This window comes from Tamandua tetradactyla, chromosome 14 (assembly GCF_023851605.1).
Source record: "Tamandua tetradactyla isolate mTamTet1 chromosome 14, mTamTet1.pri, whole genome shotgun sequence".
Lineage (NCBI taxonomy): Eukaryota > Metazoa > Chordata > Mammalia > Pilosa > Myrmecophagidae > Tamandua > Tamandua tetradactyla.
Window position 1 is genome coordinate 65,538,873 of NC_135340.1, and position 134,727 is coordinate 65,673,599.

Here is a 134,727-nt window from a genome sequence, read left to right on the forward strand (position 1 = left end):
TTTCCCCCCTGGAGAGCGTTACAGGTCCTCATTCAGCTCTTCCTGCTGCATTTTCAGACTTAAAAGGAAGCCACCTTCGGGCACATTCCCTTTTCCTTTCAAGAAAAAAATAAAAGGAAACTGAGATCTCTGCAGAACCTAGGTCAGGTTTGAATTACACCCAGAACAGTGCTCTGGGGTCAGGGGCTGGCAGTGTCAGTAGTCACAAGTGGGACTTGCTCCTCTGGTGTCCTCTTGGGCATAACATTGAAACTGGATTCTTTAAAGTTGCCTAAATCCTGAGCACTGCAATCTGCAGAGTCAGCCCAGTAAGTCTTCTTTTTCTAGGCCTTTCCTCTTGGCCTGGAGGGTTCCTGACCAGCCTCTTGCCAGTCCCAAGGCTTTTCTCCTGAAGTTTTTCTCTGGTAACCCCCTATAGACGCTCCTCAATGTGTTAATTTTTCTTCCTGAGAACTTGCTTTGCTAAACAAATTCTTTTTCTATCTCTCCGTGCATCTCTGGTTGCTGAATGCCAAAAAGGTCCTAGAGCAAACTGTCAATCAATAATTAAATGAGAATTTTTGCAATTCATCAAAATTTCACAGCTTTATTGAAATATAATTTTCATACCATAAAATTTACCCATTGTCAGTGTACAACAAATGATTTTTAGTAAATTTATAATGTTGTGCAACCAAGAACTCAATCCAGATTTAGAACATTTTCAAAACCCCAGAAAGTTCCCTTGTGAGCATTTACAGTCAATCCAAACTCCAACCCCCCCAGTCCTTAGGAACCACTGGTCTGCTTTCTGTCTGCTATAGATTTGCCTTCTAGTCATTTCATATAAATGAATCTATACTATGTGATCTTTTGTGACTGGCTTCTTTTATTTAGCATACTTTTTTTGAGATTCATCCACACTGTAGCATGTATCAAACAATTCATTTTTATGGCTGAAGAGTATTTCATTATATATATATATACTCCACTGTGTTGATGGACATTTGAGTTGTTTCCAATTTTTGACTATTATGAATAAAGCTGCTATGAAATTTTAGTACAAGTCTTTGTATGAACATGTTTTCTCATTTCTCATGGGTAGGAGTGGAAATTTGTGCATAACATAATAAGAAACTGACAAGCTTTTGCGATGTGTCTGTTGCATTTTACATTTCCCTCAGCAATATACGCAGGTCCCAGTTTCTCCACATCCTTGCCAACATTTACCATTTTCAGTCTTTCTGATTACAGCCATTCTATTGTATAGTTGCAGTGAGGCTATAGGTTTTCATGGCTTGCCCCATCATGATAGCATTTAGTACCTATCAAGCACGGGTTAGAGGAACTTGGTTGACTTCCAGGGCACCGAACTGCTTTTGATAGTTTTGGCCCATTTCATATTTGTTTTCCACGGAGAGGTTCAATGATCCCCTCACTCCATCATGCAAGAAGCCCTACCTGAAATCCAAAATATAAAATTATATTTTTCAAGTTTCTGTGACATACTAAATAGTTGTTTGTTTAAAAAACAAAAGGTTTCATATTTAAAAATTGGTGGGGGGAGATATTCTGAGATAAATAAAATTATTTGTAGGTTTTCACAGGGTGATTATGCCAAAATACATTGCATTACTATTAAAACAGGATTGCGGGTAGATTACAAATATGCAGCATTTTCCAACAGTTTAATCACAGGATACCGTTCTCAGGCAATAGCTGTTAACAACTAAATAAACAGTTTGGGAAATGCTGGGACAAATAAAGTGTCTAGACTTTGGCCAAACTATAGGAATTGACAGAGATGGTCATCAGCAGGAACCCGTGTGTATTCCCACAGTTTATGGAGAGTAGTAGGCAACGCTATGGGAAAGTTATACAAAAATGGGAATATTTTTAGATATGAATGCCTGCAGAGGTATATTGGTCAATTGCTAAAGAAAGTTTAGCACATTTCTCAAACTGAAATTAGAAATGTTACTCAGGTTTATTCTTTTGGCTTCTTTGATTCAAGCATATGAGATAGGTCAATATTTTAAGTAATGTGTAAAGTTACAAAGCAGTCACTATCGCTATGGGATGTATTCTTAATGCACTATTTAATCCAAACTTGGAGTTCTAGTCTCTTAAAAAGAACTAGGATCTTGCTGCACATGTTTAAAAACGTTAATCAAACTTGTAAACATTAAAATAAACAATTGTGCCTAAGCAGAATTGCTTGCTTCATGAAAAGTGCTGTACTAAGAACAATGGGAAATAACAAAGACCAATTTTTTCAATTATAGAAATAAAAATATAACAGTTAAGTAAAGTTTTAAAGAGTCACCCAACTCTCAGTTCCCTAAAAGAAAACTATTTCCCTTGCAGTTTTTATTTATATGCTCAACTTAATCTATATAATTGCTACTATGTCATAAATAGTTTATATTATTCTTTTTATAATGAAACATCAGTTTATACAGATTTTCCCATGTTTAGGCAAAATCTATATGATTCTAAGTTTTTAAATTATAAAATTGGGTCTCCTCAGCAGTCCAGAAGCATTGTTGATTCATTTACATGGGCCCTGCTTTGCTTTGACAGTATCAAAACACTGCCTTACTTTAATTTCATCAAAATTCTACTCTTTCCCCAAATTCTATTATGACTCTTAAAAATAACAGTCATTCTAATGGGTGTGACATGGTATCTCATTGTGGTTTGGATTCGCATTTCCTTAATGGATAATGATGTCGACCATCTTTTCATGTGCTTATTGGCCATTTGTGTATCTTCTGTGGAGAAATGTCTATTTAGCCCCTTTGCTCATTTTTAAATTTGGAATTTGCCTTTTTGTTGTTAAGTTGTAGGAATTTTTTTTATCTATTCTGGATATTAAACCCTTATCAGATGAATGATTTGCAACTCCCATTCTGTAGGTTGGGATTTTGCTATTTGTCTCTTTGTTCTATTTTCAAATCTTAGATTTGAGAGGTGGGAGCCAGAGGCAGTAATTGATGGCAATTCAACAATTTTTGTGCTAGGGTCACAGAGTAGGAAACTCTGGAAGTTGTTCCAGCAACTTCCTCTTCATAATCTGGCCAGTTAAGATAATGTGCATTTTCCCCAAATTTCTCTATTCCAATATCTCCTCTGTCCTCTCCCCTTGATTTACCTTACCTCTAAACTATTTTGCTGTTCCCTGACCTGTATTCATATATTGATTGAGGTGACTGAATGATTAAGACTGTGATTCAACAAGTAATTAAACTTCTATTATGTTCTGGACATTCAGACCTCAAACATTTTGATCTCAGGATCCTTTTACGCTCTTAAAAATTACTGAGGACCTCAAAAAGCTTTTCTTTATTTAGGTTATATTTATTGATATTTACTGAATTAGAAAATAAAACTGAGAAAACTCCAATATTTTAAATTCATTAAAACAGTGGCAATAAATCTAATACATGCTAACATAAAATATTTTTTGTGTGAAAAATAGCTATATTTTAAAAATCAAATAATACAGTGAGGAAAGTAGCATTGTTTTAAAATTTTGCAAATCTCTTTAAAATTTTAATTAAGGCTTAATATATGACAGTTGGATTTTCATTTCAGGTTCTGCATTCAATCTGTTGCTTTAGGTTTGTATTAGTTTCCTGCAGCAGACATAACATGTTATTACAAACTGGGTTACTGGAAACAGAAATTTATTCGGTCACAGTTCTGGAGGCCAGAAGTTCAATGTCAGTTTCACTGAGTCACAAAGTGTTGGCTGGGCTGGACTCCCTCTGGAGACTCTTCCAACTTCTGGTGTCTACTGACATTCTCGGTTTGTCTAATCTCTGATCTCTACCTCCATCACTGTAATCTCTACCTGCATGTTCATAAACCTTCTCTTCTATGTGTGGTGGCTAATTTCCCTCTCTCTTTCTTATAGAAGGACACTTGTGGTGGTATTTAGGTCCTACCTGGATAATCCAGCATAATCTCTTCATCTCAAAATGTCTAACTTAATCACATCTTCCAAAACTTTACCATATAAGGTAATATTCACAAATTCCAGGGATTAGGATGTCAACATATCTCTGGGAGCCATTATCAGCCTACCACTGGGCTATTATTTTGGTTGGAGTTTTTTAAGAAAACACAATCTCATGCTAATATATAGTTAGGGGGAGAAAAAGAAGTATTTTAATATTTTCAAATAATAGTGGATATTCTCTGATCCAATACCAAAATTTGATAAGAAGTTATTTCTTAAAGGTGAGCTGCAATATGGAAACTGAAACCATACAGTGAACATTTTGTACTGGTTTACACTAAAATTGTTACTCTTGTCAGGCACTTTAAGTGGGTCTTTTGCCCATACATGACAACATACATTCATCATTTGGAAAATATTGGTTCATTTAGTTGTATAGATCTCCCAAATGTTGATATATTTCATTATATGACATAAAAAATAACATTCCTTAATATCACCACCAATCTTATCAGAACAGTTCTTAAGTATTGGGAAATGATCAAACTCGTGGTGGATGCACATTTTTAAAAATTCTATTTTTCTCTCAAAAGCTTGAATTTTATTATTGGCAACAAATATCATCAGTTATTTTCCTTGAATTGACAGACCCATTGTCATTTCTAGGAAAACCATTGTTTTTCAGTAATTCTTTCAAGTAAAAGTAGCATTCTGTGAAAAAAAGCAGCTGGTTCAAGTTTGCAAATCAAACAATCCCAGAAGGATTTTTCTTTGAGAAACCATCTTACTTTGGTATGCAGGAGAACTGCTTTTTGTGTACTTCCCATTTTGCAACCCAAAATATTTTAAAAAGTGTATTCAAAAGTTGATATATTTTTAAAAATTGATAAGTTTTGCTGGTTCATTAAAGTTTCTTAAGACAAATTGGCATTTATTTATTTATTTATTTTTCATATATATGTGGTGTTGAAGAACACAGTTTGGCACCTCTGCCTTGATTTGTGCTAAAGTGCCAGCAGTTGTACCTGGCATTGTTTTTGCACCATCAGCACAAATATCATCACAATTGTTTCAGTATAAACTATGAGATTCAAAAAAACTGTTCAACACATTGATTATTTCAGTATCACTTGAATTTGTTGCCAAGCATTTACATAAAGGGAGATCTTTAATTATTAGTTGGTGTTGACACTAGATGGATAAAAGTAAACAATGTCAGCCATGTCTATAATTTTATTCATTTTGAAGGAAGTACAATTCTGAGATATTACCTCAATCTTTGTAACTAAATTTCCAATTTGACCAGCTAATACATCTTTGAAAAGGAGCATTGCCATAATTTCTCTTACTGATTTTCATTTTCATAATAAGGCACAAGGCCTTATTAGTCTCTTGGCTAGTGTGTGCCCTTCTTCAGCTGATGCGAGAAAATAATTTGCTGTCAAATGCTTTAGTGGGTTTTTCATTTCTAGTTTGAAAAGTGGTAACAGAGAAGCTTTGACTTTTAAAGAGCTCATATGTCTACATTTGAAATATCCAATTTCTTTTCCTTTAAATTCTGAATGATATGACTTCAAAATTATGCTTCATCCTAACTGGTGCCATAAGAGTATTTGAAAATATTTTGTTGAATAAGGCACAATAAGGTAAATTATTAACATCACTCAAGCCAAGCAGAAATTATTAACATCACTCAAGCCAAGCAGAATTTTGTCATATTTCTGTTCTAATTTACTATGATCCAGATTCCCCCCTTTTATGAGTCAGCATATGCTCTGATACTAAGTATCATGTTTTTCAGCTTCTTCAGATGTGGAATGGTTGACAAAGCAAGTCTTCTAATCTCTTTTTTTTTTGAACCAATGAAAGGTCTTCAGATTTAAAAAATATATTTAAACAAAATTTTATTTTAGAATAAAATATTAAATTCTAAAATAAGTTTTAAGTAAAATTTAAATATTTAGAAAAGTTTTCAATAAATAAAAAAGTGCTCTCGTAAAACAAATCATCAAAATGTACTTATTTTTTGTGTTGCCCTTTAGGTACAAGGACAACCTCAGGATTAAAATAAACCCACACATTTATTGAAGGATAATGAGATCAGAGAGATTACAGCAGGTATAACTCAAGGTAGATTGTGAGAACAAAGAAGTACCAAGAACCTGAGTCAGTCTCTGAATAGTACATATTTATACCCTAAACCTACTACCTTAGAAAATACAGAAATACACAAGCACACATTTCAGCAGTCAGCAGAGCAATAAATGCACATATCCTCTGAAGTACTCTTCTGTACAGTCCGGAGGGAATGAGAGTGAAACTGGCCCCAAATATTTAATATTATTATAAATATTAGTTTTGACTTTGCTGATCCCCTGAAAGGGTGTCAGGGACCCTCAGAGATCACTGGGCCACATTTTGAGAACCACTGTAATAGACTTACTTGTAGGTAGGACCTGGGAGGTACAGCAATGAATAAGATATTCCAACAGGGAGCCAATTATTTCTGTAGCGACAACCGTGAAATTCTAAAATGGAACGGAAAGAGTAGGATCAGGAAATCCCTCTTCGACTGGCTGGCAGTGAAGGCTGCCCCAGGAAAGTAACCTTTTATCTTGAGGAGTAGGGCAGGCGGGAGGGTGGGTGGCTAGTGACTTTGGGTAGGTGAACAGGACAATTCTCTTTCCTGTCCGCCCCCCACAAAGCCACAGAAGAGGGGTGGACGGAAAGCGCTGACCCGGTACCTAGTTCATTCATTTAACAAGCGCATCCCCAGCACCGCCAGGGCCAGAGCCGCGGAAGAGCCCGGAACCCGCGGGGCCCTCGAGGTGGAGGGAGGGGCGTGGACTGCCCGTGGTCCCTTAGACAGGGGTGGCTGACTGGGAGCGTCCTTAAAAAGGCGAGTCAAGGAATGTGTACCTCCTAGTGCGGTATCTAGGCGGCTAATGGGAAAAAAGGGGACAAAGTGTAAAAAGGACCGGACGCCAAGTGGATTCCCTAGGTGGACTCAGAGGTTCGCAGCTCCGGGAGTTGCTTAAACCGGAAGTTTCCGGCCCTTCTACCCACCCCCAGAGGCCAAACTGCCGGCGAGCTAGGGCGAGCGGCTTTTTCCCCGTGGACTCTTGCGCCCTCCGGCGGTCACTCGACAGCGATATACTGTATTTGTTCACGCGGGACACAATAAAGATTTCTTTTTCAAACAAACAGGAAGTGCCTACGGAGGCCGAGTTGGTTGGCGGCGGTGGCAGGAGTCGGGCATGAAGCCGGGCGACTACGCGAGTGCGGGTGGTGGCAGCGGCGATGAGCGACATAGTGGAGAAGACGCTGACGGCGCTGCCGGGTCTCTTCCTGCCTAACCCGCCGGGCGGCGGGTCCGCGGCAGCCAAGGCGTCATTCTCCTCGCGGCTGGGAGGCCTCATCCGCGGCATCACCGCGCTCACCTCCAAGCACGTAGGTGCCCGCCGGGCCCGCGAGGTCGGCCAGGGGAGCCCGAGCGAGCTCCCCGTCTAGGAAGCCGTGGCCTGCGGCGAGACCCCGGGGTCGACCCTCCGGCGGGGCTAAGGCACCGCGTGTGTCTGTCCGTGGGTTTGTAAGCCTTACTTTCCTGCCGAGACGACGAGGCCGGATTTCCGCACTTGGCGCTGACACTGACTCATTGTTTTGGGGGGCAAATCGGATGTGATTTCTGAACCTTGACGTGAAAAAGTAAAAATACACAATTCACTGGTTGTTTTGAGGACTAGACGATATGTAAAGCGTGTGAAAATACCAGCGAGATAACGCGTCAGGCATTGTTCATCTTATACAAAGTTTCCTTACTCAGTTTCTTTCTCTCAGTCCTTCCAACTGCTGAATGTCGCACACCTGAACAGAGCTGACATCTGAACCTACTCTTGACTGAGGTTCTTAAGTTAGAACAATAGGTTGGGCAAAGAAAAAGCATAATTCTCTCAAAATTAAAATTTGCTGAGTAAGCCCGCCTCAGACAGGCTTTGAAAATAAGCTGTTATAATAGATAATTATTAAGTTCCCACAGACTTTTGGAAGTTGCACGGTTTATGTAAGATACTGACAAGTCTTCAAGGATTTTATATTTTAAAAGATCTGATGTTATGTCATATTTTGCTGAAAGATGTCTATGGAACAAGGTTGTGTGTTAGAAACTTAGAGGAAGAAAGTAAAACATGTCCCCTTCTGAGGAATTTGTCATTCGTCTTGTGCTTAAGAGTATATGATTATAATGCAATCCAAATGACATGAGGGAAGACAAAGAAGAAAAAGTGATCTAAGGGTTTAAAAATCCTGTTTTGAGGTTTTTAAAACTGAAGTAATAAAAATAAAACAAATAAAATGATTCTATCCTGGAGAAGACTTTACACTCCAAAATTATTATTTGTGGACTTAATGTTTTTCATTTTTTGCGGGAAAATAGGGGCTGCCCATTAGAACTTATTTTTTTATTGGAGGAGTTGCAGGATCTCAGAAAAATTTTGTGGAAAATACAGAGTTCCCGTATGCTTTCCCTCATAAGTAACACCATGCATTAGTGTGGTATATTTTTTACAGTTTATGGAAGAATGTTGTAATTGTGCAATTTAAGTATAGTCCATGAATATTGTTTTTCTTAAGGCTTTGTCCTTTGCTAGTTTTTGTAAGGTATTGAAGGAAATTAAAAAAAAATTTGGTTTGGTCTTGAATTGTAATTTGAAGTGGTGCATAAGATACCCAATTGTGGTGGTACTTTGGTAGTAGTTTTTAATTAACCACTTAATATCTGTGAATCCACTGTGTAATTTAAAGATAGCGTTATATTAGCTAAAAATGAAGCCAATTTTTAAATGCTTTAGCAGGTGAAATACACCTGAGAGTGTAGAGAGTAGAAGTGACCGCATTGGTGTATTTATTGCACTGTGTATGTGTGAAAGAGAGAGAGAAATGAAAGTAAGGAAAAGGATCACGATGAAGAATTTATAGATTAAGGGGAAAAAAGACGTTCTTATCCTGTTTCTCTATTTATGAAGACTCCCCACTTAGAAGAAGAAGGTGTGAGAATGTTATCTTGGGTCAATAGATGAAATTTTTCTTTTTAACTCTTTCCACCTTTAATTTCTCTTAATCATTTTCTGCCAGACAGTCCTTAAGGGGGCAGTGAGTGAAGAAAAAGGAATGATAGGTTAGCCTGGAAAAGTACTCAGGATGATCCTGAGGGTTGTAGAGATGCCTTTAGGTAACCTTAAGTACACAATTTTTATAACTTTCCTTTAAGATGACATTTCTTTTCTATCAAACTATTATAAATTTTATTTTTCACTTTCTGAAAAATACTGTTATGGTTTAAAAAGACAATTATTTATGCATTTAAATATTTTTATTTTTACAGGAAGAAGAGAAATTAATCCAGCAGGAATTGAGTAGTCTGAAAGCAACTGTTTCTGCTCCTGCTACAACACTGGTAAGTTTGTATCAGAGTATCAACTATTTTGAATTTGAAATAAAAATGTGGTCCACTGTGGAGTCAGGCAGCCCTTGTGGCATCTGACTTATCAATTTCTAAAAACTAATTTGTCATAGTAAATATCAGCTCTGAATCATAGCAAGTCAGACTTTAACTTTAGCCTTTTGTTACTAATTGGGCTGCATAGGAGCAGGACTTGCCCAATTGGTGTCATGTCAGTGCCAGCATGATGATAATTACATACAAGTAGGAATACTCATGGGACACGATCTTATTATTTCTTTGTTGTGAACTGAGCAGAGGTTAGGGTATATCATTTAACATGATGTTTTCAGACTTGAATCCGTACATTGTAATTCTCTAATATTATTGTCCATTTTTGAGTATAGATTGGCTGACAAGGTAGAGTAATAGTTTTCTTGTTGTAAAGTTGAGGACATTGTATCAGCAGCTAAATAAGACCCCGTTTTTTTGTTTCTTTGTTTTTTTTTTGGCATGGGCATTCACTGGGAATCAAACCTGGGTCTCTGGCATGGCAGGCGAGAATTCAGCGCCTGAGCCACTGTCACTCCGCCCAATATGTGGCCAAATATAATTTAAAATATACTTAAGCTGATATATCTCTGTGTATATATATATATACATGTGTTTATGTATGCTTGTGTGTATGAAGTCGTTGTGCTATTTGGTCCTTGATAGAATTGTTAAATAGAAATAGCTTTCTCTTTTTACTTTGTTAAATTTCAGTTTTCTACAATTGGCATCAGTAGATACAATTTTTCATGCTAAAAGGCATAAACCTGGTGTTTGGGTTAAGATAGATACATAAATATTAAGGAGTCAGAGTTTGGAAGGAAGATTTTATAATAATTATTGGCCATCCAACTGCAGACAAATCTTACAGAGTAGTCTGTCCCTGAGGTAGTCATGTAGAGATTGGATATAGTTTAAGAAATTGTAAAGGGAATTTCCTGCATTTTCTGTTTTGGAGAATGTATTTTTCTAAAAATAAGAGAATAATAACATATGCAGTATAATTTTACTTAAATAGAGTTCATGATGACTTTTGAAAAGCTCAAGTTAAAATGTTACAAAATCTGGGTTGAAATATATCACTTTAATTACCACTTTCATTACTAATTGATGTAGAAAGCCTTTGGTTAGGCCTTCCAGTATATTTTCAGTTTTTTTCCTCAATATTTAATAGTCTTAATTCATGTGTTAGTGAAGTTATTTTTATTTCTTTAAACACAAGTGTGCTGAATTAAATCTTATCTGCCTAAGATTTTCCTGTGGCTTCTCTTGTTTAAACTTCTCTTCAACAACAGCAAAACAAAAAACACAAATATATATAACATAGTAAACATTATTATCCTTGCTTTAAAATTTTTTATTGTACTGTTTCCTAAGCATTTCATGATTTAATAATACTGTGATATACTAACTCTAATTAATTTTTAGATATTAAAATAGTCTGAGTTTTTCTTTATTTTGGAACACATTTTATTTATATTTTTTGTCTCTGATTAAAATTTGCTGTGAATATTGAAAATATAAATATCATGTAAATAAGAAAAATCTATAGAATTGCTTAAAAAATTTTAGCTTGTGTTGTAAATATTGAAAGATCCAGTTAAAAAGTTAATTATTGGGCCACGGTGGCTCAACAGGCAAGAATGCTTGCCTGCCATGCCAGAGGACCCGGATTTGATTCCCGGTGCCTGCCCATGTAAAATAAATAAATAAATAAATAATAAAAGATGACTTAAAAAAAAAAGTTAATTATCATCAGACTAACTATATGATTAATGAAATTATGTCCTTCATTTGGTAATTGTAAGAGTTCATAAAGAATGCCTATGAAATAAACTATTGTGTATTGTATATAGCATAACAATTCTGAAGAAAGTCCAGTTGCAATTTGACTTTTAAATTTGAAAAATATCTCTGTTGCAGAAATTATTACCAACTTGTAGAATTGTATGGATGTTTTTATTTGACAAAGTATATTAAAATGATGTGCTGTATTTTAGAAACTAAATAAGATCACTATGGATGAAATTTTGTTTAAGGGCCACATTTCTCACATAATAGCCAAATTTTACTCTAGGGGCGTATAGAAGTAGAAATAGCTACAGTTGATTTATTTTATAGTTTTCCCATTAACAAAGTATTTAACCAGTAAATAGTTTTGCTGAAATTAACACTATTGGTAATTAAGTTTGGGAGTAATTTTTTATAAAGTCTGATATCTGGTGATTAATTTATAATATGAATGTTATCTCTTCAGTGCCAGAATTAAGGGATTCCTTGGCTAAATGATTAAAAATATAATTAAAAAAAATCAAAACATTCTTCTTATGCAATTGGTGGGTATTTTGCCTTTCAGAAAATGATGAAGGAATGTATGGTGAGACTAATATATTGTGAAATGCTTGGCTATGATGCTTCCTTTGGCTATATACATGCAATAAAGTTAGCACAACAAGGAAACCTCTTCGAAAAGAGAGTAGGTATGTATGTATTTACGACTTTCATACTCTACTGTCCTTAAAGTTCCAGCTACTATATAAAATGAATGACGATAGATATACAATATGTTTTTAGAACAGCTGCATATGCCAAGGAGGTCCATGGGTAGTTCAGTGGTAGACTTCTAGCCTGGGTTGGATTCCCGGCCCATCACCCCCCGCCCCCGCCCCTATTATCTAAAAAAATAATACTTCAAAAACTAAAAGCCTGTAAATGAAATCAGTTTTCCTGATTCAAAATATTTTAGAATTATAGAGAAGATTTAAAATTACCTGGTCTTGTGATAGGGATTACACAGCTATATAAATTTTTTATAACTCATTGAACTGTACCTGTACAATGGGTGGAACTTCTTGTATGTAAATTAAAAAGTCTGTCTAACCTTAGCAGTTTAAAGGCCAGGAATGTTTCTTTATAGAATGAAACTGAAACTGACTTGAATAATTTAAAATATCCTGTTCTTAATTTCACAAATGTTAGCTATGAGGATTAGAGGTATCTTTTAAAAAAATTTTGTTTTCTGTAGTAAGCCTTTAGTTGGAAAAGTTCTTTCAAGGATTTAAATTTTTCATATAGGTTCAGCCTTATATCAGAATTCTGAGAATTATACACTTTAGGATAGTATAGGAATGGAAGATGTTCTTTATTCAAAGCCAGGGGTTGATAGCATCAAAGATCAGCATTCTTCCACAAATTTTATTGACCTGTGCTGTCAAATGATGGGATGGGATTGGGAATGTCTTGGTAAAGATTCTGCTTGTTCAGCCTCACTCCCCTCAACATGCTCTTCTGTCTTCTAGATATTTTGTATTCTTTCCTCCAAATAGAATGTCCTTTGTACCCTGTGTCTCCCTTTCCTTAATCCAAATCAAATTTTAACTCTTAGAAGCACTGAAGTGACTTTCTATCATATGTTATCTCATGGTGTTATGCTTTCATTTATTAATATTTTAGCTCCCAAACTTATTTTTGGATATCTAAAGGCAGGAATTTTTTTATTTGGCATGGGCGGGCTCTGGGATCGAACCCAGGTTCAGCTTGGCAGGCAAAACTCTACCATTGAGCCACTGTTGCTCGCCCTTAGGGCAGAAAATTTTTAAAATAAAAGACAGTAAATATTGAATGACTGATGCTAGAGTTATTTTTTACAATTGTTGCTATATTCTATTTCTTAGACTTCCATGTTGTTTTTTTTTTGCATTTTCAGTTATGTTACGTGATTCAAAATTAAGGCCTTATAAAAAAGTATAATCAGAAAAGTCTTATATAATCAGGTCTCACTTTCATCTCTATTGCCTCCAACCAGTTCACCCTGCCCCCATAGGTAACTATTTTCATTAGTTTCAGATTCATCTTTCCATGATTTCTTTTTGAAAAAACCAAGCAAATATATGCATACCCATGCCACACACTCTTATACACAAGATAATATGTTATATACCCTTCTCTTATACAAAAGATAGCATACTGTATAGCCTCTTCTACACTCTATAGGCTCCTGTTTTAACATCTTCATTCTTTCATACAGTTACATAATATTCAGGTGGGTGAACCATAGTTTTTGAAACCAGATCCTCATTGGTGGACATGTGAGTTTTGATCTTTTGTTCTCTTAGATAACATTGTAGTGAATAATCCTGTACATGTGTTATTTTATATTTGGAGGCTTATCTTAAGGGAGACTTCAAATTGATTTTTACTGAGATTCAGGTTTTTTCTTAGGAAAATATTTATTTCCAAGTCTATATCTGTAGATCAGCTATTTATATATACATTATTACAGAAATTATAGACTTAGAGAAATCATGCAGAAAACAGAGGTCCATATGCCTCCCCATTATTAACAATTTGCATTAGAGTGCTACCTTTGTTACAATTGATAAAAGAATTTTATATGATTGTACTCTTATCTATAGTCTATAGTTTACATTAGGTTTCATGGTTTGTTTTATAGAATTCTGTGGTTGCTTTTTTTATTTTCTTAAATTTTATTCTAACATACACACAACCTAAAATTTCCCCTTTTAACCACATTCAAATGTGTAATTCATTCATAGTGTTTATGTAACCATCAGAACCATCCATTACTAAAACTTTCCATCATCCCAAATAGAAATACTGTGCCAATTAACCATTAAGTCCTCTGTTTGAGTCCCTGCTTTCAGTTCTTTTGGGTGAATATATTTAGAAGAAGAATTGCCAGGTCATATGGTAATTCTATACTTAAATTTCTGAGGAACCACAAAACTATTTTCCATACTAGCTGCACCATTACACATTCCCACCAGCAATAAATGAACTTCTGCTTTTCCACATCCCTTCCAGCACTTATTTTTTGTTTTGAATAGTAGTCATTCAAGAGGGTGTGAAATTATGTATCATTGTGGTTTTGATTTCCATTTCCCTAATGGCTAATGTGGAACTTTTTTTCCTGTGTGTTTTGGCCATTAATTTGTACATCTTCTTTGGAGGAAAAATGGGTCTTCTGCCCATTTTTTAAAAAAAAATTTTTGTTGAGAAATATCCACACACATACAGTCCAACTGTATTATGCAGTCACTGGCTTATAATATCATCATGCAGTTGTATTTTCTTCACCATGATCATTTTAGAACATTTGCATCACTCCAGAAAAAGAAATAAGAAAAAAAAAAAAACTCATACATCCCATACCCCTTGCCCCTCCCTCTCATTGACCCGCAGTATTTCAGTCTACCCAATTTTTACCCTTTATCTTACCCAATTATTTATTTTTTTAATCATTATTATTATTATTATTATTATTTTATTCATCTGTCCATACTCTGGATAAAAGGAACATCAAACACAAGTTTTTCACTATCACACAGTCACAAAAGCTATATATGGTTATGCAGTCTCCTTAGTCAAGGCTACTGGAACACAGTTCAACAATTTCAGGTACTTCCCTCTAGCCACTCTAATATACCATAAACTAAAAAGGGATATTGATGTGATGTGTAAGAATAACCTCCAAGATAATATCCTGACTCTGTTTGAAATCTCTGAGCTACTGAGGCTTTATTTTGTCTCATTTCTCTCTTCCCCTTTTGGTCAAGAAAGCATTCTCATTCCGATGTTGCTGGGTCCTGGCTCATCCCCAGGAGTCAGGTCCCATGTTACCAGGGAGATTTACACCCTTGTTTTGCACACATTTTAATTGTGTTTTAATTTTTGTTGTTGTGTTGAAGGGTTTCTTTGTATATTCTGATTATAAACCCCTTATCCAGATATGTGAATATGTGGTTTCCAAATAGGTTCACCCATTCTTGTAGGTTGTCTTTTTACTTTCATGATAAAGCCCTTTGATGCCTCAAACTTTTTAATTTTGAGAAGGTCTCATTTATCTGTTTTTTTCTCTTGCTACTTATGCTTTTGGTGTAAAATCTAAGAGAAAGCATTTCCTGACACACGGTCCTGAAAATGCTTTCCTGTGTTTTCTTCTAGTTTTTATTATTATATACAGTCGTCGATCAATTCTGAGTTGATTTTTCTGTGTGGTATGATGTAGGGGTCCTCCTACCTTCTTCTGCATATGGATATCCAGTTTTTGCAGCACCATTTCTTTCCCCATTGAGTGGACTTGACATCTTTGTCAAAAATCTCTTGGCCATAGATGCGAGGTTTTTGAATTCTCAGTTTGATTTCATTCGCCTATGTGTCTATCCTTGTGCAGAACCTGCTAGTTTCACCACTAAAGATTTGTTGTAAGTTTTAAAATTGAGACATGTGAGTCCTGCAACTTCATTTTTCTTTTTCAAAATGTTATTGGTTATTTGGGAGCCTTTACCTTTATATATAAATTTGATGATTGGCTTTTCCATTTCTGCAGAGAAACTGCTGGAATTTTGATAAGGATTATCTAAATTACCTTGGATAGAATTGACATCATAATGATATTTAGTCTTCTAATTCATGAACATGGAATGTCCTCCCGTTTACTTAGGTCTCCTGTAATTTATCAGTGTTTTATAGTTTTCTGTGTACAAGTCCTTACATCCTTGGTAAGATTTATTCCTAGTTATTTTATTCTTTTATTTGCTAGTGTGAATGGAATTCTTTTCTTGATTTCTTCTTCACATTGTTCATTAGTAGTTTATAGAAACGCTACTGATTTTTGCATGTTGCTCTTGTACCCTGCCACTTTACTGAATTCATTTATTAGCTCTGGTAATTTTGCTATGGTTTTTTTTTTTCAGGATTGTCTGTTACAGGATCATGTCATCTGCAGTTAGTGAAGGTTTTACATCTTCCTTTCCTATTTGGATGTGCTTTATTTCTTTTTCTTGCCTAAGTGCTCTGGCTAGGCTTTCCAGTACAGTATTTTTTTTTTTATTATAATTTTTAATTTTTTTTTATTAACGGAAAAAAAAAAGAAATTAACACACATTTAGAAATCATACCATTCTACATATGCAATCTTAACATCATCACATAGATGCATGATCATCGTTTCTTAGTACATTTGCATCGGTTTAGAGGAACTAGCAACACAACAGAAAAAGATATAGAATGTTAATATAGAGAAAAGAAATAAAAGTAGTAATAATAGTAAAAAAAAAAAAAACAACCCTATAGCTCAGATGCAGCTTCATTCAGTGTTTTAACATGATTACTTTACAATTAGGTATTATTGTGCTGTCCATTTTTGAGTTTTTGTATCTAGTCCTGTTGCACAGTCTGTATCCCTTCAGCTCCAATTACCCATTATCTTACCCTGTTTCTAACTCCTGCTGGACTCTGTTACCAATGACATATTTCAAGTTTATTCTCGAATGTCCGTTCACATCAGTGGGACCATACAGTATTTGTCCTTTAGTTTTTGGCTGGACTCACTCAGCATAATATTCTCTAGGTCCATCCATGTTATTACATGCTTCATAAGTTTATCTTGTCTTAAAGCTGCATAATATTCCATCGTATGTATATACCACAGTTTGTTTAGCCATTCTTCTGTTGATGGACATTTTGGCTGTTTCCATCTCTTTGCAATTGTAAATAATGCTGCTATAAACATTGGTGTGCAAATGTCCGTTTGTGTCTTTGCCCTTAAGTCCTTTGAGTAGATACTTAGCAATGGTATTGCTGGGTCATATGGCAATTCTATATTCAGCTTTTTGAGGAACCGCCAAACTGCCTTCCACAGTGGTTGCACCCAGTACAGTATTGAGTATCAGTGATGATAGTGGGCATCCTTGTCTGTTCTTGGTCTAAAAGGGAAAGCTTTCAGTCTTTACCATTAACTATGATGCTAGCTGCGGGACTTATACATGCCCTTTGTTGTTTTGAGGAAGTTTCCTTTTAGCCCAAGTTTTCTAGGTGTTTTTATCAAGAAAGACTGTTGGATTTTGTCAAATGCCTTTTTGAGTCATGAGGTGATCTTATGTTTTTTTCCTTTTGTTCTATTAATGTTTTGTGTTGCATTAATTGATATTCTTGTGTGGAACCACCTTTGCTTACCTGGATAAGTCCTCCTTGATCATGGTGTATAATTCTTTTAATGTACTGTTGGGTTTGGATTGCTGGTATTTTGATGAGTTTTCCATCTATATTTACAAGGGATGTTGTTCCGTAATAGTTTTCTTTACTTGTGGTGTCTTTATCTGGCTTTGGTGTTAGGGTGACGTTGGCCTCATAAAGTGAATTAGGGAGTGTTTCCTCCTCTTCAGTTTTTTGGAAAGAGCTTGAGCAGGATTGGTGTTAATTCTTCTTGGAATATGTAGTAAAATTCACCAGTGAAGCCATGTTGTCCTGGGCTTTTCTTTGTTGGGAGGTTTTTGATTACTGATCAATCTCTTTACTGGTTATTGATCTCTTGATAGCTTCTACTTCTTTAGTCAGTGTGAGTAGTTTGTGTTTTGGAAAATTCCTTTTAGGTTGTCTTATTTGTTGGTGTACAGTTGTTCATAGTATCCTCTTAGAGTCCTTTTATTTCTGTGGGGTTGGTAGTATTTTTCCCCGTTTCATTTCTGATTTTAGTTATATGGGTCTTCTTTTTTTTTTTATTATTTATCAGTTTAGCTAAAGGTTCGTCAATTTTCTCGATCTTTTCAAAGAACCAATTCTTGGTTTTATTGATTCTCTATATTGTTTTTTTACTCTCTCCATTTATTTTTTTTACTTTTATTTTTTTTTAGTTTCTTAGTTACTCTCCATTTATTTTTGCTCTAAAAATATTTCCTTCTTTCTGTTTGCTTTAGGTTTAGTTAGCTCTTTTTCTAGAATCTCCATTTGTGTGGTTAGGTCTTTGATTTGAGATATTTCTTCCTACATTTAGAGCTATAAATTTCCCTTTCGGCACTGTATTTGCTGCATACCAGAAGTTTTGGTGTGTTGTGTTTTTGTTTTTATTTACTTCAAGATATTTTCTCATGTTCTTGTGATTTATTCCTTGACCCTTTGGTTATTTATGACTGCGCTATTTAATTTCCATAGATTTCTGAATTTTCCATTTCTCCCACTATTACTGATTTATTGCATTACAGTTAGAGGTAATACATCATGAGATTTCAATATTTTTGAAATTATTGAGGCTTGTTTTGTGACCTAATATGTGGTTTACCTTGGAGAATGATCCATGTGCACTAGAGATGAATGTGTATTCTGTAGCTGTTGGGTGCAGTGTCCTACATATGTCTGTTAGAGTATTGTTCAAGTCTTCTATTTCTTACTTTCTGTATCAGTGTATTTTTAAAAAATAGTTTTATTATGGTATCTTCACATGCTACACAATCCATCCAAAGTATGCAATCATTGGCTTACGGTATCTTCACATAGTTGTGTGTTCATCAGTATGGTCATTTTTAGAACATTTGCATTTCTCCAGAAAAAGAAATAAAAAGGAAAAAACCATCCATCCCCTACCCTGTACCCCTCCCTCACATTGACCACTAATATTGCAATCTACCCCATATTTTTTTTTACCCCTTCCCCTCCCCAATTATTTATTTATTTTTTGTCCTTATTTTTTTCAGTCATCTGTCTATATCCTGGATAAAGGGAGTGTCAGCTACAAGGTTTTCACAATCACATGGTCAAATTGTAAAAGCTATATAGTTTGTATCAATGTTTTATTCATTATTAAAAGTGGTATAATGAAGTCTCCTACTATTAGTGTAGAACCATCTATTTCTCCCTTCAAATATGTCAAAATTTGCTTTATATATTCTGGTGCTCTGCCATTAGGTGCGTATATACCTATAAATGTATGTCTTCTTGTTGAATTGATCTCTTTCTCAGTATATAGTGACCTTCTTTGTCCCTCATGATAGGTTTGACTTAAAGTTTTTTACCTGGTATTACTATAGCTATCCAGCTCTTTTTTATTGTTTGCATGGTATGTTTTTTCATCCTTTCACTTTTATCTACTATGTTTTTAAATTTCAGGTGAGTCTCTTGTAAACAACGTATAGTTGGGTCATGGTTTTAATCCATTCTGCCAATCTCTGCCTTTTCACTGAAGAGTTTAGTCCATTACAGTTAAGGTAACTATTGATGATGCAGGACTTTTTTTCCTGCCACTTTGCTCTTTGGTCTTTGTAAGTCTTATACCTTTTCTTGTCCCTCACTTCTCCCGCTAGTGCCTACTTTCTTATTTGATTTTTTGTGTATGTGGTATACTATTTTGAGTCCCTTCTTTTTTTTTTCTGTGTGTATTTTTATATATTTCCTTTCTGGTTACCATGGGGCTATAATTTACAACCTAAGTTTATAACAACCGTGTTTGATTTGATACCAACTTAACTTCAATAAGATACACATACACTGTTCCTGTACCCCTCTGTCCCTCCACCTTCTTGTTTTACTTGTTTCAGATACATCTTTATAAGTTGTATGTTCCAAACCATAGATTTATCATTACTTTTTTACACATTTGCATTTAAAACCTAAAAGAAGTAAAAAGTGGAGTTACATGCCAAAAAATACAATGCAGTAGTACTGGCATTTATAATTACTTAGGTGGTTACCTTTACTGGAGGTCTTTATTTCTTTATGCTGCTTTGATCCACTCTTTAGTGTCCTTTCCTTTCATTCTGAAGAACTAACTGCCTTTTGCATTGTTTGTAGGGCAGGTCTGGTAGTGACAGGCTTTCTCAGTTTATCTGAGAATGTCTTCATCTCTCACTTTTTTTTTAATACACTAACATTTATATACAAATTTCATGTTTACAAGTACAGAAGGCAAAGAACCAACAAAAAATCTAAGCATCTGCATAAACAACTACATTCAGTAGTTAATACTTTTGTCCCATTTTCTAAATCCAGAAGAAAACTGTAAATGCCATCCCTGCACAATTTTACAAAAGTACATGACTTCACTTTTTACAAATTGGAGACTGTGGGCAGTTCTGCACATCTGGGTTTCCACAGAACTCAACTGAGACTCCATTGTGTTCTAAGCCACATTGGCCAGAAGGAAGTCATCCATGTCATCCATGGCTGTTTGAGTTTCCTTGCTGGTGAAAAACAAACTCCCCGGGGTTTCAAAACCAGATTTCATGGTGTGTATTTCTGTACTGTCCAACTGAACTTTGCTTTCTAGAGGTAGGTTTTTAGTGAAAATTGCTTCTGTTTGGGTTTCTGTGTCAGATGAGTCAGTGCTCATGGAAAAGTTGGAGTTTCAGAATACTGGCCAATGGCAGGTAAGAGCTACTGTCTAAAAAGAAGTTTAACTGTGTCTGCCTATCAAACATGTTAAGGCCCAAGAAGTTAGCATTTTTCCTACAACTGTAGGACCAAGCAGAGGTGTCTGTAAGTAAAAAGTTGGTTTGGATCTTTGTGTCCAGGGATTCCCAGGCCGGTTCAGTGTTCGTAATTGCTGAATTCACTCTCTTCTGCTTAAGTTTGGATATTTGAAACCAAAAAAAGAACTCTTTATCAAAATCTATTTTGGGATTCTGGATTGTGCCTCATGGGAGCTGTCTGTCAATTCTAGTGTTCGTGTCAAATAAAAGATTGCGATTATCCAATGTCTGACCTGGCAGGTTACTTTACAAGATGTTTTCTAAATCACTTAAGAAATCTATGGTTTGGGTCTGTTTATCTGTCATGTTTTGTGAAGGAAACATACTGTTCTGCTTACTGAAGTTTATAATTGGTGCAGATTTCTCAATATCTTGATTTAAATAAAGTCCTAGGGTCATTTTTGGGTAACAAATCATGAGTTATAGTATCTCCTATCAAACTGTTGTTTATAATATTGTCTGTAGAAACGGTGTATGATGAAAGGACATTCTCAAAGATGTCTCTGCACATTACTGCTTGGTCTATGTGTATTTGTGGAACTTTGCACTCCACTTGTTTGAGTTTTTCTGGAGATCCCACCTGACCTGGAACAAACATCTAAAAAAGCATCAGTCTGAATGGCTAAATGAAGCTACTTTAGAACAAGGTAACAGTGTTTGAGTATAAACACTTATGGGAAGTGAAACTTGAGAACCAAATGTCACATCGGTTTGAAAACAAGACAATACAGAAAAATCTGGGGAGGCCCAACCGTGCAGAAGACATGAAACTTGGTGGGGCATAAGACAGATCTGTCTGCACATTGTTGGAAGAAATGCTGTTCTAACATGTGTTCCCTAGTTGTTGTAAAGTGGTAGGTGGACTTTTACTCTAGTTCCCTTGAACACCTGTACTGATTGGTTCAGCACCCACAGGATTCACAATTTTTGAGAGAGGCAGACTCTCCTTAAGAAAGCCTCTAAATCTAGGCAAGGATCAGAGTTCCTACGGACAAAGTAAGTAAATGGTTCCTGTATCAGAGCCCTGATAATCCACACCTGCTACCACAGGCTGGGCTGAGGAGTTAGTTGTAGTAGGCACAAAGATAGGCGCAGGAGAAAACTGCAGAACAGGCAGTTTAACCAAAGCCACTTTGGGTTTTAAAAAAAGCAACTTCTGAGGATATCTTGTAAGTGTTGTAGGAGTCTATTTTCAGGTATTAGAGCTGCAAGAGTGTTCAAAGGAGGCTACTAGCTTGATATCTGAAGTTTCTAGTTCTTGTGTGTCTGGTCTAGAGGTTGGTTTATCAAGCAGTGATTCAGTAGTCTTATTTGACAACTTCTGGTTGTTCTTGGAGTTCTCCATTTCCCTTTTCTCTGTGTTCAGCACGGCTCTCATGGCCAGTTTGGTAGATATATGACTGCAAGACAGTTCTGCTGTCATAAGAACAGCCACGTGTGTACTGGAAGGTCTTGCCACAGTCCTCTGCGTGTCTTTTCAGGTCCCATTCAATACCATAAGAATTGCTGCACTTACTACATTTATGCTTCTTTTCAGCATGCATTTTCATAAAGTGCTGTTTTTTGTTTGTGTGTTTATTTTTGGGGGTGCATGGTCCCAGAATTGAACCCAGGTCTCCTGCATGGAAGGCAAGCATTCTACCATGGTAGAACCACTGAAACCATACACCTGCCTAAAGTGCCATCCTGTAGTCGGTGGCTCTTGACTAGGTGCATGTTCAGCATGAGGCTGTTGGGCAGGATCTTGTTGCAGCCACCCACAGTTTACAGGATGTTTGTGCTTAAGCATTGGAACTGTGGGCTGTGGCCAGCTGCCCCTCAGCCATCCTGAATCCCCATGTGCCTGAGGCAATGACAGCTCCCCTCGTGGCTGCCAGGATCCTCAGGGTGCCCAAGCCCAGAGCCGCTGCCTCCTCAGTGGCTGCATGGCTCCGCTCTCCCTTATTTCATTTTATTATTTTTTTTGGTTAGGCAGGCACCGGGAATTGAACCCAGGTCTCCAGCATGGCAGGTGGAAATTCTGTCACTGAGCCACCATTGCACCGCCCTCTCCCTTATTTTTGAAAGAAAATTTTGCTAGATACGAAATTCTTGGTTGACAATTATTGTCTTTCCACACTTTAAATATTTTGTCCCACTGTCTTCTTGCCTACATGATTTTTGATGAGAAATTTGCACTCAATCTTATTGAGACTCCCTTGTATATAACACATTGCTTTTCTCTTGCAGCTTTCATAATTTTCTCCTTGTTCTTTGCATTGGACAATTTGATTACTATGTGTCTGTGTGTAGTTCTCTTTGAGTTTCCTTAGAGTTCTTGAATGGGTGTATTCAAGTCTTTTGTTAAATTTGAGAAGTTTTCTGCCATTTTTTCTTTGAGTATTTCTTTTGCTCCTTTTTTTCTTCTCACATCCTACATATATTGGTATGCTTGATGGTTTCCCATAGGTCTTTTAGGCTCCGTTTAAATTCTGTTTTCTTTCTGCTCCTCAGCCTGAATCCTTTTAATTGCCTTACCTTTGGGTTCACTGATTCTTCTACTAGCTCCAGTCTGCTGTTGAAACCTTCATGGGAATTTTTCATTTTAGTTGTTTTGGTCTTCAACTCCAGTATTTCTGTTTGGTTCCTTTTTAAATTTTTTATTTCTTTATTCAGATTCTCATATTGTTCATTCATTGTTTTCCTACTATCCTTTAGTTCGTTCTCTGTATTTTCCTTTATCTCCTTAAGCATATTGAGGATCATTTAAAAAAAAAATTGTCCACTATGTCCAGAATGTCTTCTTTTTTTATGGTTTCTGGATTTTCATCCAGCTCCTGTGGATGGGCCATTATCCTATTTCTTTGTATGTCTTGTAATCTTTTACAAGTTGTATGCTGTATATTTTAATATTATTTTAATATTTAATACTATTTTAGTATTTAAAAATGTTAATTCTGGGTTTTGGCTACTGAGCTGTCTGTTCCTTAAGTTTAGATCCAATAGAGTAATAGGACAGAGATTCCATGAGTGCCAGGAGCTAACAAAAATAAATAAACCAAAATGTAGATTTTATATATGGTAACAGAATAAAAATAAATAAAACAAAATATCCGTGGAACTGCACTACACAAACGTGAACTCTATGCTAAACCATGGACTTAATAGTACAATTATAAAAATTTGCACCTTTCACAGTGCAAATTGGCACTGTGTTGGCTGGTTCTCTCCTTCAGAATTTAGTCCTCCCGTCAGGTTCAGCTGGAGGCAGATATGAAGGGCCCTGTTCTCTGGGTCTTTTTGATCCTGTGTCTTGCCCTTGGCTTATGCTTTCTACTGGCCTTATGAATTCCCCCATATAGGAATTTGAATGATCCCTGTACTCCCCATGGAATAGACTTTCTTTCCTTCTTGTATGCTCTACTGTATGACTTAAATAAGGCAATCGTTTGCCCCAGGCTGCTTAGATTTAATTGTTTCTTATACTACTTCAGCTGTCAGCAGCCTGTTCCTGCCTACACAGGATAAGTTCTGGAAGGGCCAGCCAAAGAAGAGTTTCCCGGTTCAATCTTTCAGGCTTGTACCCTGTAGATTGGCATCCACATGTAAGCACCCCGGTATCATTTAGGGTTTACTTTGCTTCCTCTGGAACAGGTCCAGGGACCCATAACAGGAACATGAACTGGTTCCACACCATATCGGAGAGGGTGTGAGAGAGGAATCAACAAGGGAGCTTCTCCTGTTTCAAAGCTGTGTTTTCTGTGTGTGTTTGATTCAGCACCCAGTTTGTGCTAGTTGTTCAAAGATTCAGTGGGGGAACAGCATCTTCTAGAATATATTATGCCACTGTTGCTGGCATTGGGTTCCCAGTTCTTGGCCATGCCTTGAGAACGAATTCAAGGACACAGTACACATCAAGTAGGCAGGCAGAAAATTTAAGTACACATGCAGAAGGGCATGCAGGCACTCTTGCAAGAGAAGATGTGAACGGTGAGAGGCCCCAGCACGGTGGGGCTATCTGCTTTTATAGATTTTTGTTCCTTTTAAAGTTTTTATTAACTATTATACTTCCTTCTCCTTTTTCCTCCCTTGTTGATGTTTGATCATAGATGGCTCACTTGTTGAGGGGCGGTTGGCCCCAAGTGCTGTCTATTGCTATTCTTCTCAGAGCTGCCTTTTCTCCTTACATCTTAACTCCTTAGAATTTGCTCTTTGCTCATCAGCCTGCCGTGGTCCTAATTCTAACCCGGTTTCATCACCATCTTGGTTAACTGGATGTCCAGATATTCTTAAAGTGCACTATTGAATGGAAATGCTTTTTTAACGTGGCACTTAAATCTTTCTGTATGTCTCCACTCTGATATTATTGCCTCATCCTCTTCACTTGACGTTTCTAAGACCAGCTTTGGTGACTTTTAGTTTTTGTTTTCTTGAATAAATAAATTTCATTATTCTTTAAGTCAGGCATTTATGTTAAGTGCTTTATCCTGTGAGATAGTATTTATTTTCATTTTACAGATGAAAAACAGCCTCAGAAAGTCAGCCCACTTGTCTAAGGTTGTAGAGCTAATAATTGGTGGAGCCAGAGTTTCTGCAAGTCAAAGCCTATATTTTTATCCTACCTCACTCTTGGTCATATCAAATAACTCTGTTGTTATTCTTTGTTGCCCTGAAACATTTTCCATTTTTTGTGACACAGAATATCATTTTCCCTGTTTTCTGATTGTCAGAAGAATTAGGATGTCCTTGGTAACAGATAGAATTAAGGTTTGAATGAAGTGGTCTTGGCATTAGTTTGTCTACTTGTACCTTGATATATTAGTCAGGCTTCTTCAGAGAAAAGAACTGACAAGATACACACATACATATGCACATATGTGCATATATATATATATGCACACACATATAAATATTGAGAGATTTATTATAGGAATTGGCTCATGTGACTGTAGGGATTAGTAGGTCTGTAGAGCAAGACACAGTTTAGGCACTTGATGATGATGTAGAATTCCCCAGGAGAAGCTGGCTGTCTGAAGTAGAGATAGATGTTCTTCTTTTCTGAGGGCTAAATAATCAGTTCTGTCTTGAAGGCTTTCAGCTGATTAGATGACACTTCTCTCATTGGTGAAGGCAATCTCCTCTGTTGATTGCAGATGTTATCAACCATAGTTGGAATCAACTGAATAATGATTTAAATCCACGAAATATCCTCACAGTAACAATCAGACTATTACTTGTTTGACTAAACAGCTGGATACCATAATTGATCAAGTTGACAAATGAAATTAATCATCACGCTTTGTATAGGTGACTTAGGTGTGGGTGGTACCTTGGCTGAACAGTGAGTTCTCAGCAGTCTGATAAGACCTAATCTCTGCTTTAAATATTTTCTAGAGGTTTCTTCATTTCTTTCTTGGCCCTGTTCAGGTTTTTTCCCTCTCTCATGATTATGGTAGTAATATCTCAACTCCTCTGGCCTTTAGTGAGGATATAGCAGAAGGTCATGCTACTACTTCTGTGTTGGTGTTGAGAATGGGAGGTTTCTAAGTGTTTTCTCATATTACCCAACAGTTGGATACAGTATGGATGCCGGATAATGATGGGGATAGTTAACACCAGAATCCCTAACCAAAGGGCTGTAGGAATTGTGAAGGATGGGAGTCAGAGAGTAAGGTCTAAAGGTAGACCTTATTTTGAGGAAAGAAACACCATCACATTAAATATGCTCATTGGCTTAAATGTGCATTCTTATTTCAATAATACTAAAACATGAAAATGTACAGCTTAGAATTAAGAAAATATGTTAATACCATGACAAATGCCATTTCATGGAATTAAAAATGATGTTTTTGACTCAAAGAAGTACATAAAGTCAGTGGTTATTTGGCTGTTTATTTCTACATGTAATCATTCACTGGACTCAGAATGTCTGTTTGGGTGTTGGGCAGTTAACCAATTTTGGGCTTCCTTTTTATAATGGGAATGATAACCTCATAAAGTTGTTGGTAGGTTAATTGAGATGATACTTGAAAAGTACTGGACTTGTAGTGACTGACTAATATATTAGTTATTATCAATAGAAAATACATAGGTGACAGAGAAAATGACATGGACTATCTTATTTCTATTGAAATAAAACACATTTAAGCCAATGAGTTCATTTAATGTGATTGATGTTTTATTTCCTCAAAAACTTTTTATTCATTTAACAGTGTCCCTCCAAATTGAGAAAGTAAGATATTATTTATGGCTTAATATATATTTTACATCATATGGGTTGGTATGAGGTAGTTCACTCAACAATGCAAATAGCTAGTTACTCACTATCAACTATAATAACTTTTAGTTTTTGTGTAATTATATGTTTGCCAATAAGATAGAGAATGTTTTGATTGATAGTATAGAGATTTGCATAGAAGGTATCAGGTATATATTTCTAATATCATTTACAGAAGTTTAAGTTGGTAGGCATAGTCTCGCTTCCATTTCAGGTGTATCATGTAAAGTACTAATTCTGAAAGATTTCAGATGATGAAGAACATCTGAAATCTTCCTTATTGAAGGTTTCTGGAGCACACATTTTGCAATTTGTTTTTATATTTACTTTAACTGTATCTTGACACTTAAATTTTGGATTATATATTACCTTATATATCTTCTTTGGATAAGTTTATTTTTGGCAGGCAGTTATGAGACTTTTCCCCTCAACTTTTATAGGTTATTTGGCTGTTTCTTTATTTCTACATGAAAATCATGAACTGCTGCTTCTCCTTGTGAATACAGTTGTAAAGGTACTGTATTGTGTGTTGGTTAATATATGAAGTCTCAAGTTTATTTCTCAAACATCTGACATTTCTTCTTAATCAGATTTACTTAAATAATAATTTTGGAAGATGGGCTTACTGAGTAGGCCTAAAAACATTTTTTAGATCAGTTTCTGCATCTATGAGATGAGGCTAATAATAGAATTTATAGTGTTTTGTGTGTTAGAGTAATGACTATAAAGTTGTAGCTGTATTATTATTGTTGTTGTTTATTAATGTTTCATTTAAGAAAACAGAACTAGAATTATAGTCATATCTTCAGACTCTTTGCCAGGTGTACTTTTTCTCTAGAATTTGCTCTAATGGGATATAGATATAAACTGAATAATTGAAGTCTTCAAATTCTAAAGAGGCATTTTAAAGGAAAATAGAGTATAACTGGATAATTGAAATATACCGATAATAAAAACACAATTAAGCCACACTCACAATATTTTTTCCTGCTAAATTTTAATCAGAATTAATAATAAGGGCGGTGCAATGGTGGCTCAGTGGCACAATTCTCGCCTGCCATGCCAGAGACCTGGGCTTGATTCCTGGTGCCTGCCCGTGCAAAAAAAAAAATTAATGATAAGACATAATTGAATGGTCACACTTTTTGCTGTTTGCAGTTTTTTGATATGTGTGTGTTTAGTATTTTCTGATTTTTTAAAGTCACTATGCTATATAGTAAAATTATTGTTAGCTTAAATTTTTTCCATACTCAAACATATTTTTGGGTTCTATTAGAATTATTTATGAACTGTGGACATATATAAGTATATATGAATACATGGATTTTATTGCATATAAATGCATGTATTCTAGAATAACTAGATACATACAATAAAATGCATGTGTTCTAGAATAGCTTCCTTTTAACTTCATTCATGTTATTACTGAGTAAGAAGAAATATTCATAAAATTATTTTGTTATTGGTTTAGAAAAGTTTTAAAGCCTGCGTATAAAAAGAGAGGACTACTTTGGGCAATATCAGGACAGAAATACAACATCTTTTTGTTTCAGTTGCTATTTGTCTGTATTTATCTGTTGACTTTGTTAAGGCAAATGAAGTAAACAGGCAGGTCATTCCTGTAAAATAAAAAACCTGAATGTACAAATTAAATTAAGTTAGTGGAAAACAACTAAGTAGGATTATTATAATATTGAGCTCACCATCCCTAGTTCCAAATTTTACAGTGAATGTTTTCTTTGCTTAATAATTATGTCAGGACTTGCAGAGTACTAACCTGGTAGAAGTATGTATGGCACTTACTATCGTCAGCCAGATCTTCCCTCGAGAAATGATTCCAGCTGTTCTTCCATTAATAGAAGATAAACTGCAACATTCTAAGTAAGTAAATTATTTTGATAACTGTCTCTCACCATGTATTTCAGAACAAAAACTTACACTTGAAAATTTATTATAACCCTAACTCAGTGTTACCAGGGTAGAGAATAATCTTGGTTGATTATTATGCAAGTATCCTATTGGGATCCTTTATATGGGTTTAGAAAAATGTTAGGCAGCTTTCAAAAATTAACTTAGTATCAGGAATCTTAGTATCAGGAATCCTTGGCTTTCCTCCAAATTCTGAAGTAAAGAGCAGTGGTCCTGATTTTCCCTTGGCTATGTAGGGTTGGTTTAAGCGCCTTTGTTTTTAGGATAATATGAAATAATGGAAAATGTTTGAAAATGGTTCAAATGCTATGAATAGAAAGGTTTGATGCATAAGGAAGATGTTTTTATAGGAAAACGTCATGTTCACATTCTGTTTTATAGTAGAATATATCTAATTAAATATTAACTGGTAATATTTTGCCAACCTTCTTTTCTTACCTGCTTGATATACTTCCTCATCATGTGGAATTATTTTGTTTTTGACCAAGCCCCTTAGCTTTTTAAAGCTAGGAAAAGCATTGTAATCATTCTACATTTTCCCTCTCTCGCTGTGATATTTTAGGTAGACCTATTCAAGTCTTGATAAAGATTTTTCTTACTTAAACCACATTTCTTTATTTCATATTCTTGTTAAGTCAATGTTTTTAGTGTTCTGAGACTGTAAAATATCTTCTTATGGCTTGTGTCCTTCAAGAACTATTGGACCGTGAATTTTCCAGCTAGACTGATAGCTTTTGCTAAGAATTTCAGAATAACTTCATAGGTTTTTCAAACTTTTTATAATGTTTTATTTATGTTGAATCTGTGTTTTGAACAAAGGATGGGTATAGACAATTGTTCTAGTTTGCTAGCTGCCGGAATGCAACATACCAGAGACGGACTGGCTTTTAATAAAAGGGGATTTATTTTGTTGGTTCTTCAGAGGAAAGGCAGCTAACTTTCCACTGAGGTTCTTTCTTACATGGGAAGGCCCAGGATTATTTCTGCTGGCCTTCTCTCCAGGCCCCTGGGTTCCAACAACTTTCCCTGGGGTGACTTCTTTCTGCATCTCCAAAGGCCTGAGCTGAGCTGCGAGTGCTGAGATGAGGAATGCAGAGCTGCTTAGGCTGTGCTACATTGTGTTTTCTCATTTAAGCACCAGCCAATTAAGTCAAACGTCATTCATTACAGCAGACACGCCTCCTAGCCGACTGCACATGTAATTAGCAACAGATGAGGTTCACGTACCATTGGCTCATGTCTGCAGCAACAAAACTAGGTATGTTCACCTGGCCAAGTTGACAACTGAATCTAACTACCACAACAATTATTGGAAATAAAATATTTTCATTTCTTAGCTAATTAATAGGTTTATCTGATCATAGCAGCAGCATATTTTTAGGTAATTTTTCCTTAACACCACTCATGTGGTGATCATAGTTATTGACCCTTTGTATGAAATAGTTCTGAGACTTGAAAGACCCACTAAAATTCATTTTTTCCCTTGCTACGTCCTATCTATTATAATTGCATTCTGGCCTCTCATGTTTTCTATCAGCTTTTGAAACTCTTCTTCTGCAGTTATGGTCTTATACATCTCTATGCATCTGGTATAAACTGCTAAATAATGTGGGACAGAGCTACAGGTAGGCCATTAGATAGCACGAAGATGTGAGACAGGGCTCTGATTTGACTTTTTCTTTGGGGGATGCTGGTTTGAGGGGGATGCGTGAGCTGGGAATTAAACCTCGGTCTCTGGCATGGCAGGTGAGTGTTCTGCTACTGAACCATGTGTGCACCTCTTCTGATTTTACTTTTAAGTCCCTGGGTATTTCATCAAGCCAGAACCAGAGCCAGAATCCAAGTCTCCTGTTGTCTCTTGTGTAGGCATCACAGGCCATTCCTAGAGGTTGCTGAGCCTGTTTAGAGTTTGTGTTCTTTTTCTTCCCCTCATTTACCTACTAATAATGATTAACATCGAGTGGCAATACGGTTTTTGCCATATTTAGAACATGGACAATTAAATCTCTTGAGATCTTACCTCCTAGAGATAACCACTTTCTCAATTTGGTGTATGAGAATAAAGAAATTAATAATAAATGTATAGCTTTTTTTTAGATTGTAAGGTAACAGCTGATGTCTCAAAACCATTTGACCCATAATCTTTTTTAAAAAACTTGTTATTTGGAATATTTTCAAATTTACAGGACAGTTGTGAAAATAATACAAAACAAATAGAGAGAACTCCAGTATACCCCCTACCCAGATAGCCATATTTACCAACTTTTAACATTTTGCCATGTTTGTTACACCTCTCTGTCTTCTCTTCTCCTCCCTCAGTCTCCCTCCTTCCCTTCCTCCCTTCCTTCCTATTATTTCATGTAAATGAAATCGTACAGTATCTGTCCTTTTGTGCCTGACATTTCATTCAACACGATGTCTTCAAAGTTCATTCATGTTGTAGCATGTATCAACTTCATTCCTTTTTTTTTTAACGTGAATATAACATATATCCAAAAAAAGCAGTAAATTTCCAAGTACATTTTAACAAGTAGTAATAGAACAGATTTAAAGTTTGGTATGGGTTACAGTTTCATGATTTTTCACTTTTTCTTCTAACTGCTCCAAGTCATTGGAGACCAACAGAAATATCAATATAATGATTCAGCAGTCATACTCATTTGTTGAATCCTATCTTTTCTGTTATATTCCTTCTTCTCTATAAATAGCATATATATGTATATGAAAGCAATAAATGTCAAAGTACATTGCAACAGTTAGTTGTAGAATAGATACCAGAGTTTGATAAGAGTTACAATTCCAAAATTTTAGGTTTTTATTTCTGACTTCTTTGAAGTACTGGAAGCTAAAAGAAATATCAGTATAATGATTTAGCAGTCATACTCATTTGTTAAACCTGACCTTCCTGTATAATTCCACCATCATCTTTGATCTTTCTTTAACTCTTTAAGGGTATTTGGGCTATGCCCATCCTAACTTTTTATGTTGGAAGAGCCTGTCGATAATATGGGATAGCGGGATGGAATTAGCTGATGTTCTAGAAAGGCTGCCCCCTCTACATTTCAGGATTTGTTTGTTCCAGAGACCCATGGAGTTTATAGGTTTTGGGGAGTTACCCTAGTGCATGGAACTTTTGTAGAATTTTATATAATGCCCTAGGTTTTCTTTAGGATTGGCAGGAATGGTTTTTGTTGGGGTTTGGCAAGTTATGATAGATAGTGATGCCTAACTGAAGCATGTATAAGAGTGACCTTCAGTGTAGCCTCGCAACTCTATTTTAATTTTCTCAGTCACTGATACCTTATTTGTTACACTTCTTTTCCCCCTTTTGGTCAGGATGGCGTTGTTGATCCCATGGTGCCAGGGCCAGACTCATCCCTGGGGATTATCTCCCACACTGCCAGGGAGACTTTCATCCCTGGATGTCATGTCCATCATAGTGGGGAGGTCAGTGATTTCACTTACCGAGTTGGGCTTAGAGAGAGAAAGGCCACATCTGAGCAACAGAAGAGGTCCTCTGGAGGTGAGTCTTAGGCATACCTATAGGTAGGCTAAACTCCTCTGCTATGTATAAGAGCAAGCCTCAAGATCGAGGGACTTCATTCCTTTTTATGACTGAATAAATATTCCTATTTATGGCTGAATATGCCACATTTTATTTATCCGTTCATTTGTTGATGGGCATTTGGGTTGCTTCCACCTATTGGCTGTTGTTAATAATGCTGCTGTGAACATTGGTGTATCAATATCCATTTAAGTCCCTGCTTTCAGTTCTTTTGGGTATATACCTAGAAGTAGGATTTCTGAATCACATGGTAGTTCTGTGTTTAACTTTTGGAGTAGTTCTGTGTTTAACTTCGACAGCTGCTGTATCATTTTACATTCCTACCACCTATTTAAGAGGGTTACTATTTTTTGCATTCTCACCAGCACTTGTTATTTTCCAATTTTTTATGATAGCCATTATTAAAATAGAGTGTGTGAGGTGGTTTTTCATTGTAGTTTTAATTTACATTTCCCTAATGGATAATGACATTGTGTATCTTTTCATATGCTTATTGGCTATTTCTGTGTCTTCTTTGGAAACATGTCTTTTAATTGGATCATTTGTCTTTTTGTTGGTGAGTTTTAAGAGTTCTTTATATATTCTGGATATTAAACCCTTATCAAATATGTGATTACAAATATTTTCTCCCATTCTTTTGGTTGTCTTTTTACTTTCTTGCTAATACCCTTTGATACACAAAAGTTTTTAATTGTGATGAAGTCCATTTATCTGTTTTTTTTTTCTTTTGTTTATGCTTTTGGTGTAAAGTCTAAAAATCCATTGCCTAAAACGAGTTCCTTAAGATATTTCTTTGTGTTTTCTTCTAAGCGTTGTATACTTTTAACTCTTACATTTTGGTTGCTGATCCATTTTGAGTTAATTTTTACATGTGGTTTGAGGTATATTCCACTTTCATTCTTTTGTGTGTGGATATCCAGTTTTCCCAGCACCCTTTGTTGAAGAGACTATTTTTTCCCCACTCAGTGAGCTTGTCACCTTTGTTGAAAATATATTGGTCATAGATATGTGGCCCATAATTTTTTTTTAAGGTATAGTATAACATATATGTAAAGCAAAGAAATAAAAAGGCAATAGTTTTCAAAGCAGTCTTCAACAAGGAGTTATAGGACAGATCCTAGAGTTTGTCATGGACTACCATACAGTCCTCTCAGATTTTTCCTTCTAGCTATTCCAGAATATAGGAGCTACAGGGCCTAAATATTTTTTTTATCACAATCGACTTTTTTTCCTTCTTTTTTTTGTGCAAAATAATATATATACAAAAAAGCTATAAATTTCAAAGCCTAGCACCACAATTAGTTGTAGAACATATTTCAGACTTTGACATGGGTTACAATTTTACAATTTCAAGTTTTTACTTCTAGCTGCTCTAAAATACTGGAGACTAAAAGAGATATCAATTTAATGATTCAGCAGTCATATTCATTTGTTAAATCCTGCCTTCTCTGTATAACTCCACCATTACCTTTGATCTTTCCATCCCTCTCTAAAGGGGTGTTTGGGCTATGGCGATTCTAAATTTTCCATATTGGAAGGGTCTGTCACTAATATGGAGTAGGGAGATGGAACTGTCTGATGTTCTGGAGAGGTTGGACTAGGTTTCAGGACATATTGAACCAGGGAACCATCTGGAGGATGTAGGTCTCTGGAAAGTTACTCTAGTTCATGGAACCCTTGTGGAATCTTAGGTGTTCTTTAGGATGGCTAGAATGGTCCTGGTTGGGGTGGCCATTTTCTTTTCCTTTTTTTTTTTTTTTTTAACATGGGCAGGCACCAGAATTGAACTCGGGAATCTGGCGTGGCAGGCGAGAATTCTGCCACTGAGCCACCGTGGGCCTCTCTATCTTTTTAAATTAAGTGTCCAATGATTCAGATTGGTTTGTTTAGATTTCCTATTTTATCTTTAGGGAAATCATACGAAGAAAAGCTGTTCTGGCACTATACAAATTCCATCTCATTGCTCCCAATCAAGTGCAGCATATTCATATTAAGTTTCGGAAAGCACTTTGTGACAGAGATGTTGGAGTCATGGCTGCTTCTTTGCACATATACCTTAGAATGATTAAGGTAAGTTGGAAATTTCAGCAAGTACTGAGTAACCATTAGAAAAATGTACAAAAAGAAAATGTACAGAAAAAAAAAGTCTCAGTTAACATTTTAATTTTGACTTAATCTTTTAAGGTTCTCCATTTTTATTATTTATTAAACACATTTTTGTAAAAAACCTATATGCATAAAATAAGAATATTCTAATGGTACAAAACATTGCACAGTGGAAAAGTAAATTTCCTTCCCTCCCTGGGCATCCAACCCTATAGTTTCTGTCCCACCCTAAGCATTCTTTTTTTTTTTTTTTTAACATCTTTATTTAGATATAATTGATATACATTAAACTGTGTATAATTAAATTGTACCATACCATAGTTTTGACATTTGTATATACTCATGAATCTCTAACCACAATTAAGATAGCAAACATAATGCATCACCCCCAAAAATTTTCTAATATCCCATTGTAATCCTTCCCTTCAGTCCTTCTTTGCATCTGCTCCACCCTCAAGTAATACATGATCTTTCTTAACTATAAATTAGTTTACATTTTCTAGGATTTTATATAAATGGAATCATATAATATATACCCTTTTGTGTCTGGCTTTTTTTCACTCAGCATAATTATTTATTATAATTATTTTTAACATAGTTTTAATCACATACCCTGTCCTTCCAAAATGTACAATCATTGGCTCTCAGTATAATCACAGAGCTGTGCTTAAACTGCTACAATCAATTTTAGAACATTTTCATAGCTCCAAGAAGAAAAACCCCATGCTACTTATACCCCCCTATTAAAGACACTTAACTTTGTTGTGATATCTTTGTTATAGTTGAGGGAAGAATGTTAAGATATTACTGTTAATAATAATCCATAGTTTGCATTAGGCGCATTTTTTTTTTCTATATACCACCTATTACCAACATCTTGTAGTTGTGACATATTTTATTCTAATTCATAGGAGAACATTCTCGTATTTGTACTATTAACTGCTCTCATCATCTACAACAGGGTTCACTGTATTATACAGTCCCTTGTTTCATCCTTTAGCTTTCCTTCTAGTAATGGACAAAACCCTAAACTTCCTCTTTCAACCACTATCACTCACATGATTCAGTGCTCTTATTCACACACATGATAATGTGATACTGTTACCTCTATTTATTTCCAAACATTTACAGAAAAGCTTATTAAAAAATTCTATGCAAATTAAGCATCAGTTTCCCATTCTCTATCCTCCTTCTCTCTTCGGGTTACCTATAGTCTAGATGCTAACTCCAGGAGTTTACTCATTGAATTTAGTTCATATTAGTGAGATCAACCTATATTTGTCCTTTTGTGTCTGGCTTATTTCACTCAACATAACGTCCTACAGATTCCTTCGTTTTGTTGCATGCATTAGGACTTCACCTAGCCATCTGGTCTTTTACTTTTCTTTGTTAGTAGGTTTTTGATGACCGATTCTGTATCTTTACTTGAAAGTGGTCTATTGAGGACTTCTGTTTCTTCTAGAGTCAGTGTTGGTTGTTTGTGTGTTTCCAGGAATTTGTCCATTTCATCTAAGTTGTCTTGTTTGTTGGTGTGCAGTTCGTAGTATCCTTTTATGATCCTTTTTATTTCTGTGGTATTAGTTATAATGTCTCCCCCTTTCATTTCTGGTTTTATTTATTTGGGTCTTCTCTTCTTTCTTCTTTGTTGTTCTAGCTGAGGATTTGTCAATTTTATTGTTCTTCTCAAAGAACCAACATTTGATTTTTTTTTTTTGTATGCTGTATGGTGGGCTCATGTTTCATTCTTTTTCCATGTGAGTATCCCGTTATTGCACTACCATTTGTTGCATTTTTGTTTGTTGTTGTTGATTTCTTTGTTTGGGAAGTGCATGGGCCAGGAATTGAATCCAACATTTGATTTTGTTGATTCTCTCTACTGTTTTTTTCCCCCTCCATTTCATTTATTTCTGCTCTAATCTTTGTTATTTCTTTTCTTCTGCTTTCTTTGGGATTAGTTTGCTGTTCTTTTTCTAGTTCTTCCAGGTGTGCAGTTAGGTCTTTGAATTTAGCTCTTTTTTCCTTCTTAACATAGGGCTGTAAGTTTTCCTCTTAGCGCTCTCTTTGCTGCCTGCCATAAGTTTGGATATGTTGTGTTTTCATCTTCATTCTCTCAAGATATTTACTTATTTCCTTTGCAATTTCTACTTTTAACTGCTGGTTGTTTAAGACTATGTTGTTTAACCTCCATATACTTATGAATTTCCCACTTTTCTGCCTTTTGTTGATTTCCAGCTTCATTCCATTATGATCAGAGAAAGTGCTCTGTATAATTTCCATACTTTATTTGTTGAGACTTGTTTTGTGACCCATTATGTGGTCTGTTCTTGAGAATGATCATGAGCACTTGAGGAAAATGTGTATCCTGCTGCTTTGGGGTGCAGTATTAGTATATATGTCTGTTTGGTCTAGTTCATTTATCATATTATTCAAGTTCTCAGTTTCCTGTCGGTCTTTTGTTCAGATGTTTCATCTGTTGATAAGAGTGGTGTAAGAGAGGTGTCTGTTTCTCCCTTCATTTTTGCCAGTCTTGCCTCATATATATATATTTTGGGGCATTGTGGTTAGGTACATAAATGTTTATGTTTTCTTCTTGGTAAATGGCCCCTTTTATTAATATATGGGTTCCTCTTTGTCTCGTATCATTTGCATTTAAAGTCTGTTTTGTCCAGTATTAGTAAAACTACCCCAGTTCTTTGTTGATTATTGTTTGTTTGGAATATCTTTTTCCAACCTAGTGTGTCCTTGGATCTAAGGTAGCCTCTTGTAGATAACAAATAAATGGATCATATTCTTTTATCCATTCTGCCAGTCTGTATCTTTTGATTGGGGAGTTTAATCCATTAACATGCAATGTTTTTACTGTAAAGGCAGTACTTACTTCAGCCATTTTATCCTTTGGCCTTTTTATGTCGCATCTTGTTCTTTCTTTTACTTACCCTTACTGATTCTCTTCATTTGTACACTCTCCTCCAGTCCTCTCTCTCCTGTTTTGTCTTTTTAACCTGCAGAACTCATTTTAGCATTTCATGTAGGGCAGGTCTCTTGTTAATGAACTTTCTTGGCTTCTGTTTGTGAGTATTTTAAACTTTCTCGTTTTTGAAGGACAGTTTTGCCAGATAAAGAATTCTTGGCTGGCAATTTTTTCCACTTTCAGTATCTTAAATATATCATACCAATGCATTCTTGCCTTCTTGATTTCTGATGAGAAATTTGCACCTTAGTCTTACTAAGCATCCCTTGTATGTGACAGATCACTTTTTTTTGTTGTTGCTTTCACAGTTCTGTCTTTTATCTTTGTCAGTTGACAGTCTGATTATTATGTGTCTTGGAGTAGCTCTATTTAGATTTATTCTGTTTTGACTATGTTGTACTTCTTGGATATGTATATTGATGTTTTTCAAAAGAATTTAGAAGTTTTCACCCATTATTTCCTTAAATATTCTTTCTGCCCCCGTTTCCCTTCTCTTCTCCTTCTGAAACACCCAGATGCATATGTTTGTGCATTTTGTGCTATCATCCAGTACCCTGAGTCCCTGCTCAAATTTATCTGTTCTTTTGTGTGTTTGATTTCACGTGTCCTGTCTTCTAGGTTACTGATTCTTCTGCATGTTCAAACCTGCTGTTGGATGCCTCTAGTGTATTTTTAGTCTCATCTGTTTTGCCTTTCATTCCCATAAATTCTGTTATTTTTCCTTGTTAATATTCTTTCAAATTCTTTTATGCTCACCCAGTGTCTTCTTAATATCTTTTATCTCTTTAGCTATATTTTCCTTCATTTCCTTGAATGGTTTAGGAGATATGTTTGAACAGCTTTGACTAGTTGTAAATTCTCTAATTTATGTCTTTGCCTCGGCAATATCTTCTTCTTAGTATGACTTGTAACTTTTTGCTGAAATGTAGGCATCTGCTTTTCATGATGAGTGTATTCTGGATGTTGGCTTTTCTCTCTTAGGATTTTGTTGCTGTTGAGTTTTTGTTAAGGTTCTTTGACCCTTGGTTCATCAGTATTTCCCAGGCTAAACAGGGCTAGGAACTCATGCTGTGGGCACAGACTAATTCTAAAGGGCCCTGGGAGATGGCCAGGAAAGAAGAAAAAAAGCCTTTAATTTAGTTCCCTAAGGGTGTACTTTCCTGACTTGCCCAGCAGATGGCACTCTTCACCAAGAAGCCTTTTGAAAGTGTGTGCTTTCCAGGCCTGCCCAGCATGGTACTCTTGGCCACCCTAAGAAGGCAGGGTATTTTTAGCCTTTGGAGGCCCTGCCTCTGAGGCAGTGCCTGCCAGATAGGGCTAAAACAGTGGGACCCAGCAGTCTAAATTCACCAGTTAATTGCTAGAAAAGTCTTTTGCAAACAAAGTTCAAAGATTACAAACATGCTTTGATTTTCATCAAAAATAAAGATATTACTACCGTTTTTTCAATATGCCAGTCATTTTTACTTTTTCTTTTCATTGTTGGTTATTGGCTATTAAGGGTTCTATCTGAGATATTTAAGGACTTTTGTATGTATGTAGGGACTAGTAATGAAGCTTTTCTGGGGATGATTCACCTTTGGATCCGGTAACTGGAAGAATTTCATCATAGAAGAAATTGTACAAATTGGAGTACTGTTTCATTGAATGTGAAACTTTCAAGTGAGCATGTATTGAGTAATGCTCTTTATATTAGGTAAAATAAAGTATTTCAACAAGCTCTATTTTATATTTGTTAAGAAATTATTATTAAAAGGGTGATTATTTTTGGTTTTCTTTTTTTGATGTAGGAGAATTCATCTGGATATAAAGACTTGACTGGGAGTTTTGTGGCAATTTTGAAGCAAGTAGTTGGAGGAAAACTCCCCATAGATTTCAATTATCACAGTGTGCCAGCACCATGGTTACAAATTCAACTCCTAAGAATACTAAGACTTCTAGGAAAAGATGATCAAAGGTAAACTATTTTAAGTAATTTTATTTAATAACTCCATGGTGCATGATAGATCAAGGCTTTAGCCACTTAGAGGTTTCATGATTAGCCATATTCTCCTAATGCTTAATTGACTTGATAGTGATAAATAAACCACTTTAAGAAGTTTATGAATTCTTCCAGGTTGCTGGGATAATGCTAACTCACTGCCAATCCAAGTCCTGCTTGTTGTTGAAGGTATCTCTGAAGCTCCATCTTCTCTATGAAACTTTCTTAATCATTTTAGTTCAGGGATCTGCAACTTTTTCTATAAAGGATTAGATAATATTCTAGGCTTTGTGGAAGCCATATGTTGTCTGTTGCAAGTATTCAACTCTTTGTAGTATAAGAGCAGCCATGATCATATATATGTAAACACGTGAGCATGGCTGTGTACCGAACGTACTTTTCATGATCACTCAAATTTGAATTTCATATAGTCTTCCCATGTTTTGAAATATTTTTATTCTTTTGATTTTTCCACAATCGCTTAAAATGTTTAAACCATTCTTAGCTTGTAGTCAGCCATACAAATGGGTTGGACCAGATTAGGCTTGTAGGCTAACCCTCTAGTTCGATGTGATTGTTCTACCTTGTTAATTCATTATTCTGAGTTACTCTTTTGGCCAATAACATTTAAATTTTAATGGGTATCTTTCCAACTATATGCATTTTTTTGTGTGTCATCCTACATATATATCTATTTTTGTTTCTATGCATGCAAACACAGAGGCAGATATGTGATATGTATATCATAGGAAATTTTGTTCACAGGTGTTTTTTTTGGGGGGGGGGGGTGCATGGGCGGGAATCAAACCCGTGTTTCCAACATGGCAGGTGAGAATTCTACCACTGAACCACTGGTGCATCCTGTCTAACTACATGTATTTTAGGCTACTTTTTACCTCACTGTATTTTTTCAGATTTATGGAAAAGTTTAAAGAATGGTACAAGAAATTCTCTTACATCCTTTACCTGGATTCATCAAATACTTACATTTACTTTACCATTTTTGGGTGTGTATATGTCTGTGTGTATGCTTGAACTATTTGAGAGCAAGTCTACCTAACTATATTTTAGTTGCTTTGAGCGCAAGAACCATGGCTCAAGTTTCTTTGTATCCACGTCCCTAATATACTTCCTTTTTTGTTTAATTTTTTTTTATTGGAGAAGTTGTGGGTTTACAGACCAGTCATGTGTAAAATACTGTATTCCCATATACCATCCCACCACCAACACCTTGCATTGGTGTGAAGCGTTTCTTAATATTGATGACAGCACTTTTTTGTAATTGTACTACTATTTTTTAACAGTACTTACCTTTGTTATAATTGATGAAAAATTATTAAAATATACTTGTCCATAGTTTACATTAGGTGTATTTTTTCTATACATCACCCTAATATTAACACCTTGTATAGTGTCATACATTTGTTATAATTGATGTACGAACATTCTTACGTTTGTACTATAAACTACAGTCTGTTTTCTACTAGAGGTTTCACTGTGTTACACAGTCCTATGCTTTATCTTTCAATTTTTAGTCTAGTAGCATATATGACCTAAAGTTTCTTATATAATTCAGTGCTGTTAAACTCACAACATTGTACAGTCATCACCGCCTTTCCAAATCTTTACAGTCAATCTAAGTAGACGTTCTTTACAAATAATCATCGACTCCCCATTCCCTAACCTCAGTTTGTCCCCTAGTAATCTTTGTTCTAAATTCTAAGTCTGTGAATTTGCTTATAAATAAGTAGTTCATATCAGTGAGATAATAAAATATTTATCCTTTTGAGTTTGGCTTATTTTACTCAGTGTAATGTCCTCAAGGTTCATTCATGTTGCATGTAGCAGGGCTTCATTCCTTTTTATGGCTACATAATATCCATTGTATTTATGTACCACATTTTGTTTATCCATTCATCTGTTGGTGGACACTTGGGACTTGGATCATTTTCATCTTTTGTCAATTGTGACTAATGCCACTGTGAACATCAGTGGGCAAATATCTCTTTGAGTCCTTGTTTTCAATTCTTCTAGGTGTATACTTAGTGGTGGGATTGCCTGGTGATATGGTAATTCTATACTTAGCTTCACGAGGAACTGCCAAACTATTTCCACAGTAGCTGTACCTTTTTTTATTCCCACCAGCAATGAATGAGTATTTTTATCTCTTGCATCCTGTCCAACACGTGTAATTTTCTGATTTTTTTGTAGTAGCCATTTTAGTAGGTGTGAAATGATACTTCATTGTGCTTTTTTTGAAAAGCAGTTTTATTGAGATGTATTCATACCATACAATCCATCCAGAGTGTACAATCAGTGGTTTACAGTTTCATCACATAGTTGTGATTTTGATTTGCATTTCCCTAATAGCTAGTGTTGTTGAGCATCTTTTAATGTGCTTTTTACTTTTTTTTTTTTTTTTTGCATGGACAGGCACCAGGAATCGAACCTGGGTCTCTGGCATGGTAGGTGAAAACTTTCCCTGCTGAGCTACTGTGGCCCGCCCTTCATGCACTTTTTAGTCATTTGTATTTCCTCTTTGGAGAAATATCTAAGAAATGGTCATTGCCCATTTTTTAAATTGGGTTATTTATTTATTTTTTAATTGTTGAGTTACAGGATTTCTAATATATTCTAGATATTAAATCCTAACTGGATATGTGGTTTCCAAATATTTTCTCCCATAGAAGAGGTTGTCATTTCACTTTTATGACCAAGCCTTTTGTATCTTTTCTTTTTTTTTTTTTTTGCATGGTCAGGCACTGGGAATCGAACCCAGGTCTCTGTCATGGCAGGCGAGAAATCTGCTACTGAGCCACCATCGCACTGCCCTATGTCAAAACCTTTTGGTACAAAAAAGGTTTTACTTTTGAAATGGTCCCATTTATTTTTCCTTTCATTGCTTGTGCTTTGGGTGTAAAATCTAACAAACCATTGCTTAACACAAAAGCCTGAAGGTGCTTTCCTGCATTTTCTTATAGGAGTGTTATAGTCCTTGTTATTATATTTAGGTCTTTCATCCATTTTGAGTTCATTTTTGTGTATGATGAGAGATAAGGGACTTCTTTCATTCTTTTGTATATGGATATCCAGTTTTCCCAACATCATTTGTTGAAGAGACTATTCTTCCCAATTTACAGAACTGGGCACCCTTGTGAAAATTCAGTTGGCTGTAGATGTGAAGGTCTATATCTGAACTCTCGATTTGATTCTATCGGTCTATCTGTTTTTGTGCCAGTACCTTGCTGTTTTGACCTCTGTAGTTTTGTAATAAGTTTTAAAGTCAAGAAGTGTGAGTCCTGCAATTTTGTTCTTCTTTTTGAGATGTTTCTTTTTTGGCTGTTTGGGATCCTTTAACCTTCCAAATAAATTTGATAATTGGCTTTTCCATTTCTCCAAAGAAGGCTGTTGGAATTTTTATTGGGATTGTGTTGAATCTGTGTATCTTTTTACGTAGAGTTGACATCTTAATATTTAGTCTTCCAATACATGAACATGGAATATTCTCCCATTTATTTCAGTCTTTGATTTCTTTTAGTGATGTTTTTTAGTTTTCTGTGTACAAGTCCTTTATATCCTTGGTTAAATTTATTACTAGATATTTTGTTTTTTTAGTTGCTATTGTAAATGGAATATTTTTTCTTGATTTCTTCCTTAGGTTGCTCATTACTATTGTATAGAAACACTGATGATTTTTGCATGTTGATCTTGTATTCCCTCTCTTTGCTGAATTTATTAGCTCTAGTAGCTTTTTATAGATCTCTTGGATCTATATATATAGATATGTATATATAGATCTTTTTATATATAGGATCAAATCATCTGCGATAGTGAAGATTTTATTTCTTCCTTTTGAATTTGGAAGCCTTTTATTTCTTTTTCTTGCCTAGTTGCTCTGGCTAGAACTTTCAGTACAATGTTGAATACAGTGGTGGAAGGGGGAAGGCTTGTCTTGTTCCATATCTTAAGGGGAGCTTTCAGTCTTTCACTGTTGAGTATGATGTTAGTTGTGGGTTTTTCATATATGCCCTTTATTGTGTTGAGGAAGTTTCCTTCAATTCCTATCTTTCACAGTGTTTTTATCTTGAAAGAATGCTGGATTCTATCAAATGCCTTTTCTGTGTTAACGGAGATGATAATGTAGTTTTCTCTCTTGGATTTGTTAATGTGGTGTATTAATTGATTTTCTTATGTTGAACCAGCTTGCATACCTGAAATAAAGCCCACTTGATCATGGTGTATAATTCTATTAATGTGCTTTTAGATTCAATGTGCAGGTATTTTATTTGAGGACTTTTGCATCTGTATTTGTAACAGAATTATTCTACAGTTTTCTTTTCTTTTAGTATCTTTATTAGTCTTTATTATTAGGGTGATTTTGGTCTCAAGAAATAAGTTAGGTAGTTTCCCTTTTCTTCACTTTTTTTGAAGAGTTTGAGCAGAATTAGTATTAATTCTTTTTGGAATGATTGATAGAGATCTGTGAAGCCATATGGTCCTGGGCTTTTTTCATTAGTGAGTTTTTGATCACAAATTCAATGTGTTTACTTGCAGTTGGTTTGTTAGGGTCTTCTATTTCTTCTAGAATCAGTGTTTCTAGGAATTTTTCCATTTCATCTAGGTTGTCTAATTTGTTGGCATATAGTTGTTTCATTTCTATTTGAGGTCTTCTGTTCTAGAGTCAGCGTGAGTTGTTTGTGTGATTTTAGAAAACAGTTTCATGTAAGGTGCCTAATTTGTTGGCATATATATGTTCGTAGTATCCTCTTATGGTATTTTCATTTCTGTGGCATCACTTATAATGTTCTGCCTTTTGTTTCTAACTTTATTTACTTGCATCTTGTCTCTTTTTGCTTGTCAGTCTAACTAAGGGTTTGTCAATTTGATTCGTCTTTTCAAAGAACCAACTTTTGGTTTTTGTTAATTCTGTTTTGTTTTCAATTTTATTATTTCTACTCTATCTTTGTTGTTTGTTTCACTCTTTCATTTGGATTAATTTGCTGTTCTTTTTCTAGTTCCTCTGGGTGTGGAGTTAAGTCTTTGAATTTAGATCTTTCTTCTTTTTTTTAAAGTAAACATTTAGGGCTATAAATTTTCCTCTCAGCAGTGCCTTTGCTGCATCCCATAAGTTTTGATCTGTTGTGTTTTCATGTTCATTTGGCTCAGAATATTTACTGATTTCCCTTGCAATTTCTTGTTTGACCCATTGATTGTTTAAGAGTGTGTTATTTAGCTTCCATATATTTGTGCATTTTCCAGTTCTCTGCCTGTTATTGATTTCCAGCTTCAGTTCATTATGTTTAGAGCAGATACTTTGATTAATTTCAATATTTTAAAATTTACTAGGACTTGTTTTGTGAGCCAATATATGATCTGATCTTGAGAATGTTCCTGTGCATTTGAGAAGAATGTATAACCTGCTGTTTTGGGGTGTGGTATTCTGTATATATCTGTTAAATCCAGTTCATAGTTCACTTATCAAATTGTTTAAGTTCTCTGTTTCTCTATGGATCTTCTGTCAGATGTTCTGTCTGTTGATAAGAGTGGTGAATTAAATCTCCAACTATTATTGTAGAAGTGTCTGTTTTCCCGTCAGTTTTACCAGGGTTTGCCTCATATATTTTTGGGTACTTTTATTTTGGCGCATAAATATTTATGATTGTTATTTCTTCTTAGTGGATTGCCCCTTTTATTGATATATAGGGCCCTCTTTGTCTCTTATAACATTTTTGCATTTAAAGTCTATTTTGTCCAATATTTGTACAGCTACACCAGCTCTTTGTTGGTTACTGTTTGTGTGGAATATCTTTTTCCAACCTTTCACTTTTACTCTGTTTATGTCCATGAGTCTAAGTGAGTCTCTTGTAGACAGCGTACAGATGGATCATCTGCAGACCTGTATCTTTTTATTGAGGTGTTTAATTTATTAGCATTCAATGTTATTACTGTAAAGGCAGTACTACTTCAGCCATTTTATCCTTTGGCTTTTATATGTCATATATATATATATATTTTTTTTTTTTTTTAAACATGGGCAGGCACCAGGAATCGAACCCGGGTCCTCGGGCTTGGCAGGCAAGCACTCTTACCTGCTGAGCCACTGTGGCCTGCCCTATATGTCATAGCTTTGTCTTTTTTTTTTTTTCCCTTTTTATTGCAACTTCCTTTTCTGTATAGTTGATTTATTTTTTCTGCCTTTATTTTTTAATATTTCTGCCTGATCCCCTCCTCATTTCTATTTCTATGTATTTTTGCTCCTTTTTTATGTTGTTTTTCTATTTCTGTGTATTTTTAAAGTGCTTTCTTTCTAGTTTATATACAACCTACATCTATAAGCTACTAATTTGAAAAAATAACCTAGCTTCAATGGTATTCACATTCTGTGCTCCCATTTCCCTCTGCTACCCTTTTTATGCTTTTTTGTTCCACTTTACCACTTTATATTTTGCATGGCTATTGTCAGGAAATATGCCTTTTTCTAGTTCAGTTTTATTCTGCCTCTTACAGGAATTAAGGTGTAGAGTTGTATATTGAGGATACAGTAGATTGAGTTTGGCATTTACCCTGTTGTTACCCTTACTGATGATGCTCATATTTCCGCACTACTCCAAGCCTTTCTCTCCTATATTTTCCTTTCAGTCTGTAGTACTCCCTTTAGTAAGTCTTCTTTGGCAGGTTTCTTTCTGATGAAGTCCCTCAGCCTCAGCTTATCTGTGAATATTTAAAACTCTCCCTAATTTTTGAAGGAAAGTTTTTCTGGATAAAGAATTTTTAGCTAGCAGTTTTCTCTTTCAGTACCTTATATATGCCAAACCATTGCCTTCTTGCCTCCATGATTTTGGATGAGAAATCAACTTCCTCTTATTGAGATTCCCTTATATGTGATGAATTGCTTTTCTCTTGCTGTTTACAGAATTCTGTCTTCATCTTTGGCAGTTGACATTTTCATTAGCAGGTGTCTTGGGATAGGTCTGTTTAGATTTATTCTGTTTGAAATACATTGTGCTTCTTGGACACGTATATTTGTGTCTTTCATAAGAACTCAGAAGTTTTCGGCCGTTATTTCTTCAAATATTCTTTCTGCCCCTTTTCCCATCTCTTCTTTTTCTGGGACACCCATGATAAGTATGTTTATGAGTGTCATGTTGTCATTCAAATCCCTGAGACACTGCTTAGCCTTTTTTTCTTCTTTTTCCTGTTTTTCTGACTGTATTATTTCCTTTGTCCTTTTGTCTAGTTGGCTGATCTTTTCTTTGCCTGTTCAAATTTGCTGTTTCATACCTGTAGTGTATTTTTAGTCTCAGCTATTGTGTCTTTCATCCCCATGATTCCTCATTTTTTTTTATACCTTTAAGTTATTTTTTATGTTCATGCATTGTCTTCTTAATATCCTTTATCTTTTTCTGCATATTTTCCTTTATCTCGTTAGGTTGATTTCGGAGATTATTTCCACCTTCTTTAATTAGTCATTCTAAATTCTGTCTCTTTGAAATTTTAATTTATTCCCTTGATGAGCCTCATCTTCCTGTTTCTTAGTATGGCTTATAAGTTTTTGCTAACATCTAGGCGTATGAATATCTTGATGCATTAACCCTGAAGGTTAGTTTCCCCTTCTTTTCTAGTCTTGATTGGCTTTATGTAAGGCTCCTTTTTGATTCTTGGTCTAATGACCCTGTTTAACCGACCAGATTTTCTCAGCTTTTCTTCATCAGAGTTTTGTCTTGGATATGTGGTACAATTTTTAGAATTGTACTTTTTATTTAATTGTTTCACCTCCAGGAGAAAACTTCCTTTCTCTTTTCCTTCTCTGGGAACCTTGATCTGTTCTGTTTGTTTTGTGCAGAATTTTCTCTTCAGCTCCTGTGATTTGTTTAAATTTTCTCTTCACTCAGTGCCCTGTTTTCCTTACTCTTTGCAGTTGTGGGACCTTCATGTCTTAACAGCAGTTCGGTTTAACCCGGCTCCCACACCCTCCCCCTTTTTTTCTCTCTATGGACCTTTTCTGCCTCTGTTTTTTTTCCCCATTAGGGTATCCTGCTTCCAGGGAGCCAGATGGGATCAATCCAGAAATGTGGGTCACTCCAGAAAAGTCTGTTTTTAGGTAGTCCAGTCATCAGAAATTGGATTGAGTGAGTGCAGCACTTTTCAACTTACAGTTTTACCACAGTCTCTCCCTCTCACTCTCTCCCTTTCTCCTTCTCTCCCTCTCTCTCCCTCTCTTCCTCTCTCTCCCTCTCTCTCTCTCTCTCTCTCCCTCTCTCCCTCTTTCTATCTCCTTCCCCCTCTCTCTCTCTTTCATTTTTTCCTGGGGGCCCTTTAATATGTGGCACTCCTCAGCAGTTAGTATTCTTCCCTGGGTCTCTATGGACTTGGGTCCCAGTGCCTGAATATGAGTGGAGTTTGTCCTATGGGAGGTGGGAGGGATCTGGGCGCCTGTCTCTGAGCAACTCCAATGCTGCATGAGACTGAGGGAGGGAGAGGGAGTGGACTAGTGGGTCCAAGCAGAAATTTCCTTCCTTGATATTTTACTTTTTCTTCAATTAAGCATTTTTGGAGTCCTTCTCCAATCTCTACCTTCCTCCAGAGTTGTAAGCATGTGAGATTTATCTTTTTAATTTGAGATTTATCATTTTATTTGCTGAATTTCTAGGGAGGTTTTTTTCAGGGGATATCTTATTTCACCATATTAATGATGTCATTTTTTCTCTTTTAAGAAAATATTTGTTAATGTTCTTATTTTATGAGATATGGCCTCCTTTTATGTAATAGCATCCAGTTATATTCTAATTCTTTAGCCTAGCTTTACGTAGGAAACTTACTCTAAGCTGTTGCTCCTAGAAATGTCTCATCACCTTCATGTCAGAATCTGTCTACCTGTGAGTTCCTTATCAGTACTAATTGGACTATATTTCTCACGGTATTATTATGTTATGGTTTTCTGTGATATGAATCTCAACTCCTGATTGAAACTGGAGTGAAAACTGGAGGTGATGTAGCAGACATAATGCAATAGAGATGGTTGTCCTAATTATATTTTATTTTACATAGCCCCAAGCTATTCTGTCATGGACCTCCTGTTAGAGGTTACTGGAATTCTGATTTAAAACAACTGATTTCATAGTAAAGCATTATATTTTATTGATCTGAAAACTTAAAGGCATTAAATATTATCAGGAAGTTGGGGATATTTAGTGAAATTTACTTACTAAGTTCACTAATATCTTTCTTCTTCATGGATGAATTTGGAAAATACAAACAAAGATGAGTAATAAAGTTCTTACCTTCAGAGAACTTAGTTGAATAGTAATTTGGCTTAGGAGTAGAGTGCTTTTTTACAAAAAGTCATAGAACGTTAGATTGTTTTCTTTATTGTATTGACTCTTTTTTTTCTTTTTTTCCATTATTTGAAATTTTTGTGTGTTTTATGTCAGTTATTAACATTAGCTTGACCCTGTCCTTAATTTCACATTCTATGTGATTAATTATAACTGTCTTATGCCAGGCGTTTGGCTCTTTTTTTTTGTATGCTGATGGTGGGGTCACATTTCATTCTTTTTCCATGTCAGTATCCCGTTAGTACAGCACCATTTGTTGAATTTTTGTTTGGTTGCTTTTCTTATTTGTTTGTTTTTTGGGACGTGCATAGATCAGGAACCGAACCCAGGTCTCTTGCATGGCAGGTGAGGATTCTACCACTGAACTACCCTTGCGCCCCTGCATTAACTTTTAAAATAGAGAACCTAAACTATAATCTAAATGTAGCATTGCTACATTTTTTCAGGGGGAAAATTGATCATGTCTGCTGTATGGCTATTTCTTGCAGAAGAAATGCTTATGGAATAAAATGGGATTTTAGAATATGGTGCAAGCTCTGGATTCTCATTACTGGATATTTATACTTTAGTCAAGACAATGAAAGTATGTGCCATTCAAATTGTATTTTCTAACATATATTTGAAAAAGGGCAAATATTCTTAGAGAGATGTAACATATGTTATCTTATTTATATAATCCCTGATTATTTTGTTCTTTTATTTCTTTGCAACATAGTTTCACTGCTAAACCACTGTGTATATCCTTTGTTGCTGGTAATTTTTTCCATTAGTGATTTTTGAATTTTAGAACATATAAAAATAAATGCCAGCACAGAAGCCATAGATTTTACATTGGCCTCTTGGTGAGCACTTTTCTCTTTTAGGCTCAAAGGCAGAGCACTAGGCTCCCTGAATTTTCCTGCAGTATCTACCTCAGCCAGTTACTGTTATCAGTGATCACAATTAAACATGAATGGTATGAATTTGTTAATTCCACCAAATATAATTTCTGTATAATTAATATGAAGATAAGGTAACATTTTTTCACTGAAGGGATCTAGTTGCTGCTCAGGAAAGGATTACTGTTTGAGCATTTTAAAAAAATATCTGGTTAATATGTAGGTCATTTGCTATCTGGAATAATCTAGATATGTGAGATATTACTGTAGTAACTTAATAAATTTTCTCATTGCAAAGAAAATTATAAAAGGTAGTGTGTACAACCAGACAGAAAACCAATTTGTAAATTATGCATAGATTGAGGAAAAAGTTGATTGACTAGTCAACATTGGTAAAAAAGTTGGTTCAGCTCCTGAAAAAGAGTAAATTAAATCTTCAATAAATGAAATTTGCATAACTTCACCATAAAATGAATTTCTTTCACTTCTCTTCTGTAGATCCTCAGTTTTAAAGAGAGAGAAGTTGAAAAACTATATTTTATTGGGTTAGAATACTATAATTCTACTGCAAATAAAATATCTTTTGAACAGGACAAGTGAATTAATGTATGACGTTCTTGATGAATCCTTGCGAAGAGCTGAGTTAAATCACAATGTCACTTATGGTAGGTAACATGTAAATGCTACTGTAATGACTAATGGTATTTTGTAGTATCACAGCTTAATCTATTAGAATGCTCTAAGTTCTGAGTTTTATAAATTTTTAAGATGAGTCTTTGGGTTATTGTTATTTTAACGTGTGTTGAGTAACTAATGGATAGAAATAATTCGAAGTTATGCATTCCTCTCAGTGTTGACCTAAATTCATTATTATAATTGTCTCCTTAATGAAAACATATTTTAAACATCTAATTGACATGAAATTAATCCAGTTTATCTGTTCCATGTTTTGTAAAAGTTTATATTTGAAGTAGTTCTTAACCTGTCAAATAGTTGTCAAATATTTATTACATTTCTGTTATTTGTCAGATGCAACGTGCTTGGAATACAGCTGTGAATAAAACTTATAATGGGGCTCACAGACTAGATAGATGGAAGGGACTGTTATTGCAAATGTTTCAGGAGAATTACAGGGTACTGTAGGAGAATATAGCAGCTAGTTTTAGGTGAAGAGAGAGAGAGCAAGGAAGGTTTTCCTGAGAGTGCAATATTTAAAAAGGCATCTGAAGGATGCATACGATATAAAGATATATAGGTGCAGAATAATAATATACTGTTTTCTGAAGAGACAACAAACTTTTTATATTATGTATATAATTTTACTTTTTTTTTGCGTGGGCAGGCACCTGGAATCAAACCGGGGTCTCTGGCATGGTAGGTGAAAACTCTGCCTGCTGAGCCACCATTGCCCGCCCTGTGTATAATTTTAAAAACAAGTTACTGAAAAGAGAGGGAAGGTTAAGGGTATCGGATGTATGAGTTTTTTCTTTTTCTTTTTATTTCTTTTTCTGGAATGATGCAAATGTTCTAAAAATAATCAGGGTGGTGAATACACAACTGTGTGATCAGATTGTGAGCCATTGATTGTACATCATGTATGGACTGTATGTGTGTGAAGATTTGTCAATAAAAATATTTATTTAAAAAGTTGCTGATCAGAGACAAGATTAAGGAGGGGGAGGAGGGTAGAGAGGTAAGAAAGTAACCAAAAAATGTTCATGTTTAATAGCCAGAGGAGGCTATTAGTTCTTTTCTGATCATTTTGGAAAACCTCTGTGGAAAAATTGAGATTTTTGGAAATGTTTAAAGGATATAAGTGAGGCAGTTTGAATTTTGCATGCTTTGGGGAGGGTAGTAGCATTGAGAGGTATAATTCAAATGAGAAAATCATTTCTCAATTTGGTAAAATGCCATTGTTCTAATTTGCTAGCTGCTGGAATGCAATATACGAGGAATGGAATGGCTTTTAAAAAGGGGAATTTGCTAGTTTACAATTCTAAGGCTGAGAAAATATCCCAGTTAAAGCAAGTCTATAAAAAGGTCCAAATTAAGGCACCAATAAGAGGTTACCTTTACTTGAGAAAGGCTGATGAAGTTAGGGTTTCTCTCTCAACTGGAGAGGCACACAGTGAACATGGCAACATCTTCTAGCTTCCTCTCCACGCCTCTTACTTCATGAAGCTCCCTGGTAGCATTCTCCTTCTTATCTCCAAAGGTTACACTGGCTGATGGACTCTGTAGTTCTCAAGTTTCTACTGCTCTTGTCATTCTTAAGCTTTCTCCTAAATGTTTCCTCTTTTAAAGAATTCCAGTAAACTAATCAAGGCCCATGTGGAGTGAGTGGAGTCACGTCTCCTGTAATCCAAGGATGATACCCATAATTGTGGGAGCCACATCCCCACGGAGATAATATAATCAGCATTCTGGCATGAATTATTGGATAGGGATTAAAAGAAACAGTTGCTCCCACAAAATTGATTAGGATTAAAACATGGCTTTTCTAGAATACATAAATCCTTTCAAACCAGCACAGCCATGAAGTAGGAATGACAGCATTACTTGTTCTTTCGGACAGTAGTAAACTAGTGTGTATTTTTAAGAGAAGCATAAGTTAGACTAGAGGGTAGAAATTGAACTAGTTTACTGAAATAATAAGTGCTTAACAAAAACCCAGTAGGAATAAGATGAAAGGATTGTGTTCATGGCTTTCATGTAGGAAAAATAATGCACATGGAAGTGAATTGGGATAGTAAACTTTGAAGGATGGATTAATGTTTGTATATATAAATGGTTATGAAGGCACTAACAGTGATTTATTCATTTGTTCAACCAGTATTTACTGAATGCCTATGAAACAAAACCTTGATTTTTAAACTAGGTACAGATTGAGGAAAAAGTTAATTGTTTTATGTGTTCTTCCATACTAAGTGTGGAAGATAAGAGGAAATTAAGGTAGATGCGGACCCTGCACTTATGACTGTATAATGTAATGAACAGGTGATATTGTCTAGGTTCCTGATATATATTGAGAAGAACAAGGGGCCAGAAGCAAGGGTGACCTGTAAGGAGTCTAGAGGTTTGGGTGTGAGCTGTTAGAAAATCTAGAGAACTGTCAGAAGCTTTCCAGGTAGCTAAAGTTAGTTAACATTGGGATATAATCAGTGCTTAAGATAAGGATTTGAAAGGATCACAAGGAATTGTATTTAAAATTAGTTAAAAATTTACTTTTTTGTTGTTGTTTGCAGAAAGTTAATTTTTTTAATTGACATTTCAACTTTAATTTTTTTATGTTTTTGAGTACTTAATATATGCACATGGTTCAAAGTTCAAAAGGATATATATGATGAACATTAGGTCTCCCTTCCACCTTTATCACCCAATTCTCCTTCCTAGAGACAACCATTGTTTTTTTTTTTAATTTTTAAAAAATTTTTATTGATAAACAACATACAAACACAAGCATTCTTAACATACAAACATTCCATACATAGTATATACAGTCAGTGGCTCACAGTATCATCACATAGTTGAGTATTTATCAACATGATCATTTCTTAGAATATTTGTATTGCTTCAGAAAAAGAAATAAAAAGAAAAAAACTCATACACACCATACCCCTTAGCCCTCCCTCTCATTGACTGCTAGTATTTCCATCTACCCAATTTATTTTAACATTTGTTTCTTCTATTACTTTTTATTCTTAATCCATATTTTTTACTCATCATCCATATCGTACATAAAAGGAGCATCAGACACAGCTTTTCATAATCACACAGTCATTGCGAAAGCTATATCATTATACATTCATCTTCAAGAAACATGGCTACTGGAACACAGCTGTACAGTTTTAGGCACTTCCCTCTAGCCTCTCTTGATATACCTTAAACTAAAAAGAGGGGACATCTATAAAATATATAAGAATAACCTCCAGGATAACCTCTCGACTCTTTTTGAAATCTCTCAGCCGCTGTCACTTTATTTTGTCTCATTTCTCTCTTCCCCCTTTCGGTCAAGGTTTTCTCAATCCCTTGATGCTGAGTCCCAGCTCATTCTAAGATTCCTGTCCCACGTTGCCAGGGAGGTTTACACTCCTGGGAGTCATGTCCCACGTAGAGAGGGGAGGGCAGTGAGTTTGCTTGCCGTGTTGGCTGAGAGAGAGATAGGCCACATCTGAGCAGCAAAAGAGGTTCCCTGGGGGTGACTCTTGGGCCTAATTTTAAGTAGGTTTAGTCTCTCCTTTGCAGGGATAAGTTTCATATGAACAAACTCCAAGATTGAGGGAGGGCTCAGCCTATTCATTTGGTTGTCCCCATGAGACAACCATTGTTATCCATTCCTTTTGATTTGGAGAATTACTGTATACCTGAGGATATGTTCTCCACTAGAATACCCTTCTTTTATTGAGATTGCTTGAACCAACACCAATAATTCGTTTCTTAATAGGCTGTCAGTCTAGTATTTCAACTTGCTACATGTACCTTATAGCTTGTATTGTCTTTTATTTTCTTTATTAGCTATCTAACTGGGTTTCACTCTTAATATTTTCTGAACTATATTTTTGTAAAAGGTTCATTATTATAACTTACTTTAGTGTCAAATCAAGAAATAAATCATATAAGAGATTTTTGTTGAGTATCTGTCATGTGCCAGGCATTGTATAAATGGTGCAGAGGATACACAGAAGATAAGATAAAATTTTGTCTTTAAGGAGTTATAATAACTTCAGTGTCTTCTCATGCCAACTACACCAATTCTGACTGTACCTATTCTCCACAGGTTAAGAACAGTCCTCCATAAGATTACCCTTTAGACACCAGTTGCAAGCTCAGGGGTTCCCTTGGTCACCCTGACTTCTCACCAACTAGATAAAAATTTGGGGGAGCCCACCACCTCCTCAAGTCAATTTGCTAGGATGACTCATAGAGCTCAGGAAAATGTTATACTTATGATTATAGTAAAAAAAAAAAAGGATACAAATCAGAAGGGTGAGGTTTGGGAGGGTCTCAAACAAAGCTTTTGTATCCTTGCCATGTGGATTCACAATATTTTATTCTTCTCGCACATCGATGTGCATTCTTAATCATGAAAGCTTGCTGGATCTTATTGATCAAAAATTTTTATTAGGGTTTCATTATGTGGCCATGAATGATGGACTCGTTGCCACATGGTTGAACTCAATCTCCAGTTTCCCCCCTTCCCCACTGTTGGAGAGGTCTTTCTGATATGACCTGACTCAAAGCCCCAGTATAAACTATTGAAGTGTGTTATAGGGCAGTAACAAAAGACATCCCTGTCACCTGAAATTCTAAAGATTTAGAAGTTATCTTCCTGGAACCAGGGAAAAAGACCAGCCAAGTTCTTTGTTGTATTACAGAAGTTTACAATATAGTAGAAGAGATAACTTACTCATTAACAATATAAGGCAGAATGCAAATGGATGGGACAGGGAATAAAAATTTTTTAAATGCAGATGAGTTAGAGATCACTGGAGGATACACATAAGGATTTAATGATATGATTGGACCCTGAAGATAGGTAGGATTTAGATAGGTAGAAGGGAGGATGAAGGGAAGTCGGAACAGAGGATGGCTCAGAGATAATGCCGAAGTGGGGATGTTTAAAACAGTTTCAGGGAATAGTGAGTCACTAGCCTCATTGTAGGATTCATGATGGGGAGCAATGGAAAGGCTGTATTGTAGAGATAGTCTCATGATGGCCAAAGGAGTTTGGGCTATAGACTACATAAATCCTGAAGTCATGGAAGATTTTTGGACAGAGGACTAATAAGATGAAAATGACATTTTTAGTAAAGGTAAATTAGAATAACTATATAGAACGAAGTACAAGGGACAGAATCATCAAAAGTAGATAGAGCAAGGGTGCACGGGTAGTTTAGTGATTAGAATAACCGCCTTCCATGCGGGAGACCTGGGTTCAATTCCCAGAGCATGCACCCTAAAAAAAAAAGTAGATAGAGCAGCATTATTCAAATAGCCAAAAACTGAAAACAACTCAGATGTCCATCAACAAATGAATAGATAAACAAACTGTGGTACATACATACAATGGAATATTACTTGGCCATAAGAAAGAATGAAGTTATGAGACATGTTGCAGGATTGAAGAACCTTGAAAGCATACTCAATGAAATAAGGCACATAAGGACAAAAATTGTGTGATATCACTTAGAAGAAGTGTCTATAAATAGGAGATTTATAAAAATAGAAAGCAGATTAGAATAACCAGAGTGGGTAAGAGGGTAGGGGAGTTATTTGTTTGTAAAAAGTAAAATAAAATACATAAAATAAGCACACTTAAAAAAAAAAGATAGGCACAGCTGAAATGCACAGCTTTTCCTTTAATCCTCTTTCCCTAAAAAGTAGTTGAGACCTACTTTTTCTTATTCTTCCTGCAAAGTATAGCTAAAATCCCTGAACATTATATATAAAGCAAACATAAGACTCTGGAAGGTGCAAAAAAGGCAGAGCAGCTAGGGTCTTTGGGATCTGAGGATGATGTGGTAGTGAGCTCCCTAGGTTTTCTTTTTGTCTCATGTATCCTAAACTGGGTACAGGGAAAGCCAGTAACCTGGAAATGTCCCAAGAAAAGCCTACCATCTCTAGTCAAAGGACTGGGGAAAAGGGGCAACCTAGCAAGACAGAAAATTTTAAGAAAATAATCTCTATATTCCAGCCAAACACCACACAGAAAAAACTGTGGCTCATCTCTGTCAGCAAAGGCCAAGTGGAGAGCCAAGACTTCCACCCTCACCAAGCTGTAATGAGGTACCCTAGCCCCACCACTGTGGTGGTATTAGAGAAGAGTGAATGGGAAGCTGGGACTTCTCTTTTCCTGCTGGATGGTAAAGAATGACCCTCCCCTGCAGTATCAGTGGAGGCCAAGTGGGAAGCCTAGGTTTCTCACCTGAGAGTAAGTAGGGCACCCCTCCTCTTTTCTACTGAGATGGTGTCAGAGGAAGCCTAGTGGAAAATCACTTTCATCTGCCAGTAACAAAACAGTGTGCCACCCATCCCTTCAACTACACTTATAGTTGTTTCAGAGGAAGTCTGCTGAAACACAAGATTTAGGTGGTATTTCAACTCAATATCTAATGTTTCAGTGAAAAATCATTCATCATACCAAGAACCTGAAGATCTCAAACTGACTAAGAAAGACACCCATACTAAGAAAATATAGATGTTAGAATTATCTTTAAGGTAGCCCTCATAAAAATGATTCATGGGCATTTATGAATATACTTGAAACAAATGAAAACTGAGAACATCTCAGCAAAGAAATAGAAGATATAAAGGTAAATCAAATCAATATTTTATCGCTGAAAACAAAAATAAAAAACAACAGAAGATGGGGGGAAAAGACCAGAACTTCAGGTACCTGTGTGACTATAACAAAAGTTTTAACATTTATGTCATTGGAAAAAGAAGATGAAGTTGAAAAGTATTCAAAGAAGAAAATGGCTGAAAAGTTCCCACATTTGCAAAAGGATTTGAGCTACAGATTCAAGAAGCTGAGTAAGTTTCAAACAGGATAACCCCAAAGAAATCCATACAGAGACATCATAGGTAAGTTTCTAAAAATTAAAGATGAAGAAAAACCCTTGAAAGCAACCAGAGAAAAACAACACATTACCTGTAGGGAAAACTAATTTGAATGGCAGTGGATTTTGCATGAGAAATCATAGAAGCCAGGGGAAAGTGGCACATTTTCTAAGTGCTGAAAGGTAGGAACTCTCAACCCAGAACCTTATATCCAGCAAAAATATCCTTCAGTAATGACAGGGAAATCAAGACGTATTTCAGATGAAGTCAAACTAAGAGACTTTCTTACCAGAAGACCTGTCATAAATGAATGGCTAAAGGAAGTTCTCTAAACAAAAGGAAATGGGAAAAAAAAAAAAGTAACTTTGGAATATCAGGAAAGAAAGAAGAACAATCAAAAACATAAATATGGGTAAATACAATGGACTTTTTTTCTCCTGTTGAATTTTGTAAATTATGTTTGACAGTTGAAGCAAAATTTGCAACATTCTAGTATGGTTCTCAATATATATCAAGAAAATATTCAAGGTGATTATATTATAATTGGGGGGAGACTAAAGGGATGTAAAGGCAAGTGAGAGTTCTGTACTTCTTTTGAAATGGGAAAATGTTGACACAAGTAGACTGTGATAAGATATATATATAATGTAATATCTAGAGCATCTTCTTAAAAATGTTCAAATAACTGGCAGGAAGACAGGAAAAAGAAAGCAGAAAAATTAAAAAACAAGAGAACAAACAGAAAACAAAAAATAGAATGGCAGACCTCAACCTTACGATAGCAATAATTATATTAAGTGTAAATGAGTTAATTTTCATTTTTTGACCTGTGAATTTTTTTTGTTTTTGTTTTTATTTTTATTTATTACTATTTTTTTGCATGGGCAGACACTGGGAATAGAACCCGGGTCTCCAGCATGGCAGACAAGAACTCTGCCTGCTGAGCCACTGTGGCCCGCCCTGTTTTTAATATTTTTATTGAGATAGCTTCACACACCATATAGTCCATCCAAAGTATACAATCAGTGGCCCACAGTATCATCACATAGTTGTGTCTTCATCCTCATAATCATTTTTAGAACATTTACATACATTACTCCAGAAAAAGAAATAAAGGGAAAAAAACATACACCCCAATATCCCTTATCCATCCTTCTCATTGACCTTTAGTATTACAATCTATCCAGGTTTTTTTGCTCCTTATCCCCCCCCTCCGTTATTTACTGTTTTGTCTTTTTTTTTTTTTTTAACTCATCTGTCCATAGCCTGAATGAAATGAGCATCAGACATAAGATTTTCATAATCCTGTGGTCATATTGTAAAATCTATATAATTAGACAGTTGTCTTCAGGAATCAGGGCTACTGGAATATACTTCAGCTGTTTCAGGTACTTCCCTCTAGCCACTCCAATACACCATAAACTAAAAAGGAATATCTATTTAATGCAAATAAGAATAACCTTCAGGATAACCTCTTGACTCTGCAATCTCTCAGCCACTGAAGCTTTATTTTGTCTCATTTCTCTCTTCATCCTTTTGGTCAAGAAGGCTCTCTCAATCTCCTCATGCTGGGTCCCAGCTCATCCCCGGAAGTTGTGCCCCACATTGGTAGAGAGATTTACACCCCTGGGTCTGTCACATGTTGTGGGGGAGGGCTCTAACTTTAAGTGTCAAGTGCCACACAAATGCCCCAAGTTCCTGGGAATGACCAGGATATACACAAATAGCTTAGTATCTAAGAATTTTGAAATAACTTACAACTCAGGAATGGATATGGCTGTTGTAAGAGTTTACGATCTAGGAACCTTTACAGTTGGCCTTAACCTAATAATCTGTAATCTTGAATTCAATTCTCTGAGTTTGTAGTTAGCCCATATGAGTGAGGCATGATAGTATTTGTCTCTTTGTTTCTGACATTTCATTCAGCATTCCATCCTTGAACTTCATTCACCTAATTGCATGTCTCGCAACTTCATTCCTTCTTGCAGCCACTCTGTAGCTTATTGTTCCCTCTTCCGTTCCTCAGTTGATATACCCTTAGGCCACCTCCATCCATTGCAGATTACAATCACTGCCACCATATAGGCCAGTGTGCAAATAGTGTAAATGGTTTTAAGTATACAAATTAAAAGTTGGAGATTGGCAGAATGTATTTTTAAAAATGACCCAACTATATGCTGTCTACAAGAAACTCATTTCAGATATAATGATATAGGCAGGTTGAAAGTAAAAAGATACACCTTGAAAATGTTAAAACCAGTAGAAAGCAGGAATGGCTCTGTTAATATCAGAGAAAGTAGACTTCAGAGCAAAGAAAATTATCAGCTATAGAGAAGGACATTACATAGGGATAAAAGGGTTTACCAAGAAGACAGCAATTATACATGTGTATATATACCAGACAACAGAGCTGTAAAATATGTGAATCAAAAACTGATAAAATTGAAAGGGGAAATAGATCAATAATTAGTTGGAACCTGAAACATTCTTCTCTCAATAATTTATAGAACATCTAAACAGAAAATCAGCAAGGCTATAGATCTCAATAACACAATCACCAACAGAATCTCAACATTTATGAAACACATCACCCAGAAACAACTCAAAAGCAACAACAGAATGCATATTTTCTACTGCCCATAGAACATATACCAAAATAGACCATATCTTTGGGCATATGATAAACCTCAACAAATTTTAAAAAGTTGAAATCATGCAGTGTATGTTCTCTGACCATAATGGAATCAATATCTGAAAGATAACAGAAGTTTTCTAAACACTTGAAAACTCAGCAGTAGTCTTTTAAATAATCTGTGGATTAAACAGTAAATCTCAAGGAAAATTAAAAAATTCATAGAATTGAGTGAAAATGAAGTTGTATCAATTTGTAGGATTCAGTTCTAGCTGAAAGAGAATTTTATGGCACTAAATGCTTACATTAAGAAAGAAGGAAAGTCCAAATAAATAATCTAAGCTCCCACATCAAGAACGTCGGAAAAGAAAAGCAAAATAATCCCATAAAAGCAGTAGGAAAGAAATAATAGAGGTAAGTACAGAAATCAATGAAATTGAACACAAAACTAAAGAGAAAATCAGTGAGTCAAAAAGCTGGGTCCTTCAATGCTACCTATCATAACCTGCCAAACTCCAATCAGTACCATTCCACCCAATCCTAAAGAACACGTAGGGCAATATATAAGATTCCACAAGGGTTCCATGCACTAGAGTAACTTTCCAGAAACCTACAACCTCCAGATGGGTCCCTGGACCAGATAAGTTCTAGAACCTAGAGGGCCCAACCTCTCCAGAACATCAGATAGTTCCATCTCCCTAACCCATATTAGTGACAGACCTTTCCAGCATGAAAAAGTTAGAATGGCCATAGCTCAAACTCCCCTTTAGAGAGGGATGGAAAGATCACAGGTGATAGTGCAGCTATACAGAGAAGATAGTATTTAACAAATGGATATGAATGCTGAAATCATTAAATTGATACCTCTTTTAGTCTCCAGTATGTTAGAGCAGCTCGAAGCAAAAACCTAAAATTGTGGACTTGTAAACCATGTCAAACTCTGAAATATGTTCTACAACTAATTGTGGTGCTGTGCTTTGAAATTTATTGCTTTTTTGTATGTATGTTATTTTTCACAAAAAAAAAAAAGGAAGAAGGTCAATTGTGATGATAAATATTTAAACCTTTTAGCCTCCTATATTCTGGAGCAGCCAGAAGAAAAAATCTGAGAGGATTGTATGGTAGCCCATGACAAACTCTGGGATCTGTCCTATAAACTACTTGTTGAAGAGTGCTTTGTAAACTACTGCTTTTTAATTTCTTTGTTTTGTATGTATGTTATACAATAAAAAATTTTAAAAAATAAAAAAAACCGGGTCCTTGAAAAGATCATAAAGTTGACAAACCTCTAACAAGACTAATGAAGAAAAAAGAGAAGACACAAATTGCTAATATCAGGAATGAAACGGTGTATCACTACAAATTCTGTAGACATAAAAAATAATAAGGCCTTATAGCAGCCACACTTAGTCTAAAGTTGTAAGTTTTAGATTCTGAGACTCTGAGCTATGTGTATCAGCTTGAACTTCCCTGAAACTTTGATTAACTCTGTGACACCTAAGACCCAGAAATGAAGTGCTGCAACTCTGAAATATAGCATAGCTGTATATAATAGGACTTAAAATAACTGGAAAAGAGATTAGACCTCATGTAGATATAAAAACAAAGCCAATCTGCGATAGCTCATTTGGGCAGAATTGAGCCCAGAATAAGAATGAGGGCCTTTAATCCTGTATAGCCTAGTGTAGTGCCTGGATATATCCTAGAATATATTCAGCCAATGGTTAGAAAGTATTGGCAAAGTCTCTTTGAGGGATGGGAGAAAGAATTTGGAACTATTAAACTTTACCACCAGGGAAACCCCTGATGCTGTGTCAAACATTGGAGACACCCAGGTTGATAGGCCAAGTCCTTGATCTTGAGGCTTGCTCTTGTGAAGCTTATGTGTATAGTGGAGAAGCTAAGCCTACCTATAGGTATGCCTAAGAGTTACTTCTGGAGGACCTCTTCTGTTGCTCAGATGTGGCCTCACTCTAAGCCTAGCTCTGCAAGTGAAATCATTGCCCTCACCCCTACATGAGACATGACATCCAAGGGTGAAAGTCTCCCTGGTGGCATGGGAGATGACTCCCAGGGATGAGTCCGGTCCTGGCATTGTGAGATCAGCAATGCCATCCTGACCAAAAAGGAGAAAAGAAGTGTAACAATTTACTGGGCTGAGAGGGTTCAGATAGAGTCAAGAGACTACTCTGGAGGTCACTCATATGCAAGCTTCAGTTAGACATTGCTACCTATCATAACCTGCCAGGCCCCAAGCAAGGCCAATCCAGCCAATCCTGGAGAACACCTAGGGCAATACATAAGATTCTACCAAGGTTCCATGCACTAGAGTAACTTTCTAGAGGTCTGTGGCCTCCGGATGGGTTCCTGAACTGAATAAATCCTGAAACCTAGATGGGCCAGCCTCTTCAGAACATCAGCTAGTTCCATATCCCTACTCTGTGTTATTGACAGTCCCTTCTAACATGAAAAAGTTAAGATGGGCATGGTCCAAATACTCTAAAGAGTAGGATAGAGGGATCAGGGGTGGTGGTGGAGTTATGCAGAGAAGGTAGGGTTTGAGAGATGAGTATGAGTGCTGAATCATTGTATTGATGTTTCTTTTGGTCTCCAGTATCTTGGAGTAGCTAGAAGTGAAGACCTGAAATTGTGGAATTGTAACCCACATCAAACCTGGAGTCTGTTCTACAACTGATTGTTATGCTGTGCTTTGAAATTTATTGCTTTTTTGTATGTATGTTACTTTCCACAAAAAAGAGAAGGGTTGATTGTGATGATAAAAAATGTTTGTTCCTTACAGCCTCCAGTGTTCTAGAGCACCTGGTGGGAGGGATCTGGAATGATGGTGTGGTAGCCCACAACAGATTTGGGATCTGTCCGTGACTGCTTCTTGAGGGGTGTTTTGAAAACTATTGCTTTTTCTTTCTTGGCTTTGTACATATGTTATGTTATACAATAAAAAAATAAACAAACAAATAGCCAATCTGGCTGGGACTAAGATAAATCAGAATATAGAGTAAAAGATAATAGTGTATGTACTCTGGACCCTCACCTATTATATGAGAACAATTTGAGCCCTAGGTGTTCTTAAGAGTTAACAGGAGCAATATTGTTTGGGATTTAGCAAACTGTGGCAATTAACATTATTTTACTGATGTTTGCATAAGAGAAACTTCTGGAACAGCCTCTTGACTCTATTTGATCTCTCTTAGCCACTGATGCCTTATTTTATTACTCTTTTAATCCCCCTTTGGTCCAGAAGGCATTGTTGATTCCACGGTGCCAGGGCCAGACTCATCCCTGGGAATCATGCCCCCAGGTTGTCAGAGAGACTTTCACCCTTGAATGACATGTTCCACATAGGGGGTAGGGTAATGATTTTCCTTGCAGAGTTGGGCTTAGGGAAAGAAAGACCACATCTGAGCAACAAAAGAGGTTTCCTGGAAGCAATTCTTAGGCTTCATTATAGGTAGTCTTAGCTTCTCTACAACAGAAATAAGTTTCATAAGGGCAAGCCTCAAAATCAAGGGCTTGACCGATTTTCTTGGGAGTCTCCAATGGTTCAAAGGGTACCCATGATTTTCCAAGTGAGAAAGTTTAGTAATTCCATTTCCCCCCTTCAGGCCCTCAAGGAACTCTACCAATACTTTTATTTTTTTGCTTTTTCAAAGGGGATTTATTAGGTTACACATTCACAGTTTTAAGGCCATAAAAATGTTTAAACGAAGGCATCAAGAGGATTTTCTTCACAGAAGAACGGCTGATGGTGTCTGGGCTTTCTGTCACATGGGAAGGTACGTGGTGACATCTGCTGGCTCTTCTGGGTTGGTTACAAAATGGCTGTCTCTACTCCTATGGGTCCCTCTGGTTTTTCCTGGAACATTTTCTTTCCTTTAAAACATTTTTAAATTGTGAAATAAAACATACATACAGAAAAGTAATTAATTTCAAAGTACATTGGGACAAGTAGTTACAGAACAGATTTCTGTAAAAGGGTTACAGTTCCACAATGTTAGGTTTTCCTCCTAGCTGCTACAAGACACTGGAGACTAAAAGAAATATCAATGAGATGCTTCAACAGTCATACTCATTTGTTAAATCCCATCTTCTCTGTTGTAACTCCACCTTCTCCTTTGAGCCTTCTCCCAGTCTGTAGGTGTGCTTGGGCTATGCCCATTCTAAGTTTTTCATGTTGGAGAGAACTGTTGATAATATGGGATAAGGGGATAGAACTAGTTGATGTTCTTGAAGAGGCTTACCCCTTTGGGTTTCAAGACTTATCTGGCCTAGGAATCCATCTGGAGGTTGTAGGTTTCTGGAAAGTAATCATAGTGCATAAAATTTTTGTAGAATCTCAGATAGACATCTAGGTGTTCTTTAGGGTTGACAGAAATGGTTTTGGTTTGGATTTGGGAAACCATAGTATAAATAGCAATAACTAGCCGAAGGTTGCATATGAGTAGCTTCCAAAATAGCCTTTTGACTCTATTAGAACTCTCTCAGCCACTGACACCTTACAAAGCACAGCACCACAATTAGTTATAGAACATATTTCAGAGTTTGACATGGGTTACAGTTTCACAATTTTAGATTTTTACTTCTAGCTGCTCTAAAATACTGGAGACTAAAAGAGATATCAAAAAAAATATGAAACGCTTCACAAATTTGTGTGTCATCCTTGTGCAGGGGCCATGCTAATCGCTGTATCATTCCAATTTTAGTATATGTGCTGCCGAAGTGAGCAGTGCCAGTACTTTTGCTCAGCATGCTCTGGGATGTATCCAAGTATTACAATAAGCTATATACAATTACAAGGGCTCGTTCCCATTCTGGGCTCCATGTGTTTGGTTTGTTTAAATGAGCTATCCAGGCAAGTTGATTTAGATTGTGTGGTACAGAAAATTTAAGTTCTAACCGTAATAAAACCTTTTTTTTTTTTTTTTTTTTTTTTACGTGGATAGGCACTGGGAACCGAACCAGGGTCTCCAGCATGGCAGGTGAGAACTCTGCCTGCTGAGCCACTGTGGCCTGCCCTGATTTCTTTTTAGGTTTCTTTAACTGTTGTTGTATATAGCTATTCTCTTTTTCAAGGCTGCAACACTTATTTTTGGATTTTAAGTGTCACAGAGTTACTCAGAGTTCCAGGGAAATACTAGCTGGTACACATATAGCTCAGTGTCTCAGAATCTAGAAGTAGATACTTAACCTCAGATTAAGTGTGGTTGCTGTAAGGATTTATGATCTAGGCTCTAGTTTTCTTACAAATGTTTTCTGAAAGAGATCTTAGCATATTTGTTCTTTTGTTTCTGGCTTATTTTGTGCAGCATTGTCCCTAAGTTCCTTGGGTTCCTCTTGATGTCTTTTCTTTTTGTTTTTATGGCCATTTTAAAATGTACAAAACGTTTTTACTTTACAAGATCAATCAAAAGAAGTCCCCAGGCTGGATTTGGTCATCGTTTACCTAGTTCTGCTTTAGTTTATTAGTCGATTGACTGAAGATTTTTGTTTAATTTGTTTAGTTCACTAAGTCGTAGAGTAAACTATTCACAGCAGTGAGTAAAAGACATTTTACAGCACATTTGAATATACAAACTATCTTTCGGTCCACTTAACTCTATAGTTTTCTTTAATTAAAGTGAGTTCCCTCTTCAAGGGAAATCATTCCTGATTTCTTCTCTCTTTCTCAAGAAGGGAATGCATATAAAGGTTTTTCCAAAATTTATTGGTGCATTAATTTATAGACAACTTACAGTTGTGTAAAACATGGCTTGTGACATATTCAGGATATGTCTTGTACATAAAGAAGTCTGTTTTTTATTTTTTAAGATTTTGAAAAGAAAAGAGTGATTGAATCAAGGACACTTGATGTACTTCAACATGCAGGAGAACTGTTTTTGTCTGCTGATTCTAAGCCTTCACTTTTTCGCTTCTAAAACTTGATTGCCTAGGACATAGAGGACTTAATGTTGTCTTAGGGAAGCTTTTTTATCATGGCAAAGCTCCAAGTCCTTTACTCGTGCTCTTTACAATAATTGGAGAAAACATTTTAGTGCTCACTTTGATCATCTATTATGTTATTAGAAATTTCATATCAGAAAGTCAAATTTGAACTCTATCAGAGTGTTCAAAAGCTTTTTTAATATGCTTTGATGTTAATTTTAAAGAAATAGCTTGCAGATTTTTGAGTAGTGGCCTGTAATAGCTAGGTTCAGGTGTCAACTTGGCCAGGTGATGGTGCCTTGTTCTGTTCTGATTAAGTCCACATCCTATGGACTTAAATCGTTCACATGTGAAATTCATCTTTGGCTAATTACATCTACGGTCTTAAGGGAAGTGCCTTCCAAAATGGAGAGGCTTAAAAAGAGTCAGAAGAGAGGAGTTGAGAGCAGCTCAGACCCAGATATTTGTAGATGCAGAGAGAGCCATTTATAATTTAGAAGCCAAGAGGAAAGGCCAGCAGATGTTGCCATTATCCTTCCCACGTGACAGAGAAAACCAGAGGAAAGCCAGCTGCCTCTTGGAAGAACTGTGAATTTGCAACTGTATAAATGCCATTATTGAAAACCAGTCTGTCTCTGGCTTCTTGCATTCCGACAACATTAGCAAACTAAAACGTGGCCCTGTATTTCGAATAAATGTTAGAGCATGTTTAGGTGATTAGACTGAAATAAATTACACTGACCTCTTTGTAGAAGTTCTAGAATCATCTTAAGAATACATTTAAATTTAAAGTGTTCAAAGTGTCGGAAATATCTATTCATGTAGGAACAATAAGTATGTTTGCTATTATGTGTCCGTTAGAACGTGAGCTACTCAGAGGCAGAGGGATTATCTGTTTTGTTCATTGCTGTATCCATAATACTAGAACAATGCCTGGCACATAGAAGGGGTTCAGTAAATACTTGTTGCATGAGTATATATATCCTTTTTATCTATTAATAAATATAATTCTTTTTAAATTGTACTGTAATAACCTAAACCTTATGATTATAAGCCTGAAGACAGTAAAATTCATTTATTTGTAAATTTTCCATAAATAAAATTTTTGACTAAAACTGACTTCCATCAGTTTATTATGAATTCACACGTTTTTTTATTATGCGTTAACATGATTCCTGCCTTTTAAATATTTTCTTTCTCTAGCTATTCTGTTTGAATGTGTGCATACAGTTTATTCTATTTATCCAAAATTGGAATTACTTGAGAAGGCTGCCAAGTGCATTGGAAAATTTGTTCTGTCACCTAAAATAAATCTCAAATATTTGGGTAAGATTATTGGTTAATTTGGCAAAATTTACAAAGGGAGCTTTTGAAATTTGCTGGATATATATTTCAGATCACTTTGTGTAATGTAATAATCTTTGTTTCTAGGACTGAAGGCTCTTACCTATGTTATCCAACAGGATCCCAGCCTGGCCCTTCAACACCAGATGACAATAATTGAATGCTTAGACCATCCTGATCCCATTGTTAAAAGAGAGGTAACTTATTTTGAATAGTTATAATCTTGAAGTGTTATAATCTTTAAACTTTTTATTGGTATTATATAGAGATTCAAAGTGCTGGGAAGTGTGCATGTATATATGTTTTAACTTTTGAATGCATTTTATTCTTTTTATTAAAGTTTAAGGAACTTTTCTAAAAAGTTATTGTGTTAAGAACAGGAATATTCTTTTTTTTAATTAATTAACGGAAAAAAAAGCAGGAATATTCTTAAATTATAAGTTGGAGGTTTCCTTGATAGCTTTTTGGTCAGAACATTGTACTGACAAGAGACCTGAATTCTATTCCCAAGTCTTTCTATTAGAAGAGTTTAAGATAATTTTCTTTTACTATACAGTCAAGATGCAATTTAAGATGATCAGTATTTTTCTGTTATTTTCTTTAATATTTGTAAAATGTATTCATGTATTCCCTATTAAATATATAGCATATCGAAAGAATTAATCAAGATATCCATAAAATGATTTGAATTTTTTAAAAGGAAGCATAGATAATTTACTTAAATTTTCAACTTTTTCCTTTTGAAAAAATTACTTCAGTAGCTACTTGGGATTCTATATAATACTTCTATTAATTGTTATGTAGAGAAATCATTCTGTACCTTCATCTAAAATAGTACATGGGCCTTAAGAGGAGTCAAAGTTTTTTTTCTGATTTAAGAAATTATAAAGATTTAAAATAAAAAATCTACTAAACATATAAATATTTTAAAAGCAATAAGTTAAATAAGGGAGTTTACAGAGTATAGAGTATTGCATTAAACAACTAATTTTTAAAAGATAAGATTATCAATTTTGAATTTTAAAGGTATTTTATTTTTGAAATAAAGTATTTTTGAGAAATTGCCTTCATGTATATGTAATTTTTTCTTCATAGTTTTAATTTTCTAAAAATTGTTACCTGCCTTGGATGAATCTTGGATGAAGTTTTCAGATATGTTAGTTAATTACTGTGTATTGTACTTGTAGAAAAAAGAAGGTATCACAGGACAGTAACAAATAATTATATGGCCCTTCCATTTTGAGGAAAGATAAAAGAATAGATATAAAGTAGATGATTTATTTGCATAATTGACTACTGAGTTGAACAGGATCTAACTTGGGTATAATTTTCTTATTGTTATATTTATTTACTGACCTCTTATTTAAAGGTGCTAGTCAAAGGGAAAACAGGCAGGTTATAAAGTTATCAAGTCTGACCTGTTTGGTCTATTTCCTGCAGTGAGAAAAGTAGTTTGATTTCTTTGGGAAAGGTGCTGGGTATCAGTGGTGTCCAAAGAAGATACTGTAGTACTGAATCCTCAGTGAACTGACATTTCTAACCTCTTATCAATAAAGATGTGAAAGGAACTTTAGTCCTTGGGCAATGGAGTGACCTGTTGCTTAAGGCTGGGATTCCCTTTTACCTGATCAAATTACCTCTTTCATACAGGGAGAGAGGGAAGACAAGAAGGAATTACTAAAACTGAAGAGAAAAAGACTTTTAGCTATGTAATTCCTAACATCATACCTCATTCAATCCTGGCAACAATCAGTTACATGGTCTTAGGGTAGGAAATGATTTTGGCGCCAATAAGGAGCATGTCTGAAGAAGCTCCATAAATTGAAATTGAGAGAGACCTGTGCATATATTGATTTTAATTGAAGTTAAGGATTAACTAAAATAGTTTTTTTGTTTAATTTTACTCTTTCAAAATATGTTGTCCTTTGTACTTGAAGTACTGGCTATAAGGATGAAAAACTAAGAAAAAACCCTAAAAAACATTTTGAATGAGTTTGACAAATAGGGTGTCTCAGAATTGTTCTGCAGGTAGTATTGTTGATCCTAAAATATTAGTAAATGATTACTTTCTTAGTATTCCCCTTTTTCTCATGTTGATTTCTGTGAACGATGGTATTTTTAGAATCTTAATCTAAGGCCTTAGAAAGCTAGCTAACTGGGAGCTTACTCAGGTACTGGTCAGCCTTTGTCTTACTTGAAGTTGCTAGAGGTATATTCCTCAGCACTGAGAAAGTACGTATAAAACAGTACTTTCTTAATATCTGAGATTCTGAATGGAGGCATTACAAGGCATTGCAAGGCTCTGAAGTGCTTGAGCCACCAACATTTGTTCATCCATTAGAGGCCTGTATTAGTCAGGGTTCTATAGAGAAGCAAAGCCAATGGAATATGTGTGTGTATGTAGATACTAAGAGATTGATTGTAGAAATTGGCTCATGCATCCCTGGGCTTTGACAAGTCTGAATTCTGTAGAGCAGGCCTCAAGTAGGGAACTTGATGGTAATGAAATCCCAGGAGAAGTCGCATATTGGGAACTTCAGTGAAAGTGATGATGAATTCCCCTGGAGAATCTGGCTGGTTGAAGTAGAAATAGATGATCTTTTTGACTGCTGAATCGTCAGTTCTCCCTTTAAGACTTTCAGCTGACTGGATGAGACTTCTCTTACTGTTGAAGGCACTCTCCTTTGTTGATTATAGGTGTCATCAGCCATAGATACTGTCAGCTGGCTAATGACAAAATACCCTCTCGGTAACAGGTAGGCCAGTGATTGCTTGACCAAAAACTGGACCTCATAACCTATCCAGGTTGATACATTAAATTAACCATCACAAGGCTGTTTGCCGTTAACTGCCAAATCCACTCAAGTGCTGTTTTCTTTTGTTCAAGGAGTACAGGAAATACAGTTTGCAACACTGAAGTTTGTATTTATGTATATACACACACACACGCGTACACAGGCTCAAGTAATACAGATTTCAAAAGCTGTTACAGTTTTAGAAAATATATTTTAGGTTGGTCTTCATTATTTACATCAATAGAAGTCTTTTAGGTTTTGGAATTTATCATAATTCCTTTTTTGACAGTGATTTTATACATCTTAAATTTTATCTTAGTTAAAATTAAAATTTGTATTTCTCGAATTCCTATTAACTGAATGCCCAGTAAATCTTCTACATGAAAGTAAAATAAATTGTTTTAAAACTATATGCTACTATGTTTATTGGTGTTATTATGTAGTAGTTTTATAATACTGTTTTATTTCTCTTAAATAGACTCTGGAACTTCTTTACAGAATTACTAATGCACAGAATATAACCGTTATTGTCCATAAAATGCTTGAATATTTACATCAGAGCAAAGAAGAATATATCATCATCAATTTGGTTGGCAAAATAGCTGAACTGGCTGAGAAATATCCTTTGTTGGCACCATGAGTCATAAAATAACTTTAATTACACAACAAATTTAGAAAGATTGGAGAGAACATCAGATAGTTCCATTTCACTACCCCATGTTAGTGACAGACCCTTCCAACATGAAAAGTTAGAATGGCCATAGCCCAAACACCCCTAAAGAGAGGGATGGAAAGATCAAAGGTGATGGTGGAATTACAGAGAAGATAGGATTTAACAAATGAATATGATTGCTGAATCATTAAATTGATATCTCTTTTAGTCTCCAGTATCTTAGAGCAGCTAGAAGTAAAAACCTAAAATTGTATGTTCTAGTGTGCTAGCTGCCAGAATGCAATATACCAGAAACGGAATGGCTTTTAAAAAGGGGAATTTAATAAGTTGCTAGTTTACAGATCTAAGGCTGAGAAAATGTCCCAATTAAAACAAGTCTATAGAAATGTCCAATCTAAGGCATCCAGGGAAAGATACATTAGTTCAAGAAGGCCAATGACGTTGAAGGTTTCTCTCTTAAGTGGGAGGGCTCATGGCGAGCACAGTCAGAGTTCCTCTCTCATCGTGAAGCTCATCGAGAAGGACACATGGCAAACACGGCATCATTCATAGGATACATATACCCATTTCCATAGGGAGGAAGGAACACAGGGGCCACAGGCAGTTTTGAAAACCTGCAAGGCAAAGTCCATTAGATTTCAAAGACTGAGAGTCATTTATCCTCAGGGCTTTAGAAAGTGGCAGTCCCACCCTTTCCAAGGGCCTACACAGAGGCCTGCCTCTCTCTGAATGCAATCTTGGGGGACATTGGGGAGACCACCTTTTCCTCGGCTCCATCCTCTCCAAGCATTGGGGCCGCACCCAGGCTCTCTGCCATTTCTGCTGCACATGCTCAACCCCTCCATGTAGTGGCAGCCAGGCTATCCCCAAACCCCAAGGAATGTGCTTCACCCTCTCCAAGGCCTGAGGCGTCATGACTAGGTGGAAGGCCCGTCCTCTGCCTTTGGGGCAAACTCACCCTCTCCATGGGCTTGGGTGAGTCCACTCTCCTGGCCTAAGGCTTCTTGATGTCAGATCTCAGCCTCCATGGATTTGCCTCTGAAGTTATTTTTCCTCCAATATGTCCCTTCTCTGAACCTCTCAGTTCTGACTGGCAGTGGTTCTCTTTATACAAATCCCGCAACACTCTCATTGGCTTTCTATGTAGTAGCCTTGGATCATGCCCATTGGACATAAGGAGTTTCCACAAATCTTTCCTGGATAACTCCATGTCTGATCCTGGCTTTCTCTGAAATGGCTGACTGGTTTCATATTTGGCCAAGTCCTTAATGTGGGGCACTGTTCTCTCAGGTTTCCCTTCCAGGAAGCCCAGAATTCTCCATAGTTTCTCTCTCATCTGGAAAGGCACATGGCAAACACAGTCAGGGTTCCTCTTTCATCTGGAAGGGCACATGGCAAACAGGGTATCATCTGCTAGCTTCTCCTGGCTTCCTGTTTCGTGAAGCTCCCCGGAAGACATTTTCCTTCTTCAGCTCCAAAGGTCACTGGCTTGTGGACTCTCTGCTTCATGGTGCTGCAGCATTCTCTGCTCTCTCCGAATCTCTTTCATTCTCCAAAATGTTTCCTCTTTTATAGGATTCTAGAAATTTATCAGAATCTGCCCAAATGGGTTGAGACATGTCGTCACCTAGTCCAGCTTAACACCACTCTTGATTAAATCACATCTCCAGGGAGATGATCTGATTACAGCTTCAAACATACATTATTGAATAGGGATTATTCTGCCTTTATGAAATGGGATTTAGATTAAAACATGGCTTTTCTAGGGTACATACATCCTTTCAGACTAGCACATTGTGGAGTTGTAACCCATGTCAAACTCTGAAATATGCTCTACAACTGATTTTGAATGCTGTGCTTTGAAATTTATTGCTTTTTTTGGTATACATGTTATTTTCCACAAAAAAGAAAGAAAAGTTGATTGTGGTGATAAAAAATATTTATTCTTTCTAGCCTCCTGTATTCTGGAGCAGCTAGAAGAAAAAATCTGAGAGGATCATATGGTAGTCATGACAAATTCTGGGATCTGTCTTGTAACTATTTGTTGACGACAGATCATAATCTTCGTGATCAGGAAGATAATCCTTCAGGATCATAATCTTCATGATTATGATCAGGAAGATAAAGGAACTCTACCTAGTTCTTCTCTCAGTCCCTCCTGGTCTTTTACTCTTTTTTTTTTTTTTTACTGTTTCTTTTCTTAGTAAATTATTTTTATGCAGGAAATTGTCACAGTAAAACAGTTGGGATCCATTCATGTTACCTTCTTTCGCGTTAGTCTTTTTTTAAACTCAGAGGGACATTACTCAGTCACAAGGACATTCCATTCTTTTAAAAATATCTGTCATTTAAATTTTAGACAGAAATGACTAACTAATATTAGTTAAATCATTTTGGAAATTTTCTAAGTATACTTTTGTCCTTGCCAGTGTTATAACTCTGGTCAATAGAATCATAGGATTTTAGAATTGAAGAGGAACAGATTAAATAGAAAAGAGGTTAAACAGCTTGTTCATGTAGATGCACCATATTTACCCTCTCTGAAGTATATCTGATTTTCCATTATTTATTTGTCCCTGGTTAGCTGATTCATTTCTTTCAGTTATCTCACAGTATAGCATGTGGCAGGCATGGTGCTAGCTAGGTAAGGCAACCTGAACTCAGTGTATTTAATTCAATTAAATAAGCTTTTACTGAGTACTTATTACTTAAAACTGAGGTATAGAACAATTACTGTCAGAAGTTAAATCTGAAAATGCTCACTAGGATGAGTTTTTAAAAATCTGTGTTGTTTTTTAAAAAGTTGTTGGATAAAGGATAATTTTAGTAAGTGGTGTTTGAAGGTGTTCTTGTTCTTAACACTATGGACACATATGCTCCTGATAATGCATGGTTTATTCAGACGATGAATGCCGTGTTTTCAGTGGGAGGAGATGTAATACATCCTGATATTCCCAATAACTTTCTGAGACTGCTAGCAGAAGGTTAGTAAACTACTGCATTCTGTAAAAAATGTGTTTTTATTACAAAGTCCTTAGAGAATATAGTGGAAATTAAAATAATTTATCAATTTCTTTGTAGGCTTTGATGATGAAATAGAAGATCAACAACTGAGACTTTATGCAGTTCAGTCTTATCTCACTTTACTAGATGTGGAAAATGTGTTCTATCCACAGAAATTTATTCAAGTTATGAGTTGGGTGAGCAAAGTTTAATAAAATATTATAGCACTGTTTTACATATGTACAAATTAAAAACTTTCCCATCTCAACCACTCCCAAGCGTATTATTTAGTGGGATTAATCACATTCACAATGTTGCACTGTCCTTACCACCATCTTTTACCAGCACTTCCCCATCTCTGCAAACAGAAACCATGCCCCTTATGCATTAACTGCTCATTCCTCCTTCTCTTTGCCTCTGGTAACTTGTACTTTACTTTCTGTCTCTGTGAATCTGCATATTCTAGCTATTTCATGTAAGTGGAATCATACAATATCTGTCTCTTTGTGTCAGACTTATTTCACTCAACCAAATGTCTTCAGGGTTCATTCATGTAGTGGCATGTAACAGAATTTCATTCTTTTTTTTAAGGCTGAATGATGTTCCATTTTATGTGTGTACCACATTTTCTTTAACCATTCATATGCTAAAGGACATTTGGGTTGCTTCTACCATTTGGCTATTGTGAATAATGCTTCTGTGAATGTTGGTGTACAAATTTCTGTTCTAGTCTCTTTTTTCAATTCTTTTGAAGTTTAGTTTTTAAAAAGCTACTATAATCAAAACAGTATGGTACTGCCACAAGGACGGACTAATAGACCAATCGAAAAGAATTGCGAGTGCAGAAATAAACCCACATATCTTTGGCAATTGACTTTTTTTTTAATTAATTAAAAAAAATTAACAACAAACAAAACATTAAGCTATCATTCCATTCTACATATACAATCAGTAATTCTTAATATCATAATGTAGATGCATATTCATCATTTCTTAGAACATTTGCATCGATTTAGAAAAAGAAATAAAAAGACAACAGAAAAAGGAATAAAACGATAACAGAGAAAAAAAAGATTATACATACCATACCCCTTACCCCTCTCTTTCATTTACCACTAGCATTTCAAACTAAATTTATTTTAACAGTGGTTTCCCCTAGTATTTATTTTTATTCCATATGTTCTACTCTTCTGTTGATATAGTAGATAAAAGGAGCATCAGACACAAGGTTTTCACATTCACAGAGTCTCATTGTGAAAGCTATATCATTGTTCAATCATCATCAAGAAACATGGCTACTGGAACACAGCTCTACATTTTCAGGCAGTTCCCTCCAGCCTCTCCACTACATCTTGAACAACAAGGTGATATCTACTTAATGCATAAGAATAACCTCCAGGATAACCTCTCGGCTCTGTTTGGAATCTCTCAGCCATTGACACTTAGTCTCATTTCACTCTTCCCCCTTTGGTCGAGAAGGTTCTCTCAATCCCTTGATGTTAATTCTCAGCTCATTCTAGGGTTTTTCTCAGTCCCTTGATGCTGAGTCTCAACTCATTCCAGGATCTCTGTCCCACGTTGCCAGGAAGGTCCACACCCCTGGGAGTCATGTTCCACACAGAGAGAGGGAGGGTGGTGAGACTGCTCGTCATGTTGGCTGGAGAGAGAGGCCACATCTGAGCAACAAAAGAGGCTCTCCTGGGGGTGACTCTTAGGCCTAAATTTTAAGTAGACTTGACCTATCCTTTTTGGGGTTAAGTTTCACATGAACAAACCCCAAGACTGGGGGCTCAGCCTATAGCTTTGGTTGTCCACACTGCTTGTGAGAATATCAAGAATTCAACTTGGGGAAGTTGAATTTCTCCCCACTCTCACCATTTCCCGAAGGGGGCTTGCAAATACTTTACCACTCACTGATCAAATCACTCTGGGATTCATTGGGGCATCACTCTGGCCAAACCAACAAAATCTCATGTCCTACCTGAGATTCCAAGTACTTATGACGTTCAGTCAAACTATCTACATAAGTTATATTAGGAAATGCTCTAGTCAAAATATAAATTTTGTAACAAATAAACATTTTTGCTTTAGTCTCACACATAAGGTGACATTTTAAAATATTAATTACCATCTATTGTCAGCACCCTGCAATAATGACATTCCTTTGTTCTTCCTCATGCAAAAACATTTTTAAAATTTGTACGTTGTACATTTCACTATTATTATACACTGTAGGCATTCCTAGATTATACCATCTCGATCTTTAACATCTATCTTTCTTTCTGATTTCATTTATGTCCCCAGCCCTCCTCCCTCTATCATTCTCACATGCAGGCAATTAATTGACTTTTGACAAAAGAACCAAGTCCATTCGATGGGGAAAGAACAGTCTCTCCCACAAACGTTGCCAAGAAAACTGCACATCCAGAGGCAAGACTCTCCAACAAATGTTGCCTAGAGGAGTGGGTCATATGGTAGTTCTATGTTGTACCGTTTTATATTCCCACCATCAATACTGAGGGTCCTATTTCTTTGCATCCTCACCAGTGCATGTATTTTCTGTTTTTATAATAATAGCCTTTTTAGTGCATGTGAGGTAGTTTCATATTGTGGTTTTGATTTGCATTTCTCTAATGGCAAATGATGTTGAGTGTTTTTTCATGTGCTTATTTGCCAGTTGTATGTGTTTTTTGAAATAATCTGTATTCAAGTCCTTTGCCCATTTTAAAATTGATTGTCTTTTTGTTGTTGAATTGTAGGAGTTCTTTATATATTCTGTATATTAAATCTTTATCAGAAATATGGTTTCTAAATATTTGCTCCTATTTTGTTGTTTATTTTCTTCATAATGTCTTTAATATACACAAAGGTTTTTAATTTTGTAAAGTCCAGTTTATCTATTTTATCTTTTGTTGCTGGTATTTTTGGTGTAAAATCTAAGACTCTCTTGCCTAATACAAGGTCCTGAAGATATTTCCCTATATTTTCTTCTATTTAGATCATTAATCCACTTTGAGTTAATATTTGTCTGTGGTTTGAGGTAGAAGTCCACTTTGATTACCTTACCTTTGGATGTGCAGTTTTCTTGACAACGTTTGTTGGAGAGACTGTTCTTTCCCCATTGAATGGACTTGGTTCTTTTGTCAAAAGTCAATTGCCAAAGATATGTGGGTTTATTTCTGCACTCTCAGTTCATTTCAATTGGTCTATTAGTCTGTCCTTGTGCCAGTATCATACTGTTTTGATTATTGTAGCTTTTTAAAAACTAAACTTCATTTTTTAGAGAAGATGTAGGTTTTATAGAAAAATTAACAGAAAGTACAGAGATCCTATATGCCCCCTTTCTATTATGCTATTGTGTTTTGTTTTTTTTTAATTTTGCTGCTATATAGTATCAATTTTGGTATGTTTATTTAATTTATATTAAGGGTGTCATATTGCAAATATTCTTTTGATGCTCTTTTAACTCTTTTTCTGTGATATATCCATATTCATTTTAACTGTTGTATGATATTACATTGCATGACTATTCCAGTTTATTTATTTATTACCCTATTAATAGGCATAAATCCACCCTATCCCCAAATTTTACTGTTACAATGTGGCATAAACACCGTTAGATTTATTTATTATGCCACTCTAAAAGTTATATTGCTCTTTAAATATTAACTTTAGCCCCACTGCTTCTTTTTCCTTTCCTTCTCATTACCAGCTGTGAATTCTTTCCTTGCCTTTTCCTTATCTCCCTCCCTTTTTTTTCTTGATAGTATCAATATTCCACCAGAAATATGAAAATATTCCTTAAATACTGTTCCAGAAAGATCTTACATTCAGTGAGGTATCAGTTTATTAATTGTTCTTACACTGATAGAGTGTATGTCACCTGAATGACTTAAATGTAAGAAAAAGGATATATAACAGATCATTGTTCCTTGAAGTCTTTCTGTGAAGCATCTATATCAGAATCACCCAATGCCTATTTAAAATATATACCCTAGATCCCTGCCACAGATATACTATATAGAATCCTTGAGAATAAAGACTAGAAATCTTATTTTTTTTTTTTACAAAGCACCTCAGATGACTCAAGCATACTAGTGTGTGAAATTCACTTATTTAAATTTTTTTTTTGAAAATAATAAGACCACCTATGGAAAATCAAAATAAAGCTGATTTTTAAAAGTATGCTGCTTTATACATTGTTAATACACAAATGTGGAAGCCTTTCATACTGAGTTTCAATACTTTGTATAATTTTGAACCTAAAATACACCATTGTTTCTTTATCTAAAAATTCCCTCACTGTAAGGGTTTGTTTAATCTATATTAAATTCACTCTAGGAGTAGAAATCTTGTTTACATTTCCTGGTGTAGTTTGCTGCAGAATTTCACACTTATATGTAAACATCTTTTTGTTTTATTGGTAGGTGTTAGGAGAGTATTCCTGTCTCTTAGATAAGGAAATGCCGGAGGAAGTTATAACCAAACTCTACAAGTTGCTTATGAATAACTCCATTTCTTCAGAAACAAAAGCCTGGTTAATCTCTGCTGTGACCAAGTTGATACCCCAAGCACACTCTTCTAACATGGTTGAGAAATTAATCCAGGAATTTACTGTATCTTTGGATACTTGTATGAGACAGCATGCCTTTGAATTAAAACATTTGCAAGAAAATATGGAACTTATGAAGAGCTTGCTTCCAGTTGATAAGAGTTGTGAGGACATGGTGGTAAGATGTCTGTGTTTCATCTTTTAAAAATTGCATTATCTTGGACAGGCCATGGTGGCTCAGTGGCAGAGTTCTCACCTGCCATGTTGGAGACCCAGGTTCGATTCCCGGTGCCTGCCCATGTAAAATAAATAAATAAATAAAATAAATGTTTAAAAAAATTGCATTATCTTTAACATGGAGTAATTCCTGCATTTGTGATATATCAGGTATATATCAAAAGTTTCTATACCACTTGAGATGAACGTTGGAGTTTTTCTCCCATTAATCTGATAGTTTGAGAGTTCCATTCAATGCTGATCCTAAATAGTCAGAAATGGAAGATTATTTCTTTTGGAGAACTGTTATGAATGTATTTACATTCTTTAGAAATATCTTCTAATATATAAAAATTCTGGAATTTATTTTATCTCTTCTGAACTTCCATAATATAAATCATTTTGTTCTTACCTTGTCTTCTGTGTGAATGGAAAAAAACTGGTTCTTTATTTTATTTTGTTTATTTAGTATATAAATTGTTTACCACTTTGGAACCTGATCACTTTTTCTCCACTCATCTCCTTTCAGGCACCAGCATTTATTTTTTTACGTGGGCAGGTTCTGGGAATCAAACCCGGGTTTCCAGTATGGCAGGCGAGAATTCTGCCACTGAGCCACCAGCCTTTTTAAGCTCCAAACCTTGAATCCTCCTCTCCTTCTTAATTCATACCATTCCTTCCTTCACATTTGTGTGATCAGAAAACTTCCAAAGAAAAGCCAAACTGCTTTGTGTTCGATGTCACAGAGTTAGGAAATATAACTTGCTATTTATTAGACGTAACATAGTTGAGAAAGAGGAGACAAGGGCAGTATGCCCACTAATTCTGAGTCTGATTTTTATGGTTTGTATTCATTTTGAATATTCGTTCTTTATAGCTTCTCAAGGGCAGAGAGACCTTGCCTTAGCATTTGTAGACATACCAAAGATGTCCCTGAGTGGATCTGCCATATATAATATTAAACTTGGAATTAAGCACACTTTCCTTGTGCCTAATAATAGAAACAGCCCCATCTTTTAAGAATCTTGTGGAAACTAAACCTTTCCAAAATATGAAATATCACTTAAATGATGTGGTATTTAAATGAGAATTACCTGCTGTTCTAAATTATCTGAAAAGTTTGTTGATCCTTGACTAAATCAGAAGAAACAAATCTGTGATTTCTGAGGTCATAACTGCTGTATTGTGTTTATTTTATTTTTTTCTTTCTCTTCTCAGTATCTTTTCTCCTCCCCCCTTCACTGGTGTTTCTTCATCCCTTATTTCTTTTCACTTAATCACTCTCTTATGCCTTTCTGTTTCTGCTGAAATTAAGTAATTTTCCATAAATTTTTGAAAAAGCATTTTCGGGTAGAAGAGAACAGCCTAGTTATATCAGAGATGCTGCATTAGGCTGAGCAGTGATTCCTTAACAATGTTCACATCCTAATCCCTGGAACCTTTGACTGTGTTACCTTAAATGGCAAAATGGACTTTATAGGTATGACTAAATTAAAGATCTTGTGATGGGGAGGTTTTATTCCTGGGTCCATCTGGATATTTTGTCTAAATCTTAGCTACTCTGTGTAGATCTTCAATACCTAGGAAGAAATAGGTTAGCCTAGAGGCATTCCAAAGTCATAGGTCTGTATAGGCTCGATATATATATATATATATATATATATATATATATATATATATATATATAAATGCACAAATGTCCTTATAAAAAATAGAGAGAAAGTCAGAGAGGAAAAGTCAAAGTGATGAAAGAAACAGAAATGAGTGACCTGGCCACAAGCCAAGGAATGCTGGCCGCCTTTAGAAATGAGACAAGAATGAGAGGAAACAGATTCTCTCATGGAACTTCCAAAAGGAACCAGTCTTGCCAACACCTTGATTTTAGCCCCCAGCAATAGAAAACTAATAAAAACCACTGTATCTCATGGTGTATGTGTCTTTCTCTATTAGTAGGCAACAGATATCCTGAGGATAAGAACTATGTCTCGAAATGTACTTGAAAATGTGTTCTGCAATGCAGTGATATGAATAATAACTGAAAATGATGCATTGTTTTTCTTAGCTAGGTAATTTGATTATAAATGTTGATTATAAAGAAATGAGTAGCACTTTTAAAATTGAAGCTTCTGATTTTCACCTAAAGAGTTTTTTTAGTATATGTGGGCTAAAATTACTTATCTGAATATAAAAAAAAAAATCCCAATTTTTGCTTCGTTTTAATACAGATAGATTCTTCCTTATCTTTTCTGGATGGCTTTGTGGCTGAAGGACTCAGTCAGGGGGCAGCACCTTACAAACCACACCACCAACGCCAGGAGGAAAAGTTTTCTCAGGATAAGGGTAATTTTTTGTGCAATTGTTATTATAGTCATGACATTTACTTTTTTTGTTGTTTTGTTTTTTCCTTGGTATCTTTTTTATTTGATATTGACAGTGAAATAAGATTTAATATTTTAAATGTATTTACATGGTATATAATTTTCTGCCTTTCACTGTCAACTTTTCTGTATGTCTTTTTAAATTTACCTGACAATTTTGATTAAGAGGAAACTTTGTATTCAGTATACTGTTAAATAATTCAATACAATTCACATAATTATCGTATTTTAATTTTACATTTACTTTTTACTGTCTCTCTTTAAATCTGCTTGTGATTTGTTTACTCTGTCTAGATCTTTAGATACCTAGAAAAAATAGGTTCACCTAGAGGCATTCTAAAGTCATAGGTCTGGAAAGGCTCAATATACATAAATGCATAAAATAGAATGACAGCCATTCTGCAATTTTTAAAGAACTTTAAGGTAGAATTTCCACGTTGGTCACTGTTCTAGAGGGCTGACAAGTGTTAGAGCATATCTGCCAAAAAGTTTCAGGAAAAAATCTTGGTCACTCTAGGCTGATGAGTTTCATTTTCATTTTGAGCAGTCTACTATTTCTTAATTGTATTTAGAAATACAACAAAATATTTGATCAGTGAAGTTAGGACCAGCTGAAAAGGGAAGAGTACTTATATTTAAGAAATATAGCCTGTTAGGGAAATACTTGATTTAGGGAAACACTTGATTTTGGTAAAGGGGAAATCTTTGAGATATTTGGGTGGTGGGTGGGAAGTATGCATATGAGTAAAGGGAGACTGATGAATATAATCTGTTTAGGAGTTCAAAAGGTCTTTTACTGAATGTTCCTTCTGAAAAGGCTTTTTTCTCTATTCATCATTTAATGATTTTAAATGTGCTACGTATATTCAGTTATGAGTACACCTAAAAGGTTGATGCTACAGTAAGACTAAAGAGTTATAAATACTAATGTTGTACATGCTTGAATTTATCTTTTTGCAGAAGAATTTGCTCTTTTGAGGCTTTGATTTATTACTTAGTACAGTGACACCTACTAGCATAGAAGATTTAGTTCCCTTTCAAAGGATAAACCATTTCCTTCCCATAAAATCCTTATAAATTAGTAGAATATGGTAGGGGAAAAAGTAAAGTTCTGAATTATAGTTGCCCAACCTGTGACCATACTATACAAAGGCCTTATGACATCCAGGTCATAGGGTGAAAATCTTCTGGCATTCTATAGTGGGATCCAATTGCTGTATTTCATTGTTTTCAAACATCTGGGCCTGTCAGTTGCCACTACTGCAAATCAGAGGTGAGGTAGAATAGGAAAGGTATGGAAGGGGGAGAGCCTAATTCTTGGCACTGCCTGTTCTCTTTCTTAAAATAAGTCAAATAGATAGCCCTGGCATTTCCCAAGACAATGAATTTCTCTGCCAAGTACGTTTCGTTCCATAGAAGCATCATTGTAAATAGGGTTAAGCTCTCAAATTAGATTCTTCCCCTCTCCTTCTAAATCTTTTTTTCTAAAATTCTTTAAAGCAAAATTTAGATTTGATGGGATTAGAGTGTGTATTCTATCATAGAAAGGGAGATTGTCTAGGAGACAAGATATAGAAAGTGTTTAATAAGTACTTCTGGAGTAAATTGTGAAATGATACAACTTAGAAATGGAATTGTCAGGAAGACAAAATAAGAGTAGGGAGGAAATCGGAATTTTCTGCCTAAAAAGATATTAATTCTGAAATCCTTCAAGTATCATTTAGTTCTTGCTTGAGATTTTTAGAAATCATTTTCAGAGACTAGTAGTTGAATCTGTCAGCTTTATAAATAATACTTAGCTCTCTTGGGTAGAAAAATGTCAAGTTTGTAAGGATATACTTGGAAAACATGTAAGATATTCTTAATGGCAGAATGGATAGGGTGAAAGGGGACAAACTTTATTACCTGTTCCCACTTGTTTTAGTTTCCCAGCTGCTAAAGTAAAACCATACAATTGATTTAAAACAGTGGGATTTATTGGCTCATGATTTCAGGCTAGAAGGCTGGCTTCCTCCTGGTAATGCACATGGTGTCATCTTCTCCTTTCTCTACTGGGTTCCACAGACTTCTAGGTTCTGGCTGCACCCTGCGGCTTTTCCCTTTGTAGCTTCTCTGTAAGTCTTCCAGTAATAGAGTTAAAACCCATCCTGATTCAGTTGGGCCACAACTTAATCTCATCAAAAGATTCTATGAGATACAGTGAATTCCCATCCATAGGAATGGATTAAGAACATGGTTTCAGGGGTATATAACCACTATACCACTGAAGAAAAGCATTTAGGGAACTGTGGATTATTCATTTAAACATTATTCAGTTATAATGTAGTCCCAATGTTGGATAACACCAGAAATAGTAAAGGAAAGTAGCAGTATAATCTGTCTTCTATAGAACTATTGCTTTTGGAGACCCTGGTTATGTTGGGGTTAGTTTTTCTCTCTCAAAAAATTAATAATAACTGCTAGGGATGATTAGAGAAGTATAGATAAATGGTCAAGATATAAAAGAACTAGAGTATTAGGTAAGATAAAGGAATGTGTATATAATCACAAAGTCACGGACATACAAACAGGTTAAATGTTGAAATATTCACTTATGCCCAGAATAGTTTATGCTTTAATGTCTCTCATCTGGATTCAGTAACTCCCAACTCCAAGGAGTTTCTCTGCTTCCATTTTTGCCCTCAGTTTCATCGTCTGCATTGTCATCTAAATGGGCTATCCAAAACAGAGATCTCACTGTTGTCTTCCTCTGCTTAGACCTTTCAGAGACCCATCATTGCCTATGGGATTAAAGCCTAGGACCCTGCATAACTTTCCATGTGCCTCTTACCATCATTTCTTATCTAAACTGCTATAGTTCTCTATAGCCATGATGCTGTTCTTTGCTTTCCTGCCATTGCTTATGCTTTCTCTTCTGTGTGAATTTGTCCTTTTCCCTCATTCTTCATTTGGCTAACTTCTGCATATTCCTTAAATTGTAATTCAGCAATTTTTTCCTTACCTTGATTCTTTCTGCATATTCTTCTTCCGTCTTACCTGTGCACACAAATGAGCTCTTGCACACCTAGTAAGTACTCAAAATCTCAGGCCTTACTAGTTATTCATCACTATATGGATCTTGGGAGATTTTCACTAAAGAATGAAAATATTGTGATTTGTATTTCGTTCTTATCCCTTTTTGTTTGTATTTTGTGCTGTGTCCTTTTGGAGAAGACAGTATAATAATTGAGAGTACATCTCTGGAACCAGTGTTTATAATTTTGCGTCCTGCACTGTCATTTCCTATTTTTCTAATTTTGGATAAATTATGGCAAACTCTTTCCAGTTTCCTCATCTGTGAATGAGGATAATAATTACAGTTCACATTTATATATTATAAATAAAATTATTTATGTAATACTCCAAACAGTTCAAAAAGGTAAATGTATTGGTTGGGATTAGGTTTAACTGCATAATAGAAAATAAAGTGTGGTGCATTATATTAGGTAGAATGTTACTACTCTTTCCTGTTAAAGAAATCCAGAAATATAGGAAGCCTAGGGTTGATGATGGCTTTGTGATTATGAAAAACCCTGGCTCCGTTCTTAGGCTGTTTTGGCATTTTTGGTGTGCCACTTCAAGATCTAAGAAGGCTGCTTATACTCCAGCAATCATGTTGCAGTCTAGCCAACAGGAAAGAGGAAAGGAGAGAAGTTTTCCCTTTCAAAAAAAGTCTTCCAGAAGTTACACACTTTCTGCAAACTTTGTGCGTAATTTCTTTGGCCAAAACTCATCACAAGGCCAAAGGATTCTGGAAATGGAGCTCTTTTCTGTGTGGCCATGAACCTAGCTAAAGGTTCTGTTACTTAGAAGGAGGGAAATAGATATTGGGGTAGGCATCTGCTCTACCACAATAACAATGAAAATGTTCATGGTTGTGATTGAATTCATTTGGGCTATGTATATTCAAAGAAATCTAAACCCGAGTAAACTTTGTTCTTGTCATTAAGGAAAATTTCACACTGAGGGCTCTTCTGGTTACACAAATGTGCCTAAGAATATTGTGTTTAGGAAAAACATGGTCATATCTTCATTCGTTGCTCATCAGATATTTTTGCATGAGAGCAACAGTTTTTCAATAGACCTGGTTTATCAGTTCTATTTCTTAAGTGTACACTTTTTTTTAGCTTCTAAGGGAGATAAAAAGATAAAAATGAAAGACAGTTTGTCTTTTTTTTTTTTTTAATTAGAGAAGTTGTGGATTTATAGAATAATCATGTATGTAATACAGGGTTCCCATATACTACCCCACCACCAAAACCTTGCATTGGTGTGAAACATTTGTTACAATTGATGATAGCATCTTTTTATAATTGTACTGTTAATTAAATCCTGTGGTTTAACTTAAGGTTCACTGTATAGTGTCATTATTCTGTTACCACATATACAATCTAACATTTTCTCCTTTTAATCACATTCAGATATATATTTCAATGCTGTTAATTCCATTCACAGTGCTGTGCCACCATTACAACTATCCATTACCAAAATATTTCCACCATTCCAAATAGAAACACTGTACATATAAGCCTTAACTTCTCATTCCCTATCCCCCCTTCCCATCCTCTGGTAACCTTTTCTAGATTCTGATCCTATGAGTTTGCTTATTTTAATTATTAAGAGCAGTGGGATCATACAATATTTGTTCTTTTGAGTCTGGCTTATTTCACTCAACATGAAGTCTTCAAGGTTCATCTTTATTGTTGCATGTATCAGAACTTTATTCCATTTTATGGCTGAATAATATTACATTGTGTGTATGTACCATGTTTTATTTATCTACTCACAAGTTGACAGACACTTTTTTGGGGCAATTGTGAATAATAATGCCGCTGTGAACATCTGTGTGCAAATAAATATCTGTTTGAGTCATTCCTTTTAATTCTTGTGGGTATATACCTAATAGTGCAAATGCTGCACATATAATAGTTCTGTACTTAGCTTCTGAGGAACTGCCAAACTATCTTCCATAGTGGCTGCACCATTTTACATTGCCACTTACAGTGCATCAATGTTCCTATTTCTCTGCATCTTCTCCAACTCTTGTTATTTTCCACTTTTTAAATAGCAGCCATTCTAATGGATGTGAAATGGTATTTCATTGTGGTATTGATTCACATTTCCCTTGTGGCTAATTAAATTGTATATCCTCTCAGGTGCTTTTTGGCCATTTGTATTTCTTGTTTGAAGATATGGTTGTTCAAGTCTTTTTGCCCATTTTTAAATTGGGTTGTTTATCTTTTTGTTGTTAAGTTGAAGGATTTCTTTATGTGTTCTGGATATTAAACACATCAAATCCAGATGTGTATTTGTTGGATACGTGATTTCCAAATATTTTCTCCTGTTTTGTAGGTTGTTTACTTTCATGATACAATCCTTTGAAAAACAGAAGTTTTTAATTTTGACAAGCCCTCATTTTCCATTATTTCTTTTATTGCTTGTGACTTGGGTTTAAAGTCTGAGAAACTATTGCATAACACAAACTTCTGAAGATGCTTTCCTATGTGTTCTTCTAGGTGTTTGATAGTTCTTGTTTTTATATTAAGGTCTTTGACATGTTTTGAGTTGATTTTTGTATGGATTGTGAGGTAGTGGTCCTCCTTTGTTTTGCAAATGGAGATCCAGTTTTCCCTGCACCATTTGTTGAAGAGACTATTCTTTCCTAAATGAGTGGTCTTTGTATTCTTGTCAAAAATTATTTGACCATAAAGACAAGGGTTGATTTCTGAACTCTCAGTTCTGTTCCTCTGGTCTGTAGGTCTGTCTTTGTGTCAGTACCATGCTGTTTTGAGGATTACTTTGATTTTGTAATAAGTTTAACATTGGGAAGTGGAAGTTTTGCAACTTCATTCTTCTTTTTAAAGATATTTTTGGCTATTCGGAATCCCTTACCCTTCCAGATGAATTGGATAATTGGCTTTTCCACTTCTGCAAAGAAGACTGTCAGAATTTTTATTGGGATCACATTGATTCTGTAAAGTGCTTTGGATAATACTGATATTTTAACAATATTTAGTTTTCCAGTTCATGAACATGGAATATCTTTCCATTTACTTTGGTCTTCTTTAATTTCTTTTAGCAATGTTAGTTCTCTACATACAAGTCCCTTACATCCTTGGTTAGATTTATTCCTAGATACTAGATTATTTTAGTTGTTATTACGAATGGAAATTAAAAAAAAATTCTTCTTATTGACCATTGCTTGGGTATAGAAGCACTCCTGATTTGGAGGTGCTGATCTTGTACTCAACCACTTTACTAAAATCATTATTAGCTCTAGGAGCTTTGTTGTGGATTTTTTCAATATTTTCTGTATATAGGATCATACCATCTACAAATAGGAAAAGTTTTACTTCTTCCTTTCCTATTTGGATGGCTTTTATTTCTTTGTTTTGTCTGATTGCTCTGGCAAAAACTTCCAGTACAGTGTTTGAGTAACAGTGGTGACAGTGGGCATCCTTGTCTTGTTCCTGATTTCAGAAAGAAAGTTTATAGTCTTTCACCATTAAGTAGGATGTTAGCTGTGGTCTTTTCATATATACCCTTTATCAAATTGAAGAATTTTTTAAGTGTTCCTAGAACACTTAGGTGCTAGATTTTCCTAGTGTTCTAAGTGTTTTTATCAAGAAAATGTGTTGGACTTTGACAAATGCCTTTTCTACATCAATTGAGATGATCATGTATTTTTTTTCCCTTCATTCTGTTAATGTGGTGTTTTATAATAATTGATTTTCTTATGTTGAACCACCCCTGCATACCATGGATAAATTCCACTTGACCATGATGTATAATTCTTTTAGGCCTAAGGTGGTTTGTTTGTGTGGGGGGAGGTGCATGGTCCAGTAATCGAACCTGGGTCTCCCACATGGCAGGCAAGAATTCTACCACCGAACTACCCTTGCACTGCCCTGTATAATTAGTTTAATATGCTGTTAGATTTGGTTTGCTAGTATCTTGTTGAGGATTTTTTACATGTATATTCATGAGAGATATTGGTCTGTAGTTTTATTTTCTTGTAGTATCTTTATCTGGCTTTGGTATGAGGGTGATGTGAGCTTCATAGAATGAGTTAGAGAGTGTTTCTTCCTCTTCAGTGTTGGAAGAGTTTAAGCAAAATTGGAGTTATGTCTCCTTGGAATGTTTGGTAGAATTCCCCTCTGAAGCCTTCTGGTTCTGGACTTTTCTTTGTTGGTAGGATTTTGAGTACTGATTCAGTCTCTTTATTAGTAATTGGTTTGTTGAGATCTTCTATTTCTTCTTGAGTCAATGTAGGTAGTTTGTGTGTTTCTAAGAATTTGTGTATTTCATCTAGGTTATTTAACTTATTGACGTACAATTGTTCATAGTAACCTCTTATAATAGTTTTTATTTCATGGGGTTGGTAGTAATGGCCCCCTTTTCATTTCATTTTTGTTATTTGTATCTTCTCTTTTTTCCCTAGTCATTCTACCTAAAGGTTTGTCGATTTTAATGATCTTTTCAAAGAACCAACTTTTGGTTTTGTTGATTCTATTATTTTTTTGGTTTCTGTTTCATTTATCTCTAATCTGTTATTTCCTTCCTTCTGCATCTTTTGTATTTAGTTTGCTCTTTACTTGTTCTTTCAGTTTTGATATTAGATATCTGATTTGTACTCTCAGTACTGTCTTGTATGCATCCTGTAAGTTTTGGTATGCTGTATTTTCATTTTCATTCATGTCAAGATATTTCCTAATTTTGCTTCTATTTTCCTCTTTAACCCATTGTTTGTTTAAGAGTATGTTGTTTAATTTCCCCGTATTTTTGAATTTTCCTTTTCTCCCTCTGTTATTGATTTCTAACTTCATTCTGTTGTGGTTGGAGAATATGCATTGTATAATTTCAATACTTTTGAGTTTATTGAGACTGCTTTGTGATGCAGCATATAGTTGTGTCCTGGAGAATTACATGTGCACTCGAGCAGAATGTATGTTCTGTTTTCATTGGGTGCAGTATTCTATATGTCAGTTACATATAATTGGTTTAGTGTATCATTCAAGTCTTGTACTTCCTTATTGATATTCTGACTAGATGTGCTATGCATTATTGAGAGTGCTGTATTAAAGTCTCCTCCAATTAATGTAGAATTGTCAGTTTCTCCCTTCAAATCTGTCAGTATTTTCTTCATAAATTTTAGGGCTCTGCTATAACATGCATATATAATTGTTATATCTTCTTCTTGTATTTTCCCCTTTATCAGTATATAATAACCATCTTTGTCCCTCATAAATGTTTTTGACTTAAAGTCTATTTTATCCAATTTTAGTATAACTACCCAGCTCTCCTTTGCTTACTACTAGTATGGTATATATTTTTCCATCCTTGTACCCTCAGCTTACTTGTATCTTTGACTTTAAGGTGAACCTCTTGCAGACAGCATGTAGTTGGGTCATGATTTTATATCCCTTCTGCCAATCTCTGCCTTTTGACTGGAGAGTTTAATTCATTCACATTAATGGCACTACTGATAATACAGGCCTTTCTTCTCCCATTTCGCTGTTTAGCTTTGTAAGTCTTATACCATTTTATCCCTTACTTCTGTTAATACCTGCTTTTATATTTATTTGCTTTTATGTGTTGTACCATATTGAGTACCTTCTCACTTCTGTCTAGATATATTTTTCATCTCTTTTCCTTGTGGTTACCTTGAGGTTAAAATTTAATGTCTTAAATATGTAACAATCTTACTTGGTTTGATACCAACTTAACTTCAATAACATGCACATATACTGTTCCTATACACCTCTGTCCCTCTGTTTTTGTGGGGTTTTTTGCCATTTGTTATTACTTAATCTTTGTACACTGTAGTTCTCAAAACTTAGATTTATCATTACTTTTTATGCATTTGCATTTTTTTAAACTTTTTTATTGTATAGTATAACATACATACAAAGCAAAGAAGTAAAAAAGCAATAGTTTTCAAAGTACTGTTCAACAAGTAGTTACAGGACAGATCTCAGAGTTTGTCATGTGCTACCAGATCCTCTCATATTTTTCCTTCTAGCTGCTCCAGAATATAGGAGGCTAGAGGGCTTAAATATTTTTTTATCATCACTGTCAACTTTTTTCCTTCTTTTTTTGTGAAAATAACATATAAACAAAAAAGCTATAAATTTCAAAGCATAGCACCACAATTAGTTGTAGAACATATTTCAGAGTTTGACATGGGTTACAGTTCCACAATTTTAGTTTTTTACTTCTAGCTGCTCTAAAATACTGGAGACTAAAAGATGTATCAATTTAATGATTCAGCATTCATATTCATTTATTAAATCCTATCTTCTCTGTATAACTCCGCCATCACCTTTGATCTTTCCATCCCTCTGTTTATAGATGTTTGGGCTATGGCAATTCTAAATTTTTCATATTGGAAGGGTCTATCACTAATATGAGGTAGGGAGATGGAACTGTCTGTTGTTCTGGAGAGGATGGGCTAGGTTTCAGGACATATCTGAACCAGGAACCCATCTGGAGGTTGTAGGTTTTCGGAAAGTTACTCTAGTGCATGGAACCCTTGTGGAATCTTATATATCGCACTAAGTGTTCTTTAGGATTGGCTGGAATGGTCCTGGTTGAGGTTTGGTAGGTTATGATAGGTATAGCAAGGTCTACCTGAAGCTTGCATAAGAGAAACCTCCAGAGTAGCATCTCGACTGTGTTTGAACTCTCTTTGCCACTGATACTTTATTAATTACACTTCTTTTCCCCCATTTGGTCAGGGTAGACTTGTTGATTGCATGGTGCCAGATCTGGATTCATCCCTGGGAGTCCTCTCCCATATCACCAGGGAGACTTTCACTCCTGGATGTCATGTCCCATGTAGGGGGGAGGACAATGATTTCACTTGCAGATGTGGGCTTAGAGAGACTGAGGCCACATCTGAGCAACAAAAGAGGTCCCCTGAAGTAACTCTTAGGCATGCCTACGGGTAGTCTAAGCTTCCCTGCTACCTACGTAAGCTTCAAAAGAGTAAGCCTCATGATTGAGAGCATGGCCTATTGATTTGGGTGTCCCTAAAGTTTAACACTGTATCGGGATTCCCTGATGGTAAGTTTTAATAGTCTCATATTCTTTCTCCCATCCCTCGGGGGACTTTGCCAATACTTTTTGATTATCTGCTTAATATACTCTAGGATGTATCTGGGCATTACAATAATCTATACAGGATTAAAGGACTTCTTTCTTATTCTGTGCTCCATGTTCTTCAGTTGTTCAAATGAGGTATCCAGATAGGTTGAATCAGATTATATATATTTGCATTTTAACACTAATTTATCTGCCTCTTCCTCCTGTTCTTTCCTGGATGCTGTTCAGTGTTTCTGGCCTCTGGAGTTTCAGAATAGTTGATTTAGTCAGTTCCTCCCTGTTTAATAGTTGTTTTGGTGGGAAGGCCGAGTCCTAGAGCTCCCTACTCTGCCATCTTCCCTAGAAGTCCTCAGCAGTTTGTCTTTGATCACCTAATAGTATGAAGATTTGTGATAGACATTCAGTAAATGGTAGCTGTTTTGGTATTATTACTAATGTTTGTTTAGAATATCTCCAAAGGCCCTTACAGTTTAAAAATTGTTACTGGATTCCACTCTTCAGTTATCACAGTGGTGAATGACAACTTTAGTTTGTTTGTTTTTTCATAAAAAATGTTTCCTTTGTTTTAAATACGAACTTCTTTATTATTTTAATATTCTAGTTCTCAATTTTGAACCATATGGACTCTCCTTTTCTTCTTCTGGTTTCACTGGACGACAGTCTCCTGCTGGCATTTCTCTTGGTTCAGATATATCTGGGAATAGTGCTGAGACAGGACTAAAAGAGTAAGTTCCTTTCTTACTAAAATTGAGAGTATGTGACTGCTTAAATGTTTTTTAGCACTCTGTTTGCCTTCTGCTTTGTATCATCAACATCATTATTATTGTTTGCTTATTTTAGGATGACTTCCACGGTGTATTATTTCAGTCTCCTTCAAGTATTTTCCAAAGGAAAGGATACATTTGTGACGATGTTTGTGTTTTTTTATGGTTTAGGGGGCCCGCTGAAAGCTAAATTCTGTGAGGGTTAATTGTTTCATTTGCTTTCTATTTTTATATCTCAAGATGTTGATGTTACACTGTATACCCTTATACTTTAAGAACCTGTCTTCCAAGACAGCATAGGATGAGTGCAAGCTTTACACATAGCAATGATGTGTATTTTATATAGCAGTAACATACACATTATTTAAAATTTTTATTTTTTGAAGAAGCATATCAGTACTCATACACCCAGGTGAGTATTATCCTTCCCCAAGGAGGAAGCTGTATACTTTACTCAAAATGTTTCTAGAACTTCTGTCCAACCTCTTAGAAAATCAGTCATGTATTTATCTGTCTTAACCTAGAGCCAAATTTTTATCTTTTATAGGTAGATTTTGTTTTTAGAAACATAATTATAAAAAATTATATATTCTATAAGCATAATTAATAAAATGAAGTAGTATATGTGAAGTGTCTGGTATAACCCAGCATATAGTATGTAATTGATAAATGATAAGTACTGTTATTAATAATAATTATCATCTTCCCTAAGCTTTTACAAAAGACAATTAGCGATCAACCTAGATAATTTTGGTCAAAATCCTGAAGTGATAATAAAATAATGAAAAAGTCTTTCTTGTCTCTGAAGGAGAATTCTTATAAGAGTTCAAAAATGTTTTAGGTAATGGAGCATTGTTGGAATAAATGTCATAAATTCCCAAAGGTAATAACTTTGAAGTAGAATCTGAATTTTTAGTTCTTTTATGTTTAAGAAGTTAGTCGCCTTATTTTATGTTCATCCCTACGGTTGTCAGTCATCCAGTGAGATAACTATAAGAAGAAATAATCAGAAAAGTGACATAGATTATGAGGAATGTAGAATGATATGCTGGATGGAATGGTAAAAGTTCAAATTTCTCTTTCTTACCCCACCGTTTTTTTTTCCTGCTCTGTTGACATCGTTAATTTCTTTGCCATTTAACTTTGGTATTCCAAGCAGGGTAGTAGGCATGTGATGGTGGAGGTTATAGCAATTACATGCTCCAAACAGGGAACAGAAGGGTGAGAAAAGAAGAGACAGAAGTCTCCAAACCCAGCGAGGAACTTACACAATTCCTTTTATCTACAGAACAGGTGACAGCATCTGCTTTTTTAAGTACTGAACTAGGAACTGGGGAAAGTGGCAGGGGCCCTGTAAATCCTGTACGCATACATGTACTTAGGGAAGTGGCATTTGGCAAAGCTACTAAGGAATTAGCCATGTTAAAAAGTGAACTGGAACATAAGGGATGAACTTGAAATTTCTTTCCAAAGAGGACCACAGCTCACCCATTATTTCAGATAAGGAACCCTTGTGGTAATTAGCAAGGTGAATCAGCTTTCAAGGGAAGACAGATTGTTTTTCTGCAGTCTCTGCCAAGCTGAGAATAAAGTGTAGCAAGCTCAGGTTAGAATTTCTTACCTATAGCCTCTGTTACTGGGCAGCAACCACCTCAAATGGGAATTCCTAAAGCTAAGGGATGTCCTTAGTCTTTTGAAGGTTCATTGGTCAGACTATACATCTACATTTGAATAGTCTGGTGAAAAGCAATACAATGGTGCACCATATAATAATCACTTCTTATATAATAATATTAAAATCCAGGCAAAGATGACACGTTAAAAAAATTTTAAAGATATGTTTTATAGCATGAGGAGTTTTGTGTATGAAATGGTCATATGTTGCTTTCTTATATATTTCCCCACTTTTTAGACAACCCTGTATGTGATACATGACAGAGAAAGCTTATGTTGGTAGTAGGCATGTATGCAAATGAAATAAACCAGAAAAAAATTTACGATATCTTGCCCTTTTAGACTTCTTTCCTCCCCTTTCCCATTTTTGCCTATTTGGGTTTAGTTCCCTGGGAAGCACATTCTGAGATGGAATTTAGATCCAGGAGTGCCCTTGGGATCAACACCTGTGGAAGGAACAGAAAGCAAGTGGATTTGGGCAGAAGTCAAGATGCAGTGCAGTCCTACTGACAGCTTCTGCCAACCTCATGGGAGCTCTCGAGTAAGAAATGGCCCTTCAGAATTGTCTTGACTTGAACCAAGCTGGGTAGTCAGGACTTTATTCTTCTGTTCCTTAATCTCTGGATGTGGGCCATCCCAGGAATGAGAGTGTTCTCAGGTGAGGCTGCTCTCTGCAGCTCAGGCAATCCCCAAAGGGGCTGAGGACAGAAGTCTGTCTTTTGATAGTACTTCCAACAGCTGGGGCAACAAATCCTTAAAAGGGGATTTGGATGTAGCATCACACCTGGTTTAACACACCTGTCTTTTTTTGTTAAACCACACTCGAATAATTTATTAGTAAAACTTGGGAATTTGTTCCCTTAAGAAAAAAATGTATTTTTGGTTAAAGAAAGTACCGAGACACTGAAATCCAATTGTGGCCAGTCATGAATCTCCTAGAGTTACTGCTTTTGAGTATCTTAGAGCTGCTGGATTGCTTTTAGATCTGCTCATGGGAAAAACAACAGTTTTTCTTCTAGGAGGTTTGCTAGATAACTAACAATTATGGTTTTTAAATTAAAAAAAAAAATTATTTGTTTCCCAAAGAAGGGAGAAAATAAAGATATTTGTAAAAGAACACTCAACAGTAAAAATCATTGAGAAATGGACCAACTCCTTATAGGCAGTTCTGTGTTAACCTTCACACATTTTCCTCAGCCACTTAGTACTTAATTGCATTAGTGCTTCACTTAATATGAAGAATAACTACCTGTTTTTTGTTTCTGCCATAATACATAAAATCATATTGGTCATAATTTCCCATTCAGCAAGTTAGATGGGAATAATAATCAGCATGAATCTTTCTGAGTCTACCTTTTAGATTCATTTTACTATCTACATATCTTGTATAAATTTTTAAAACGCTATTTTGGACTATGTATGACAGGGGTATTTAAATGAGCCAAGTGCTAAAGGCATATAAAGTAGACAATCTTTGCCTTTTTCATCTCGCACTTATGGTTGTATCAGTCACTCAAATTCACAACTGTAGCTTTGGAACAACAGTAGGTGAGGCCAATTCTAAATTTGACTCTGGACGTTTTGCCTAGATGCCTTGTCATAGGCTTCCTGGGCTAGATAACGGGCTCTCGATCACTTCTTTAATTCTTCTTCAACTAAGGCATAACTAATTCTTGACCCTTATGCTTTTACCTAAAACCTTAATGAAATTTTTCTTTTATGAAACAAACCTCATTTCACTTTTTATAAAAATTTATCTGTAATATTTGGGAAAATGTAGCTAGTGTTCACTTTAGAAACCTTTTGGATTAAAAGTAAATTTACAAATAGGAGAGCATTTGAAAGATTTTTAAAATTTTCAGCAGGATCTTTAGTGAATTTGTGTTGTTTTAATCCCTTAGTTGGGTGATAATAAGTAAGAAATTAAAGAGTTGTTTTTTATGTTTAACCCATCAGAATTAAAGATATTTTTGAAAAGTCAGTAGAGAAAGGAACTGATTTATGTAGTTCTATTTTTGTATATTATTCAAGCAATTAAGTGGAAATTAAATTATCTGAAATTTTTACTTAATCTACAGTACTTTTACCTTAAATCCTTCTCATGAGAGGAGTGGGAGAAGGCTGGTTATAACAAAAATAACAACAAAATAAAAACAAAAAATAAACTCTAGAGATTTAAGTTTTGCTTCTGGCATTTATAGCATAGAATGAAAGCTGTTTCTAAAAGGCCCATGAGCAAATAATGTGTTGTGAAAAATTCCTCAAGAAAACAATTATTTAGATTTAAATTGACTTGATTTCATTATTGATCTCCTTAGGACAAATAGTTTGAAGCTAGAAGGTATAAAGAAATTGTGGGGAAAAGAAGGCTATCTTCCCAAGAAGGAAAACAAACTAGGGGATGAAATTGAAGCTCAAGCTATTCCTCAAGAGAATGTAATAATGGAGAATGTAGATCAGACTATAACAAAAAAGGATAAATCCCAAAGCCTTACTCAATCCAAAGAAGAGAAAGAAAAGCAGCTCCTGGCATCATCATTATTTGTTGGGCTAGGATCAGAAAGTACAATCAGTTTGGTAAGTAATTAGTTATATTCATATCAGTATCTGTGTTCCCTATTTTGTAGCAAAAACTAGCTCTATGAAAAGTTCCTGGCTAACACCTGTACACATGATGGGAATTGACTTCCTCTACTCTGGCTGGCTGTCACCTCCTAGCTCCAGAGCCACCAGCCACACACCTTCTACATTCCTGAAAGAAAATCTAATTGGCTCGACCTGAGCCAGTGTTTTCTCTGATTCAATCAGCTAGGGCAAAGGACAGGGCCTTATAGTACACTATGCCCAAGGAAACTCCCCCTGTGGTGGATGGGACAGTAACAGTGAATAATAGTGATACATTTCTGGAAAAAGTACTTCTTAAAGTGTTATTTTTAATAATCTAAAACAGGAATCAGTTTAAATGTCTAATAGTAGGAAAATGTTTACATAAATTATATTCATTCAGAATATTATTCAGTCATTAAAAATGATCAATACTGCATTGTGAGATAAAAATATATTAAACAAAAAAAGCAAAATATAAAGTTTGATTTATATCTTGTTTACAACTGTTAAGATAAAAGTGTGTTGAGATGGAAAGAAATTAGGCAAAAATGATAATTGTATTCCGATATTAGGATTATGATGATTTTCAAAACTTTGAATTTTGATATTTTATTTTCATAGTAAAAGAATGAAAAGTTGGAGTGAACACAGGTGCTAATTTTGAGCATCTGTGAATACCATATAATCCTTTGTTTGGTGGGTTGATGAACCTACACAGTGAAAAATTGTGATCAGAGCTGAATTTTCTTCAGCTTTACGTCATACTGGTTCTTTGATTTTTCTTTCCCTCAGTGGAATTTTCCCTTCATACCCATCAGTGCCCAGAGAGTAAACCATGTTACATTCCTTCTCTCTGTCTTTCACAGGCTTAACCAGTTCTAGATTAATTTTCTGTCATAATTGATGTTCTCTCTTAAGAACAAACAAAATCAACCTAAAAGTACTTGCTTGGACAGTATTTGCAGTTTAGCAGCAAAGTAACGACCTTGAGTCTCAGTTGTTAAGGCAGTCTGAGGTGAGAGGGTGTCAGCATGTGCTCTGGCACTGATGGTGCAAGTTTTCAGTTGTCAGTCTGCAAAGGGTGCTAGAACCCTGATTTGTGAATCTTATTGTTGGTATAGAGATATTCCTGCCTTCTCAACAAAGTACATAACTTTCAGATAGATTCTTTCTCAGGAGAACATACAGGGTGACAAACTAATACCAGATTCTTTGTGGCAGACTTGAAATAAAATTAGGATTTTTTTTTTCTGATTTAAGTTATGATAAAAACTTTTTGGGTTACCCATTATACTTCCTGCTTTGGCCAGTTATTGCTAGAATAGTTAAAAAGGAAAAAAGTATATTTCCTGTGTTTTACAGGACCCTGAATTCTGTGAGTTCCAGGTGATTTGAACCGTATTGTTCCTCAGGTGGCATCAAGCAGAAGTAACAGCAAGTGAAACCTGAAATTAACATGTATCTTCTTGACCTTCGACCCCAGGTTTTCCTTTGTAGCTAGGGCAAAGTAGACAGGGCTGGGCTTGACTGGATGTGCTCCTTCTGTATCCTGTCTCCTTTTGGATGGCTGCTTTTCTCCAGCAGTCCTATTCCCTACTGGCTTTTATAATGTTTAAGGTTCTCAGTTATATATATGAAGCTGTATTGAGGTATTTAATTAACTTTTATACTTAGATCTGTGATTCATTTTAATATTTTACATAGTTCACCATAAAGATTGAGGTTCATTTTTGTTTTCACCTTCTTTTTTTTGTATGCTGTATGGTGGCAGTCACATTTCATTCTTTTTCCATGTGACCCTCCCGTTACTACAACACCATTTGTTGAAATTTTTTTTTTGGGGGGGTGGGTAACATACAGGCTGGGAATTGAACCCAGATCTCCTACATGGCAGACGAGAATTCTGCTGCTGAGCTACCCTTGCCACCCCCTCATCTTCATTTTTAAAAGAAAATTTTAAAAATTTTCTCTGGATGTGCATTTCTAGTCTGACTTTTTTAAGTGTATTTTAAAAAAGGTGTCACTACAGTGTCTTCCGGCTTGTGTAGCTTCTGCTTAAGAGCAGAATGGCATCTTGGCATTCTACAGGACAACTCTAGAAATTAAAAAAAAAAAGTGGCTGTTTCTCACTGTTTTAAACTTGTGCACTTTTGTAAGCTAGGAATCTGAAGTCTAACAGGTTTTTAGAATTGTTCACGACTGACTTTTTGACCTTATTTCTTTTTTCTGGTTTTATGTGTTTTTAATAAGAGAGAATATTTAGCTAATAGTTCAAAGTTATGTAGCTGTCAGAATTTCAGGGCTTAACATTTTATTCATCTCTTATTCTTTGCTAATCTATGACTTACAGAAGAAACCTTACTTAGCAAGTTAGTAAATTGTTCAATTGAAATTAGAGAAGTATGTTTAAAACTCATAACTTGTAGAACGAGTCTCTTTTTATATTATCTTTTATTTTTGCAGCTTGGAAAAGCAGATAACATCTCTCAATTCAGAAAGAAGTCAAAAGTCAAGGAAATCAAAAGTGGAGAAGCAAGTGCTCATAGCATGACTGGTTCTTCGTTTAGTTCTTTGTCAAATGAATCATATGAAGATTATTATTTGGATACTTTGCAGGATAGAGGAGATAAAGAATTAATAAAGAAAATTTCCTTCAATTCAGAACTTTTGGATTCTCAGTCACTCACAGAACTGCCCGTAGTTGAGAAACTCTCTAGTTGCAGTCTTTCTGCACCTTCTTTGTTTGCTGATAGCAACATGGAAATATTTCAGCCATCACAGTCTACTGCAGCCTCAGTAGCCAGTGAAATATCTTTAGTTTCTTCTTTGTCTGAAGATCCTACTGAACACTTGCGTTCAGATCTTAAGGAGGTCTGTAATAATGAAACCATATCAGTGTCTTTTTACAAAATTTGGAAAGATGATTGTTTATTGATGGTCTCATCAGTTTGTAATAAGAGTAGTTCAGAATTGAAAAGTATCAACTTAGAAATTGTTTCTGCAGAAAATTTCAAGGTGAGTTAATTAATGGTTCATCATTTCTGCTTTGAATGGATACTGCTTACTCAGTATTTCTGTTAACTCTTCTGATGGTTTTTAAATTTCTTCCACATCCTCCTTACCTCTCTAGCAAAAAAAAAATGTGACAAATTTTTTAATTGTTTTGAGTAGGGAACAGTTATTCAAAAGAGACAAAGAAGGAAACATGATAAAGATTATATTGGGGAAAGCGGTAGATATTAAGTCAGTTTCAGTAGAGCATGGTAATTAAGTATGAAAGCTCTGGACTCAGACTGCTTGGCTTTGAATCCTGCCTCTGCTGTTTATTAGCTCTTACCATGGGCAACTTATTTATGCTTTGTGCCACAGTTTTTTCATTTATAAAATGAGAGATCAACAATGGGTACCTGTTACTGTGAGGATTAAATAGGACAATATCCATAAAATGTTTACAGCGATGCATGGCATTTGGTGTTACTGTGTTATTTTGAACGTGTATTTGTGTTCTCTTTTCCTATACTTTTTAAATGTCTCATTGACTCATCATAAATACCCAAACAAAATTCCCAAAATATTTACTAAAACAAAGCTTACATAAATCCAGGAACATCAAGGAGTAAGAATATTGTAGGTAAGATGTATATAGTGTTTATTTTCTTTTCTCTCACCGATTTATTGTTTTATACTGAGTGCTCATGCATCAGTACTTTTTCTTCCCTAGTCCCAAGAGAATAGTGTTGTGATTTTTTGCTTTGTGAGTATTTTCTTTGTAAATTCTTCTTTGAGCTAGCAATATGTTAAATTGGATATTGTCTGGGCCACTGACCAGAGCAGGCATTCTTTCCTGTAGATGTACATTAGAATCACCTGTGGAACTTAAAACACCAAACTAAAAAAAAAAAAAAAAAAAACACAAGCCAGTTGCCTAAGCTCTACCACTGAAGTTTGAGTAAGGTGGAGAATAAGAAGGGAAGACACCTGCATTATTTCTTAAAAGAAATAATGACTTTATTTCTTCTGACTTTAAAAATTTGGTGCCAGCCAGAATTGAGAGCCACAAGACTAGGGTTTTGTAATCTCTCTCTCTTTAAAATTACACAGAGGATTTAATTGTAATGCTGTTTGTTACATCATTTTGACCTGCATGCTATTACTTCTTAAATATCTGTGCTAGTGAACTTTTTTCAAGTTAGTTATCAGAGATCTTTGTAATGTAATTGTTATTAATTTCTCACATTAGTATGCTTTTGTACTTCTTCAATTAAATAGAAAATTGATATCCATATAATAGTCAATATTGATTCAATACTTTTATTTACAGATCACTGAACAACTTGGATCCTGTTTACCTGTAATGGAAGCAGAAAGCACCAAAAGCTTTCAACATAGTGTGCAGATGGAAAAACCTTGTACAGAGGGCATTCTTTCTGGTTTTGTAAAATATCAAATAGTAGATAATCATTCTTTTCAGCTGGAATTTTCAGTAACCTTATCGCTTTTAGATTTCATTAGGTAAATATTCTGGGTTTTGTTAATTCAAGTTACCTATTCAGTCAACATATACTTATTAGGCATCTTCTCTGAACAGAGGCACTATTAACAATTGAAAAATAGCTACAATCCTACCTTCAGGGAGCTTACACTCTAAAGAGGGAGACATTGAACAATCACATAAACATATATACAATTATGAATTGTGCTGTGAAGGGAAAGTAAATAATACAAGTAGAGATTATTATGTGGCACCTGAAGTTAGGACTGGTTGGCAATCTGGGAAAATATCTGGGGGAAATAACATTTAAACGTCAATAACTTCAGAGACTCCTTGTGGCTTTTTATTAAGTTTGTAAAGTATTTCTTTATTTGTGTTTCAATTAATTCTTTCATAAAATCTGCTCATTAAACTTTAGAGATCTGTAAGAAAATTACTCAGCACAGTTTTTAAGCTTTTATTAAACTTACAATAAATATTTAGCATTATACCAGGCACTGTACATTATTTCCAAAATAAATTAAAACAATCTTATAACTAATCTTTTTTAGTTTATAGATTTATTGTGCTGTGTTCAAACATTATGTTCAATGAAGGTTGCCTGAACCGAGAATGCAGAATACCAGTAATAATCTGTAAAAATGTTTTAACCTCCACATATCCACTTGTGTTATATTATCATAATTTTTGTCCACTCTTTATATTCTTTTAATAAAAAGCATGTCTGTCAGTCTGTGAAAGAATGTTTATGCCCATGGTGCTGTATAAGATAGAATCCAGCCCTCAAAAAACTTAAATTCAGTGACTATGAAGATATATTCCATGGCAGTGAGCATTAGTAACCTGAAGAAGCACAATATATATAACATTAATATATTCTTCTGTGTATGTTAGGGATATAGAGAATTTTATCCCTAATAAAAAAATCTTTTCTCCTGATTATAAAATTAATACAGACATAAAAATTCAAATGTTATACAAAAACATAAGCAGAATACAAAAGTTACCTGTAATCCCACACCCAGTGTTAACTGTTTGAACTTTATTCAGGAGCCGTTTTTTAATACATTTGTTAAAATACTTTCTTTTGGTCTAATTTATTTAAGGTACCAGGTCTTTGAGCTGTTACAATTTTACATGACTCTGATAAAGTATCTCATTTTTCCTAAGTCCAAAGTATACAGGAAAGATAAGGTTTATATTCTGTTTGAAGGGTTAATGAAATTAATTGGTAAAATCTTACTGGAATGACTAATACTCAGGAGAACGTGCTGAGTGATTTTATGGAAAAATATTTGCCATATAGTAACATCTGCTATATTCAGTATTTCATCACATTGGAAGAGGATGCTAAGTATTCTGATCATCACTGGTTTAAAAAGATAAGTTTTGTGGGAGTAGCATTTTAAAAAATTATTAGTATATATATGGTTTTTCTCATGTGTTATTTGAAATGTATTTGTTTAGAATTATTTCATTTATTTGGACATAAATCTAATTTAAAAAATTATTTTCAGACCATTAAAAATTTCTACTGAAGATTTTGGGAAGCTCTGGTTATCCTTTGCAAATGATGTGAAGCAAAATATAAAAGTGTCTGACTCTCGCGCTGCTCTGCCATCTGCCCTAAAGACCCTGCAACAGAACTTAAGACTTCACGTTGTTGACATTATAGGTTCGTAGAGATATGAAAAGGTAGTGTCCTATATTTATAGGGGCTTTCTTATAATCAGAACTCAAATTAACTCTTACAAGTGTCAAATTTCTTAGAGTTTTATTTCCTATTATGAGTATCTTTCAGATGAGTGTATTGCTCAGAATATTAAAGAACTTTTAATTTTCATTTTGTTGCAGGCAATGAAGGGCTGTTGGCCTGTCAACTGCTTCCATCCATCCCTTGCCTGCTGCATTTCCGAGTTCATGCTGATGTATTAGCCCTATGGTTCAGATCCTCCTGCTCTGCTCTTCCCGACTATTTATTGTATCAATGTCAAAAGGTGATAGAGGGATCCTAGCAAAAGCTCTGCTTACATTTTACTCCAGCAAAATAAAAGGTTTACATAGATAAAGTTTTTTTTTACCAAAGTTAAAAGAACTCATGGTACTTCTAATGAAAAAGGGGATTATTAGAAATTGTGTTTTGTGTTTTCTTTATGATGCCTGGTTAAAAGATCCCCAAGAAAGTCTATTCCTAACCTTTACTCAGGATTGTACAGTATGTTTGGGTCCCAAAAAAGTGACCTAAGCTAATGTTATAATCTGCAATGGTTTATATTTCACTTAGTGTTAGAGGGACTGAAAATAATTATTTTGTTATAAATAATTTTCTAGCAAGTTTAATTTAGTATAGCTGATCTATAGTAAAGCCAAGTCTCAGTACTCTTCATTAATGGATGAGGGACATTAAATTAATAATCCCAAACCTAATTCATATTTGGCTTTGGAATGCAGTGTATGCTTTTTGGTAGGCAAGCCAATTCTTTCAATGATATTTTGACTAGATCAGTATCGTACTGAATTGGCATAGCACACGTTAACAGAATCACTGTATTCTTATTTTAAAAACTCAGAGCCATTTATAAAACATTATCATATAAAAACAACCCCTAAGAGCATTGACAGTACCAAAGCAAACAGATATAAAAGGACTTTTTAATTATGGCACATATCTTAGTCAGCTACCACTTAGGTCCTTTGGCCAATTTAAATTCAGGATTAGAGTATACATGGCGAAATCATCATTCCTGGACGTTGAATCCACTAGTACTCAAAGGATATAGCAAAAGTGGTAACTGTCTAAGTATACCATGTAGGTTCTACAGTAAAATATGTCATTTTCAATTTATAATAATGTGACTATATGTCCTCTGTGAATTATTATCAGTAAAAGAAGGGTCCTAAAATGAATGTTGGACCAGAATACTGGGATTATACATTAATGGTAAAGCTGAAATAGTATTTTATAAAATTTTATGGTGCTGTGGAAATATTTATGATGTCACTTTTTCTTATATTTCACCATGGAGACTTCAGGTAATACCGTTTTAAGTCATTGAAGTTAATACTAATTAATTGGTACTGTTTACCACCTTGGTAAGGAATTCTGTTTTTAGATTATCTCATTAATAGTTGATAAAGATGCTAAGAGGTTTCTCCAGAGTTGATAAATTTCATTAGTCATTTGTGTCTGGAGTGTTCCTCCCCCAAAACAAAAGCAGTATTTTTTCTTGATTAATTTTGTTACTCATTTTTAAAAATGTAACATCTTGTTAATTTCATTCTGTTAAAAGCATAGTAAAACCTTGTTATAGGAACAATGGTAAATGACTGGAATTTCCTGCATTTTATAATAGCTTCTTTCTTTTGAACAGAAAATCAGATTTATCCTCAAATTCCCAGCAGTGAAGGGAATGTGCTGACTTCAGGGGGTGTGGTAGACACTGGTGTGGTAGCTTCAACAGCTTCCTCTTTATCCTTACCTTTCTCAGCAGGTCTTCTCCTCCCTTTACCTGATTCTGCTGTTACTCTTAAGAGGAAATCCCTTCTCTCTTTGCAAGGGAATGCAGCATTGTGTTAAAGTTGTTGGTGCTCCAGTGTTTTATGTTCTTATTTCCATGTTTTTGTATGGTCATTGAGGCTGAGTAAGTGTGGAGCAGTGGGTGTAAGATGTCCAGCAGATTGTATGGGCAGCTAACTGGGAGAGATTACAACAAGCTGTTGTTACTGCTTTGCTGCTTTGTTACAGGGTGTGTTTATGAGTGACAGCAGCAGTTGTCATGAGAGACATGCTTGGCCAATAGAGCTATCTGATGATGGGAGATGTGGAGTGGGAGGTTTAGGACTGGGAACATAATGGTTCATGGTGTCATTGTGTTCTTTCTAAACCTAGAAAAGTAGGGTGACAGGGTTTCTACTGAAATGTTTAGTAGAATGTTTATGGGCTTTTGTATTTTTATGATTAAAAAAGCAGGTAATATATTCCCAACTCTAAAGAATACGTAGGGTTCTCTCTGAGATTCTACAAAGGTTCCATGTACTATGATTACTTTTCAGAAACCTACAACCTCCAAAGGGGTTCCTAGGCCAGTTAAGTCCTGAAACCCAGAGGGGCCAGCCACTCCAGAACATCAACTAGTTCCATCCCCCTACCCCATATTATCAGCAACCCTTTCCAACATGAACAATTTAGAATGGGCATAGCCCAAATACCCCTAAAGATTGGGAGATCAAAGGAGAAATTGGGATTATAACAGAGAAGATAGGATTAAACAAATGAGTATGACTGCTGAATCATTATATTGATATATCTTTTAGTCTCAAGTTTCATGGAACAGCTAGAAGGAATATCCTAAAATTGTGGAACTGTAACCCATACAAACTCTGAAATCTGTTCTATAACTTAATTGTTGCAGTATGCTTTGAAGTTTATTACTTTTTTGTATATATGTTATTTTCACAATAAAAAATTTTTTTTAAGAAACAAGTAATAGAAAAGATAGATTTTAAGGAACTTCAGTTTATATTCTGCCTAAACTCACTGAATGTTTTAAATTCTAAATCAGGCATCACCGACCTTTTTTGCATTGTAGGAAATAATGCCTATAAAGTAGAGAGAATTTTTTTGGGTATAGACTATTGTCTTTATCTTATCGTAATTTGTGTGTTAGGTGAAGGGGCAACATCTAGGGCGTGAGCTATGGTGGGGATGCTAACCTGTCTTAGTTCTGTGCCCAGCATCTTGCTGAGAATGGAGATGGCAGCAAGTGCGAATCCCGAGAAGAATAAAGGGAAGCCTTATGGGTAGGCAGAGAGAGAAGTGTTATTCTGCCTGTGGGATAGTCCCTGTGAGGGCAGACAGATCAGAGGCTCAGGGGAAAGTGGGCCCACATAAAGGATCCTGCCAGAGAAACTGCAGATGGAAGCTGAGCAATTACCAAGTGCTAATGTGCCAGGCATGCCAAGCACAGCATATATGCTCTGCACAGGAGCATTATTTTAAACAATACTCTCCTCTCAGCTACCAAAACAATTGTGGTAAAAGTGCAGTATTTTTTTTTCCTTTGTAATTTCATGTCATTAATATTTTAAAATATTGAGCTGTCATATTTTCATGGATAGATGTGGTGTTTGTCTCATGATTGTAAGCCACTGAAAATGCACTGAACCCTATTCATGTGGCTTTAAGGTGTTTTGCTGTGTTCAGATTTTAGGAGGGAAAAATACAAGTGAATATTAATAAGCATTTCCTTATTTTGAAGTTGAATTCTGTTATTTGGAAAAGTTCAATTAAATATGTAGTAAATACAAAATGATCTGTTTTTTGGTCTATTATTTATTATCTAAATAGCTGAATACTAAGTAATACTATTTAATTAGTAATTTGATAGGCATTAGCTGAAAAAGGGCAGAAGCGATTGGAACAGGATAAAAAGAATAATGTACTCATTATGGCCCCAAAGAATCTGGTCTAACTGGATAAAAGTAAAGGTATAGCTAGTCCTTTGTACAATGTTCAGAGAGAACTTGGTGAGATTCAGACAAGTTAGAGTATGGATTAGTCCTCAGGAAGCCTTTCCATATCTCCTGATTGGAATGACAGATGAGAGCATTCGAAGCATAATGCTCTGTTTCTGAAATGCCCTATTCTTGTAGACGCCCCAAGATGGCAAAACACAAGGTAAATTAATTGGAAATTTAGTAACCAAAGAAACAGTCCCCTGGCCATCTCTGCGTTATATATCCAAAAATCGATGCCAGACAGAAATGGAGTTTAATCCCACTAGTTTATGCCTCTTGTTGACTATAATGTATTGCAGGAAAAACTGAAACTCAAAGTCCTGTCTTTGGGGGACTGAAGGAAAAGGAGGTTTAAAATGCAGCATGCCCACCGAATTGAACAAAAATTAAAAAGAAAGCTATTGAAGGGAGCCTGCAGTCAGATGGGTGAGGGTTAATGATCGTATAATTGTTACTTATTTATATGTACCATATTGAAAGCCTGAGCTTTTTATGTTTAGAAACTATGTATATTTTACATGCTTTCTGTCTGGTTCATAATAGGCACTCAGTTTATTGAACAAATGACTAGAGAGACCTATCTACTTAAAATAAGTAATCTGGGACCAGATAATATCCAGGAATTGATTTTATAAATAAATTTTATCCTGTGGCTCTTCCAGAAGTAAAGAAAAGAATCTAGTCTGGTTTATAGCTATGTCAGCTTTCAGAAAGGGGTTCCAATGAAAATAGCTTACAGAGTTTGTACCAGATGGAAGAGAGGAAGTTATGAGACCTCCACCAGCCTGAAGTCTTAAGTCTTATAAGAACATGCCATGCCAATTAAAAGATACTTTCTGCAAATATAATGTGATTAGATAGTAATTACTTGGGTTGGGGTGGGGTGGGGTGGACTTTTCTGTATTATGGTATATGTCCATAAAAGAAGTTGTTCTAGAGCAGGAAGCAGTAGACATTTGATAAGCAAGCTAAAGATGGGAAGCTAATGGATATGATAAGGGAGACTTACTGGCTAAATAATATCACCTATTTCTTTAGAAAACTGAGTAGTGCTATAAAGGCCAGGGACAGCTAAATATTAGGTCAACAGTATCAGGAAAGCTGGGAAGAAAAGGGTGTCTGGGATAAAGTAGGAAAGTTTGAGTTACTTATAAGGAAATGTGTTTCATATGTAGCACAAGGGCACTTTTTTTTATTTTTTTATTTTTTATTTTTTTATTTTTTTATTAACGGAAAGAAAAAAAAAAGAAATTAACACAACATTTAGAAATCATACCATTCTACATATGCACTCAGTAATTCTTAACATCATCACATAGATGCATGATCATTGTTTCTTAGTACATTTGCATCGGTTTAGAGGAACTAGCAACACAACAGAAAAAGATATAAAATGTTAATATAAAGAAAAGAAATAAAAGTAGTAATAATAGTAAAAAACAACAACAACAAACAAACCAACAAGCAAACAAAAACAAAAAAAACCCTATAGCTCAGATGCAGCTTCATTCAGTATTTTAACATGATTACTTTACAATTAGGTATTATTGTGCTGTCCATTTTTGAGTTTTTGTATCTAGTCCTGTTGCACAGTCTGTATCCCTTCAGCTTCAATTACCCATTGTCTTACCCTGTTTCTAACTCCTGCTGAACTCTGTTACCAATGACATATTTCAAGTTTATTCTCGAATGTCCGTTCACATTAGTGGGACCATACAGTATTTGTCCTTTAGTTTTTGGCTAGACTCACTCAGCATAATATTCTCTAGGTCCATCCATGTTATTACATGGTTCATAAGTTTATCTTGTCTTAAAGCTGCATAATATTCCATCGTATGTATATACCACAGTTTGTTTAGCCACTCTTCTGTTGATGGAGATTTTGGCTGTTTCCATCTCTTTGCAATTGTAAACAAGGGCACTTTTTTATGGTAGATACATGAATCTAAGGAAGCAGGGCACCCAAAAGGTGAGTCCCAGAGAACCCTGAGAACTTAAGGAGAATGGCCTGAATACAGAAACAATGGGGGTGGGTATGGGGAACGTGCAAATAATATCATACACCATGAATTTTCTGAAGCACCGTTAATGCTGAAAAAATAGACCTTTAAGTGGTTGCAGCTAGACTGTGGGCTTCTTTCCAAGAAAGGGAATCAATTTCCTTTAGTCATTTTAAATTATTTTACTAAGTGAATAAATACTTTTCCTTCCCCCAAACATTAAACTACCAATGCCTCTAAACAGTTGACCTCAGAAAGTTTTTCCCTGATAGAGTCTGGATAGAGACTGAAGCCAAGAGGTTATTTGCATTTCAGTGAGAAAAAAGTGCTTAGAAATCCATTTAATTGTACATCTCCACCTCTTATAATCATGGGACAAGTAGAAAGAATGACCTGGACATTTAAGGAATGGTGACAAAGCATATATATTCAAGGGAGGAGTTTGGTCTGAATTGATACCACATAATCTAATGGAGTTAAGGTGAAATCCATTGGCTGGAACAAACTGGTCCTCATTGGTGACAGATACTGAGGTATAAGAATTTATTTTTTCCCAGCTTAGTTAATTGATTAATGGTTGATTGGGTTAATAGGTTAAATAGGACTTTTTTTGTGAGTTTTCTGGAAAACGAAAATTGATTTAACCCCAAATATTGGACCAGTCTTCATCTATAGACATAGAATAAGTGTATCTTAGAAGCCAGAAGAACCTGGGTTTTTACAGGTGAAGCAGAAGAGAACCAGAATGTAGAGATAATGGGCCTTAGCAAACTCTCACCGAGTATGAAGAGATGGGTATTTTGCAGAATAAACCATTTGCCAGAATCGCCTATTAGTAATTCTGAGTTTCTCAGAAAGTATAGTTTCTCTGATGTTTCTTTGATGGATTTATTTTGTTGAAGATGATTGGGACATTGGATGTCATTTTCACTTCCGATGATGGCTTGCCAACATGAGTAAAAGCAGTTTAACCAGAAATATCTAAGCTTCAATAATTTTTTTATTTATTACAAAAATTTTCAAACATGTACAAAATAAATAATAGCATAATGACCCTAGGTACCATCACGTAGTTTTAACAATTGCAACATTCTGCCATTCTGTGTCATCTATACTCCCCTCATCCACTAGGTTATTTTTTATAGTTCTTTTTATTTGCATTTATCGAAATATATAATCCTGGCTACTTAACTTCATCAAATGGATGCATCCATATAACTTACAAGCTGACAGGCAATGAAACATTTCCATTATCCCAGTAGTTCCCCTTTTTCCTCCCTAGTCAATTCCTGTGTCTACCCCAAGACAACTATTGTTCTGACTTTCCCCCATCCCCCACTATAGATTAATTTTGACTGTTTCAGGCAGCTGCAATTAGGGGTGCAATTAGCATTCAAAGGAAGAACCCCGTATTGTATCAGCTAAGTGTTGGTTAAGAGGGCTGAATAAAGTAGGAGAGGAACTCTTAAATCTTCCCATCAGAATAACACTTCTTAAGATTTACATCAAGGAGACAGTGAGATAGGCTATGAGGGCATAGAGCAGAGGGCTTTGCTGGAGCAGAGGCCAGTCTGAACTGAACTCTTCCCGGCATTGTGGTTTGGAAATGCTTTTTGTGGGAGAATGCTGTGAACTTTGGATTATGGTGATTTGAATGTTTGCATAAAAGTAGTATTTTAGGGAGTTGGAATAGGGGAAGATTGTTGTTTCTTAAATAAAACTTCCTTGTATGGACATCAAACTTAAGTGTTGGAAATTTTTGCTCTACTCTCTTCCCTACCTCTTCAGATTTCAAGTTAGGCATGCAAGTCAGAAGTTGAATACTCCTACCTTAAAAGGTCCTATAACACCATAGATCTTATCAGTAAGGATATTTTCCTTTGTTAGACAAATTTTTAAATGAAGTGATTCTCAACTAAATTACTTCTTGGTTTAAGAGCTATTATTGTCTGACTTGCTCTTCTGAATTTGGCTACAAAAGTCATTGCAAGTTTGTCCTTTATACATAGAATATCAGAAATGGCACATGTGCCATCACTTCCTTTTCTGAAACCATGAGAGACATTGCGATCTATTACATCACCTCTACCCCTGGATTTGAGACTCTGCTTCAGAATCCTTCCTACTACTTTTTGACTGAGTTGCCACTCAAAATCAAACCTGTTTGCTTCTCTGTCTTAAGTAGTATATAATTAGTTTATAACCATCAGCTTCCCTCATATTAGGTTCCCAACCTGTGGATTACAAGTATATCTCAGACTTATGTCTCCATTTGATTTGCCTACTGTCCACATGACTCTCTACCTCTAATTAAATTCAAAATGCCTCCAAGGAAAAGTAGTTTCTCATCACAACAAGAAACACACTTATTGGGTACCATTGGGTCAGAAGTCATTCTAAACACCTCTCAGACTTAATCTGTAACAGGTACTATTTTCCTATTTTATTTTTGAGGGAACTGAAGTACAGAGAGTTTGAGTGACTTGCTTTAGGTCACCTAGATATCCAGCCATAGATTCACATAACTGGGACTTTATGATCCTCCCTGAATATCTTCTGCCTTTTTTAGTATTTCATTTTTCCTTTTTTTTTGTCTCCACACCTCTTGGCTTTGCTGAAGAGCAGCTGGCCCTTTGGGAACTCTGCCATAACTTCTGTGAGCAGCAGATTGACAAGTCACAGCCTGTCACAAGGAGGGTTCTTTTTCTACTGGAGAGATATGTGCTTTTTTGTTGTTGTTACTTGCAGGTTTTAAGTCATTCTGAATGCTGAAAGTCCAGCTAGCCTAAATTAAAATTGAGCAATTTATTTCACATTAGTTTGGTAGTTGGGTCACAAAAATAACACTGTGATTATTTTATTTAATTAAAGCAGGTAGTTGTAAAGCCAGAGGAAAACTTTTCAACAAGTTAATCAGTGCTGATCATTCACAGCTGGTTTTTATTGTGTTGTATAAGAACAACCATCGCCCAAAATGAGCGACTATCAGATAAATCCAGCATACGTAATATATATGTACATTTTAATGGAAGAAATGTAATGTTTGAAATTAACTTTTATTTATATATGTGAAACGTCTTTCCAAATTTTAGCCACATGGACTTGAGATCCTCTGAGTATTAAATTCCCAGCCAGTATGCCATGATTGGCTTCCAACAAGGCATTGTGTAGAATAATCAAACCTCCAAGTCCTGTACAGAGTGCTGGGAGCAAGCTCAGATCTCTAGGAGCCCAGGAATTCAGGGAATGGGCGTCCAGACCCTGGGGCAGGGCCGGCTCTTTGAGACTAGGTCTGAGGCTGTGTCAGGCTAGCTGTGAGGCCAAGATGCGCTTTACTGTCTGGTCTAGGGGAACAGAGTCCCGCTGTTCCAGAAGTCTAAAGAGGCGAGGGGTCAAGTGCTAGTTATCATGCCAGGCTTTCCACGATTTTCTCTGAGCTCCACACTAGGGAACAAAGGAGGACACGCTCTCAGGAGTTGGAGCTGCAGGAACAGAGTATGTGGCAGATAAGCTGAGGAAATCTTTCTCCGTCTCTTCCTTCCTTTCATGTTTTTTTAAACACCTTTTGGAGGTCAGTCACAGTGCTAGATACTTGCCCTTCAGGAGTTCCCTCCCAGTTTGGAGGAACTATTCTGATGATACTTCCTGGAAGGAAGAGAGGGCAGGTGGGGATGGGGACAGGTAACTGCGGGATCCCGTTCATCCTCACAGGTGTTCAGACATGACAGTCTCTTCGTTAAGATTGTCAAGTGTCTTGGTTCCTCCGCATTTGGGCAAGTGTAGAAAGGAGCTATTTACAGTTACTCTGGACTACTTTTCTCTAAATAGGGTAACCATACAGTTTATTGTCAAAAACTAAGACATTCTGAGAATGAACGAGGCTTTAAAAAAATGTAAACTCTATAATTTAAAAAATATTAATTTATTCATCAAAAATTGGTGTTATTATATTGGTGAATCAATAAGGTAAGTAAATAAACAAAACAAAAAAGCTTTTCTCAACAAAATTTTGGATAAAACAAGGCTTTAAATTGATTGCCTGGTCTTTTAAAAAATAACATACATAGAATTGTATTTCTTGGAACATATTCCCATTTCTTAGCCATTTCTGTCCCCAAAACTAAGTGTGTTGTAGAGATCTTTATATGGACAGTAAGGTTTATCAAGGATAAGTGACACCAGATGTATGAAAAAAGTTGATTGGTACTCACAGGCCCTTGCGCAGAGGGGAGTGGCATACCTCGCAGGATCACACAGATCCTGGAGTACAGGCTCAGTCAGGGAGGCAGGTAGGTAGTAAAGGTTTACAGTGGACCTGGGGACTATGTCTTTATAGTGTTATATGGGTGAAGCTTTAGCAGTTGGTCAATCAAGAGTGGGGATTGGGAAGTTTGTATTTGACTTTCACTAGGAAACAAACTGGGTAGATGGAAGGGAGGAAAGGTAGAGGCTGTTCATCTTGTATGAGGGACCTAAAAATAGGATCCAAAATGCTGAGGCATGACAACACAAAAGTCCTTATGTTATTAAGGTCAGGGTCAGAGATGATAAGGCAGCCTGACCATGTGAAAAGCCCTATTTTATTTTAATTCACTTCAATCAACCTTGTATGCCTTAGCAACAAGGGTGTTAGGGTTGGATATATTGGCTATTTGTGTTATGAAAGATGTTAAAGGTTGTTCTAGTCAGCCAAAGCTGCCAGAATTCAACCCATCAGAGATGTATTGGCTTTTAATAGAAGGAGATTTATTTAGTTAAAAACATGTAGTTTTTCAGAGGAAAGGCAGCTATCTTTCATCTGAGGTTCTCTCTTACACTGGAAGGCACAGGGCGATCTCTGCTGGCCTTCTCTATGGGCTTCTGGGTTCCAACAGCTTTCCCTAGGGTGATTCCTTTCTATATCTCCAAAGGCCTGGGCTGAGCTGCTTTGGGGCTGTGTTTCTTTGAGCTCTCTCATTTAAGCATCCAGCCAATTAAATCAAACATCATTCATTGCAGCAATTACTCCCCCTAGCCAACTATCTCAAACTGTGAAGGCACATGACCAAAGCTGGTAAAACGTACTCACTCACTCTGGTTATGCCTCATATTCTTCTTAAGTCTGGGTGAGGTTTTCGAGTTGCTGGCAGACACAGTGAGCTCAACCATAATAGTAGAATCTGCAACAATCAAACACAGGGGGCCCAAAACTGTCCCCAAAATTGGACCAACCAGCCATGCTGCAAGCTATAATACATTATCTCAGGTCAGCATGCCAACAGGTGTGGATAAAGAACCAGTCATAAGGAAACTTTATTTTTAGAAAAATGGATATAATGGCATTGATGCCTAGGCAACACAGTCTACGGACCCACAGCAATCCAAATACTGTCCAGTAAGGTAGCCATAGTCTGACAATATATGCCTGCCCCCATCTTAGACTCCACTGTTAACAAACCCTATGTTTCAGTAAGCTACTTCTGATGTTTTGGCAGGAACAACCCTGGATTATACGTCAATTAATACACCAGGCCACCATCAATGCAGCTTATAAATGCACTTAGATATCGTATGTTTTCTGGATGGAACTGTCCCAAATTACCCACTGAAAAGCAGTCCAGAAATTCAATAAACGTATTCCTGATTGATTATCCCAGTATCCTAATGGAGATTTGTGAGTCCAGCAACTACAGGGTCTTTTGCAAACATATCCTGGCCTGTGCAGCACAAGAATCTTCTGGCCCTCATCTTTCCCTAGTGGATAGCCATTTGGGAAGGTTACCCCCTCAGCAGGCTGACCACCTCAGACAATATCATCCCAGCCTAACAGCTTATCTATGAAGATGCCAAAGCCCCTCACTATGGGGTCACCAATAACAGAGACTGTAATCCCCAGGACATGCTTTTTCCAGACACCCCTCACTTGTTTCCCACTATTCCAATTCCTACTCTGAACCCAGGTACCCAACAACAGCTTCAGAGTTGCCTTTGCCAATATAAGCCCCTTGAATTCCACTTCTCTGGAATTACAGTATTGCCAAACTGTAAGTAATTGCACCACCACCCTGAAATGCACACAAACCCTGTGGGAATCTGGACAATGCTTGAAAAAATGCACCATATAGAGGATTAACATCATACAACGCTTTCCCTCACCCTCCACCAAGGACTTATCCATCTTATTTATTATCCTACAAATCCACCATGACTCCTGTTGGTCAAAACCTCCAGCCAACACACAAACACTGTTCACCTTTGTAGTAGTTAGGTTCAGGTGTCAACTTGGCCAGGTGAAGGTGCCTAGTTCTGTTGCTGTGGGCATGAGCCAATGGCATGTGAAGCTCATCTGTTGCTGATTACATCTGCAGTTGGCTAGGGGGAGTAATTGCTGCAATGAATGATGTTTGATTTAATTGGCTGGATGCTTAAATGAGAGCAAGAGGTGTTGGGTTTTAAATCCCTCTGTAGCTCCCAGTCCAGTGCTGTTGTGTTGATAATGAGTATAGAGGGGGCCCCATTTGGGTATGTGTGACAAACTCTCATGTTTCACTTGGGCTTGATGTTGTCATTTCTGGATTTGGCTAACCTCCACAAGGTGGAGTTGTTTTCACCTCATATTGTAACCCACACAGTACCTCTGCTCCAGCGTACAGCTATAATTTCTACTTTCTATAAAGAACTGGGAGAACTAGGGTTTAGTGTCCCTCCTTTATATCTTGGTTATTCTGGTTAGGTTTCTGGAGCTGGGAATGTTACCTTTTTGGGTGGGTGTGTCTAAACATGAACATCTCGGGTGGGCCTCTTGAGCCATCAATTACCAGGGGATTTCATTTCACTATTCATCCCTAATTGGATTGCCACTCTGTATTGTGGCAAGACAATTGAGAAATTAAAGTGAAAGGGAGAAGTGTTATTTATAGATTTGTTGAGAAAGTAGTCATCATGTCCCTAAGGTGGACTGGGTTTACTTTGAGGACTAATAGAGGTATTTTAGGAGGCTTTTTTTTTAAGGTGGTAATTTGTATAGAGCATATGGAAATTCACTGGCTTGAAACTGAGGAATATTAAAGCTTGAGGCAAACGTTTAACTCATTTTGGTATTCATTTTCCTTTCAGTAATTTAAGTAATAGTTGTATGAGGAGGCAGTTGTGTTTCTGAACAAATTCTACCTGAGGGTGGTAGGGCAAGTGAAAATTTTAAATGAATTCTTGTTTGAGTGCTCACTGTTGCATGTATGAGAAATGAAAGTACTTTCCCAGATCTGAGGTGACAATATGAAGAGATCCAAAAGGAATTAGGGTACAATTGATGAGACCATGAATTGTGGCTTCCCCAGTTACATGTTGCAGGGGGAAGGCCAACATGAGGTTGGTATGAGTCGATCATAGTCAAGGCATACCTCGAAGTTACGACAGTAATGGGAAGTGATCCTATGTAATTATTATGGCAGTGGGAAAAGGATTTATCCCTTCTGTGGAATGTGATCTATGGGATGCCAGTGTTTGGAGCACAAGTCACAAACTTCAGTACTTCAGTAACTACTCTGGCCAGTGATGGGCGTAGGGGCTGTTCCTTTTCATGTGTTTACTCCACCAGGCAGAGGGGTCTCTGAGCCCTGAGGTGCTGCAGGTCCAGATCACCAGTTGGTAGGGGAAGTTTGGTGGGGTGTGAGTGGCAGTTTCCAAGGAACCTACTAGATAAGTGGTACAGGAATGAATTTTAGACAGCTTATCAGTAGTATCATAAAAGAGTGATCCCAGTGTGGTGAGTCAAGTGTGTGTGGAAATGTGTCATAGGGAAAGGTGAGGCTGCAAGCTGTTTCTAAATGTGGAGCCCCCACCCCACAAGGGCCTTTATTGTATGAAAAAATTATTCTGTTTCCATCGGTCTGACCACACTGCCAGCCCATTGGCTACCATGAGCCCAAGAATCAGTGAAGATTTGGAGATTGGGCAACTGGCAGCTCAGAGCATCCTGGAAAGCTAACTGAACCATTTCCAGCACTGTCAAGTGTGTGAACCCTAAAGAGTTGTGTTAGGTAAGTGAGGTTTGAGGCTGGCTGGTATGCCTCAGCCCTCCAGTGGTCTGTATTATGTAAAATGGTAATGCTGCCACAGGATGTCATCTATATAGTACCAGTATTTAGCAGTCTTTAATGACAATTTGTCAAAATCTTGGGAGCAGAGGTTGGGATTCTTTAGGTATGATGCTTAGTAAAACCTTTCAGCCAAGAAAGTCACAGCAATCACCTGTTTTCCTTTGTGTGTCTTCTATTAGATGATGTTAAGAACAGGAGTTTTATAGGAGTGAAGCTGACCTAGTTAGGATGAAGGTAAATCAGACTAAAAGATAAAGTTTTAAACTTTAACTTCTGTGTGAGACCAAAGAAGAAATGTTCATATGGTGCAAAATTTTTATTTACTGTGGCACACTATCTAATTTAACCTATATTGTCAGTTTATTCAAACACCATAATTACATGGAACCTTGAAGTAGGGAGTGAGATCTTGTTGGTTTGTACAGATTAGTGTGATGACCTGATATATCCCAGATTAATCTGGGCAAAAAATTAAAAAAAACATTTGCAAAGACCCTCTGAGCGACTAGGGGAGACTATGGAAATATTAAACTTCCTCAGCTGGAGAATTCCTGATATTCTCGCAAGCGCTGGGGACTAACATTTTAATAGGCCAAGCCCTGGATCTTGGGGCTTGCTCTTATGAAACTTACTCCTTCAAAGGAGAAGGTAAGCTTACTTATGATTATGCCTACAACTCACACCCAGAGAACTTCTTTTGTTGCTCAGTTATGGCCTCTCTGTCTAAGCTAACTCTTCAGGTGAACTCACTGCCCTTCCTCCCTGGGACAAGACTCCCAGGGGTGTAAATCTCCCTGGCAACTTGGGACATGATTCCCAGGGATGAGCCTGCACCTGGCATCATGGAATTGAGAAACCCTTCTTGACCAAAAAGGGGAAGAGAAATTAAACAAGGTTTCAGTGGCTGTGAGATTTGAAATAGAGTCGAGAGGTCATTCTGGAGGTTAGTTTTATACATTACATAGATATCCCTCTTTAGTCTAGTAGAATAACTAGAAGAAAATATCTGAAACTATTGAACTGTAATCCAGTGGCCTTGATTATTGAAGATGATGGTATAACTATTTAGCTTTTATGTTGTGACCATGTGATTATGAAAACCTTGTGACTGACACTCCCTTTATCCAATGCATGGACAGATGAATAAGGAAATAAAAGTAAAGAAATAATGGGGGGGGGAATGTTCTGGGTTTTCTTTTTTTGTTTTAATTTTTGGAGTAATGAAAATGTTCAAAAATTTATTGTGGTGATGAGTGCACAACTATATGATGATACTGTGAATCACTGATTGTACACTTTGGATGATTATATGGTATGTGAATATATCTCCATTGAATTGCATTTTTTTTTTAAATAGGAGCTTTTACACTTAGGATGAATATACTAAAGTTTCTATAATTGATGGTTTATTGGTGGAGGCTTTAAGAATTAGCCAAACAGGGCTATTTTCTGAGGAGATGAAAAGTGTAATGACTTCCTCTTTTAGGAGATCTTGGACCACAGGCCAAAGTCCCCCAGTACTTTATTTCAGGTGATACTGTGGCATGCTTACCACCTTTATTGGCAGGGACTATTTAACAGGTTCCCATGTGGCATGGCCCACCAAGAAAGCCAAGGATTTGATCATGTTTAGGTGACACTTTAAAGCATCAATACCTAAGGAAGGGAAAGTAAGAGTAAAATGTGCCACCATTCAGTGTAGTTGTTCAATAAGAATTGTTTCAGTAGTCACATCTCCCAGGGGTAGGGGGATGAGGTTTTGATATGCAGGTAGGAGGTGGTGGAGAGCCCTCCATGGAGTGGCCATGTGGTCCCCTGTAGGGTGGCCAGGCCTGATAAGTCTGGAACTGTGAGTCTGGATGGGAATACCCCTCCTGTTGTGCCAATAGCTCCACCCTGCCCATAGCCTCCTGGACAGTATGAGTTATTCCAAAAAGTTGAGCAAGGTTGCCCAGTAATGTGGTGGCAGGGGTGGGAGATAGGGAAAGAGACACTATAAGAAAAGTTCTTGTAACTCAGTGTCAAAGTGGGGGCCTCATTAGGGTCAGAGATGAGCTCCAGGTCTCTTTTGTCTGAGTGTTTAAAGAAATGATACAGGGATAGGGCAAGATGGGCAGCGTAGGGAGGTGTGGAGCTTAGTTCAGAGCAGCTAGTAAATAACCTGGAATTTCATGGAACAACTGTATGAGGGCATCTGTGACCAGACACAGAACATACACCAGTATGTAACAGATGGAAGGGCTGAGATCACACCGTAGAACTGTGAGCAAAGCCCCCAAAAGCCGGAGGCTGATACCCCTTCCCCACTGGCACTGCAGGCTCAGTCAGAAGAACTTCCCTGTGGGAAAAGGAAAGGCCTTTTCCAGGAGCAAGGGAGGGCAGCCCAGCCAAGCTCCAAATGTGGTTTTAATTTACAGATTTTGTCTGCTGAATATGAACTCCAAGCACAAATAAATTTAGAGCAAGCAGGGACAGAATCCTGAGGTTTCCCCCTGCAGACAGGAGGCGGGGCTGATGGGAAAAACAAAAACAAAAAAACAGACTTTTGGAGTTGGCCCTGTTCAGAATACTGGAAAAGGACCGTACTTACTCCACAGCACATAGAGCCAGCTACCAACTCCAGCTCTTGACGGGCGAACCCTAGGGGCTCTGAAAAGGGATTTAAAAACCAACCAAACAAAAACTATTCTAAGTAGCTCATTAAAGAAAACCTCAGGCATTTTCAATTGTCAGCCCTGATCCAGGCAAGGGGACAGTTAAAATAGGTCTGAGAGTCAAAGTAACAAGTCAAGTGAAGGAGTTAATTCCCTGAAGGGCTTATCTTCCCCAGGGAAAGGGGGGACAAGGCCCAGCTCAAGTAGCTGCCCTCAGAGAATTCAGACCCCAGGGACTAAGCCCTGAACAACTTCTATGTCAGCCTCGGTTTCCACCAACCCCTGGCAAGGACAGGGTCAGTTAAGAATTAAAGGCACCATGCCACTTAATGCCAGTGAAGAGTTGTAGGCTGACAAACACCACCTGCTGGGAAGAATAGGAAAAGCACAGAATCTAGAGGTTTCACAGCATTCTGCTGGATTTCGTCCCCAGGCAAATGTAATACTGATTACATCCTCCTCCTGAGACTTGGGCCTGACTTGTCTGGGAATACAGACTGGGGTGGATGATATTTGGGGAGACCATCCAAAAAAAAAAAAGGTTCCATTAAGGCAGGGCAAGAACCAGGAAAATAAGAGCTGAAAAATTCTGAACAGCTAAGTAGAAGCTGTGCTAGAGATTTAGAATAAATTGAATTCAACACCAAAAAAAAAAAAAGGCCAACCAACAAGAAAACCCTAGATAAAGGAGTGAAAACGACCTCCAGAATGAAGATACAGGAGTTGAAACAACTAATTAATGTTCAATCAAACATGCCAAATCAAATGAAAAATAAAATCAAACATGTCAAATCAAGTGAAAAATCAAATCAAACATGCCAGATTGAGGGGAGATAAGGTAAAAGAGATGAAGGAGATAAAGAAGATAATTTGGTAACCACAAAGAAGAAACTTGAAAACTCAAAAAAACAAGTGGCAGAACTTACGAGAATAAAAAAGTACAATAGAAGAGATGAAAAACACAATGGAGACTTACGACAGCAGATTTGAAGAGACAGAAGACATGATTAGTGAACTAGAAATGAAAACACAACATATCAAAATTTATGGGACATCTGAAATCCTACACACAAAAGAACAAATAGGGAAAATAATGTAAAAATGTGAGCAGGGTCTCAGGAAAATGACAACATGAAGCACATGAATATACATGTTATAGATGTCCCGTAAGGAGAAGAGAAGAGAAAAGGGGCAGAAAGAATAACAGAGAAAATAATCACTGAAAATTTCCCATCTCTTACGAGAGACATAAAATTACAGATCCAAGAAGCGCAGCATACCCCAAACAGAACAGATCCAAATAGACCTATACCAAGACACTAATCAGATTGTCAAATATGAAAGACAAAGAGAGAATTCTGAAAAAGGAGAGAGGAAAGTGATCCATCACATTCAAGGGAAGCTCAATAAGACTATGTGTGGATTTTTCAGCATAAATCATGGAGGGTGAGAAGGCAGTAGTATGATATATTTAAGATTCTGAAAGAGAAAAACTGCCAACCAAGAATTCTATATCTGGCAAAATTGTCTTTCAAAAATGAGGGAGTGGGCCAGGATGGCTCAGCAGGCAGAGTTCTTGCCTGCTATGCCAGAGACCCGGGTTCGATTCCCTGTGCTTGCCCATGCTAAAAAAAGAGGGAGAGTTTAAAATATCCTCAGACAAAAAGACACTGAAAGAGTTTGTGACTAAGAGACTGGCTGTACAAGAAATACTAAATGGAGCACTTACAGGCAGATAGGAAAAGACAGGAGAGAGAGATGTCTGGAGAGGAATATAGAAATGAAGACTGTCAGTGTGCTGGTTTGAAAGGATGTATGTCCCCTAGAAAAGCCATGTTTTAATCTAAATCCCATTTCATAAAGGCAGAATAATCCCTATTCAATACTGTATGTTTGAAACTGTAATCAGATCATCTCCCTGGAGATGTGATTTAATCAAGAGTGGTTGTTAAGCTGGATTAGGTGATGACATGTCTCCATCCATTTGGGTGGGTCTTGAAAAATTTCTGGAGTCCTATAAAAGAGGAAACAGTTTGGAGAGAGAGATTCAGAGAGAGCAGAGAATGCTGTAGCACCACGAAGCAGAGAATCCATGAGGCAGCAACCTTTGAAGATGAAGAAGGAAAATGTCTCCCGGGAAGCTTCATGAAACAGGAAGCCAGGAGAGAAAGCTAGCAGATGATGCTGTGTTCGCCATGTGCACTTCCAGATGAGAGAGAAACTCTGACTGTGTTCGCCATGTGCCCTTTCACTTGAGAGAGAAACCCTGAATTTCATCGACCTTCTTGAATCAAGGTATCTTTCCCTGGATGCCTTAGATTGGACATGTCTATAGACTTGCTGTAACTGGGACATTTTCTCAGCCTTAGAACTGTAAACTAGCAACGTATTAGATTCCCCTTTTTAAAAGCCATTCTGTTTCTAGTATATTGCATTCTGGCAGCTAGCAAAGTAGACAGTAAGGTAAAAAGAGAAACAAAAAGATAGTGATATGTGGAATAAAAAACAAAATGGTAGAAGAAAGCACTGCCTTTAGAGTAATAACAGGAAATGCTAAGTTATTAAATTTCCCAATCAAAAGACATGCACTGGCAGAATGTATTAAAAATCAGGATCCATCGATACGCTGTCTACAAAAGACTCACTTTAGACTCAAAGACAAAAGCAGATTGTAAGTGAAAGGTTGGAGAAGATATTTCACACAAACAACATCCAGAAAAGAGCAGTGGTAGCTATAATATCCGACAAATTAGACTTCAAATATAAAACAATTCAAAGAGACAAAGAAGGCACTACATATTAATAAAAGAACAATACATCAAGAAGGCATAACAATCCTAAATATTTATGCACCAAACGAGAGTCCCCCAAAATACATGAGTCACACACTGACAACACTGAAGGGAAAAGTAGACACCTCTACAATAGTAATTGCAGACTTCAGTACACTGCTCTCATCAATGGAAAGACTATCTATCTAGAATATCTATCTATCTTATTGATTTGGAATCAATAAGAAAACAGAGATTCTGAATAAAATGATAAATGAACTAGACTTAATAGACATTTACAGAACATTAACCCTACAACAGCAGGATACACATTTTTCTTCAAGTAGTCATGGATCATTCTCCAGAATAGACTACATGATAAGTCACAAAGCAAATCTCAATAAATTTTAAAAGATTTAAATTATACAGAACACTCTCAGATCATAAATGGTATGAAGTTGGAAATCAGTAACAGGTGGAAGGTCAGAAAATTCACAAATACATAGAGGCTAAACAACATACTCTTAAACAAGCAGTGGGTCGAGGAAGAAATTGCAAGAGGAATCAGTAAATATCTTGAGGCAAATGAAAATGAAAACACAACATATCAAAACTTATGGGATGCAGCAAAGGTGATGCTGAGAGGGAAATTTATTGCTCTAAATGCCTGTATTAAAAAAAAGAAAGAGCAAAAATCAAGGAATTAACTGTTCACCTGAATGAACTAGGGAAAGTACAGCAAATTAACACCAAAGCAAACAGAATGAAAGAAATAACGAAGATTAGAGCAGAAATAAATGAAAATGAGGACATGAAAACAAAAGAGAAAATCAACAAAACCAGAAGTTGGTTCTTTGAAAAAATCAATAAAATCAGTGGGCCCTTATCTAGGCTGACAGAAAAAAAAAAAGATAATGCAAATAAATAAAATCAGAAATAGATGAGGGGACATAACTACTGACCCTGCAGGAATGAAAGAGTAAATGAGAGGATACTGTGAGTAACTAACTGCTAATAAATTAAAGAAATGATATGCCCATTGCATCATCTCAATATTTCTGAGAAATAATTGTCACAAATGTAATAATTGGACCTTGTCAATTGTTTTCCCATGGACATCTGCCTTGGTGGTAATGACCACTATGGACAGGTGTGCCTTTTTTGATATCATAAAGATCTAGGTCAATAGGGGAGGGGCCCAGAGTTTAGTGATACTGGCCAATTGCTTCATTTCCTGGGATGAGACCAGCAATTTGAACCACACATGTGACCCTTTTTTCCTAATCTTTTTGTGAAAAAAATCTTTAAGAATGGTTAGAACTTCCAGCCTCATAAAATTCCATGTTTTGGTTTGAAGTTCCTTATTGTCTCCTGTGATCCTAAGCCTCTGCATTATAACTGAAAGTAATTATGAGGCATCTCTTAGCACACCCTGTTTGTAGGCAGCTGCCTCTCATTCTAGGCTGTCCCAACTGACATCAGAGGAGTCTGGGTCAGCATGTAGCAGAACTGTGGTGGCCAGGTCACCCATAGGTAAGACCTCTAGTCCCTGGATCCGAGTAAGAGTGCCTTTGCATATAGGTGTGTAACTGCACTCAGTAAAGCTCAAGCACAATGTGAGGGTGTTCTACATTTCTCGAGCAATTGACTGACCTCTTCCAGGAGTTTTCTGAGGCTGCCATCCCAGAACTTTAATTCTTGTGCCACTTATCACCATGAATGGGACCCACCATAACCCATAGGGATGGGGGGTGGAAAGTGACAGACACTAGGGCTGCATCAAAGAAAGGGGTGGCTGACCTTGGCAGTATCACACTTTCTGATGTGCCATAATATTTCCTATGGAGGGGATGTCCCATCAATGGTAAAGGTGTGGGAGGGGAAATGACGTTAAAAGGAAAGTATAACCCCAGTGCCCCCGCTCAGACACAGAAGGCAGTGTGTGGAAGGTCTCCTAGCCCTCCTCTCACACTAAGAACATGACCTGGTGCCATTTGCTAACAGGGATGGGGGGTGCGCATGGAAAGGTAGTCCTCTCTTTACCCTGCTAGTAGCAATGAATGCCACCTATTGTAGGGGTCCTTTTTGAGTAAATAGCCAAACAATTTAGGTCTAGGAGCTCTACAGAAGAGCAATAGACATTATGGTCCCCCTCTTGCTAGCCAGGAACTCCACTAGGTGAGGTTGTAGAGTCAGGGAGACTTCTCAGAATGCTACTTGCATGACCACAATTTAGGGTGGGAAGTCGTGGCAACACTCGAAATGGGTAACATAAAGCAGGGCATGTGATCACCCGCATGACAGAGAACCCACCCAAATAGTTTTCACCTAGTCAAAAAAGCCGGCATGTTAATCAGAGGCAGTATGAGACATGTCTGGAATCTTCTGACTGTCAAGACTGTCATATTGTGCCTACTTCACCAAATGAGTTGTAAACATCTTTATATGGACAATCAGGTGTGGCAAGGACAAGTGACACCAGAGATGTATAAAGAGAAGTTAATTAGTACTTATAGGTCCTAGAACAGAGAGAAATGGCACACCTCACAGGGTTACATGGGGAACACATCAGGAGCGTAGGCACAGCCAAGCAGGCAGGGAGCAAACAATATAGTGGACCTGGGGACTATGTCTTAATAGTGTTATATGGTTGAAGCTGTAGCAGTTGGTCAGTCAGGAGTGGAGATTGAAGAGTTTGTATTTGACTTTTGTGGGTGGCAAGCCCAGGCAGAAATCAGGGAGATCAGGAAGAAGGTGCTTATCTTGTGTAAGCAGGTGTTGGGGTGATCACTGAGGAACCTAATGACAGAGTCTAATATCCTGAGGTATTATGACATTGCAAAAGTCATTACATTAAAAGCCTTACATTAATATCGACTTTGGAGATGCTGAGGCAACAGGACAGTGTGAAAAATTTTGTTTTAATTCACAACACCATGCCACAGATATTTTTCTGGAGAATATTTTTTTATTGTATAGTATAACATATATACAAAGTGAAGAAATAAAAAAGCAATAGTTTTCAAACACTCTTCAAAAAGTGGTTGGTTACAGGATAGATCCCAGGGTTTATCATGGGCTCCCATATGATCCTCTCATATTTTTCCTTTTAGCTGCTTCAGAATATAGGAGGTGGGCTTAAATACTTTATCATCACAATCGACTTTTTTTCCTTCTTTTTTTGTGAACAATAACATATATACAAAAAGCTATAAATTTCCAAGCACAGCACCACAATTAGTTGTAGAACGTATTTCAGACTTTGACATGGGTAACAATTTCACAATTTTAGGTTTTTACTTCTAGCTGCTGTAAAATACTGGAGACTAAAAGATATATCAATTTAATGATTCAGCAGTCATATTCATTTGTTAAATCCTGTTTTCTATGTATAATTCCACCATCACCTTTAATCTTTCATTGAGGTTGTTTGGGCTATGGCAATTCTAAATTTTTGATATTGGAAGGGTCTGTCACTAATATGGGGTAGGGAGATGGAACTATCTGATGTTCTGGAGAGGCTGGGCTAGGTTTCAGGATTTCTCTGGACCAGGGACCCACTGGAGGTTGTAGGTTTCTGGAAAGTTACTCTAGTGCCTGGAACCCTCGTGGAATCTTATAAATTGCCCTGGGTGTTCTTTAGGATTGGCTGGAATGGTCCTGGTTGGGGGTTGGCAGGTTATGATAGGTAGCAAGGTCTACCTGAAGCTTATGTAGAACAACCTCCAGAGTAGCCTCTCGACTCTATTTGAACTCTCTCTGCCACTGATACTTTATTAATTATACTTCTTTTCCCCCATTTGGTCAGGATGGAATTGTTGATCCCGTGGTGCCAGGTCTGGATTCATCCCTGGGAGTCCTTTTCCACTTTGTCAGGGAGACTTTCACCCCTGGATGTCATGCCCCACAAAGGGAGAAGGGCAATGATTTCACTTTCAGAGTTAGGCTTAGAGAGACTGAAGCCACATCTGAGCAACAACAGAGGGCCTCTGGATAATATTTTAAAAATATAATGTCATTGAAATTTTTTCCTGAAATTTGTCCACAATCTTCTTCAAAGTTGTATTTTTAGTTAATAAATTTGAACTTGTTGGCATTCTTTTCTGAAGACCATAATATATTAGCATTTTTATTGAGATAATTCATGTAACAATAAAGTCACCACTTTAAAGTGTTTACTACAGTCATTTTTAGTATATTCACTATGTTGTGCAGTTTCGCTAATTCCAGGACATTCCCATCATCTCAAAGAGAAACCTTGCTTTTATTAATAATTAGACCCAATTTCTTCCTTCCCCTATCTGGTAATCATTAATCTACTTTCTATCTCTATGAACTTACCTATTCTGGACATTTCGTATAAATGATAAATATCTATAAGCATTGTGTACAAATTACATATTCATCAACAATTTTCTTGAGTAATAGGAATATGGTGCTTAATTTTCCATTAACCATTTACATTCTTTTTTAACTCATTGCTGCTGAAAGGATTTACTGCAAAATATAAAAGTGTTATCAAACAATAAAATAAATAGTTGTAGATTAACATCACATAAAAATGAGAAAATGCCAATATCAAAAGCATTCAAAAAACTTTCTTTACATGCTCCACTGCTATTTCCCGTCACATATTTCATGTACACCAATCCTAACAACTTCCCACTGGCCCTTCCAGTTAGTGGCCTGGATACTTTGCACATTGCAAAGGCTGTGGCACCTGTGAGGGCACCACAGACTGGTAAAAGTGACAGTTCTTCCACAATCACCCAAAACCAGGTGTTAGTTGGCCCTAGTCACTAGTGTAGAATGTACTTTTTAAATCTATCTCTGCATGCCTTGCAAGCCATCTTTGCATGGGGGGATATTCATCATGTTGTGTCAAGAAAGGGTGGGGAAAAGAGAAAGAAAGTGGCCATCTTCCATGTGTAGTAAAGTGAGAAATCTGTTCACCCCACATGAGCCTCTAGCTGAAACCATGGTGGAAACTGGAAGTACAAAGTGGAAATCTACCAAACCCATCCCAGCTCATTTAAATACAATTGTTAATAATACTTCATTAAAAGATGGCAATTCCAGGATGTGCTAATGAAGATGAGGTTCCAGAAAAACTGGTTTATATCAGGATTGTCCTTGGCAAACCAGGGTATATGGTCTCCCTACCTCTAATGGTGTAAGGAAGAGGGAAGGGAAGCCAGCTGGGTTAGAGGAAGGCAGGGCAAGAGTGGATAAAATTCATTCTTCTTTCTCTTTATTTAAAGATTTGAAAAGGACTCAACATTTGTCTGATGCCTAATGAGATCTAGACTGCGCAAGCACTGGGTTCTAAGTGGTACAGTGGCTTTCTTTAATCTTTTAAATATCTAGAGAGGAATCTTTAATCCCAGGCTGGGGAGCCCTGGAAAAGAGATTTACACAGAAATGGTGGTGGGAACGTATCTAAAGTGTACTTCAAATTTTATTTAAACTAGTCGTTATTTTCAACATTAATGTACAGCTTCATCCCAATGATAAGAAAATGGTCTCTGTTTTCTTCCTGGTAGAATTGAAGATTTATCAGAGATGTCACATTTTCTATGAAGAATTCTCCAAATTTCACTTTTTGCAGCATTCTGGCTTATTTCTCTTTTATAATACTTACCTATATACTGTTTATCTTTTTTTTCCCAGTCTTCCCCACTAGACTGAACTCTTTAAGGACTAGGGCACATTATTATTTATCACTGACCCACCTTCTTATTCATCAGTGATAGTGCCCACAATTGGCAGGTATTTATAAATGTTTACTGAATTTGAAAAAAAAAAAAAGAAAGACCTGAAAAGTTTCATAGTGTACCTGACTTCGGCAAAGTTGGTTTGCATTTGGAACCAGTCACTTTCTGTGTTAGGGTATGGTTTGAACATAGCCTGCTGACTTTCCCCATGACCCCACAGATAAACCTTGTGCTCAGAACTTTGTTAATTTGGCTCCTAGAATGGGATGATAAAATGCAAGCTGACTGACTCCCTTCTTGGGAGCATTTTGAGATAAGACACATCCTTTAGCAGTCACTTACCTGTAGTCCTTAGGTGCTTAATGTTGCCCATATCACCACATTATAGTAATCTATTTGGGATTGAGCCACCCCTCCTTGGGTTTTCAGTATCTCATACACTTTATTCTCTATCTCCTATCAAAACTTGTCATGTCAGTGTCCCATTACATTGTTTTCCAAGAAAATAGCTAGCTTTTTGGCATTCAGTTGTGCTAAGATATTAGGGTATGATAATGAACAGCTGTGAATCCTTGGGATTCATTTAAACCTTGCTGAGAAGTTTATAGCAATACGATGCTTTACTGAAGACAAGGGGTCCCCCCAAAAAGAGGAGTCCCTCAAATAAGGCTTTTCCTGGTAACTCTTAAAACCTCACCAAGCATGCAGTGATTACATTAAGTTGTTTCTTCCTGCTGAGAGACTTAGAACTGACTAGAATTTGGGAAGCTGAAAACAAAACAAGATGGGCTCAGACAGACCATTGATTAAAAACAGCAGAGGGTTTTTGGCACTTGTTTTTCTGAGATGGGCTTCCAAGCAAGGCTTGCTGATCAGCAGAGTAGCTCTGTGCTATTTTATAGAGGTAAAATGTAGATGGAGGAAGAATTTGACTTCTTGGCTGGGGAGAGGACAGGATGGGCCTACAAAGGAAAGGTAGAGAAATTAGAGCAGATAGTTGTATGTGAGCTCCAAAGCAATCAAGCAGAACGGAGAACTAGAACAAGAATAGAAGCAGAGGAAGAAGAGGGGTGAAGAAAGGGGCAAAAATAAATGCATGGCTTTTTAAATTCCCAGTTGCCTCAAGGCAGCCTGAGGTAGGATATGCTGCATCCTGAGAGCAACAGAATCCACTCTACCTGGGCAGGTGACAATGACCTCATCCCTTATATGCAGCCTTGGCTGCCTCTCTCCAGGATCAGCCTCCTTTTAAATGGCTGATTCAGAATTTTCTGGGAAGAAGGAACAATGTCTAGCAGAATGACTCATAGCAAGGGATTCCTTCAAAGCCCTAAAAGCAGTCATTACTCAAAATAGGCAGCCAACAGGTTCATTTATGGCTTACCATAAATACCAGCACTAGCAATCTCAGCTTCATATGAAGAGTTGATTTCATAGCACTTTAGAAAGTTACAACATCTATGAATATGTTATTTCATCTGCTCTCATAATTTTTCTTCTCCAACAGAGTTCTGATCATTTTCAGAATTTTCCTTGAAAATGTATGAATATAGTGATACGAAAAGAGAACAGAATGAGGTCAAATATCACATTTAATCCCCACAAATATTATGCTAGAATATGAAATTGTTTTATGGGTGGCAAATATACACCTTTTAGGATGATGTTATATGGATTGCCACCAGCCTAAAAAAAAAGGATGTCTGAATAGGGAATCCAAGGAGCAAGCAGCTTTAAAATCTCCTTTTTCTCTAGTTAATGATGTCCACTTTTGTAAATGATTTGGTGAAGTCAAGAAATATTAGACCCAGCACATTCATGTGTATATAAATTTATACTGATACTTTAAGAGTAACAAAAATTCTATTACAACACTTGGTGCCCTGTGACATACCTGGAAGTGTGCCATAAAAGGAAAATTAACACTGAAACAGAGTTGGTTCCTATCTATTGTCACTAAAAGCCATCCAGGTGAAAACTAAGTTTGAACCTGATTCTACCAAACTGTTAATTAAGGGGGCAATTATGGAAATAGATTAGCAATTATCATTCCCTCCAGTTTCCTAAAAAATAAGCCTAGGATATGATGTGTGATTCTCTCTTCTTTCCTTGAGTCTGGAATCATGTTACTTTTCCAGCTAATTGGGATTTTCTGGGGAACGTTCCAGACGTGTTTCAGGTTTGGAGCAGGCAAATTTCAAGTTGTGGAGGTTCAAATCTAATATCTCCAGTACACCCACTGGGGAGGTTTTAGGCTGCTGTTTGAATGTCCTTGTTTTATAGGTAAATTGGTGATATGATTGTTTGAAAAGAAAACTGGCTTAGTAGTTTGCTAACAATTGTCTTGAGCTCTATGCTCCTTTCTAGACTCAGTGTGAACTCATTAAATTTTTCCATGAAGATGCAGAAGTAGAGGTGGTGAAAGTATTGATCTGGAGAATATATGGGGTTGAGGGAAATGCCTATGTCTGGAAAACTTGGTTCTTTTTTCTCCTGAGGTCTCTATTTATAAGGGCAGGAGCTGTGGCTTTGTAGAGCAGTTATCTGGCATATAATTTGCTTTGGAAGTAGGCAGTAACAAAGGGGGAATGAAAAAAAACTAATCTATAATTTTATGTACAAGGAAAAGCTGTACCTTAAGTCTCACCAATTCCTTAAATATATATTTAAATGGCAGTAGATCCAGGACCACACTGGATAGTGAATACCAGTGACCAATACCTTTTCAACTTTCTGCTAGAGAGTTTGGTCTCTCTTGTTCTGGTTTTAGTGGAGAGTCAGCAACCTCTATGGCCTTTCAGAAGGCACTATTGGGGTTTACAAAGGAAGAAGCATTAGGGACATTCACAATAAATATACCCAACAATCACTATAGGAAGTGTAGGTACACGGGCTGATTTCAGGAAGGATAGTGAGTTTATTGAACCAGGTGGAACTGAAGGAAACTTTTTATTTTTTTAGATAAATACCCTTATTCAAATGCCACTGATACATTGTTTTCCTAAACAGAGAGACTTAAGGCCCAGCAGTTACTATGCTGGAGCAAAAGATTTGGGGCAGAACCAAAGTTTAAAGACATTTTAATGAAGAAGTTCAATGATTCCCTGGTCAGCAGCCAAGTGTGGTCTGGTTTGTTTGCATCTCCTCTGGGAACTCACAGGCAAGGAAGAATTGGCCAGCCACAACTGTGAGGGTCACCCACTTCCCTGTTGGCCTTTTCTCCCTGGGCATTTACAAGGTGGGGGAGGAGAGCCAGGGGAATCTGTTTTTTACAAAGGCCAAGTTCAGCAGACCAGTCAAGCTGCAGTTTCCTCCTGGGTGAAGGGGCCTAGAATCAATCCGGCATCAATTAGTCCACAAATGAGACCAGCATCAATTAGACAGTGAGTGGGAGGCTGCAAAGGGAGAGGTGGAAAGTGGAATATTATTACCTTTTTCCTCCATTAGCAATGGTCTGAAGCTCACTGCAGACTCAGAGGCATCAAGCATGCCTGCTAATGGGTTCCTTTTCCTTATTCAAGTTCTTGGAGATGACTAGCTTAGCCAAGAATCTTTCAAACAATCCTGTTGTTTCCAGTTAACTCAAAGAATATGGGGAAAATTTATCAACTGGATTTAACTTTTAAAAAGGAACAAAAAAGATATTTTGCTATCATTTGGGAAGTTAGAAAAATGGTGCTTATACATATACAAGTGTGCACCTACACTCCCTCCTCCCCACCCACCACAGGCTGGTTGAAGCTCTCTCCCCTTTTCTTGTGTTGTTACTGTTTTAATCATACTGGTAGAAAATAAGGTAAAAACTGTGAAAATATGTGCTTGCAAAAACAGTGATGCGGAGGAGTTGGAGAGATTTAAAGAGGTGAGCCAGGTGGTGCAATGGTGGCTCAGTGGTAGAATTCTCGCCTGCCATGCTGGAAACTTGGGTTTGATTCCTGGTGCCTGCCCATGCAAAAAAAAAAAAAAAAAAAAGTAGACTTAAGGGTCACCACCAAAGTGGCGAGCCGCATTATACAATCTTTGTTTCCTGGACTGATGAGGCCTGACATGGGCCGATGCCCATTGCTGAGCAGAATTCATGATTTCAATGGTCTGAACACTAAAGCTCGGGGGTGGAGCTGGAAAACTGGAGGTCATACATATATAGACATGATAGGGCAAGGGGCAACTAGGCAGAAGAACCAAAAGTAAATGTGTCTGTCCATGGGTTGAGCAGTCAGGAGAAAAATACATTTTAAATTCCCTGCCCCTCCAAAATAAATGATAGGGGAAAGGACCTCTATGTACACAGAATAGGGAGAGGCATCCTGCTGAGTTCTGGGGACGTGAGTTAGGTGAAATGGCCAGAGTATGGCCTGAGAAACTGAAGCAGCAGTTGGGCGACCTCTCTAGATTAGAGGCATAAGGTCTGGGGCAGTGCCTCACTTTTGCAGGGCCTTACTCAACTCGGGACAGGAGTAGCCTTGTAAACCAGTAACCATAGCCCTAGGCTACAGGATCTGCAGTGAGATGGACTTGCCATTTGGGGAGAGGCCTGTGAGCATCCCACTTCGGAGCCTCCTCATTATTTTTTGTCTCACTGAGCATAAGTTGTCTTTATGAGACGAAGCTCCTTTTTCTCTTACTTCTCGCAAAAGGCAGCTTTACCATGTTCAAAAGCTCAAAGAGAGCTTGAATGGGGCACAGTTTAGGGGTAGGTTAGCCCTGATCAATTGGCAACCATGTGGCGTCAAATATACTGGTATTGTACCACTTGGGGCTGTACCACTGGGGTGGGAGAGCCTTCCCAGGCTCCTCTCCTCCCGCCCAGCCATTAACCTGATGGTTTGCTGAGCTGATCCTGGGGTCAATTTTTAAATTCTGTTTCTTCACTAGCTGAAAGAAAAGCATTATCCTGGGGGGCTCTTTCTGTCCGCTTTGACCTCCAGGTTCCAGGTCCAATCTTTCTCAACATGGTTTCCAGGTTGTTCTGTATTACTGGAGGGGGAGCTTGTAAAGAAAAGGACCAAAGAAGAAACTAGAAGATAGTTTTAATATGCCTTCTAGGGATCCTGTTAATTCTTCATGGGGAAACTGTACCAAATATAATTCTGTAAATTTCAGCATCACAGATATTTTTTTTGTATGCTGTGTGGTGCGGTCACATTTCATTCTTTTTCCATGTGAATATCCCGTTATTGCAGCACCACTTGTTGAATTTTTATTTGTTCATTTGTTTGTTTTTGGGGAAGTGCATCACAGATTTTTGACCTTAGGAGAAAATTTTCAGAGTTGATCTAGAAGGTAATTAACTATTGAAAGATGAGAAATGGGGAAAAAATTGCCACAAAAATGAAACAGCATTGCTAGACCAATACAGGCCACCTCATGCCACTCTTCTCAGCAATTGGTATAACTGACAGCATCCGCTGCAGAGGTTCTTGCAGCTGGGGAGGGCAATGCTTGCTGAGAGACTTTGGGTGTTGGAATATATGAAAAGGACAGTAGTGTAGGAGTGAGCATGTCCCAGGGGGTGCCTCATGAAAACAAAGGGAGAATAGGATGGCCTGAGTTTCAAAGCTAGAAAAAGGAGGTAAAAAATAGTCTCCGAGAACCACACAATTTACACAATTTGAGATGCAAAGGATTTAAAATCTAGCCTTTTATACCAGGGTCAGTAAACTTTACCATGTTTAAAAATCACCAGGGAGCTCTTTAACAATGTATTTTCCAAGACCCTCCCTTCAGAGATTTGGATCAGGTAGTTTTGGGGTTGGGATGTGGGATTATTCATTTTTGACAGAATCATTCCCTTGTCTCCAAGAATTCTGATGCAGATGGTTCATAGTCCACAGTTTGAGAATCTGCTTTATGTAATGCCTGAATTCCTCTACAACTCCCCAAGCTGTGGCCAATGACATTCTCTGCATCCAGCCATGGCAGGCAGTATGAGGGAGCTGCCAACCCCGGGCAACTTTTGCAGTCAGCTTGGTCTTTCTTACACTTAGCAGAATCCACCTTCCCACAAAGGCCACCCCTGTTAAAATTGATGGGCTTCTTAAGAGAAAGTTGAGGTGGAGAACACAGATGATTCTTGAGGCTCAACTTAAAAATGATACACTTCAGCACAATGAGTCATAGTCATGTAACCCGGGTTTGCTCTGTATCTAAGACTGTAGAGCCAATCCAATATTGAGAAATTCCTTTTGTGATATTTTTGGGAAAAGATAAACTCTTACATTGCTAATAAAGTCTGAGATCTCCACAAAAGTTTTTATTTGTTGGGGGAATGGCTTTATTAATATATTTTAAAATAATTCTGATTATTTCCTATGATATCTGACTCAAAACTATAATGATATTTTCACAACTTTGCCCTATTATCTGCCCAGAGACACATTACTGGAGTCTGATACAATTTCATTCTGAAATATGTATCTGTGTAGACGTTTGATCCTAACACTGAATGCCAGCAAGCTCCTGCTAAGCAGTTGGCTGGCTGCCTACCTTGGCCCAAATTGTGCAGTTCTTGGGTCCTTATGGACTCTTGAATTTACTTTAAATATTCTGGTTTAAAGCTTTTCCCTTTGAAATCCATATATTTAGCCTATGATCAAAAGTCCTGAAGGGGATAATTGAGGGGTCATTTGTCAGTCTATTTGGAAGCTATTGCTTCATTTAATTAACTTCCCTTCTAAGAAACCTACAGTGCAGAAATGCCCAGAGCGTCTTTCCTAAGATGCTCAAGACACAGAACTATGGAACTAGAAGGATTCTTAGAGACCTAGTGCAACTTTCCCCTTTTACAGTTGAGAAAACTGAGGCCCAAAGAGGTGAAGTGTAAGGAATCACCAGGTTAGTGGGAGAGCTAAGACCAGAACCTCCTGGCTTAAGGCTAGTTCCATATATTTATACCTTCTGCTACTTGCGGAAGCTGACAAGAAAACAAAACCCAAAATACTCAACTCCCCAAACCCAACAATCTATTACTAAAATGAAGTTGTAACTGTTCTTGAGACAGAGTAGCCCTATTCCATCACTGAGAAAAATAGGACCCCCACCCCCCGGTAGGGAAGCTGGCTGCCCTGAGAGATAGAAGGAGCCCAATTTGCTTCTCGGACACCAGCCCAGAAGCTCTTCCTTCATAAGTGACAGAGCCTTACAATGTAACCTAATTGCCACTTCCCCACCAGCTTCCAGCACTCACTCAGTGCCAAGTTCTGGCTCCCACCCAGTACCTCCTTGAGGTAGGTGCCAAACCCCAGGCTCCCTTGTCCTAGGAACTGGTCCAGAATGGCCTTAGTTGTCAGCTAAGAGGAGTGCTGTATCACGGCCTGGGAGGCCTGGCAGCCTGGGTGGGTTCCAGGGCTCCTCCCTTGTAGAGACCAACCCCAGCTCAGCAAAGCGACAGGTAAGGAAAAAGTTAAGCTAGTGATGGCACCAAGGTGTCACTGGGGTGGGACACTGCTTGCTCTGGCTAGCCCTTTTTCTGGAACTGGGAGGAATTTGATGCCACCACTATTTGAGT

The 134,727-nt window shown here is 36.4% G+C and overlaps 1 protein-coding gene, 1 long non-coding RNA gene, 1 other non-coding gene and 1 pseudogene across 9 annotated transcripts; 1 reads left to right on the top strand and 3 right to left on the bottom strand.

The window, feature by feature from the left end:
* Positions 1–567: 567 nt before the first annotated feature.
* On the bottom strand, positions 568–7,003 carry LOC143656106 (uncharacterized). Its single transcript, XR_013162394.1, has 3 exons — positions 6,863–7,003; positions 6,387–6,471; positions 568–1,440 (listed from the first exon to the last, which is right to left on the bottom strand). It is a non-coding gene; the product is annotated as an uncharacterized LOC143656106 (long non-coding RNA).
* AP4E1 (adaptor related protein complex 4 subunit epsilon 1) lies at positions 6,484–119,393 on the top strand. Of its 7 annotated transcripts, none has more exons than XM_077127872.1 (22): positions 6,484–6,545; positions 7,155–7,393; positions 9,324–9,395; positions 11,788–11,911; positions 27,389–27,462; positions 28,708–28,829; positions 34,353–34,512; positions 39,310–39,476; positions 50,305–50,378; positions 67,049–67,171; positions 67,277–67,386; positions 70,463–70,602; positions 73,529–73,641; positions 73,739–73,857; positions 78,088–78,390; positions 80,654–80,768; positions 91,551–91,674; positions 95,706–95,964; positions 98,458–99,009; positions 100,316–100,506; positions 102,004–102,161; positions 102,341–119,393. In XM_077127872.1, exons 2-22 carry the CDS (start codon positions 7,244–7,246, stop codon positions 102,499–102,501), a joined length of 3,411 nt encoding a protein of 1,136 aa, XP_076983987.1. In that variant the 5' UTR covers positions 6,484–6,545; positions 7,155–7,243; the 3' UTR covers positions 102,502–119,393. The 7 variants fall into 7 exon arrangements, with proteins under 7 accessions (XP_076983987.1, XP_076983988.1, XP_076983989.1 ...); XM_077127876.1 differs by lacking the exons at positions 6,484–6,545; positions 7,155–7,393; positions 9,324–9,395 and adding exons at positions 13,459–13,519; positions 19,335–19,432; positions 21,158–21,339 and having other exon boundaries at positions 11,810–11,911; XM_077127873.1 differs by lacking the exon at positions 67,049–67,171.
* On the bottom strand, positions 20,176–22,343 carry LOC143656516 (ATM interactor pseudogene; annotated as a pseudogene).
* On the bottom strand, positions 64,547–64,650 carry LOC143656603 (U6 spliceosomal RNA). The gene has a single exon (XR_013162520.1). It is a non-coding gene; the product is annotated as a U6 spliceosomal RNA (small nuclear RNA).
* Positions 119,394–134,727: the final 15,334 nt, after the last annotated feature.

Excerpts from the sequence above, each read along its gene's own strand:
- AP4E1 (XM_077127872.1), top strand. The coding sequence starts at position 7,244 with ATGAGCGACATAGTGGAGAAGACGCTGACGGCGCTGCCGGGTCTCTTC. Across the intron at positions 28,830-34,352 it reads GATAAACTGCAACATTCTAA|GGAAATCATACGAAGAAAAG; the intron begins GTAAGTAAATTA and ends TTTTATCTTTAG. Across the intron at positions 73,642-73,738 it reads TCTGAGACTGCTAGCAGAAG|GCTTTGATGATGAAATAGAA; the intron begins GTTAGTAAACTA and ends ATTTCTTTGTAG.